The sequence below is a fragment of the Saccoglossus kowalevskii genome, chromosome 12, assembly GCF_978046115.1.
Source record: "Saccoglossus kowalevskii chromosome 12, keSacKowa6.1, whole genome shotgun sequence".
Lineage (NCBI taxonomy): Eukaryota > Metazoa > Hemichordata > Enteropneusta > Harrimaniidae > Saccoglossus > Saccoglossus kowalevskii.
In genome coordinates this window covers 30,922,042-31,043,937 of record NC_140652.1, presented here as the reverse complement: position 1 = coordinate 31,043,937, position 121,896 = coordinate 30,922,042, and the positions used below count along the sequence as shown (strand labels likewise).

Below are 121,896 nucleotides of genomic sequence, written 5' to 3'. Positions count from 1 at the left end.
TGAGTATTCAAGCTTGTGTTAAATGGTTCCAACAAGAGTCAGCAAAAGAAGAATTATTACTGGGGTGTGTATTGTGAGATAAAATATATATTATTGAAAAATAATACAATATAGATAACTGGATAAATGATGTATCTTTACTATAGCGCTGAATATATAACAAATTATAATTACATTTTTCAGGCCACAGCAGCACGTTTATTTATATCATGGTAAATAAATATAGAAAGAATTCTCATTATGGATTGTTATATTAAATAAGGATATAAATTTATCAAATGTTGGAAACTTGATGAATATGTTGCTTCTGACAAATTAGACAAATAATGAAATTCAGCTTCGTTGCAATAAATACATATTTTCTCGGATCTATTTTGTGGAGATGACTGTCCGCCTAAATACTTAATTTGTTGACTGAAATTCGACAAGAGGCATTGTCAATTATAGTTAGATACCTTTCTCGACCAAAGAATTTACATTGGGAGATTGTAATAGATTATTACATCACGACTCTATTTTGTCAACTAAATTAAGTACATGTTATTCATATGTTTTAGGTATTTTAGACGATTGTAAAACATGTATGTTATTAATAGTGGAATACCCCTTTCAAAAATTGCTTGTACTTCCACAAGTGTATCATATAATTTAACTGAATTATTCAAACATCTGATAAATAATAACATTTAATATATTCTTAATTATTAATAAACCCAAATGATTTTATATGTGTAAAGGTTCTAATCAATAAATACATTAATCAATAAATTGGTTTTCTATGCAAAAGCATTAAGTACATAACCAATGATAAGTTGAAAACCTTTCAGTTGCAACAGCCATCACAGTCGCTTTTTGTAGTCCTAACCTCCTTAAAAAAATCAATGAAGCCTTCATAGATGCACTGCTTGGTCTTCAAATTGTTTTGTTTATGACCTTACCCTCATACAGGCACAGCAATGAACTACTATACTTGTTTCTCTGGTAAAGACCCAATAGATTAAATTCTGTCTACAAGCACTGCGAATCGACTTAACCATCAGTTATTTGAAGGAATCTCTCCATGCGCACCCGGTGTCCCATTGTTGTGGACAGCGCCTCGTCGACCCGGAGGGTCTTGAATAATTTAGTTCGCAAATGCCTAATGACTTTATCTGTCATTTACCCATGTTCTTGGTATAAGATAATTTTTTCCAGGCCAAACAAAATTTGTTACGATTATTTTGGGCTGGGTCTGTGACATTTGCTAATGTTTTTAGTGCGTATTTCACTTCAGCTCTTAGGTTATCTTATCAGGGTTTATTCCCAACTGTTGTAATTATCATTTTATTCATTAATGTTCTTCGTCCGGCGCCACTTTTGCAAACAAAAACCCAAATGCACAGAACTTCATAGAATAGACTAGATCCACTGCTTTTTTAATAATTGTAATAAAATTACCTACAAGCTAGAAGTGCATCACAGATAAGTTTCTATATTTAATAATACAATCTAGACATACTTCTCACATCATCTTTCAAAACACATCCTGAACAATATACTATTTTATTAATTTCTAGTTCGAGGAGCCTTGGCTTTATGTATTTTGATTGGCAATGATACTTGAGAAGCCTCAGTCTCGTAGATTTTGACTGGCAATGCTAGTTCGAGAAGCCCTAACCTCATAAGTTGTGACTGACAATGTTAGCCAAGGAGCCTCAGTCTTATACGGTTAAACTGGCAATAGTAATCCGAGAAACCCTAGCCTCATGAATTTTGACTGCCAGTGGTTCACTTTGGACTACCCACATTCGATCAGATATAATTCTGGCAAATTATCCAATATTTTCGTTAATCCATATTCCCTACAAACCGTTATGCGTTATTTCCCCCGGATAAGTCTCAAAGATACTTTCCTCCACAATAGTGTATACCTTAAGCAGCTGTGTTAAATATACGTTTCCATCTCATAAATACATAGCTTTGATGTGTTAGTAGGCGACTCGAACCGACACAAAGCATAGGCAAACATTTTGGCAAAGATCCTCTGATCTGTCTGTACTAGGATGGTGAAAATTGAAAGTAATGGTGTAGCATTATAACAGTAAATACGCATTGGGAAATAACTGTAAACTCATAGTAGCTGCTGATATAGAAAGTTCAGAATCCGTGGTAGTCTAGCCAATATTTAATGATATTAGCGTCGACGGCAAACTCTCATGACAATTTAATAAAAATCAGCCTGTAATTTTGAGTTATAAATGAAAAATCACTTCCGAAATTGCCTTCTTCATAGTACCCGCATCTTAATCAAGGTGTAATGGGTTCGTCCTGGTGTCAAGAAAAAAACCTCTTTATACATTTACGAGGAACAATGATTAATTGCAACAAATAAATAAGCGAAAACTTGACCAATACTATCGAAAACATTAACTCCTTGACGAAAGGAATATTATCACCCCAATCACAAGCCCAGTTTTCGTGTTTGTATTTTTCCAAATACATTATCAATATTTCTTTTCCTATATTACATTATTTAGACTGTTTAGATGAATATTTGTGTGTGCAGTGTTTTTGTTTGACGATCGGCAATGAACTTGTGGAACTTGTGATCTTCGACTAAACCGTTGAAATAAATTACTGATAACAGAAATATATTACTCGTTAGTGTGAATTGCATATATTTTAATATTTGTTTGTATACCTTGACAGACTGGCAATAAGACAAACAATTTTATTTTCAAGAAAAATGACTACAAATTTCGAAGAACAAGTTCTGGCACTGCATTCACGCATTGCGTAATACAAGTCTCAGTACGTGTATAGCATATTCCTTTGTGCAATGTGAATCCATACATGCTTTATGAAACTCCCCAAAATGTATATCCATAAGTGTCAAAAACCCCACAACTTCGTAGAGTACCGTGTACAAAGAACAATTGTTTCTGTGCATTTGAATAAAATAAGTTGTTCAGACGATAATGTTATGGATTGTTGAAAAGAAAAATATTGTAATTTTCAATACATACCGTATTAATCTACCCGAGCGTTAAGATGGGAATGTAACTGTAACATATTAACTCCAACTAAAACCTACACTAATTTACATTATATAATTAATGTTATTCATATTAACCTTTAACATACGAAATTAAAACAGAAAGGAAACTGACAATGTGTTAAGGATAAGTTTCCTTGTAATTACAAACTGTAACTTCAGGCAGTGCAAGCCCCGTCAGTCAAACTGTGCATTACACGTTGAAGAATGTTATGCCGACGTCCCACTGCTGGAAATGCTTCAATGTAGCTTGTTTCATCAATCAGGTACTTGTAACTACAAGGTAGAAAAAAAAACAATTATTAAATCACGAATCTGTGGCCAAAATCTGTGTCACGCGTGAAAAAAAATGTAGTAAAGCCAGTTCAGTTAACACTCCCATTTAAGCTGAGGTCTCGAGAAGAAGTCGAAAACTTATGAATGGTGGTGTCAAATGCTTACTGTGGTAACGGTTAGGAACTTAGTAAGCAGCCTACACATCAAGTAGCACCAGAGATACTGTTGTAAATTATTAGAGCGTCGGTTTGAGTCGCCTACTATTATTGAATGTAGGGTTAGATGAGATGTATGTAGCTTATGAAGCAAGTGTTGTTGGTCATGTTCTTATGTGTCAAAAAATGTTTAACCAAATTTAACCAGAATTATTTGTATCTGGGTATTTTAAATGTCTAATTCGTTTTTGAAATATTTGGCGATCTCGACGAGGTCTACCTTTAACATTATTGAACACATATTGACCTGAGATATACCTTTGAATGCTTTTAAGACATTCACATGTTCCTCATTTGAGAAGATCACATTATAGTGGTTGTTTTTATGCAAAGCGATTACTTCTACTAAAGAAAACTGGTTTCCAAAAAAATGTCTCTATTTGACAGAGAAGTGTAAGGTTTCAGTTATAATTCCATTAATAATTAATTGCACATTTGTGGTGGAATACATATTTTTAAAACAATTGTAGCAGCTACAATTTCTCATTCACTTTTCGGGACCGTGTACAGGGATGGTTCCAGTAAATATGTAAATGAGACAATTCAAGAGGTGCTTTCAACCCAAGCCATGTATTCATTGGCCAATGCTGGTATGTCCGTTTACCCATTTGAGTGAAGGGACGAGACTCGCATGAAACATGGGCAATGCATGTGTGCATTGAAAGGTCAAGGCGTTATTATACTCAATGCATTACTTTTGATTACGATTTAATTATCCAGGTGGGAGGTAAATTCATTGAAATCCACAAAAAATATAAATGATACATTATACCTCGCTAAAGCCACGTGAAATAGAATATTGGTTGATAAGTCACACATCAACCATTGTGAATACATTTTATTATGCACACGTGTTGATGTTTCTATAATGACACACTTTTATCTATTTTTTGTGTAAAAGGTAATAATAATATGAGGTTATTACGAGGATACTGTCATGATTTATATTTCTGCTTGTTGGTAGTTGCCATGACAATCACTGATTACATCTGGCTGGCAGTACGGTAGTAGTTTTCCTAATATAGTAACGATTAATCAATTGTGTTATGACGTGTTAAGAACATTGTGTGATTGGCTGTATGATACTCCCTTGTAATTGGCTAAGAGTTGAGAAGTTAATAAAACCGGTTTGAAGCTGTCTTGGCGAACGAAGGTGACACAAATTCAGCTTCTGGTGTTTTGTTAGTCCACCGTGGAGAATATCCGAATCCCGGGTACCTAAGTGAAGGGTTTAAAGACATCAAATTTAACCCATCACAATACCTCGAAGTGAGGTATATTCGTAATAACCTTATTATTATACATCTTTTACTTCGAAGGATACATCAAGGGAATGCCGAAATGTTTAGAACAGAATCAGCAAACTTTTTTGTGTGGAGACCAGCCAAACCCCGGTGGCAGCCATGTTTTTTTTATTATTATTTGGAATTCGTATTTCCTTGTATAGTAGGATGAAAATACCCCGTAAAATACCGCAAAATTATAGGACGCTGTCACTTATGGCGTTACGGTGACATAGTAACACACTATTTAATATGAGCTGTATAATCAATAACGAGTTACCAACCTTTCAAAACCATTTTCATCTACAAATGATTCAGGATCTCTTCCCATAATGAAATATTTGACGTCTGGTTCGATTTTAGGACATTCACAGGTGGAACTCTTCCAGATATGTATTTGATCATTAATGGACACATCTTCGATGCCTATCAAGAATGAAATTGCATTCACTTTTATTTTTACAATTACAATATAAATTTATTATTATAAAGTTGATCATTTTCACTGATAACGCAGTCTAATACACAACAAGTTTCCGATATATGATGACAATCTAAACCGTTTAAGGATACGGTAATTTCCACTGTTTGAAATCAACAATCTGTAATGTTTTGTTTAAACCTACGAGCATACGAATTCGGTTACTTTTGACTTGGAAATATATGCAAGTTTGAAAACAATAGTTTCTATTTTGGGGGAAATAAATAGTTTTTGCTAATACACAAGTCCGGCTAACTTCGGACACAGATTCATTTATAGAAGGCGATCACGATTATTGAACAATATCCTGTGAATTGTGCAATAAACTTGAAAATTTCAAAACAAATTCGCAATCCAGATCACAAAATTCAATTGCTGATTGTAATAAGCGAATAAGTATTGTAACTCAATTTATTAACGCGTTTTTTATTTTATTATAATTAAAATTCAGAACATTAATTGAGAACAATTATTTGTACTGTCATAATCAACATAAACAATGTGCTTTATTGTGGGGGAAATGAATATCTAGAGTAGACGGCTCCAAAATTGAGGTTAAACAAATCCTTATAGAAATCAATTTCATGATTATATCATCAATCGCAGGCAGAGTTATACGTAAGCTTCATTTATGATACTGCTCTGAAATTGTTAAAAAAATGCCAGTTGTATGCATGGATTCAAAAACATTTCAATTTTGATAAACATTTGTCAAAAAAAGATACAAAGTATTATTCCTCACTTGCCACTACATTGTAAATATTCTCCATAAGTTGCAGCATTGGATGGTGTATATAATATTCATGGGATAGTACCTCATATATTAGATTAATGGGAATGCAACTTTAAAATTACATTCCATTGCAAGTAGTGGTTGTTGGTACTCAGCTTACTACAAACTATCTACAGCATAATTATATATGGCATGTGTAATATATTTAATAACTTTTTGTTTGGCTCAAGAATTATAAATCAAACAAATTGATAGTACCAGCGCTAGATTTCTTTAATATTAATATACACACAACATCTTTAGGCGTCATGCATATTTGTGAACTAATCTTTGTCCTCAAAATCTCCTCAGATCACACGTGACATACATGCAAGCACACGTAACGTTTGTACAACTTAAACTATTGTGCATAGGAGACAAACATACCGTGTTTAGCTATGACTTCAATAATGGCAGTGATATGTTCCCATCCTTTTTCAAACTTCACATTAAATACATGTATTTTAAATGCTGGAAAGTAAAGATTATTCTGTTATATTGTCATATGCATGAAACAATTACATAAACAATTTCCAGAACAAGAAGTAACTAATCACTAAATAACTTCATTTAGTCTACGAGGCCAGCATTTTAGATTCGATTTCCAAATCAACTTGTGCGTGCTCCATTGTAAGCTTTAATGTAAATATTTCAACCGAATTTAAATACTTGCATACTCATTAAAGTACAAATGGTTGGTTAGGTAATAACACAATATACTTGACTGGGTAAATCGAGGGTGAAATCAAAGTAAACATGTACTGCGTGCGTGACTCAAACTGGCGAACACGTACGGTACCGAATTGACCAGCTACCTGTCATAGCGCGTCTTTCAATCTGTTAATTAGTTGTTTGAGTGGATGGCAAAGTGGAAAAATATGTTTTGTCATTTAAAAAAATCATGTATGTTAATCAACTCACCATAGCCCATGTCGTGACATGCCTTTTCGACTAAATCGCCTTTATTCTCTAATGTTCTAATAGGTTGTTTATCTAAGCATTTACCACATTTCCCTGCCATATATACATATGAATATAATATATTAAGTGAGGTCACGTGGTTATACACAAATTCTTTTTGAACTATTATACGTTGAAAAGCAAGTACACAAAGCAGATTGACAATAAATAACCAAAGAAAATCTGAGATTCGACTTGTTCAAGGGATGTAGTATTGTAACTTGTGACATCAATTATTTCGTATGAGCTGGAAATGAATGCAATTATTTTACTAGAAATAAATTATTATGGTATCAAAAACATTGACAAAGTATTGAAATTAACCTGTCCTGTTCCTTCTATTTATGTTTGAGAGCATATACACTATGATGTATGGTACGTACCTTCAGCACAGACACATATATAACCTTCGCACAAAGTGTCAAGTAGTGCACTTCCTTCTTCAGCCTGATAAAACTTGGTGCATTGTACATCTGGAAATATAATAACAGATTGAAAATGAAATAGCCTTGATAATGCAAATTTCTAAAACATAAACATGACATTTTTACAAATCCCAAATTGTTTTTCACCGTAAATACTGCAACACAAATACACAATTCTGAATCAACATTTACTATACATAGCGCAACTTACCTGGTGAATAATAGTCTTTAACCGCAACTGGTTGAACTTTCCCTACATTAAATACTTGCTTGATGTCAAATTCAATTGTAACATCGGTCTGGTTTGTTATCTAAAAATAAAGTAACGGGAGAAAGATGTTAAACTAAACTATTACACACTCTGTCCCATATGTAGCATCCGCCATATATCCTTAGTCACAATCAAATGGTTTCAATTGACAATGATGTTGTATATTACCAGTGTTGCCAAATGTAACCATTGAATAAAACAAGGCACATTTAGTCGAGCGCATTTTTGAACATTGAACTTGCCCCGTGGCATGTGTAAATGGATGAAGAGGGGATCAGCCCATGTTCCAATTATACGTGCCTTTTTCCCAAACATATCCCCATAATTCGAAAAGAAAGACGGGGGTGGGGTGGCAAGTAATATCTAGGTTGTATTACCAAGTATAAAAACTCATATCAGAGTTCTATAAACTTAAGACATGTATATTTACAAACAAGACATATATAGTTTGAACACTGGACTGTGTCAGACTTTCATTCAGACGTAAACTCCTCTTTATTTACAGACTGGTGCCTTACAAATTGCTCTCATTATGATTTATGTTTACAAATAATCATGGTGCGTGTTTATTCAACCAATCATTACCGCTAAAAATTAATTCTCTCAGGCTCTAATTATGTGATTTATCTCCAAAATCTAATACACCCGAACCAAATATTAACGTGAGGGAAGTGGTTATATGTGTTTCAATTACTAGGTATAATGGTGAGAAAAAATCCTATCTGAACCAATCTTTCCCGCAACTTATTCGAGGGGAAGCAGGATGAAGAGCGTCAACATTGTGGGTGGGCCAAATCCGAGCGGTAAGAGCTAACAAAGTGAGTTGATGACAGTATTAACCTTGACTTGTCAAAAAATTGATATGAGATTAAAGTAGGTCAGGGGTGTTTAATCTAACATATAAAAACTCTTGAGAAAAAAGTCTACAACTATGAATGTAAGATTACACTTGCTTCCCCTTCATCAGCTGTAGGTGCAGTTGTCCCCCAATAAAACGAAAGAGAGAGGATTCAAAGCCTTACTCTATGTGTTATTAATGATGTTCAAAATGTAGAAATCTGACTTTTATGCAGGTTATTTAAACAGCGGATGTAGTTATTGGGATAGCGACCAGACATGGCTGGAACAAAAAATCTCTAGGAAAATACACCCGACAGCTTCTATTGGAAAAACACACCAAAAACGTAGTCTGAAAACCTAAACTGTTGACTTTAATGCACGGTCAATGTAGAAAATAGGGGAATTAGAGCTGACACAGTTGTGTATGACATAGAGTATTTCAGGCTTTGGTCTTTAGTGAAGGCCATAGAGATATTCAGTTGATGTATGAACGTATTCCGCATGGTCTGTAACTTACAGTTCAGATACCAAGCAAAAGCCATCGTTAGAACCCTTGGCCAACTTGGCCTGTAATCCCACACTAATGGTTTGCGCACTAATGCAAACTTTAAAAAGAAGCCATGTTGGACAAACGCCGACCCAGCCTGCAACACTATTTTACTAAGAAGCATCCAACAAACTAATTGTATCAACAAAGGAGATCACTAAAAAAAAAAATGGGGACCATCGGACACGTGCAATTGCAATATAGGCTGACCTTATTATATAATGTTCATTGTTATGAGTATTTTATGAATATCTATAATATATGTCTAGGTTATATGCCTTGGCAGCACTAAACAATAAAAGCCTATAATACCACAAAATATCTTAAATTTTCACTATACACCTAATAAATATCAAAATACAAACCGAATTCACACGCATGTTGGTTAAATATCTTAAATTATACATTTTACCATAACAACCACGAAGTCACATGAATCGCCTATTTTATACCATGATTCTTATATAAAACATTGGTTCGTATTATTATACGTCACACGGCAATTGAAATAAACTGACACACACCAGTACAGGTAGTATATTGTTTGTCCTGGGTACATTTTTATTTATTTAAATTAGCCGCCAGATTTTGATTTATGAAATATATACTATACATCCTTTCAAATAGTTGCCATTCATATTTGACAATGATTGTGAGTGGCTAAACAGACGAATCCCAATCTTCAGTTTACGTGTTTAAAAGTATACGACATGTACGGATAGAAGTGGATTACAAAACAAGGATGTATTACCTGATCAATGTAGAATATAACCGAACGTTTGTTGACGTCGTAACTTTGGAATTGCGCCTCATTATTTTTCATCTGTAAACAAACATGAAAGTGTTAATAAAACTTGTTATATTATTACAGAATCAGACTTGTAGAACTAAAAAAATGTTGTGTGAGTATTCTCCACGTCCACAGTCAAGCCATGTCAGAGATATGACTTTGGAATAACCATTTGGCTGTCTTTAATTGCACAATGAAACAATATGTACATATGTATATGTATAGATTGAATGTCCACCACTTTTAAGGTTGTTCACGATTACATATTATCAGACATTCAAAATTGATTCACCTTCTCCAAATACGTTTTGATTGGCTCAAATCCTGAAAACAGTCCAACATCAATAATTGCCATTCCTGTACTGCCAGGTTTGTTGTATCTGAAAAGTAATAAAATAAGAATCTGAAAAATAATAAAATAGCCTTTTTTGTTTTATATTTTAAATATTGATTTCTGTCAATTGTTTTATTTATTCACAATGTCAAATAACAAAATTTGTATCTATATATACATAGGAGTATAGAATACTGATTATACAAATCAATAATCATAATATATATCACATAGTTCACTTACCCCGTAAACCTATATTTCATAGTTCGTCCGTGATCCGATTGAACAATTTTACATTGATCGGGTGTATTTCCCACACATCATGGGATCAGCACATTCTCCACATTCCTCTAAGCTTTTAATAGTATCTTTTCAGGTGACTCAATGAACGAAATAATCTAACCATTTTAGAGTATTTTAAAACAGGTTAAATAAAACCAAATGATTTACTTTGGAGTAATAAACGAAAACTTCAGATTAGGGTCACTGAACCACGTTACTACTTTTCATGCCAAATGAATAAAAAAGAAGTTTGTGCATTATGCTTAGGCGACATAATAAAGTGTATTGAAATCCAATAAAGTCAATGTAAAATAGGATAACCGGTACATAAACAAATAGATTCATATTTGCATTATTTCGATATTACAAGGAGTAACTCTTACTTGTTTGATAGCCAAAACGACAAATACCGAATTTAGTATGATATACTTTGTAATTGATAATTAATTTGAGACCACGTGATTAACGTGGATTTTCATTGTATTATTGTTTCAGTGATAAAATAAAATGCAAATACCTTACAGTAACAGTCAAATGGATGACGGAATTACTGAGGGTGTTATCTCTTCTACGTAGGCGTGGTTCTACTACATTCACGGTGATGTTAAATGCACACGTTTCTGCATAAAGAGCCGGCGTGTTATACCTAACTTCTACTTGAAGATTTCCAATACCTGTTCCAGTAGTGTCAATATACAGCTTGCCACCAACAGGTACCTAAATAGATGAAATTGTGGAGTTGAAGTTTGCGGAAAGCTTATCAATTGTTTGTCCGTTTAGGCTGCCATTAATTTGGAAGATAATAATAATATGTACCTCTCTAATGTGCTGCACCATGGACCCTTCATTTAAAGGGATTACTTCGCTATAGGCATCATCAGCTTCTATTGTTATTGTGCAATTCATGTGTACCGGTGTCTCAATCACATTTCTAGCTGCTGCCGAATACTTAACCAGGGCATACAGAGCAATAATTGTGTCCTATAATAATTTAACATAATATTGGATGGAGTATGTTATGCATGACTTTGAAATAGTATGACATCAATGCCAATTTGAGATATTTCAGGAGAGCTTTAATATTAAAAACAAACGTTGTTAGGCGATTTTATTAAATTATCAAAGAAATGGCTTTTCATTGATTATTGAATACCAATTTATGGTTTTTAATCAAAGAAAGCTTAGAAAGAGCTCCCGTGTGCTGAGAGATTTGGAGGCATATTAAAACTCAATTTAAATATTTAAAATTAGCCTTTCAAACAAGAAGCTTGGCAACTAATATTTGTTTGCTATTTGAGATGTACTACGCAAAAAACTTGGAGTATATAATACATTTTACATGCCACAAGGTCAATTTAAATCTGTTTTTTGAGATATCAGAAATAATTAGATAAACAATATGCATTTTTGTATCATTAAATACATCAAGTCCGAGGATTTCCCCTCAAGAGCAACCGTGAACCAAAGAAATTTGATGATTTTGCAAATTAGGCAATTTCAATCCAGTATTGCTTTCAGGCACTTAGTCTTGTTGAAATGCAATAATTGGTTTATGCCCATCACCAATATCTTCCTTCATTGACTAAGAGGTGTGGGATGGTGTACATTGTCTCATCTCCTAAGCTATTCTTAAGGAAAAGTTGCATTCCATCAGCACTGCAATAACTCCTTTACGTATTAAACATTGTAAAATTCTTTCGTTTTAATTCAGATCAAGGAAAGCTTAGAAATAACTCCCGTGTGCTTAAAGTTAATAAATTCAAGATTTGCCTTTCAAACGAGAAGCTTGGCATATTTGTCTGCTATTTGAGATGCACAACATAAAAATAATGTGATTCACATTATCCAAATATATAATACATACAGCAAATAGATTTAGTTGTTCGTCAGTGGTTTTCCACTTCCGTGATGAATTCTATTTTTGTTATGTCAGAAATGGGCTAATAATAGATAATCAGTATGCATGTCTGTGGAATACCTCAAAGAACCAAATAAATGATTATACAAATTAAACAATCATCATGCATAGATTTAGGTCTGTATATTGTTTCAGGGCATACATGTTAAAAGTGTCATTGTAATGTGATGTATAATCCTAACTAAATTCATGGGAAGCTGAAAAGTAAATTATGCAAATTAGGTAATTATTATGGATGTGTATAAACCCAAAACTTATTAGAGTGTCATATATGCCTCACGATTTATTGAATTAAGATAAGTATTGTCAAACACCATCTATGTATGAAGTTTTATTGAAATTTGATTAGAACAAAACACTTATTATTATACAAATTAAGTAATTAATATGATCTAATATCAACCCAAAGCTAAGAAGATCTATGCATTGTTTCATAGCATCTATGTAATAAGTTTCAATGACATGAAATAATCAGTCATTGTGATATTAGTGTAAATGCCGAAAATTTTCTAATTATGCAAACTAGGTAAATCATATGCAAATATTTAATTTCAAAATATTCAGGTTTGTACATTGTCCTAAAACTGTACCTAATTTTATTGAAAAATAATGATTAGTAAAACCGGCAAATTTAATAATTATACAAACCAGGTAATTAATATGCACGGACATTACCAAACCAGGTCTGTGCCATATATGTACTAAGAGGAGATGTGATGATTAGTACTCGAGATATCAGTGGAAAAGCCGAAAATTGACTAATCATTATGCAAATTAGGAATTAATATGCAGGATTTTGACCCCAAACTAGTAAAATTGAACATTAGTTCAGAGCATCTACGTAGCAACTCTTCATGATAATCCAATGAGTGGCCCTTCAGATATCAGTAGAACATGGAACAGCTAAAAATTGGCGAATTATCATGCAAATTAGGTAATTAATATGCATGGATTTCAACCAAATCCAAATCACGGTAAAAGGTTCTTTTGATTTACCTGGACTTCGACTTCAACAAAGCTGCATTATTTTTTACTTGAACACCATAATTGCTCATTTCATGGACAGAAATATATAGCATCTTATTACTTTGGTTCGGGGTTTAGTTTTATAATATTTAGTCTTTTTTTTATCACCTGTAATATCACAAACCTACTCCTGTTCGTAGCTGACAGAGAGCAATTGAGAAGATATAAATTACCGGTTGAGCAACAACAATAATTAAGAACAGTGTTGTAGTGAAAAGGGTTTTGCCGGTCAGGATTCAGTGTTTAACCATAACTTTTAAAACTAATACTTACTTGTGTAGAAATGAATCCCCCCTGTGAATTTCTCTGCGATGTTAACCAAACGACTATTGCATTGCTATATGCAATATCATTAAGTTCCACTTGTGTTAATAAGGCATACGCAGTTGTTTCTACTTCAATTGCTGATGGATTGTGGGTGTACCAATATGGTTTATTTCCATCACCAAAGATTGCTGCGTCTGTTGTCCAGTGTCGGGAATTTGTTTCTGTGTTGAGAAAACATAGTTGTTCAGTTTGAACCATGCCTCAAGACAACTTCAATCTTCAAACATCTTGGAAATAATATATAATCATAGAAAAATAGTTTTGATGATAATGACATACTGCACTGTCTTGTTTTGCATATGTAAACACAATGTTGACTAAAAAATATAATTCAAGTTCATATTATTCATAGCAATATTTTGACTGCAATACACGTACGAAAAATATGAATAGATAAATGACTATAAATTTGAATGTGGAGCAGAATGCGCCAATTTTGTTCGAATCCTTTGACACTATTTCATGTACAAGACAAGGTTCATTTATTTTGTACTTAAATTTGTTTTTCAGTCGTAAATAATATTCATATGTTTGAGTGTGTTATTCCCACTTGGAATATACAATTTATAACATTTGAAAAATATGAACGACACTAAAGTCAGGTGCCAAACATAGATGAACATGTTTAGCTTTAGCTTTGGCATTTTGGCAAAGATCAAACAGAACCGAATGTCAACATCACCCCAACAAATATTAAAAACATAAGCTAAAATGTTGTTTTCTCCAGAACTTCGAAGGTGGTTGCAGAATATTTGTGAAAACCATTGAATTATAGTGACAAACACTGGTGACACTTGGTTTAATATTAACTTTTCATACAGTTTTACTTGTATGTTACGATAACATAACATTACCTTTATCATATGTAGCAAGCGCCCTCAATTGTTCATTTGCCTCATGTTTTTTTCCACTGTTAGCCAAGACCAATGCATACGTAATTATAGCCACAGCATATGGTCTATCAGTATCTTTAATTCTCCCCTCCAGATACGAAATTGACTTAGAAAGTGAGCCGCTTTTCTGTTGGTACAAAAAGAATTTACAAATACGATAAATTCTACACCACAAAATACACACATTATAGACACTGCAGATAGTTTTTAGTAAAACGAATGCAACAAGGGAATATTGGACTACATAATGATCCGAGTTGCTTGGGTTGTTATACTTCGTTAGACTTGAGACCTTGCACCTTTTCTAAATCTGTACATTCATAGCGACGGTGCAAAATGTAATTTGTAGTGCTGGTTTACAAGTTGTATATAATTATCTGAAGCATGTATACTGGATGTATACTGTCATAGCCTGTTATAATCTATATAATGACAGGGAAACAGTACTGAAGAGATTCACATTAAACTGTAAACATCAGTAAACTATGTTGTGCCGTGAATTTGATGAATTTGTGGGTGCTTCAAAAAGTCCATTCTGCCATTTTTATTTTTGTGTAACGATGGCAGAAAAACAAATATTTGTTTGAAACATTGCAATAAATGGAACCAGCACACAGCCATGTGGATATGCTTCATGCATTCTCAAAGCATTTTTGTTTTTCAAATTTCTTCTTGCACATTTTGCATATACAAATATTAGCTACCTGGTAATAAGGACGTGTACTATGTCATTAATTATATTCTCCAGACATTTAAAGCATTGTTAGAACATCTTTAAATTGCCCCTTGCCAAACACAAAACACAATTTTGAAAAACAAATACAGTAGAGTCCTTGGGAATTTTATTGGTCAAACCTTGCGTTCTCTTCAAAAATCTTTTTTCAGACAGAATAGTGACTACTCAAAGACTATGCGGATCTGATGATAGAAAGCAATACCTCTAGAAAATCTCTAGAAGTCGAAATGTTCATACACTCGCACGTTTTTCACATGTGATAAATCTCGTTTCGAATCCATTTAAATAATCAGTGAACTCTGATAATTTGCAATAAAGAAACTATATTATTCACCTGTGAACCTCGAAAATTGTCTACAATGAAAATGATTCTGGGAGCAATACAACAATAGAGAGGGGTAAAAGTGTTGTATAACACGATTTATACCACTCTGAGCTAATTGTATGGCCGTACGATTACTCTCTTTAATTCGCAAGTCTTGTTGTTGCTATAGCTTTGTATCAGCTCAACCCACCGTATACTGTCACAGATCAGAGGATTGGCTAAGCACGCGGGAGCACACAACGAATGGTGATGACAAAGTGCACACAGTTAACTAAGCTTTTTTATTCTCTAAACCTCATCAACAGATATTCATACTCAGAAATTAACATGAAACTTGTGCACAAGAATTTATCACTAATAAATCAACGACTTCAATCTATTATCCATTTATGCGAAATACAACAATATGCTTAATACATAGTTACGTAAAACTAAGATGGGCCATACAAGGGCTTCGGGTCAGGGAATTAAGGCAATACAAAACTGTGATAAAGTTTACAGTATCAGTGTACTATTGTAGTCCTGCAGTGTTCTGTTACGCTCCTCAAATCTTGGCATCGACGATACTTCAGCTGCCATCCACATCAAGTCCATAGAGCTTCTAACACTGCCTGTGCCACCAAGTAACCGATCCGGGTAGATATAATAGAAACCATTCACCACCACCAGTTGCCAATATTAACGTACGTCAACACGACCACAATACATCAGTTCCCAATCACCAAGCCAACTAAAAATAGCAATACCAATTACACGTGCTAATTAAATTCCCGTCACATGACGAGTATTCTAAAAAACTATTATGTATCGCTACATTACACTTAAGGTACCGAGACTATTATTTGTGTTGAAAATTACGATTCACATTTATTTATTAATTGATGAACTGCACTATAAACGTTCATCTGATAAAGTCAACGTAACCTAGAATGTCATGTAAGTTGGTTAAAATGTAGATTTTCTGAAGGGAAGCAATGCAGCTTCAGTAGTGTTTTCCAAAATCAACAACACAGGTTTAATTTGTGTGCCTATAAGTTTCAAAGATTAACTCAAAACAAAGCAATGTTAGGATGTGTTATCAGTAGCTATCTGACACACAATGAGTGTTTCCAAACATTCGAGTGGTTTGTCTCCGCCCCTGTTTATTTCACAGATTAGTCATTTGCATATGAATGTGTCAGACACAAGGTCACACAGCCACTGAAAAAAAAAATCATTGATTTTGGTGTTTTCATCTGCCGATTTTATCGAACTATAGCTATCCCATTCCTTTATTTTTTTTAGTTTCCAATAGCCTTACACATTTGGTGGATGGTCCTACACATGGTAAAACAGATCTTGATGGGAAAACAAATTGATTGTGCAGATAAACAAGCTTGAAAATCTTTACTGTGACTTTATGGACGTTTTCTAGGAGTTTATGTTTTTTCAAAATACAAGGTCTTTAACAAAAATAACGTATACTTATTGTCGTCGGATTAACACCAAATTTTCACAGCTTTAAGGTGACAATGAGAGGAATGTGAATGTGTCCAGACAAACTTTCATGGATTATTTACCAATGTGTTGTGGTTTGAGTTGGGGGCAATGCGACTAAAACAGAAATTAAAATTCAGGACACTACTTTTCAAAACGCGTTGCTTGAATAAAACTGACCAGACATTCAATTTACCAGACTATTAAACAACTAGGAAAAGTGAAAAAAAACTTATTATCACCAGCATAAATGCGTAATTATTTTTTTTACAAAAAAAGTAATTTTTCACTTTTGATTAAGTAACGCACCGTAGAATGCAGATACGGGTATGGCAAACACACCTTTGAAAAGCTTGAAGTCTGGCGATTCCAAAAATATATACTTTCCTGGGTCTATTTGTAGTCATTTGGTCACAATTAGAAGATGAAAACAAGTATGCAAATAATAGTCCCGCTACCTTAAAAATAGCTTAAATAATGCGACATATATAATTCACAATAAATTCCATACTTCTATTCATCGCTTTAGCCCCATATAAAAAAAATTGTCTACACGACACTCCAAAATTTGTAAAGTACAACTTACTGTTGATATGCCGTCACTCCTCCCTGTTCCACTCAGCAAAGGGCAGAACCACTGAAACCAACAACTCGCCCTGTCTGTACACAGGTATAAACGTAAGGCTGGTTGACTATTAGTCTGGTTCTGCAGCATGAGCAAAGTGACGAAGAGCCTGAAATGCCCTTACAAACTGCTGCTAGGCAGAGCTGAATAAGGTACTCACACTTCGACTGCTCGTGGTGTACTGACTTGCCACGTCCACCACACAACTCCCATGAATTTACATAACAAAGCCACCTGCAAGACGCATGCAAGCTTACATTCCCATTCATACGCAAATACCCACGTCATACGCTGTACAAAACAAATACAACACTTGGCTTGGTTAGGCTCGACCAAGGGTCGGGCCAATTTTATTTATAAATTTAGCTCTCATTTATATAGCGGAAAACTCGGCTGATTTTTCTACAACATATACAACCTAATGTATACTGTCATTGAACATATTATCTTGCACCCTGGTTAAGACAATGCAGCTTCAGTCAAGGTTCAACATGAGATCACGAGGTGCTACATTTCTTCCAATGAAAATCTTTTTTAAGATTTGGAAACTGTAAGTCTATGATAGACGACATCAACCATAGCATGAAACTCCCACCGACTGCTTAATTGAAGATTACGTTTGAGGTTCTCTGCAAATACACTGGCTGCGCAACTGATTGCTGATTGATTTTTTATGATTGTAAAAATTTCAGTTATAGTCATCATCTTATAAACCACTCGGCTTTCCATTTCCAAGATGCTGACCACAAATGTGTTGTTTACAGTCACATGTACAAGTTACAATTACCTATACTAACAGTATAACCATGACTATGGTTCACATTATCAGTAATATAAGTTTAAAAGTCATGGACAATAATAAAAAAAATGTGTTTTACTTACTTGGCAATTATATTGCGCGAGTACATCACATTCTAACAGAGAAATAATCACATATGCTGTAAAAGTGGCATCGCCATGTACGCCACCCTGAAAAGACAATACTACGTAAACAACGTGCATAGTACGTACACTTTCTTCAACCTCATTATTTAAATCACTGACAAATTATTGTTATATAAAAGTGAATTCTGAATGTTTGCAACTATTGAGTACCTAGTTAAGTCAATCTATAATTATTTCAATAGTCATTATAAACATATTTCCCTTCAGAGAAACAAAGTATTTGCTCGATATTCAGTCATGACTGAATCACTAGCACCTTGAGAATGTATTTCATTTTTTTTTCAGTACCCAAATCATATTAAAGTGCAAATAACAGATTCTAAAGAAGATAATGGAAAAAAAACTCACACTCATTTCCTTGTGATACACCCTATAGTTTTCTATGAAAGAACCATTGTCATTTTGCATTGTTAACAACCAGCTTGCAGTGTCACATAAGACAGTCGGCTCAATAAATATGAATTTAGTCGTTTGGCAGAAAACCTTCATTGCAAAAGCGGTCAACCTGGAATTGTACAACAAGCCAATGTTTAAGTAGCTTGTTAATTAATTACACATAGTATAGCCGCTGCTTTTCATATGCATTAAACTAAGACATCCATGCTCGTGTCGGGAGCACAAAGAAGTAGACTAACGTGCCAGTAATAAAATTATAAAATAATTATGTTTATTTTGAAACAAATCTAGAAATGAATGTGCATCTTGTCTTCATGTCATTGGGATTACAACTCTTAAGTCTTTGAACCTTTATTATTTTTACCGTTTTCTAACGACTTTTAACATCATTAGAATCTGATGCGATCACAAACTCAGTTGCTATGACGAAGAGATAAACATATTTTTATCTTGACATCACGACTTCAAAACTAATACATAATATTCTTTTTGAAACGAGAGAAACAGGGATTTTCGTCGAGTGTAGCGAAACAGGCGTTCTATCGGTATTATTATATTATATTATATTTCATTATATCGATAGCTACATCCTTTACACGTAATAAGATTATGCCACACATACCATGTACTGCATGGTGTATGAGTCCAGATAGAGAAACATCCCGACCCTTTCTTATAGTAACTTATTTCACCATAATATCCTGTAAAATAAACATCACATCTGCATCAATTATGGGGAAGATAAAACTCAATTATCATTCTGTTGTCATATGCATTACTTAAAGAATAATATTAACTATTTTCACAGAGAGTAATTAGACGTTGGATTAAATTTATTTATACATTAAAAAAATAGACAGAATAATACAGACGAATACCAGACCACTACAGTACATTAAGAACAAAACTATACCTGGAAATTTACAAATCCACCGAGCAAACTAAATAACACCTCATCTATGAATCACAGATGTTTATGCATATAAATAATACTCACCGTTTCTGATGTGCCTTTTTAACGTTTGCTCAATATCCGGGGTGAGTCTGTTTATTGCACTCAGATACATTAACGTATATAAGTTTGGTGCTGTGCGAATCAGTATTGTCTCTCCATGACCTCCTGGTCTTGTTATCAAATCTTGTATATTATCATTAATAACTGCACTTACTGTAAGACCCATTAAATTACCTTAAACGGAATAATACAAATTATGTGTTAAAAATTGTAGATAAGTTACATTTAATAATAGCGTTAATTTACTTTCCGTTCTTACCTACTAGAGTGCGTGTGTTTACATTCTAGGCATGCATATTAGAGAAGCAATGTAAATGTGAATGTCACATAATTGACGCCATATATGGGACATGTGTATTCAAATTTTATAACCTATGAGCATCGTAATTAATATGAGGTAATTATATCTTTCTGTTAATGATTTCACTCAATAGTACTTATTTCAATGTGTTCATTATCTGTAAATTGTGCATAATATCACAGGGAACTGAACTGATTTGAAATACTCACCACCTATGTTAACACGACATTCAGGTGAATCGGGAATCACATCAGCAGGCATCCTAATGTCTATTTCATTAAATTGACGATGTTTCTCAAAATGTTTATGCTCTGAAAACAAAGATAAAAAATGATATATGCGAGTTATTTACCTATTTACTGTTTTTTTGAATAGTGGATATTGTATAAAGAAATATAGGGCGTGATATCGCTTGGTAATCAACCTTCTATAAAAGATCAAAATACTCCTATGGCATATTTTTAAAAGCCACTTATTGTTTTGCTCACTCTTTGATATTTTCGGTGGCACAACCACTAAGTGGATTTGGGTACTGATCTGTGCCACTATGGACAAACAAGTGTGGCTTTATTGAATCTGGGTTTGAATATGCAAATTGATTTCTGGTCTCTGTGTCCTGTTGTATGGTCAAAATCGTATTTCAGTGATTTCGGTAAGAGCTGATATGTAACATTATTGTCAAACTGATTTATTAAATAATTGATTTTAGACATCTTGTCTGTTATGTATATAGTGTACCGACGAACCACTGTCACCGAATGCTAGTTAGAATGATCTGGATTTCAATCTCAATATGGTGTTTGAAATGTAATTTGCAATAGTGTTGACTGCATTGAAGGGCATTTTCCTATATCCTCACAAAGCTGGGATATCATCATTATGTACAATTTCTGCATTATGAGATGTATGTGTGTGCGTAGTGTGTGTTTTTAGAGATTTAATTATGTAATTTGTAATTATAGGATCTGTCAATGGAATTAAAACAAAATTAAAATGGGACAAACACCGTAAAAATAAAATTGTATCGTTTGAATTAAATAATCAACTTATAGTTTTAATAGTATGTACGGGCTATTGTATTTATATTAGCATTTGCTCATATCATATTTGGGGTATGTTCCTGATAATCTATAATTGCTGCATTATGGTTGGATTGGTGAGTATTGTGTGGGGATGTTTTTAGGGATTTAAATAAACTTTTTTATTTTGAAATTATAGGATCTGCATTCTCAAAATATTCCAATTATTAATGACTTTAATGTTTTGTAGAATTAAAATATTAAATCTTAGATTGAATTACTACCTTTTGAGATATCGTAATTTGATAATTTGATTTAATAGGAATGTTGCTATTCATTAATACATACCGCTTACATGCATTTCCCAAAAATTACGAAACGAAAAAAAAAATCTTACCAATGTTCTTAACCGGCCCTTGGTCAGTATTTTCTGTATTATCAACTCCTACTCTGTTACTCAGCAAACCGGTAGGGTCGAGCAACACTGAATGTTTGAAGGAATGTTGAATACCAGCAGGCTGTATTGAGATGAATGAAATGCTTAATGACAACTATGACAGTTCCCGTGGATGACATTTTTGCTGAAATGGGTATGTTGTGTTGCTATTTATTGATGTCCATGGCGCTTAACACATCCTATATACACCTTGTGTTGGCGCAATCCCAATATTTTCTCTTTTAATTTTCTTATATGCTGCATTATGTTTTGTGTCAACTTAAACTTACTTCATATGTGCTAGTATAACCAATTACAGTATAGTTTTGTCATATGATAATGATAGCAATAATATTACGTACTTCCACTTTCAATATCCTTTCCACAATATCATCACCAATTGGACTGAGTGCTTCGATTTTGATTGGAAAGTTACCAACTTTTAGTGGAATAACTGTAAATGTAAACAATGCTGCGTTTTTTGCCTTCACGATAAACCATTTACCATCACTTCTTTCCCCAGGTTTGGCATCAGAACAGATACCTTCCACACCGTACATGTAAGCACTTACCTAACAAGAAAGATACAATTTGTTAAAAATCACTACACTAAAAATGATGTAACATTAGGGGTTGCTTCTCACATTTGGATAGCGTTGCAGTCCTTATACACGGCCACCAATATAGCTTTTTCTTACACACTGCAAAATAGAAACTATCAAAGTGTACTATTAAGTGCTTTGTGGTAAAATAAATCCAGATTTACGTGTACGTGTTTTGCGAACTGTTAACAGAAATAATAATTCTCAAATGAAAGAAAGCATTAGTTATTTAAGGTATGTTCAAACCATAAATTGTGCATATCTTTTAGACTAGCATTATTATTATCCACGACGTCTACATGTGTGTGTGTGTCATCGGTTTGAGGATGGTTTGTATTGCATTATCATGCACATATAGCAATCAGTGTTAGTTGTTACTATTAAATCAACTGAGATAAAAGAAATTATTGTGCTTGATCATTTAATTAGTTATTACAACAGTATCAATATATTTTCCAGTAGTCATCGGAATAATGTTTTATACATATTCATCTATGAATGTGTTTTATTCTTCATTGATTTGTTATCAGTCATGTGCAGTAGCATTATAGAATTTTGCGTGGTAAACAATGTATGCATATGATATACAGTGACGTCCGTGTTTGTATAAATCATAAAGGATTACATATTTGGGTGATAATGTGTTATAAATACATGGTCCGTGGCAGTTGTGATACTTACAGCTAGATCACGTGCACCATAGTTGAATACAGTCGCTCTGATTTCAATCTGCTCTCTCATTATAACAGAATATGGTAGACTCAGCTGAATAAAAAAATGTTTAAATGCAAGTAACTCAAATGGCTGTGAAACACATATGCCTGTATCACGGTTTACTCCAACCGCCTGTACAATCCACTGAGTTAGGCTACTTGGTACAGTCACAGGCAATGTCATCTGACCATTTTCACTGAAAAAGAAATAAAGTAAGTATTCAATGCACCCATAGTAATTTCTACAATGAAAGAACTTTACCCTTCTATCGACAATAAATTTCAAATATTCAACTAAAACGTCTCAACGCATTGGTTAGATGTGAATCACATATGCAGCGATATATCTTACAACACTTGAACGACAAAGTGTTGATGATGCTTCGCATGATGATTGACCCTGTTGTTATCAGGAAGAAGCATACTGACTGAATACGACTTAAGATTGATATATGGCGGGTCCCTCATGTGGAACAGAATGTGTTCATTCTTTTCTAAACACTTGACATCACTTATGCCTTGGGGTCAATATGTCATTCTTTCAGTGACTTGTCTGTGATTGTTTTGTGTAGTTTGTGTCTCATGTTTTTGGTATCATTGTTATTTCTATTTCAAGACGTCACTGTATACAGCCACAGTTTGAATGATACTGGCCCTGAACATTATAGAACGGGACCTGACTAAAAATTATATATACAAGTACTTGCCTGCATGCATGCTAAGCATGGATTGGAATATTGTGTAAGTTAGCACTCTCCCAGTGAATTTTTTTTGTAAACAACAATACACCACTACATAAGATGCCGTCATGTTTCATACATAATTTATCTGCCAAAATGTGCTAATCCGTCAAAACAGAGAAAAGTGAAAAATAATAAAAAACAGCCAGATTTTGCTAGGTACTTATAGTCAACCAATGCAAAAAATGGTGATTTTACGCGCCTTTATATATCTTTATGTATTGGTCTCTAAATCATTATTATTAGGAGAGGGCTTGTAGTTTCGCCTTCGTCAGTCGGTCATGAGTTATTCCTCGGAGATGGCTAGACCAATTTTTTTGAAAATTTAGTGCACGTCAATTTATTTTGCAAGTCGATCAAATGTGGCCGACTGGCGGCCATTTTTAATGCCAAAATTCATTCAAATTCGGAATCTATAAGCGCGCGTACTAGATGGAACGCTTCGCCCGAACGCGCTTCGGCATACAGAGTAGACGACGATGTCCTCACGAAATTGTCTGATTTCGATATTGTACCGGTGTTATTGGCAAAGGGCCATTTTATTTGATGCCGATTTTAGTAATAAATGCTTGTTATCTAATAATTTTACTTCTTTTAACTGTTTCTCCTTTATTCGTTTTAAAAAACAACATTGTATTCATCCATGGGCAATTGATGCTCAATAACGGAATACATTATCGCGAATAATCTGCTGCAATGACGTCATAAAATCTGCTGGTATTGATAATGCTATACTATACAAATGATAGGAATGTTAACATAACATTACAATGTGCATGTGACTGTATTGTAAATAATGTATATGTAGATTATTTGCAGCTGTCTTATAATAGAATTAACTTATTTTATATCCTCTTTTTTAAATTAATGCATCAGTGTATTGGTAATATAAGCTGTACCTATAGCATAGTGTGTCATATACTTCTTCATTGATCATATTAATTTACATATCATATCACAATTTTATACCGTAAAACCTGGTCATTCGCATTAATACATCGTATATATATATATGGTTGCCGTGCATTATGTAATAATAAAATATATCGTCTTACTCTAGGAAATCATCTGAAAATATCCATGTCTCTGAAAAATCAGATCTGACTTGCAAAACTAATTCGACATCTTCGTCAATATTCTCGTCATCTGTAAATTCATCACTTTCAAATCTACCAATTCGACTACTAATTTCTCTGGTACTTTCCAGGGCACTTAAGCAGCAATCAGCAAATGCTTCAAAACGTTCATTATTTTGCTTTATTGTCCCTACACGCATATCTTCTAGTTGTGAAGCTTGTTCAGTACAATACTCTTCAAAGTTTTCAATATCTATTGGCGATTTTCTAGCGCTGTTCTGTCCATCTATGCAAAAGTCTCGTAACATACCATTATACTCATTAGCTGCAACACACAAAGTTATGTTCAATGATAATTTACTCACTTAAATCTAAATATAGCAGTAAGTGTTCTCGAGAGAACTCTTTAGCTAACCTGGTTGGTAAATCATTTCACTGGTTTACTGTTGCTTGGCAGAGTAAACTCGTTAAGTATGAAATGATCGACTAAATCGACAAAACTAAATCTGCCAGTCAGAAAGGTACTGGTGTTAATACTCAACAGTATAGACGTCATTTTACACATTGTGTTACCCTTGCTTAAACCGTCCAACATTTGGTTGCTACAGAAGGCAACAAAAACAACACAGCATCGATTTACCTCCACAAACAAAAACAAAAAAAACAATCGACGGTTATTCACTTGCACTAAATGCAGAATAAGTGTCGTAACATATCATTGAATATTAAAAGCATTTGTAGTATGTAGTATCAATTTCATCTAAGTAAGGTTTTATTTTTCAACGTTTGTAGATTTTTTGTTTGATATTATAGTATCGAACGATAAAATAAACATGTGTATTTTAATAACATACTATTAAAATGAAATGAAAAAACGATTGCAAAAAACAATGGTACAAACATCTCAGAAATAAGTATTGCCTGTCAATTATTACCGTAATAAAGGAATTTTAACTTGTGAAGCAAGGTTCAAAATCATAATGTTGTTGCATCGCCATAATGTCTATCGTATATGTTCTGCTCATCAATTTAGATAGTATTTGTAATTGTAATTAAGGAAATTCACATCACTCACAATACTTGTAATCTTTTTGTAGTATGGAGTAGGGGAAGATTAAATTATTTGTGGACGGGAAAGTTAAATAATGTTTGCCAAATGAGGGCGTAGAGACTTGTGTTAATTTGTGTGTTTTGTGAATTTAGAAGTAAAACACTTGAATTAAATATAGTATGACTTAATTTAATTTCGTTTAGTATATTTATTTCGCACATTATGAATTACTGCGATGGTATAATCTAGGTATGAACTATTGTAGACGTCTTTTAAATTATCTCAAAGCTGGGGAGGTGAGGCGTTAAGTGAGTGAGGTATTTATGATCGACCTGAGGGGTTTGATTTGTCTGCATGTCAGAGTTGTTACATAGAATGAAAGAGCTGTCATACACGTGGCCACATGTTTGGGAAAGGTATTTGAGTGATGATTTTGTGCTCGCCGCTGACGACGTAGCTATACTGTCCTTCCTTGTGAAGTACTGCAAGTAAACTGCGCCGACCATTGAAATGCGCGATTGAAGATGTGCCATGTTTATCGCTTCCCATTGGAGACGCATCTTCCTGAACAGTGAGAAAAACATATGCATATCTCGATAAGCTGCGGACCATCACCAAATAACTGACAGTGTGGAATGGTGCAAACCTAAACACTTAATTTCGTATTTTATTGCGACATTCGAGTAAAATAGTCTCCGAGTTGACTGTTTTCATGTTGATCTGGGGTGCATGCAGTATTTAAATTGATAATGATGAACCCTGCATTAAGTTGAATATATATGTACATGTCATTTTTGTCATTTAAATTTCCTTGGCAAATAATTGTTATAATTTGAATGTTGATGAAATTATGCGTGGCACAGCCGTATTTTTGAAGTTTTTGGGTGTATTTGATCAAATGATTTTGTTATGTATAATTAATATTTATTAATTCCCATCCATGCCTGTACTCGCTGTTATTACTGTATGTGCTGTTTATTGACTAGTGTTGTAATACTTATTGTGTATAATTCTTCTGTTATTGGAAGTGGGGGGTCGTACCATACGTTAGTTGCCGGGGTTTGGTCTATACTGTCACTTGAACCTTACCCCAGGGACGTAAATATACTGATGTAACATAATTTCATTTACGCAATTCTAAAATTAATCATGCCACCATGTTTAGTGATATTCATAAAAAAACAAACCTTTTGCGCTCAGGGATCTTCTTTTTCTAGCAACTACAACGGCACTACACCCATAACCTGTCAATGAAAAGGAATATCGTCCTATAAATTTGCTGAAGGTTGAATTAGTAATCATTATTTGATTAGAAGTCTAATGCATTAAGGAAAGAGATTAGAAATGTAGTCAATCGATGTTTTGATAATTTAAATTAATAAACAAGTTATAAAAACAATACCAAAGTTATACAAAGGCACTATCATCTAGCATATTGTATTGGAAATAGAAAACACTTTTTGTCGCAAACGGAACAAATCTAAACGGTGTGTATGTGCTCGTGGGTGCCTGTGTGTGTAAAGATGTATGATTGTGTACACGTGTTTTGGGTTAGTTGCCCCAATAATATTTTAACTTACTTTCCCTTTTTTCTGTTTCCAAACTAGCATCGGTCATAACCAACATGCCAGCATCCTGTAAGACACAAATTATATAGTAGCCATGTAACCAGATATAACCAGCTATTAACACAATCATGCCACAACTATCTGAATATTGGTCTGCAATATACACATCTATATTCAAACTAAACCACTCTTTTCATAAATTAAGTTTATGGTTTGAGATGCATCATTCCGAAAAAATATGATAAATAAGTAAAAAATATTGCCATTTAAAAGAAATCAAATATTACCACCGAAGAACTTAACCAACCCTAACAAATTCTCAAACTATTTTAAAATATATTGTACTGATGTGAAGAAAAATGTTTTAAAACATGTATCGCCCTTGAGGGATGGGGGGTGGGTGGGGGTGGGGGGTTTTGTGGAGTGAGATAAATGGATAGATTCCTACATCGATGTATGGTATCCCACATGGAATGTATTAGCTGTTGATTGTTATACCAGATAGTGAATGCTTCACCCAAGTTTCCATTACCCTTAATGTATTGGAACCATACTGTCATTCCCAACAGATTGACAATCACACCAGACGATGATTGTACCAGACATATAGTCAAACGGTACTGGAACAGACAAGTATATAGTCGTTATCAAACCCGCTGACAAGTTTGGTGAGTTCATCTGTCATTAAATTTAAAATGTCACCAACCAAGATGCCAACTTACTTCGCCTCAATGTTGTGGTGTTTGCCAATTTAGGAAATTGTGTTATAGTGAAGAATATAATCTGACTGACGGATAACATCCCACTATAAGGCCGAGCTCATCGACTTGCTCTAGCAAAGTATGCTGAACTGCATAGTATTATATGAGCCATAAAAAACGAGCACATTTGAGGATCCCTGTAGACTAGTAAAACAAGTATTGAAAACATTAAAACGACATAAATTTGAGGCTAAAGCTTCCAAATACGAAATTTCTTTCACACTACCTCGGTTACATTGTGCTGGAAATAGATGTTTTAACCAATCCAGACAAAACGAAAGTAATCAAGAACTGGCCTTTACTAAGTGGCATGGCCGGATATTACCAACTGATTGTCAAGAGGTTTTCAAAGATGGCTAAACTGCTGTATAAATTACAGTATCGGTAAACTCGAAAAATGAAAAATAACAGTTTTCAATTGTATACCAGAATGCCTTCAACACATTGTCTTCAACACATTAGTTGAGTGGTTCTCCCATTCATCTGTATTGGCGTATCCTGACTTTGCCTGATACCGAAAGCATAATGGAAAGAACAAAGTCATCGCTGAGGTTTATCTAAGAGCACCTGGATAAACACCTGTATCAAAAGACACAAGAGTGATAAGTAACCAGACCAACAACCATTTCAGCCCAATGGGTTCAGCAGCAGAACCCACTATTTTCGCATGGCTTGTGGCTGGTATAAATACGAAAAGGCACGTGACATTATACGACACGTTTGACACTGTGATATATATATACGATGCACATTTACCACGTCGGAACATGCAATTATATTCATATGCTGTCAACAATGCCATTAGGTATTGTGCATTGGTTTCTGATACTTGAAACATCCAAAAATGGCTGTAAAACATTTAGGTAATGACACAATTACCCGGTCGCTGTACCTACACACAACCAAACCATTATAATGATTGCGAAAATGTTAATGTACACATAAATGACTGTATACGAGTTCCTAAGAAGATACAATCTGACCGTTCTGACCGATACTGATCTGAAATCCAGGATCAGTGCATATTACACAAATACACAGGGCATTGCCGAAAAATTCAACCAGTTGTTGATAAACATGTTAGTCACCTTGATACTAAATAACAAGTCAAACTGGAGTTAAGTAGTTAAAACCATGGCACATGCATATATAACATAACGTGAACGGGTATGTACAGCAATAGCTTAATTGTATGCTACTTATAAAATCACCGGGAAAAGATGAGCTGATAGTGCGTAAAAACAAGATACATTATGACAAAAAAGCCAGTGAGTGATTTGAGACTGAATCTTGATCAGAAATGTGAACATCAAAGGTAAATATAAATTGGCCACAGAAGTGTATAGAAATGAAAACAATCCATACTGATACTCCCAGTTTGGAACTAAATGCACCATCCATATTAATCTGCCCACATCGATTGATGCTTTACTACCATATGAACGTTCATTCAGACCACCGATCGGAGATCCAACTCCAAGACAAAGAGATGCCAACCAGGGCTGCTCAATGCGTGACTTTTTCCTGCGCAGAATTTATGTCTGAATCTGACTCGAATATTTCAATTAAAGGAGTCCAAGTACAACACCACCGGTTATTCATATTATGAGACAAGTATTCAAGTATCAAGGAGTATGAATAATATGACACATGTCCCTTGATTTGACCGGTTTCCAACTGACACATGACACAAAAGTCATCAGTGGGTTAATCCAATAATGTGTCAACATCTTCAGCAACAGAAACTTTGGATGATGAAACTGATCATGAAATCGATGCAATTCATATTGACACTGTTGAACCTTATGTGTTGCATTTTACAGATTCATGTAGCCTCAACGAGAAACTGGGTTATAACTGATGGGCAATGTTTATTTCCAATAATGATGCTGAAAACCAGCAATGCAGAATGTTACAGAAAGTGACACACACACAGAATATGACATAACAGAGATCTCAACACCCACAGTATGGTGTTACCTGCTTTAAAATATAACAGATTATCATATGAGAGGACACTGTTAAATTCTGGATGTACGAGCTTAATCATTTGCTCCGAAGCATAAACAGCCGACAGGAATTGTACATACAACCACCAGTTAAACCTTGAGCTTCACCAACATAAGCGTTTCCTTTTTTTAGAGTAAATTGTTGGATTTGCCTGACAAATAATCTAGATGTATCTACATCATGTCTATTCTCTACCATGTGTGACACTATTCACTTGCGCATGTTCCAGACAATTGGAAAATCCCACTTCCACTGGAGCAATATTTCTTTCTACAGGGGATGATTGTTGTAGGACAAGACACGATTAGCAAAACGTCATTGAGGGTACTCTGGTGCTAGATGTTACCGTTATAAATTCAGAATGGTACCTTGGACTCCCTAATTTGTGGGATGGCTGGCCATCGATTATGCTAGTATATACGAAGCTTAACAAGTCACGATTTTCAAATACTCATCAGAAAATTGCATTGTGGAAGAGTTATACCATTTACCGTTATTTGTCTGTATTAATGTCACATGATTGCCACTAAGGTATTTTAAATCATAAGTACCACCAGGTCAAAATGGGTCTAGGAATTACCTAGTTTGTTGATCGAGATATAGTTTTCTAAATATATATTGAGCCATGTGTTTATGAATATTAATGAGGTTATATGAACGTATATATTGCTCATATACAAGTCTGTGACAGTGTTTCAGATATGACAGTTATGCATATTAATTAGTTCTCTTGTCAAATGCTTCCATAATTGCACATATTGCATCTCCCTAATGCTTGAGATATTACAGTTATACATATTGATGGTGTCAGGCGACCCCTTCTTCTTGAGTCACGTTGGACGCAATGAGCCAAAAGGTTGCATGTACATGTAGTATTGCGCAATTAGTGTTAGATTCTCTACTAGTTCAAACTAAAATTGACAGTGATCAATTTCTACATTCTGTGAATTATCACCAATGTAAACTTCCCTAGACAATCCACTATTTTAGTGAATTTATGTATTGTGTTATTCTGTGTTTTGGTTCTTGTAATTATGTTTAGAAGTATTAAAGCTAATAGATTTAACTTGATATTTTCGTGTATGTGTATTACATTGCATTAATGTCTTGTCTACCCCATTCCATAAGTGAACAAATCCCTGTCCAGTGTGAGTTATGTGTGACAATAACTCACTCATTCAGCGAGTATATGCAATCAATTGATGGCCTTTCGTTGGCTTAGTCCTAAATTACGAGCTGGTAATTGTAGCTTTTAGGATATTATCTCATTCATGATTATTTCTAAACCACAATATATATATACTTAAACATTCTACCTCAAACACCTCCTTTGCATTTTTTCCACCACCTGGTCCACAACCAAGATCAAATGTGTCCATTCTTTGAAACATCTAAAATAAAAGAAACAGTCTTTAAACAACATTTTTATGCAATACAATATCTTTTCCATTGAAATCTTTTTCTCAAAGTTATGGCAGCTGCTGCTAATAATAATAATAATAATAATAATTTGATAATAGATTTTGCTTCTATCTGGAAATGGTCAGAACACTGCCTGTTGAATTTAAATCAATACTGGACATTTGGATTTTAATACTGTGGTAAAAATTGTTGTATAAACTGGTATGTACAATGTAAGGTACAATTAAAAGACGTATAAGAGGTAAACCAATGATTTGCCGATTTAAGACGTGCTGAATAGTGACATATCCTAAAAATAAATAATGGCAGCAGTTTCCTAGAATGCTTGAGAAATACAAGAACAGAAATACGGCAGAAGATTAAAGAAAGACAAAATTTAAAATTAAGACATTGTGATGTCATTTATAGAACAGCTGCAAGACAATTTACTGCTACTTAAAATAGCTGAAAACAAGTCATTGTCAATGACACGTCCCCGTTCCGTTCATATTTGAGTGACATATACATTCAAAGCAGATCATGACCGAAATGCACCTGCATATGTACAACACATTGTACTAAATCTGAACAAAATCCATCCATGCATGACTGAGATCTGGTTCCGGAATTGTGAAAATACGTGATTTTAATGCATTTTCGGTCTTAAAATGGCCATCATTCAGCTATTGTTAAGCGGATCATGAAACAAATGCACATATCTATTTGTGACATGATGACCATATGTGTGTGAAGTTTGAACTTGATCAATCCAGACATGTCTTGGATACGGATCCAGAACAGAATTCTTTAAGAAAATGGCCGCCAATCGGCCATTTCGAACTTGATCCGAAAAAAAAATGACGTGCATCAAGGTCCTATTATGTTTAATGTAAGTACCAAATTTGAACGAAATCCGTCCATGCATAACTGAGATCCGGGTTCGGAATGGTGAAAATGTGCGATTTCAATGCATTTTCGGCATTAAAGCGGCCGCCATTTGGTTATCGTTAATGGGATTATGAAACAAATGCACATACATATTTGTGACATGATGTACCTTGTGTGTGTGAAGTTTGAACTTGATCAATCCAGACATGTCTCGGATACGGATCCAGAACTGAATTCTTTAAAACAAAATGGCCGCCAGTCGGCCATTTCGAACTTGATCTGAAAAAAAAATGACGTGCATCAATGTCCTATTATGTTTAATGTATGTACCAAATTTGAATGAAATCCGTCCATGCATAACTGAGATCTGGGTCCGGAATGGTGAAAATGTGCGATTTCAATGCATTTTCGGCCTTAAAGCGGCCGCCATTTGGCTATCGTTAATGGGATCATGAAACAAATGCACATACATATTTGTGACATGATGTACCTTGTGTGTGTGAAGTTTGAACTTGATCAATCCAGACATGTCTCGGATACGGATCCAGAACTGAATTCTTTAAAACAAAATGGCCGCCAGTCGGCCATTTCGAACTTGATCCGAAAACAAATGACGTGCATCAAGGTCCTATTATGTTTAATGTATGTACCAAATTTGAACGAAATCCGTCCATGCATAACTGAGATCCGGGTCCGGAATGGTGAAAATGTGCGATTTTGATGCATTTTCGGCCTTAAAATGGCCGCTATTCGGCTATCGTTAATCCGATCATGAAAAAAATGCATGTGCATATGTCCCATATAATGTGTGATGTATGAGTGAAGTTTGAACATAATCGGTCCATGCATGTTCGAGATACAGGTGATCACGGACGCACGGACGCACGGACGGACGGACGCACACAGGGCAAAACATAAGTCCCCGTTTTCGGACTCCGTCCGAACGGGGACTAAAAACATTCATGACAAAAGATCACCCCCGGGTTTAAGTTTCAAAAAACTATTGAACAACGAGAATAAGAAAATGAGAGACGGAACTCTGCGAAATTAATGAAGTTGCTATTTGTATAACGAAGAATGAGAACCAACTGTGCTATAGAGGCAACCAGCATGGTGACTACCAATAAAGCGAGGTTGAGCAAAGAAACGAGCGAAGGTGATGCTATGCACCAGTATGACACTTCAGTAGACTCCTTACACTTCCAATGACCTTGTGTTTGAGACAAATCGCTTCATTACATTTGACGACATTTTCAACTTTGATATGGTGGCAAGCGGTTAGTGGAAGCCAGTATTCATCAGCAGAAGTGGTCTGTATGAATCGATTGTGATGGTGTGTTGGATGCGTTGTGTCTACAAGCCCTCTCAGGCCTGAGCACATAATGAGAACAGTGATACGATGAAAATAATGAAATGGTCTAAGATATTTTACTCGAACAAACGATCTGAGCATCGTATTCATTTCGGTGCCAGAGGAAATGTTTTTAAAGTTGTATACTTGTAAGCCATTTGTTATATAAAGCAGTCACCACTGTTGTAAACAATAGCTATAAAAGACTTGTGTTTCAACATATGAATGTGATAACTACTACAACATACCTTTTGTGCTGTCAATTTATGCGCATCATTGAGTAAGTACACAGCCTTATCAACTGCTAATACACCTACACGAGTACCAGGATCTCCAGTTACGGTAATCACTGCTTCACTATCTGGCTCATATTCATCGCTGTCCGCCTCAACACTTAACTGGAAAATGAGAATGATATCGGGTGTCACGAATGTCAAACATTAAATCATGTTTATGTTGTATGTCGTGATTGTGGTGTTTTGTGTTTGTGTTACGGCGATAGATAGGCAATGTTGTTTTTGGCGATAGATAATTGTTAAAAATATATAGAGTGGCAAGATGTTTCTTTTAGTCAGTACTAGAGAAGCGGACTTTGATAGAACCCGATCTGAACGTTCATATGTGACCAAATATGGATGTCCGATCTTGTAGGTACCACAGTAAGCCATTAAATAATATTGCATCATGGGAGTTTGTGATCTATAATGGAGGACGTCGTTTCGCCGTTGCTGGCAGCCTGTCAAGTATACCAAGTTTTACGTGTCTACTAATCACGCGTTTGCAAGTAACGTTAGAACAATGCAGTGTGTATTGTCATACAAATTAATGTATTGTGATCTACGGAATGTGCATCATGAAGATAATTCTATTGGCCAATTCCGGCCTACTGCAGTTAACGAGTGGGGAAACTCGCCAGTGAATGACATTCCTGATTTTAGTTCTGAACTGGATGCGCCTTCTAATTTATGTTGCTGGCTACGGATGTGTACTGCGGTGCAAGGGAATCCACCCGGACCACTCTCCTTCTACAAGTTACGAATATTGGGAGATAAACTCTGTAATTGATTGGTATCGTGCTCGACTGAGAGTGCAGCGTGTATTCTACGACTACAGTGTTTCTGACTGTGTTCTATAATTACCGTCGTCGCTACCGTTAGCAGATACTCGCTGGAAAATACACCGTTATCACGCAAAGACCCGTTTTCATCTAGTTTGAAGAAACTGTATGTAGGTAGGGCCGTGTCCGATCGCCAGTATATTATTTGCGTCCGTTGTCTGTTATGCATGTTTGTCTCTTAGTTTTATGCATGCGTGCACGATTCTATGATAGACATTTTTTTATATTATCGATTTAGGAATTTCCTCGTAATAGTATAACGTAATCCAATACCCCTTTATAGAGGGTTTGGCATTTCTTGACCACTCTTTTCCTGTGTGGAAATATTACAATATTATTACTGAATTACTATTCTAGTGTTATATTTTTGTGTAATAATACAACGTGTATCCCACTACCCCTTGTAACGGGTCAGGTATTTCCTGTCCATCCTTTAGGCGTGTGGAATAAAGTACGTTGTTTAAAACTTACTCGTGTAGCGTGTACTTGTTGTTTTGTCGCATATAAATTATGCCTTAAGTTTCGAATCGAACCCAGTTCACAGAGGTGTTATTGGTATCATTTGTTTGGGACAATTTGAAATCATAGCTCAACCCAACTAGCACCCTGTGACATAGGGAATGTCGTATAAACGTGCAGATATGCGTCATCTACTTAAAATAATTTGAATATGGCTCCACGTTTCGTGTTTAATGCGATATGTTTACAGGCTATATCTAATTTTGTTCTATAATATAACATGATAACAAGGGAATTTTACATAAATCATCAAGTAAGTTCGATGAAATAGAATCATGGTTAACTTACATTTGTCTCACATTCATCTGTGATGTCCAACCAAATAGCATCAGACACAACATCACCTGCATTAGTTATATAATATACAATCAGACGAGATGATGGCGACATTTCGGGAATAACTTCAAAAGACAAAGTAGTGACAACACCTACTTCTCTTAAAACCGTAGCATGATGCAAAATTTGGCCTCGAGCAACAACCTGTTAAAACAGCATTTACAGAACGTTAATACAGATGATTGTGTTTTGTGGTGGTTTTATTTTGTGCATCAAGTTTGATTGTGATTGGTCCAGGTATTTCAAGATACAATTCCGAACGCACGCACGCACGGAAACTCTGACGCACGGATGTATAGAAGTCAAAACATAAATCTCCGTTTTCGGACTGCGTTCGAACGGGGACTAATTAAGCGACGATTTGGGTTGTTTGAGGGTTTCTACAAACGCAATGTTTAAATTAATCATGCCGCACGACACTCGACATTGATAATATGTATCTTTACTTTATTTTACCATTTCTTTGTCACATTCTCTAATATACTTACATAATAGGTTAGTTTACTAACTTCACTGTCTTGCGTTACTAATATTTCAGCAAAAATATTATGATGAACCTGCATTAACAAACAGAATCGCATATACTTTTCTATAATTATTGTGCAAAGTGAAAAAGTGAACTAGGGTAATGTGATATGTTGCTGCAAAGTCGTATAGTGTAGTGAGATTGGTAAAACGTTTTTGTTGTATATACATATACATATATTTTTTATAATAATCAACTCTCGTATCTACACTGTATATATATATATATACATACGTGGACAGAGAAATTAAGACACGACTACATGAGTAAAGTTCACTCTACAGTACTGTTTCGTAAGGTACATGGAGTACCTCACTCATCAGGAGTTAAGACTTTATTAAATAAACCACCGAAACAGACTACGTTATAAGCGCTACAGATTTGCATAACAATGGAGTGTGTTTACGATATTAAAACTAGTTGTTGCATAGCAACGATTTGGCTCTGTGTCTACAGGAAGAAAAAAGCTCATTTCTTTTATTTAAACTACAGTAATGTGGTTGGAAAATTATAATATATTTCTCTCTAATACATAAGTTGCAACGTTTGCTTGAAGTATTGTATGGTGCAGCACGCAATAACACTCTCCATTTGATGTCGTAATCGATGTTATTGTCTTTTAATGACCAAGCGTATTTACTGAGCTCTGTTGCGTTTCTCAATGATTGGTTGCGTAGCGATGCTGTGTGGTTTCTGTACCGGGTTTTAAATTCATTTCCTGTTAGTCCCACATATGTTTCACACTTGTTGTTGTCTTGCCGTCTGATATTAGCTTGGTAAACCAAGGCCGATTGTAAACAATTTCCGTCTAAGGGGCATTCAGATTTCTTACGGCAGTTACATAATCTGTTGATCTCGGTACTGGGTGTATTGGTGTTGGCCGCTGTAAGCTGTTGTTTGTTTTGATTGCAGATTATTTGCTTCACGTTATTCGTACAACTGTAGCTCAATTTGATGGTGTTACGGCTGAAAATTTTCCTGAGTTTGTTTCCCTGTTGGAAACACTTATCAACCAGGGTGAGGAATCTTCTCCCGACGCTGTTAGTGACATTTTTACTGAAGGGAGGGTTAAACCAGAGGATGTTGTTACGAGGTCTGTTTGTTCTTCTTCTTTCTGTGGGGGGTTCGAATTTGAGGTGATAATCATATCCACTTTGATTTAGAGCTGTCTGGTAAGGTGGCGCGGCTAGATCAAAGTGATTTTCGTCTGATGAAAGATATGACAATCGTTTGTTGATTCCTGCCGGTATATTCTTTGTGATGGAGGGTGGGTGGTTGCTCTCTCTATGTACGTATAGTGGGTGGCTGTTGGGTTTAATATATGGATTGTAAGAGCTGTCAGTGAGGTTGAATGTGACGTGACGTCCAGGAAGTTGACAATATTTTTATTAGCTTCGATTGTGACTTTCAGACCGTGTAGTTTGAAAATACGACAGATGGCTTTTTTTATTCTTTCAGTTTCTTTGGGTGTGTTGTCTACAGCGGCTAAGCCATCATCTCTGTACAGGCCGATCATTTTTCCGCAAATATCATGTAGCTGTGACAATAAAAAGCATCCAACTAATTCGCACGTCTCTGCGCCGTCGAAACTGCCCATAGTTACGTCGAATGAGCTGGTGCTCTTCTTCTGCCAGTAGTGGCCATTATGTGATAACAGACTTTTTTGAATGTAGAATAATATTTATTTCTTCTTCCGAAATATGGTCGTATGAAGAGGCGAAGTGTAACGCTTTGAGAAGAAGATCTTGGTTAATGGATGGGTAGAATTCTACTATATCAAAGCAAATAAAACTATGTTTTTCTTTGTGTTCGATTTTGTTGAACCATTCTATTACAGATGCGGTGTTTTTCCATTGGTTTGCTCTTGTTTCTGTAATAATTTTCTTATTAATCCTGTCTAAAATTTGTTTACTTACTTTGCCAATTTCTGGTTTGGTAGGGTTGATCAATCTGCACGCAGGATTATTTGCAAAGTTTGGTTTGTGGTCTTTCAGGGTGATGAAGGCCTCTCTATTTGCGGTGACGTCGACGCGGTCATCGATGTCTAATTTCACTGCAATATTCTTGTCTTCTTGTCTAATTTTTCTAGCCGTATCTTCTGTGGTTTTTTTGTAAGACTTAGTTATGTTTTTCTCCAGTAGTTTGCTGTACGTTGTTGGGTTCATCTTGTAGAAGTTTGTTTTGTCGGCCGGTACAGTCAATGTGCTGCTGTTTTTCATGCGTTTGACGTCGCTGTTGAGATCATTGAGAAAATTACTACTCACTGGTTTAAACTTGGTGGATCTGATAATGTTAATCATGCCATCCTCGAATTCTTTTAGTTCGTCTATGGGTGGAGGGTTTTTTGATGAATTGAAGCCGTAGTTCTGCTTGGTGGTTGAGGCCTTGTTCGGGTGTATGAAGAAGTAAGCTTTCCATCGCATTCTTCGTATGAAGTGTGCCGTTTTCTCTATAAGGCGGTGTAGATAATCTTTCTGGGTAGGTATTGGTATGTTCTTCGTGGAGTAGCCAAGATTTATTTCCTCCATGTCGGATAATCGTAGAGTGCTCGACGAGTATATACAAGGAGCGTACTTAGGAAGGTAGTCGATTATTCCAGGTGAGAGTGCTCGATACTAAACGATGAGTTTGTAGAGCAGATTTACATACGTGGACAGAGAAATTAAGACACGACTACATGAGTAAAGTTCACTCTACAGTACTGTTTCGTAAGGTAAATGGAGTACCTCACTCATCAGGAGTTAAGACTTTATTAAATAAACCACCGAAACAGACTACGTTATAAGCGCTACATATTTGCATAACAATGGAGTGTGTTTACGATATTAAAACTAGTTGTTGCATAGCAACGATTTGGCTCTGTGTCGACAGGAAGAAAAAAGCTCATTTCTTTTATTTAAACTACAGTAATGTGGTTGGAAAATTATAATATATTTCTCTCTAATACAATACTTCAAGCAAACGTTGCAACTTATGTATTAGAGAGAAATATATTATATCATTGGTTTACGCAGAGTATGATTTATATCGTGTTATGAACTTCCCAGTACCAACGCCAGAGAACATACGTACAAATAATTCTACTCTAGATAAATCATTTACCAAAGTTGTCAACCTTCCTGAGTATTTAGGAATTTCATCACACGACTATACATACATAGAAATTTCGGCTAATGATCTTATGCATTGTAGTGGAGATAAAGTTAAGTCATGTGATCACCCCTTTACCATATTTCAATCTGATTCTTCTTCATGCGCTCATGCAATTTATCTGGACAAACAAGACCGTATTTCGAAATTCTGTAGCGTACAAATCTTAGTAAATTATAACCCTAGACCATCGGCATTCTATTTACCAAACTCAAAAGCGCTAATCCAAGGTTTGACTGCTGATACATATGTGGTCTGCCCTGGGCGTGAGACTAGATCCCTGCCTCCATGTGAGTTGTCTTGTAGACATGGGATGCAATTGCAAACTTATTTCCAAAGAGATATCACTTCATACCAGTTTGTCGCAATGCACAGGCAATGATACATTTCTGGTACATTATGTGGCTAATCTCCATTTCACAAGAGCTATCTTTCAAAGCTATAGCTTAACAAACGTTACTGGGAGCCAGACGTTTGTATCGAAATGGAAGGCGGAACTTCCCGACCTATCCATACTTCAACACGCATTCAACCAGTCTCTGGCAACGGATGCAGCCCTTACCTTGGATTTAGCGAAAGTTGCCAATTCACATAATAAACGGTCGATTATGTACGCCTCTAATTTGAACCAATTAGCTTTCCAATGCCGACCCAATTTCGATTTGTTTTCTACGCCTTACTCATATTTGGCGCAATTATTCTCCCCTACAATGATATTAGCGATCATATCTCTAACACTGTATCTTCTGATGTTTATTAAGATTCGTCGCCAAGGTGGTTTAATACGACAACTTTTGATAGCCACTTCGACATCAAACATAATTCATACCACTAAGGGTGCACCTATTTTATATTTATATAGTAGCACCAGTAATCGTATTTCGGACCCAAATATATGCAACTACCCCAGCTCATTATCATTTTCTTTTATGCATGTGGCTATTTTATTAACTACCATGGTTGTGTTCTATTTAAGTAAAGCTATGGTGTTGAACCTCAAACGACTGTTTTCATCTCCTTCTATTACCCAGGGTTCCAAAGCAAAAATTATCCTTGAGCTATCTAACCCCCACGGAAGCCATTTCGTTTTTTGTAAGAGATGTGAGTTACCCTGTTTCGAGCATTACACGAACCGCCGGACAGCCCATTCGTTCGGCTTGGATAACTCAGGGCTTCCTCACATCCAAACTCAACCTCAAGTGGCGAAATTTACAATTTTTGCTAGAAGACTCTAGGGTAGAAGAAATTTCGTTACCTCCTCAAATTCCGATCCCATTCGGCAAATCCTCCAGCACTATTCCAATTCTCCAAACCCGCTACCACATTCGTATCTTGGTTGGCGATGCCCCAGTTTTCACCGAAATTCCCATCATTAATACTAAAAATCGTGAAATCGAAAACTCATACGAGCATTTGAAGGCCATTCCACCCATTCCAATATTGTGACGAATCCAGCTGATCAATGACATGTATAACTATGACGTGTTTACTTATGCCATGCAACTGTTATAGCCACACAGCGATTTTCTTATTTTTACGAAATTTATTTTAATTGATTTTCCAGGTTTTTTTCTCTACATTTTCAGCATGTTTAAAAAAAAATACTATTACTTAATGTGAATATAATGTTTTTCTAATCCATGTACAGTATGGTTCCTGCAATCTATTTTTAATTTCATATTTTATAATTTTATTTCATATTTTTTTTTTAATTACCACATTGATCATGCTAATTGAAATTTTCCTTGAGTGAAAGACTGGCGGTCCCGACTCATCTGAAAGACTGGCGGTCCCGACTCATCTGAAAGACTCGCGGTCCCGACTCATCTGAAAGACTCGCGGTCCCGACTCATCTGAAAGACTCGCGGTCCCGACTCATCTGAAAGACTCGCGGTCCCGACTCATCTGAAAGATTCCATTACCTCCACATTATAATCATCTTATTCATTTAATCATCAATTTTGTTTTTTATATTTTCTTCTATCTGTATTTAATTTTTTTATATATTTCTTGTTGTCTGTATCTGATTTTGCAAATGGGGTCATTTTCATCTTTTGTTGGACAGGACAGTGTCACCAAGTTGCATTGATGTTGTCATGACGATGCTATGGGGCGACGCCCTCACTGGCGGAGTCCACATGCCGTCATGACAACGCATGCAAAGTATTTAGACTATTGGTTGAACGATTAACACTGTCGTTTATAAAAATGGGGGTTCTAGCGTATTAAGTGAGAAGAGGACCGGGGCGTATGGTGACGATTGTAGTGGTAATATCCGGCTATACTATATTACTGGTGTCCTTATGACTGAATGGTGCGTATAAGTGTCGAGCGATCCTAGTGTACCACTCACTGCCTTGCGAGTTACCCATTCCCCGTTACAACCACTTCCCGTGTATTCAACCTGACGAACCATCCACCCATAACAACCCCTGATAGACGAAACCCGCATTGTTTACAATATACATATATACATAGAAGATGGGAAATAATACATTGAATATAAATGCAAGGAAATCTACTGAAAATGCATGTTTAATTACCCTAAACGGCAGAGACCCCCGTCTCCCCTCTCTCACAGCCAAGTAACCTCCGCTGAATGATTCATAAGGATGGGAAGTAAATGTTTCCTCCTTGTTCTCTTCGGGTAAAATATCTGGTTTATTTGTTCTAACCTGTGAAATAGAATCAATGCATGAATACCGTCATGGTGATCATACAATATAATGGTTGTTAATGTACCATATGTGTGTACTGTACATGTATATCACTGTGATATAAATAACACACAACAGTCATCTTAATTTTTAAAATGTTATTGACGACATAAAGGCACAATATAATAAAATCCGAAAAAACGAAATTGCAGCAGTAAGAAAGTTTTATATCCTCTCTAAAATCTTTACCATGTTGTATTAATACTGTCTTTATACGTCTTCGTGTAGCTTATGTCCTCATTAGTACTTTTATTTTGTTTTATAACGACTTTCAAAGCAACGATATAGATTATATCTGAGTAGCAACTCCTGCTGAACTATTTCATCGAACATTCGTTCTTAACGTTTTGAGTTACTCTTCTGATAAATAAACAAATTCAATTTTCCTTGACAACCTAATCCATAACAAATGATCATTCGTTCATTACTGTTTGAGTTTCCGTGTTGAAAGAAAAAAAACATCAAACCAATAACTCAATTCGAAACAATAACACAAATTCGTTTTTGTAATTGGAAAATTCTCTCAGAATGACACATCTTTTGTTGTATCTGATAAACCAAATATGATATTCCATTTATTTTCATACTTGCCTAAATTATAGATTTTTGCGCTGCAAACAAAAGTAAATTATTTTATGTATGGCATGAAACTTGTATCTCCCAACATACTTACATTAATTGTGACAGTCTTTGTATGTTGTGGTACATCAATAGTGAGATAGACATCGCCAAATGCATTGCTAATAGCATGCTTGGCAGCGCTTTTTTCATTATTCAGGTCAATCGTAACTCCTTTTTCATCGATGGCTTGCACTTTCATTATGACAGGAATGTCACCTGCTGGTCGATTATCGACATGTGTAACGGCTAACTATTAAAATATGAATAAAAAAGTAAAGGAAGTATACATGTATGTAGTTTAAAACAATTTTGTCATGGATAATAACGTTACGCATCTCAGAAGACGTTCTGATTTAAAATTTTACTTTATTTAAACATTGGTCATACAGTACTTACTAACAATAATCACATACCAATAATAAATTAGGAGCGTGACGTTGAATTTAAGACATACCAAGGCTGAGAATGTTGAAACCAGGTAGCTTTAAATCTTTGGCGGATTGCCGGTGAGTAATGTTAGTATTGACAAAAGTGTATAATTAGAGCAGTAATAATTCGTTAAGGTATGAACAGGATTTGCATATATATGATTATGCAAAAATGTCTTACCCGTTATTTAATGAGACAAAAAAAGTAATAATATTACGTATACAACGTACTTGTGTTACAAATAGAAATAATGAAATGTTATCTTATAAAAAAGCTAATTATATTGTAAATACAAGTAAGGTAATTATATTATATAGACAGTGTTTGACGGCCACTGACATGTGGTTGTGTGGATAGTAATGCATATTCTCGTGTTTCAATTTGCCATTGTAATGCTTTACCTTCAAGTCGTAAGGCAATCCAGGTTTAAAATATTTCACAGTTTGGTTAAATATAATTTTATATGGAGATCTTGCAAACACAGCCGTGTTGTCTGTCGTGTTCTCAATTGAACCAGTAGCTTCTTCAGTCACTGAAGCTTCGATGAGCAATCTTTTTTCTTCATTTTCTTCAAACCAGTCTACTCCAAGGGTTTTTTCAAATTTATCAATTGAAACAGTAAATCCAGCAACTCCATCACTTACCTGCAAATCAATAAGAAATGAGTCAATATCAAATCGCAAAGTACATTAAACATACTATTGTCAAAAGATTTGTAATTTCAATAAAACAGATTCACGTGAGTGATGTAGACTATAATTATCACCCTAAACAATCATTAATATTTCATAGCCTAACGTTTAATCATGAAGAAAGACCGACCGCGCGATGACTATGATCAATTAAAATTTTAAATCATTCAAACAGAAATGTATTTAACCAAATGCAGAAATTGATAACTTTATGTAATATGAAAACCTAATGTAAGAATAGATAGCTTGAATACTTTTTGTATAAGGAGCACTAATGCCATATAGCAACTTGTTGTATAGAGAGAGACAGTGATATTTATCAATTTCTGTATCACAATGGCACAGAAAGAAATTATATACCATAGAAAATAACAGTATTAGCGATAGTGTTAATAATACATCCATGAACGCACTTTACAACTACCGTACTAGTATGTAAATATAAAATAGCTTCATCAGTGAATTACGCTACAAAGACAAACATGTAAATATGAACAGAACAGAAAAACACAGGCCATTACAAAGTATATCTGAGTAGAAAAAGGTAATGAACATTTCCATATGGGAAATGCCTCCAAACTTATACTATGTTCAAGCATTTACACACTGTAACTAGAGACACCCACATCTCATTATACCAAAACCAAGATCAAATTTAAACGCATGTTAAAATCACGATTCTTAACATATCAAGGAGTGGGACAATATTACTTTTGTTGTCGTTTCACTTAGTATTCTGAAAATAAATGAAATGCATTACAGAACATTAAAATTATATCCTATTTCTTAACTATATTTACATCAATTTTAGTACAAAAGCTAATAGAGGATTATATACAAATATATAAAAAGTAGATCTCTGAAATTTAAAAGTGATCGAATGGAAATTGTTTCTTATTTCTACAATAACTCACAGAGTTAAGGTAGCGAGAAGGTTTTGTGGCGTTTTTAAATAAAACATTCTCTGTCTGTTGTCTCGTTCAGAACAGTAATTTAGCTTATATATTTCAAAAGACTAAGTATAGAGGTGCAAGTTCGCACAAACTGGACAGATATTGTTTACATAATTATCACGTGACATCAAAAATGGCGAACCTTGTAAAAATGACTAAGTACGCGATTGCGAGAGCACACTGCGGAATTTCCTGGTGAAATTTAAGTTATGCATTGTCCGTAATCAAGTCCATTGAAATGCGTCTCTGATAATCAAAAGACCTATTATTCCGATTTCTATGCAGGTTTGTTTTTTTGTCCCCAAATTATTTCATACTTGGCACCTTTAACAGACTATTATTCTGTGACAAAGCATTTTCTTTAAAAACCCAGACATATTTCGCACCATCATTATCTTTAGATCGATAACTGCGAGTTTGAATGTCCTAGTCCGAACGCACTTGATTTGGCGGCGGTCCCAATGAGTCGTTCTCGATCAAAACTTCAACTCGAGAAAAACGCGAAAAACAGTTTGGGTTAATAAAACACTGTAGATTTGCTGCATTATTATAATCATACACTAAAAATGGCCAAACATATTAACCACTGATATCATAGAACTCATAAAGAGTGTCAGATAATGAATAATTTCAAGCTCGAGCGCGAAAAATGAAGAAAACTGCTGGCATTTGAGTCCGTACTCCAGGAACGTTCGGGTTTTCCATTGTTATGCAAACGAACAACGAGGGATAATCCTCTGACAAACATTACTGTCCCACTGTACACGCTGACAGTTTACAAACAAGCTAATCCTTCAAGTGTCTCAGATAAGACATCTAATAAAACGGTTTTCATGGTGAAACAAAATGGCCGATGTTTGAAAAAAAATTGCTGTGTCAGAGTGCGACACTGAGTGGCAGATTTTTCTTTGCCTCGTCTGTCAACGCTTTCTTTCTTTTCTTCGCCATTGCGTTAGAAAAAAAATGTATTAGTAAAATAGAATATTGACTTGGAAAATAAAACGATTTAAAAGAAAGTTGTGCAAAGTTACAGTACTCCTTTCGCACAACCTCCCGCCCGCTTCCGCTTTCCAATCACCTTTTTCTCTCGCTTTTGCGACCGCTTGTTGAATTCGACCGGACAATTTCCGCTTTATTTTCGACCGCGCAAACCCCGAAATATATCACCGCCCACCTGCTCGCTCGCGCGCATTTAAAATTCGGACTAACAGAATAATTTCCGAGGTTCACATTGTCTTATAATTGTCTTTCTGGTTTTTATCGATGTTGAACAGCTGACAAAAGTTCAAATACTTTTTGTTTTAACTATATATAATTATATGCACGCAACTTGACCCTTTGACCTCGATTTGGCTTGGACTGAATATTGTATTTTAAACAATATTCTGACGTGAAATACAAAATGTATTTCAACACAAGTACGACAGGGTTGTCTGGGGTTTCTTTCCTGATTGTTGAGTCTTCGCAATGTGTTTTGTATAATTATTGTTGTTTTCCCCCGATGCTGAAGGACCGTAAAGCTAAATGGCAGTTACATGCATGGGCTGAGTGAAAGAAAATATTTCTAAGCCTAAAATAAAATCTAATATTACACCTCTTTGTGTATTTGTTAATTTTACATATGTTTGTCATGACAGTATGTTTGTAAATATCTAGAAATATCTCGTCTTTCGTTGATAATTTCGATTGTTTGTTTGGAATGTCGATTCCCGTTGGTTTCTCCATACTGAGTTTAGGAAGGGCGTCGATCAACACCGTGACAATCAGCCGAGAGAAGACAAACATTGACCGTAATTCATGGAGATCATGTCCGTAATTTGTGGGCTGAAACCCCAAATAATTAATCAAGTATTATTTTAATATATATTTTATTTTACATCGCAAAACTAAACCATGCCCAAAACAGAGCTAGAGTTGTTCGCGGTGAAACAACCGCATTGAAGACGATGCAACTTCAGCTAGCCATTTCTTACCTTGAAATAAAAAAAATAAAAATTCGAAGAGCATCGGGGAAAATATTAATAATCATCCTTATCAATCGCTTGCTTTATTTTATTCGAATCCATGAAATTCACGATTTTTTTTACATTTGTTTGTAACTTCCGCGCTAAAAATGATTGAAAATGTGGGTGTGGTTATTTTGCAAAGTCCTGTTGATAATACGAACAAATATGGTTCTGTGACCCAGTTCGTGCTCCGATCAGGTGACTCTCAGCCAATCAATGATGTTGTAACAAAGCATATTTGACGCTAATTGAAGGGTCGTCGTACAATCCAATCACCGGCGTCGATTCACATAGTTGTTTGTGCTGTGACAGGCTTCAAAATTATTCGCTGAAAAACATATATTTTGACAAACTGATGGAATTTGACCTTAGTTCAAAAAGAAAATACTAGGCTAAGATACATTAGAGCTCACGCGAATCAGTTTTCTCTGCAAGTTGTGAAATAAAGTAAACCAGAGTAGCGTCGATGATTTTCAGCACTGAAGGACTTTGAATTGTTCATCGACTGGCCACCAAATAGTTATGGCTATAACTAAATTTGACACGTTTTTCATTTAAGCCCAATAAATTAATCATACATGTCAAGCTCTGTTCGATTTTTTCAGGGCATGTGGCCGTTTTTAGTGGAAAATATTTTTTTGTGGGAGCACTTTTGCGGTACGTATACGGTATAGACCGAGCTCATTCAATGATCGTGACTTAATTTTAAAAATTGAATGTCAAATTTTACCAGACGTGGACCGATGTGGATTCGATATCGTTATTTGTGGAATTAATCACTAACATTTCCTCGTTTCTCTGCTCTGTCAAAAGGAGTTACCTAGGCTTTTTTTCACGTAACTGTCTCATTAAAATAAAAATAAAAATATTACATCTAGAACAAGCACCCAAAACACGTAACAAGAAGTCCCAGTTCAGTTGCTTTCACGATACAAGTGTAATACAGCTATTAGATTTGAAGTGTCGTTCAGAATGTAATAATAGTTAATATTAGTTGTATGTTCACACTTTACTATCAAAACCACCATTTCGACCACCCATGTGCCAGTTTTCAGTGTTTGGGCGAGCGGTCAATGTTTTCAATGAGCGAGCGAGCGAAAAAAAAAACGCGATTAAAATGCGGTCGGTTTCCGGTCGGACAAGACCGCGTGGTCGGAAATTAAGCGATAAGCGGTCGATGTAAAAGCGGAAGGTTGGGCGCCGCGAAATGAGTACTGTATCACCATGTTTCTCCGACGAAGTCTCGACTGACAATAATGCTGACAATGGACGTTAGATAAACACGCATTGTTTGCAACTGGAAGCTTATCACCCGTTATATCAGAATCGTCAACAACAGAGTATACAGATAAGATGTTATCATTTAATTCCTTCCAAAGATAAACACTATGCAAATATCCACGAAACGGCAGTTGTAGTCTTTTCTGCTAGTGTTTTAAAACACTAATTTGAGCAACGTTATTTCGCAATTTCGATCTTTTGTAAACCTGGGGTGATGTATCAAGGTCTAAAGTAACCGTTTTATCAATTTTTGAAAAATCAAGAAAAAAGTGAAAATTTCCCTTCTCGCTACCTTAATGACAGAAAACGAAAACGTTATAACGACGTGACAGACATTTTCCCCCTTATATGCCTTTCCCTTGATTAACAATACGGGCAAGTTAAATATGACCCTAAAACATTCATGTCCATAAAGAAAACAAACTAACATTTAAAAAAAAATTCGATAGAAGAACACAATCTGCATTTCCAAAACACGAAAATCTTAGTTGCATTATTTAAATTTTACTGTATAGAATGGTTTATATAATGCAATTTTTTTCAGCTTACAATTCCATGAAGCGTACTGACATCTACCAGGTTACCATGACCTTGATCAACGCTGAATTTCATGAAAAGATGTCCGGATACAGGTTTCCCATGCACATAACTACAAAAACAAGAAACCCGCATTCAGCATTGTAAAAATTACATTGTGTATTTGTAGTTTGATATCAAGAAAGTCACTCGACATGCAACGACTTTTGTTATGTATTCACGGGAGTAATTTTAGAGTGCATAGGTGTTTTCCAATTATACATACACGGGGTCAATTTTGTGAATAAAATCTGAACAACGCACAATGTCATTCAAAAATGTCTTAAGTTCATGAACATTTTATATTTCTTTACCTGAGCTTATTACTAAATAATGATCATTACATAAAAATAAACTAGTGCCACTACACGAGTAGCTCATTACGAGTGATGCATCTGTTCGTGATTTAAAAAAATATATCTTATTCGAAATTAGTTAGAATCTGACATTTTGAAGTTTAAATAAAAAAATGGATTTGTGTTAATAACAAGACCGTAAAATAAAATTCCATGTTTATTCAACGATGGCATCATTGCACATTATAGGCATTAAAGCATTATAACGTATAGTTGACTTGAATAAATATATCACATACACGTTTGTAAATAAAAAAAAACATGCTTTAAATTGGTGGTCGTTACGTGCAATGGTTTAACACAAAGTACCATGTCTAATAATTTGGTCTAAAGTGACTTAGATAAACGAAAGAAAAAATATTCAGTACTTCGTATTTAACAAATCTTATCAGGCCCCTCCCCTTCAGTACATACAATTAATGTGATCAGCAACATATTATCAGAATTGCAGAATTGTCACAACAAAAACAAGTCGGAATGAAATCAAGAAATAATACAATTTATGTATATTTATCGAAAATTTTAACTTCTAAATTAACAATTGTATTACAGGTTTGCCCAGTGCAGCTACATATAGAATATGTAAACAATCGGGTTACTTGATTTTAACAAAGATATCGAAATATTTAGGTAATTAATATGATTATAGTGCATTCCAATTGAAAAAAACGGGCTCGGAACGCATTTTTCAGATGCTCTATTCGGAAACTCAAGTTCCTATCAAAATTTATCTGAAAATGTTTGACACTATGATCAAACCAATACTCACATATTGTGCAGAAATTTGGACATCTACTATCTGATGAACTTATTGCTACCAATGGCAAAAATGCACTTAAAATTACATAAGGTAAACTACAGAACCACAAACCTTGCCTGCTTATTAAAATTTGGACGGTACCCCTTAATAACTACATGTATCAGACAGATGTTTAAATAATGGTTGAGATTGCGCAATATGCATGAAAACAGATTCATAAATGAAGCATACAGATTGGCAACCAAAATTGGGTCAATTGTATTAAAACAATTCTCAAAGACCTTAATATGGAACATGAGTGGGGAAATTGAAAGATTAATGAGAACAAGTACCTAATAAATAATATTACTACAGCACCTGAAAGAAACTTCAAAATAAACAGTAGGGATTCTCTAAACAATGGCAATAAAGGTATTAACCACACAAATAAACTACGTACTTATAGGAAATTAAAAACTTAATTTGGACTTGAAAATATACAAACGTGAAAGACAGATCCTTCTCAACACAATTATACAGTGTTCTGAGGGCAACACTGATGCAAGCTTTGCCAACATACCAGGCACAAAGAATACTGTCATGCTAAAATGTCTAGCAAAATACATATACGAATATTTCAACCTAAGAGAAAGCAAATAAAAAAAAAAACAGCTGCCTCACAGATATCTAAATAAGTAATCCTAATATATACTTTATTAATTTACATTTCTAACCCACTTTCGGGCAAGTTTGTTGTTTTAGTTTCGTTTAGTTTTTCATACTAGTGTTATACTAGTTGTTATTCTGAATGTTTCTAACATTTTCTTTATTGTACTTGGGTCTATGTCCATTTTAAGCATACGACTTCAATAAAGACTATTATTATTATGTTTTCTGGGGCAAATCAATGTTTCTGTCTTGGCAACCATGACAATACCGAAAAGAGCCAAGTCAACTCTACAGTAGTATATATATTATACATGCAATATGGTTTTGGAGCCATACAGTGCTACTCGATGTTGTGACGGTATATATATATATATCATAAAAATGTCTATTATACAACATTATGTTAATACATTGAATGGTATCCCACCTTATTTATTAACATAAAACATAGGCGAAAACACTTACGTGGCTTTAACTTTTCCTTCAATACTGGTAGTTTTTGGCAAAATGTGCTTCGGTGGTTCAATTTCCACCGAATAAGTTCGTAACACTACGGGCATAAACAAAATCAATTTAATATCCATGCAGTGAACACTGTTGTACCTGCTAACTATGTAATAACACGTTAATTAATGTAGCGATAAAATCAGTGTGTGTGTCATTGCTACTAAATACGAGCAATACTTTGCAATTTTAAATATTGTCTAAATGAGAAAAATAAGAGATATAAAAAACCGTATAGCTGTTCTGGTTTTAGTTCAAGCTTTTGTACAACAAGTCTGTGTCAAGTATATGTTTATGCGCCAGTTGCCGTTGTGTATTTTGTTTTGTTTCATCTTGAGGCTAGGTCACACATTCACTATTCGGTGTAGTAACTTTGATCGAGTACTGTTTGTTAGCTACTGACAGTAGTAAAGGTTTTGTAAGCTAGTTGCAAACACCATACTAATTATTTCCCTGAAACTTGTTTGGTAAATGCAATAAGTTATGCACTTCATACTGACCCTTTACAGACTGATTATCATATCCAACACAGATTGGTATCAAGCATCAGACACCCCTAGAAACCCATCTGTCATAACACAGTTACCGTCGCAAACAGTACATGTTGAGATTCTGCTTTCGTAACTATTTTTCCCAGCCCTCGCATGTATCGGTAGTACTATGTCTGATATACATAGTACTTTGTTACTGATACATTTGTAATATTCATGATTGATATAACTATAAAATAATCAAATTCCACTCCCATGACAACGAATTATGGTCAATTGTTCCAAAAATGCATGGGTATTATAAACGGAGATTGTGGTTCTTATAGTTGAGGGCGCACATGTCATTTACACAGTCTCCAATCCTATTTGTTATGCTTAGATATTTCTAATATGAAGAAATGCAATAGGCGAATTCAGGCTGGTGTTGATATTTACTTACGTGAATACAATATGTTTGGTTCAAGATGTCACATCAAATTTGATGTGATAGTGTCAAACTGGTCCTGACAAATGTTTATATAAATGTACCAAACACTTAGGTATAAAACTAGTGACTAATTCAACTAATTCAAGTTCCGTCCATCCAAGATGTTAGTTTGCAGGACACATGATCCTATGTTAAGCAGTGGCAGTCAATCTCCAAGTGAAAATGTGTGTATCATTTGGTTCAAACACCTGAATAATTCACTGGCATATCTACAGTCACTTGCGACGATGAGTGAACAATTCGCAGATAACCAGACGTCTGGTTCAGATGGACATGGAATTACACACACCCAATGCAGCTTCCTGTTTCCCGGAGTCATACATTGCTGCACAAACACAAATTGAAGTGTGTGTGAAGGGTATGGTGCCAAATGCAACAGTTGACTTCAGACATATTTAGCAATTCTAGTCGCAGATGGATTTTTTTCTGAAGGAACACATCATGATCTGTAGCGGTTAATCGTGGGTTAATCATACCAACACACTTCTTGCTTGATATGTGCTTAATCCTAATTCACCACCAAGTCCACCAACATCCACATAATGGAACTGTCCACACCTGGACTTTTGGCCAACACTAGTATATTAAACGGACTATTACTAGTATATTAGACTGTAGGCAAACCAGCTCAAACAAGTGACGTTTTGCCATCAATTCCTAGCAGAATACTCGAGATTACGACAATAATGTGATTGTCGCCTATTTAAAAAAGGATGGAATATTTCACTTCACAGCACCCTTTCAGCAAGAATGATCTCCTGAGTTACTCTGTATGAGATATTACATGGCGGCACATTACGGTACATTATGGAGATTCTTAACCCCATCGCCTACACAACGGTATACAGTGACAAAACTCAGCTGGGATTTATTTGCCATCCTACTGAGAACAAAGAACCAACGGGTATGTCTTGCAAACTTTGCCAGACAGTAATGGCTTAACAAATTATGTCTGCAGGTTTAAAAATCAAGACCAATTGAGCTAGCCTCTTCCATTTACAAATGTGCCAGTTTTAGGTTTATCAGAAGGGAGTGCAGCTTGTGGCTAGAGCACTACTGCTGGTAGGTTACAACAAAGACACTGTAAACTGCGTGATGTCAATTATCACTTTCACTGACATTGCAGACATTGCATTTGGAATGCACAGATATCCATAAATATACACAATTTAAAGCTGTATATCTAATGTGACTTACCATATTCTTTCACTGCAAATTGCACAGATGAGTTCAACATGAACTGAAACGATATAACACGTATATTATGACATTGATTCAATAAAGTATATCGTACAAAGCATTTTATTTAATTCATCATTCAATATACGATTTTCACTGTGTATGTCACTGTGTATTTAGTTACTTGAAGGTGTGTCCAGTGAATCCAAAATTGCCTTTTTAATTCCGTGTGTTTTTGAACGACTCCCTCTTCCCTTCCAACGACTACATTTCATGTAGCTTTAATATTCCTGGTAACATATATGTAACCTTAATTTGAACTATTTAAACGTACAATACCACATCTACAACCTAACTACAAACTTATGCTACACCACTACCAATCGCGGCTCAGCTTGACTACTTCATTTACAAGTACATTTCACAAGCAATTCTTGATTAGCTTTTAAATTTCTACTGAAACATTTGTGTCACTTTTTATCAATGCTATTTCATTTTTTTTATTGATGAATAAAATAGACACTTACCCTTGGCCCATATCTAACAACAATTGTCCATCGACCAAACATTGGTAATATAGGAAAATGAAAATGTTGGACTAAGATCCCAGTATTGTTGCCTAGATTATCACTGCGTTCCACAATAACTCCTTGTGGGTTCAATATCTCCATGCGAAGCTTCAAAGAATAATTTACATAAATATGTGACATATTGTTACATATACATTATATACATTAAACTATATACATTATGAACTGGTTAGTATATTCTGACAGCCATTTTCTGTTTTTTTTATACATAAGGCCACACTGATTTAATTTTATGGATGACATCCTCTGGAGACCCCAAATCTAATGCGAGAGGGCGAAAAAAAAAACCTGCCTAAAAACAAAACAAAATGCTGCTAAAACCACAGGACTACGGAGCTGGTATAAAAATTACGTAATTATAAAAACAACAAGAAATAAATAACTATTAAATGAAGAAAAACTAACAAATTATAAGAGGCTCGATATTGTAAAAAAAACACTAACACAAATTTGGATGCAGAAAATAATGTACATGTATCTTGATGAACATTTGTCATCTGATCAAAATATTACTGATTGTATGTGTGTGCAAGCAAATTATCCAAATCAGAAAATGAAAAAAAAAAAATAAGAAACTTTTCTTCATCTCAAAAGCGGACTTTGGCCGAGGAACTTCCTCTGCTTTCGTTGCAGTTTTGTCGCCTCCAATGCGGACACAGCAACCGAACTGTCTTGTCGCCTGACTGACTTTTAGGCCACCATAAACCTCCACTCCTCTCCCAGTTTTCTCATCATTGCAGAAGAAACGCAGGACAGCCACTCTGGACAATATGTCCTTAAAGTTGTCTGGACGAAACTCGCTTGCCGCTACCAATCTCTCGTATAGATTTGTAAACGTCACATCTCCCTGGCCGACGTCAATTGCGTACCAGTCTACAACAATCCCCTCCGTTTTTTCTTTTGAACTTTTATGCTCACGTATTTTGGTGGCGTGGTCGCCATGTTGGAATTACCGGCAACGCAATACGCATGTGCAGAAGATCATTTACGACAAAATTGGCACGTTTTGAGGTAGTCAAAAACGAGTTTTACGACAAGCCGCTTTGCGATAATATGAGTCTGCAAGTTCTGGACAGAAAACCAATCTATGGAGACTTGTCGTCGTTGATTTTTTTTTTAGACCAGACGAAAACTAATGCGCGCGCGGATGTCATCCATACAATTAAGTCGGTTTGGCCTTATAACAAATACAAATGAAAGCTGGCAATACAGTCTTCTAGGGTGGTTAGGTTGTCTCTAATAGCTTACACTATAAATCCACACCCTCGAACAGTAGACAATTTTCATTAAAATGATGACCATTATGATATCTGAACAACATAGTTCGACAGATTTTGGGCTACAATTTTATCACTGCCTTTACTGATCAGAATTCAGTTCTGTCGACAGTCTGTGGATTTTTGTTCAGAAATCTTTTGACTTCCAGTCGCTACACTGCCACCATGTTTTGATAGGTATTTGTGTATGAAAATAGTCACGAAGGGGCCTTGGTCTGGATGCGTTGCCGACGCAATATTTACTAAGTTGACATCTTGGAAAAGCAACAAGAAAAAAACATGCGCGTAAAGGTCATTTTCATTCAAATTTGTTATATACATAATACAAGTTAGTATACATGTTCATAAGAATTTTGTTTACCATATGATTGAAGAAGGCCCCACTGGCGATCGAATCAAAATGGCCGACATGCGGTGATCTTGTTTTTTTGAAAAATATACGTTTGTGACATACATAATAATACACGTCTATGTTTATGTGTAGGAATATATAATATAAACCAACACATATAAACAAAACGTACATGGGTCATATATGAGCACTCACTTCTATGGGCGTGATTTGAATATCCAATTTGATTGCATATATTATGCATGTATCAATACATAAAAACTCCATTTGTGAACAGATTTATAGACTTGATTTATGGCCATATTACTTTATAAGCATGAATAACATTTACTCTAATTGCAAAAGAGACTGTTTCGCTAACAATTACTTGTTTTCTACAAGTTGTACAACATACTTAACTTTGAAATGAAAACACGAGCACGATTTTTTTCATTAATAGTTTCATAGCAAATATATTGATATATATGAGGCTTCATTACCTTTATAGTAGAAGGCTTCATGCGACGATCAAGTGGAAGAATTCGTATTTTCACTTAAATGTAAATCAAAAAGTTACACCCATGTTATTATAATGAGCAGCAGGGAATATGTAAATTTTTCAATTCATTTTACTTAACTTATGCATATACAATTATGACATTATCAACTTTAATTTGAAAATCAAAATTTATTACAATATTAACAGCATATTGAGTAGAACATGACGTTTTTTAGAAATTTAATTTTCGACACAGACATATTTATTTGCAATGGTTTCATGATCGAATATTGCATATTTATTCCTACTTTGGATTTAATATTACCAAAATCTGAATTTCGTGCAGAGTAGAATGGTTATTGTGCCCTAACGTTTGTGGTATAGAAGTTATTTATCTTGCGTCCATAAATGCAGTAAACAACACAAAATTCGAGGATTTACCGTCTTGTCCTGGGGTATAAATTGGTTTATCTGTCTGAATGAAGACAAGTCCACTTCTATGACTGACCAATACCAGACTTTTATCTTCAAATTCAAGTGCTAGTGATTTTGCTACCAAGAACACATATTGCTTTAATTTTGTTGATTCAGGAAGGTTTTCTGGATCTATTCGCACTGTCAGGTTTCCGGGTTCATCTATAAATATGACACATATTATAACTATAGCATGATATGGCATCAGTGGAATTGTGTACTACAAGATTACACCGTAATCTGCCGTATTAGAGTTCATATGATATAAGCATATTGACCCTTTGGGTAGCAGGGCTTGATACTCGAATCCGCTCTTATCCAGCCATACTGTAGAAATGTGAACTACCAATTGAGCTAAGCATGTGATGGATGAAGGAATACAACAAATAGCTCATGATTACTCATACGTGGCTTTTTTGTTCATCTGTATAACGAAGTTACATTACATATTCAGAGCGCGCCTCAACCAAGATGGGATTTGTAAATGATTCACCAAAAGTGGTGATATCGACAATAGAAACTAAAGGAAGTCGCCAAATGTGTGGTATAACATTTTAAGCCAACAGATTATTTTGTCGTTTACCCATTGAATAGATTTGTTTTTTGGAGAACTCCTCCACTGAAAACAATACGGTTGTGTTTATGATGTATATAGATATATTATTAGTTAAACCCAATCCTTGTTGATACGAATTTCTTTACCTTTAGTGAAAATACCCTGTGTCTGTGAGAATTTCGTATTCTCACCAGGATTTTGCAAATACAACTCGACATCAATTTTATCAGCATTGAAGATGGTGACGGATACAGTTTCTTCTACGCCAACCCTAAAGACATTAGGTGCTGCAATAAAATAATTTGATCTGAAAACAAGAAATACATGGATTTGTCAATATTAGATCACCCAATCATCAGACTTCACTTTTATATAACATCTTTTAGAATGTTTATTCGTATTATCATGATGAACTGGATAACATCCGTCAATTCAACAATGACAACAGTCGTAGTGATAAAATAGTTTATTAACATTAACATATAAAAACTCTTTAATATATATAAGAACACGCTTTTTGGGGGACCATTGAAACAATTATATTTATTATATTTATTAATATCTATATCCATATTCACATATTATCTTGAGCACACCTGCTGCATTTTTTTTGCAACTTGTAAAAACTAAACGAGTTTTTTTTTTTTGTGTTTAATTGTTTTTGTTGTACCCATTACAAAGCACCGTAGTAATAAGCAGACGCGCATCTCACTACGACAGGAACAAAATGCAGCTTGCAGATTCAGGCTTCTCATGAATCAGTGACAGGAGGACTTAGTGGTTCGAACGATCCATGTTTATTTACCTTAACTACTCATTGCCATGCAAAATATGGCACCTTTATGAAAGTACGAGACTAAAATGATCTTGAAAAGACAAAACAATATGTACAATATTATAATGAATATTTATATTATGAATGTCTGGAGTCAACGGGAATATTTTATGTTATGTGTGTTTTCTAAGGGAAACAATGCCATGCTAGAATAATACACCTAAAATTAGCTCTACAATGCATAATCCTTGTGTGCAGAATCTTTGTTTGTTTTTATATTGACCAGGAAACTATGGATTAATACAATATACCATCATTAGTACACATGAAGTGTAGGCACAAAGAGTTGCGGGTTATATATCCAAACGTGTTGTTATGAGTTTTTTTATTATGAGTCACTGTCTAAAACATAGGGCAGTTGCAATCTTTGAACACAAAGTATATCTTATTGAATGTCACCAAATCAATAAACGACTTATCATTACTGCATTAAGGCACAATAACAGGTATATTTACTATAATTAGTGTGAGGCAATGTCAGGCAATGTCAGGAAATGGTCTGTTCTGAATACCTTGACGGGGATTTGAGATGGCCTGCCTTTGAATGTGCTGATGGGTCGGCCATTGACTCGGCGATTTCACAATAACAACAAGTAACCTGTAGAATGCTGTGTGGGTAAAATTTTCATATCGATTTTTGTTGCATTTGCAGCAAATAGTTACCAAACAATGAGAAATCTATAAGATTGAATATACCTCTCGGCTGGCTTCACATGCATAGTTCAAGCCTGTCTAACCGGCGCTTATACAAGGATTTAATTACAACACCTAGATGGTCTGTGGTTATAGCTTCATGTTCAGAGTAATTACCCTTCACTGTGAAGGACAATATGGGAGTTGACTTTAATGACTGGTGGAAGCAAGGCTGGTAAAATTTTGCGAAATAGTAGTTAGTTAGAATTACCAGACACGCAGTCGAGACATTGAGGGATATCAAAATATTGACGATAAACGTCAAGTGATATTTCCAGAGATATAGTTGGAATTGAAGCAAAGGAGTGGCCTATTAACCCATGAAACTAGCCATGAGTACAGTCCTGTCGGTTGGCCTCCTTCCGTTGATTATTCGGCCCCTACAGTCCTGAGAAGTCGCATAGACCGAGGATTCGACACCCGCCTACACATTTATGGCGGAGAACCGTTCTGCAGTTGTCATGATTGTAACCAGCTAAACCATCTATCGACCAATCTAGCAATCACAAATACCTCTTTTGTGACTGGAAAATGAACCTACAGTACTGGAACGTTGGCGAAAGCAAGTTTTACGCAACGAAAGAAGTATTGGAATAGCCTATTTGCAAACTCGCTAGCGAATTGGCTAACTGCTTGAGATGCTGAATTGTTCGAGTTACGGACATCGAGTTACAGAAATGACCACCCCCATATTGTTGAAACCACGCCCAAATTATAACATTTAACAAAAATATATGTTGCCTGTAACTCGAAGTTCTGTTAACTGTTGATTGAACATCGAGTTACAATTTGGGCGTGGTTTCACAAAAGTGAGCATGGTTTTAAAAATATAGGTGTGGTCATTTCTGTAACTCAATATTTTCGTAACTCGATGTCCGTAACTCGAACATTTCAGCATCTCTAACTGCTTGGGTTAACTGAGATTCGAAAGCCAACTGTTTCGACAAAACCCAAGCAGTTAGCTAATTCGCTAGCGAGTTTGCAAATTTGCTGCCCCAATATATCAGAGATTTGCTGCAACAGAACCATAACATTTATAAAAGGCACAGTGCTGAGATTCAATTCGAGTATACCTGAAATATACTCTTGCAATTGCACACGAGTCGTCAAAACGTAGTTTGGTGACAGTTGGGAATGATACCAAGATTTAACAATTCCATGAGAAAATCGCGATGTTCTTTTAACACATAAAACGGGTGTGCATAGAGCGAATTTTGTATAGTTTCATTACGCATACACGCACCCGTATATATTTTGACAATAAATCACTCTTTCACATTATGCGAATACAAACAAGACATTAAACCTTCCTGACAGTAACATGTGTTGTAATATAAACCCGAATAAAAATTACGGACTCACGGTGAATACTTCTAGCGAGTCACCCCTCTATAAACGTCTTCAACTAGCCTAGGCCAATCACCAATGTGCGGGGTTAATTAACTTTGCTCTTCCATAAAGCATCAGTTTCCCACTTCAAATAATCATAAATACCCTTGATACCCTGGAGAAGTAAGTCCATTGTTTCACAAGAACGACTGTCTTCTCAATTTTCTCAAGATAAACATCCCAGGGTTGTTTTGTTTACTAGAAGAAAATGTCTTTTGGCAGCATTTCGTGTATTAATTTTCATTGCACAAAAAAGCAGCGAATACTGTTACTGAAGCACTGAATTTGCATGATTTTTTCCCGGCCATTCACGCAAACTGCAAATCAAGTCTTTTACTGAATCCATAGTTGTTAACACTTTGCAGCCGCAATGATGGTTGCATCGTGACGTATTTTGACCCCCGGAATCTGACCTTGCATTCTGGGCAACATTTACCTCATTTTCATACCAGTTCAATTTCTTTTATTTCATCCAGATTCCATGAAATTTAATATTTTAAACCAAAATTATTTTATTGATCAAAAGACCTTTCACTCCCATCATGCAATCTCCCATAGTACTTCCGCAGACACAGCGGCGATCGCCAACATAACTACAAATAACCTCGCTCTCAGGAGCTGAGGAATAAAGATGAGGTAGTTTATTTAATCAGTGCTGAACTAGAGGCTGAAATTATAATTAGGTTCGTTGTCATATAATTTGTTTATTTCAATTTCTTCTGAAGTCAAATAGAATGCACTAGTGAAACATGGTAGTAAGCGTGAGTGAAAGGATGTTTTGGGGGTATAGTTTACATTGTGTATGGAGTGGTAGGGTCGGGTGTCATATAATTTATGAAGTCACAACGAATTTCACTTAATTTATTTTCGCTGAAACGTTTTCAAGCATAACATGTGAATCCGATTTTCCCTGTGTTGTGTCTCAATAGAGTATGAGGTAAATGGTATTTTCACTGGAATTTATTTCAGGGGAAAAATGTTTTCAGTAAAAATGAAGTATACCACATGATTACATATGTACTGCAGTTTATTTTGATTCGTCTATGAAATCGGTATTTCCACACCCCATATGCAAACAAAGTAGTCCTTTCAAGAGTAGCGTTTTCGAAACATAGCAGAAATAAACAATATTTAGAAGTGCGATATTTTACCCTTGGGGTACATGAATATACTTGCCGAGTGAAATGAAATTTGAACAACAGTAATGGTACTTCTAGGCAGTCACTTATTTTGACTAAAACTAATTGTCATATCACCCATGCAATAATGTTTTCGGTATTTTCACGGTCAATATGCTAATGAACATGGTATTGGCGATCCGCTCCTCTAAGATTGCCCCTCAAATCATTTGTGTGTGTGATTTCCAGTGTTTTCACGCATTAGCTCTGTGATTTTTTGGCTTGGCCAATTTCACTCAAACATGGCAGGTAGGTCACACCTTCACCCTAGTTATTAGGAAAAATCTGCAAAAAAATGTTGGTCCACCGTTGCCATAGCAACGGTAAAAATGATTTTTGGATAGCTTCGAGCTAAATGTATCTACTACAAATTTAGGATACAACACCTCAGACATAGCTCATTGTGATCGGTTTGAGTGTGGGCACAAAGTTACTATTTGAATTTTTGATATCTTTTTTCATCAATGAGAAAGTTGACCCCAAATTTAGAGTAACTTTTCACCAGGTATGGCTTTTAAACTAAATCTTTTGTGATTTTGTTTGGCTTGGCTGATTTTGTTCATACTTGACAGGTAGGTCGTACCATCACTAATTGGATAAACAATCCTGACCCACCACTACCATGACAACAGCCAAAATCTGTTTTTTGAATACTTTCGCCCCGAATTTATTACCTCCTACCAGTCTTGTAATAGCAGTGTTCAAATGATCATGCCTTTTATTTTGGCTACTAGTAAGATATCGTTCAGCAACATTTTTGGCATATTAGCTGTACACCACATGGAATACTACGATTGAGAGAACTTGATGTATGTTGACTGAGCTTTATCATAGACCATCAACATCAAAGTACCAGGAGGTTTCTGCTGGCGACGTTGCGGCGTTACCCAGTTCCAAATAAAGATTACCAACGCCAAATGAGCGACATTTTTACCGGAAATCAAGATTCATTTAATCCACAAGCAACATCACAAGCGAAGTTGTAGCGTGCAGCACAGTACCGCAGTTGTGACGGCATGTTTGCCAATGCACAATTCTGTGGAGGAAACTTTTAACTTAATTTAAACTACATATTACTGATAAGAAACATTCCATCGAGATCGGACGGTGCCCTATCGCGCCAACCCTTCACCATTGTATTCAAACAAACCATGTGGTGTGCTGTTACATTCACCTTCGAACCCGGGATTCAACCATTAGGGGCGTTTCAATAAAAAAAAACGCAAATCATGCAAATTTAGCATTTTTAAACCAGTATACTAAAAAAGAAATGCTCAGCGATGCAAAAGAAGGATAGATATTACTTTTCAGTATACACATCTCTGTTTATACAATCCCTCACATATTCTACTCCCAATTATTCCAGCGTAAAATGTAATAGCCTCTTTCCATGTTGACATTCTGAGTAAAATCACGTGATAGGCTGTTACAATAAGCCCCTTTCCAATTCCATCCTCCATTGTATTTCCCATGATGCTTAGAGAAAGGTCACGGGGTATAAACATTGAGTACAGGAAACAGCACTGATACAAGTACTATACACAACAAGCTCTATTTTTTCCAGAAACCAACCATTTAAGGTGAGTTTTCTCAATATTTTTCACTGTGATTAACTTAAACCTTTGACAGATTAGTTTATAGTGTGTTTTAATTGCAAAGGAAATCTTTATTTCATTAAATGACTCAGTTTGTTCATAATATTTGTAGTCATATAAAGCTTTGCATTATTGTCCATTTTTTATAGTTGAACAATTTAGTCTTAACATTTTTTTATATGTAATCTGCTAGCTTAGCCTTGTCTATTTTTTTATGTGCATTTCCTATTTTTTCCTATTATTTATTCTTAAACATTGCCAATCCCACCAGGGAATGTGTAAGTGTTAATAAATTTCAATTACTTGTTGGATACCTTGACATTTCAGCACAGAGGATGTTCATTGAATGTATAAAAAAGGCTTTGTGAAAATGTTTAAATAAGTTAACTTTTAACAGCAAAGCACGCTTTACTGGGTGTTGATTTTTTCTGTTCATCTGACATTTTCCAGTGTACAACAGTACAGGAAGTGATCCTAGTGTTAGCTTTTTCACAGTTCCATGGTTAACAAAGAGCCATTTAACAGTTTCATTCATAATAATTTAAACTGTTGACTTGGCTGTAACCAACATTTCACATTTATAAATTTGTTGTTTAGTTAAATTGTGTCCTCTCAGCCTATATCTACTTTAATGAGTGTATAGGGCCGTACTATGGATATATGCTGATGCTGTGTGGTAATTTGTTTTATTATAATTATAAAAAAAAAATGGGAATCACTGTTGTATCCAGTAATTTTGTTACTCATTCCAACTTACTTGTTTTGCTAATTTAGCCAATTTAATGCCAAACCGGTGTTGGACAGATTTGTGTATCAGTACAGTAATTGCCGAAATGTTTTGAAATGCCATATTTCAGGTCAATGGATAATCCAGATACCCATGAATTATATGACAACTTTCAAAGATATGGTGTGCCACAGCTCAGAGAATTCCTACGAAAAAGGGGTCTTCCTGTTTCAGGACGGAAGGATGAGCTCGTTGCTTGGCATATGCTGCATCTCTGATGAAATTATCATTAGTTGCAACAGCTGCAGAGAAGTCAGCAGACAGAGAACAACAATATGCAGCAACACTGATGGTGGATGGAGAGAGACTTCCAGATCCTTTTATTGATCTCAAGTCTTGTTGGGAGGATGAGAACACTTCCATTTCAAAGTGGCCTCCAACTATGATAACTGATGTTCAGTTGTATCTACAGCGCCATGAAACAGACGTAGAAAGTGCCAACCTGTCAAAGAGACTGTTAAAGGATTACAAAGAGGGGAAAGCATTCAGCTACTTTTCATCTCAATTTCTCTTTGAGATATTTTATCACCCAATATCTACTAATAGTCCCTACTGTTTCTTGAAAACAAAGTGTACGCCATCCCAAAGGATCAGTCATGAACCTCACAATGTGTGGGTTGCAATAAATAAAGAGAGTGGAGAAATTAAGAGTTCCTATTGCACATGTGTAGCTGGGTGAGCATAATTTTTTTTTTTAATTTAGATTTAAAGTAATATTTTGACTGTTAAGGCTGGTAAAGACGGTGACTGACATTTGTACAAATTTGGATCTCAATAATCAATACTTGAAATATGATACAGGTGGGGGCATTCTTTATTATAATGAATTTACCTCTAATTTACACCTGTCACAACTGAGGAAATTCTAAAACTAAGCAAAAAGCAATTTGAGTGGTCACTATTAATTATTAAATTTTGCTAAATTGTTAGTTCTGATAAACTGAATGAAAATAATTATGCAAGTCTTCTTTTTTAATGTACTTTATTTTACAGACTTGGCCGAATCTGTAATCATGTTGCAGCAGTTCTGCTTAAACTTGATTTTTGCTGGAAGTATGGGATAGTTGTGAAATCAAAGACCTCATTGCCTTGTACATGGAAAGTGGCTGGGAAATCAATGATTGTTGAACCATTGCAAATCAGAGACATGCAGTGAAAATCGCCCCATGCTGAGAGAAATGGTGAGTATATATCCCTCTCCCATGTTATAATTTCTGAACTGGTAGACACACTGCTACAACAGTAATTCAACTGTTGGTAGTCCAGCTGGGCAGTGGTTGGTAGTCATGTTGTGTAATTCTGCCAGGTTTTGAATGTTTCAATAAATATTTCACTTGTGCTTACCATATTATAAATATGATAGGCTGTCTATGAAAAATAAACAGTATAAAATAAATTTCTTGCAACCACTGTAATATTTGAAATATAGTAACACTATCACCAAAACTAGTAGTCTGTGATTTTTTAGCTTTTTATTTTGGCTGATCAGATTTTGTGAGCAGATTTAGATTTGATTTAATCAAATATCACCCAGTCTATAATATTTGTTTCTTTTTTTTGTTCACAGATCATACAAAAACCATCAACCCACCAGTGAAGGCCAAATTCATTCCGCATTCTACGAGTAGGAAGAATGGAATGACTTTTGATCAATTTCTTGAAAAAGCCCATAACTTATCCCCAAAGTCAGTAATATTTGCTGAGCGTTCCACCCAACGTGACACATCATTTGATGCTAGAAGTCCTTCTACAGCCAGTTCATGTATATTTCCAGCACCATTGCCTCCAACCATTCTAGAGACAATAATCTTGTCAAAGACTGTGGATATAGCCGATCTACCAAACTACTCCAAAAACACAGTAAATACTATAGAGAGAAGTACTGTGGGCCAAGGGGACAACAGCTTGTGGCTAGAACAAAGAAATGGTCGCATCGCAGCTTCCAATTTCTACTCTGTGTACACCAAAGTTAAAACAATTCAGGCGGTTGATAATGAACAAACTGTGAACACAAGTTCCTTGGTATGTAAATTAGTAGGCTGTGTTTCCCTAAACCCCCAACTTGCCGCTCTCAAGTATGGAAGAAGAATGGAGCCTATTGCTAAACAAGAATATGTAAAATTGATGAAGAAACAGGGGCATAGAAATGTTAGTCTAGTTGAGTGTGGCCTGTTTGTTGATAGAAATAGCATTTATTTGGGAGCAAGTCCAGATGCACTTGTTACCTGCGACTGCTGTGGTACAGGTTTACTTGAATGCAAATGTCCTTTGTCTGTTTCAGATTCGATATCAAATTCTGACAATTTAGTTTATCTAACAAAGTCTGAGGGTGTAACAAACACATATATTACACACAGATACAGGGCCAGATAGCAATAGCACGCAAACAATGGTGTGATTTTTTTGTTTACACCACACATGGCCATCATTTAGAAAGAATCACATTTGACAGTGGTCACTGGAAATGTGATAGTAGCAATCTGCGATATTTTTATAGCCATTATATGTTACCTGAGCTGAAGCAACATAAATGCAAATGGTCCAAGTAAAGCATATAGTGTCCAGGTTGTGTCATCTTGCCAGTCTTGTTGTCAGGGGGGGGGGGGGGGTTAGAAACACAAATTAAATATTTTTTGTTAAAATCAATATTTTTTATTCATCATAATAAATATTTTTTCATCATATGTAAATATTTTCCAGTTCACCTGTACTTATCAAAAAATAATTTACATGAAATGTGTTGTATACAGTATATCACAACATTTCACACTTAAAGATGAAATGAGGTGCAGTATTTTTACAATGAATACAACTAGTAATATTTAAGAATACACTTATTTGTTTTCAAAATCCTTTATCCTTTGCCTGAGTGTTTTTGAGCTTAATACATGTAATTTAAATTGCTTGGCTAAATTAGAACATTGTGCAATTTTTATTTACAATGAATAAAAATGTAAATATTTCTTAACTGCAATTAAATTTGTTGTGTTTATCATACAATCTTTTTAAAACATTTTGTAAATGTAATTCTTTGTATAAGGTTCCATGCAAGGAAATTGGTCAATTTCATGATTTTATTTAATATTGCAGAATGGTTGTGATTAATCTACAGCTTACAGTGAAAACTGAATGAAAAGACTGATTTTATTTTTCACCATGAGCTGAACACTATTGTTGCATGAGCACAAATATTTTAAGTACATCTAAATCTATTAGTTCCTTATTGATATTTAAGAACAGCATTTAAAAACAGTTATTAGGTTTATTTGACCAATGGTGGTAAAAAATTACATAGCCCAGCACACACAGTTGTTACATCATCAAGAACGGCTATCATAGAGATTGGGTATGTATGCTGAAGAATTCTAAAGTCCTTAAACCTGTTGATAGACCTTTCCACATGAATCCTCAGATTGGCTATCTTCTTCGTTAACTTTACATCAGTCTCTGTATGCTGTTCTTTTCCTCGTACACCAGGAGGGACAATTAACTCTGCACTTTTCATTATAAAATCTTGCCTCATTGAGAAACCCTTGTCTGCTAAATGCTGATCTCCAGGCTCTACAAAAGTCATAAAGCCAGAGTTCCTGACAATGTGATTGTCAGATGCTCTACCTCCCCATGCATTTGAAATGAAGCTTATTGAGCCCCTAGGTGTACATGCTATTAAAACCTTTGCTGTATTGTGCTTTTTGTAGTCTGACCAGGTTAGTGCTTGCAACTTCAGATCCCTAGGTCGCTCGATAAAGATTTCAGTGCAGTCTAAAATGCTCACTAGCCTGGGTAAATGTTGTTGAAAGCACTTCGGAAGGTTTGGTACTACATTCTCTTTAGGATGGTAGCGAATGAGTGGTTTTAGTTCAGTTGAGAGAACCTTGATCCATGTTGTAAATATTCTACTGACGTGACTTGTAGATATTTCAAATCTGTCTGCCAGATCCTCACTCAGAAGGCCTAGTCTCAATTTCATGAGTACCATTAGTAATTCATCCTTACAATCAAGTTTACGTTTAGGACCAAATTTCTTGGGTTCTTGGACAAATTTTCTCTGCACCTTTGTACTAATAACTTTTTTTGGTCCATACCAATATGTCATCTTTTCAGTCTTACATTCAACAAAGCTATACAATAAATTAAAAATAGAAAGACTTGGTAAACCGGTATAAAATTTAACTTTGCTGTCACTAGAAAGTATTTTCTCATATTTAGACATACTTTTTGCAGTAACATTATTTGCAACCTTCACAGTTGTTTTCAAATTTTTTTTTTTTCTAGTTCATCTATTCTTGAAAGTAAAAGTTTAATAGTCTCTGACTTTTCTTTGCAACCCTTGCATTCACAATTTAGATTACAATCACATTTGAAGAAATAGTTGTGTTCATCATTGATGGAATAGTTTGCAGTGTTACTGTGATTTTTCTGAGTGTTATCCTTGTCCTGTTCTGAAGTGATTTGTTCATCTGTCTCTGGTGGAATATTTTCAATGTTATTGTTTGTCTTTCTTTTTGACTCCCATGTGCGAAGCACAAAATGGGAGTCTTTGCAGTTAGTGTGTCTGTATGTGTGTGTGTATGTGTGTATGTGTGTGTGTGTGTGTGTGTGTGTGTGTGTGTGTGTGTATGTGTGTCCGACTGTTCCACTGCTATCTCAAGAACCATACATCGTTTTTTGATGAAACTTGGTGCATAGATGCTCTGGGCCAATGCGCAGATTTGATTAGGTTTTGGTAAAAATCCATGCTCGTTAATTACCTAATTTGCATGATAATTAGCTAATTTTTAGCTGTTCTATGACTGTTCCACTGATATCTAAAGAACCACTCATTGGATTTTGATGAAACTTGGTACATAGATGCTCTGAACATATGCGCAGATTTGATTAATTTTTGGTAAAAATCCGTGCATATTAATTACCTAATTTGCATGATAATTAGCTATTTTTAGTGGTTCCATGACTGTTCCACTGATATCTAAACAACCACTCATTGGATTTTGATGAAACTTGGTACATATGAACTAATGCTAGGTTTTGATTAGTTTTTGGTAATAATCCGTGGATACTAATTACCTAATTTGCATAATGATTAGTCAATTTTCGGTTTTTCCACTGATATCTCAAGTACTAATCATCACATTTCAAGGAAACTTGGTACATAGATGTCATACGACACTGCACAGACCTGATAGTTTTTATGGTAATATCAGTACATATTAATTACCTAATTTGCATAATTAATTAATTTTCAGCATTTGATATAAGTAGTTAGCATTACATTTCAATGAAACTTGGTACTTACATACTCAAGGACTATGCAGAGATTGATTGTTTTCGATAAATATTTGTGCATATTAATCACCTAATTTGCATAATTAGTTAATTTTCAGCTTTTCCACGGGTATCAAGTACTAATCATCGCATTTCAATGAAACTTGGTACATAGATCCTTTAGGACTATGCAGAGACCTGATTAGTTTTAGGGTAAATAATTGTGCATATTAATTACCTAATTTGCATAATTAATTTTCAGCTTTTCTACTGATATTTAAAGTACTAATCATCACATTTCAATGAATCTAGAATTATGCAGACCCAATTAGTTTCCGGTAAATATTTGTGCATATTAATCACCTAATTTGCATAATTAACCAACTTTCACACTGATATCTCAGGTACTATACATCACATATCAATGAATGTACATGGATGCTGTAGGACAATAGACAGACCTGAATAATTGTGGGTTAAAATCTGTACATATTAATTACCTAATTTGCATAATTAACCAATTTTAAGCTTTCACACTGATATCTAAAGTACCGTAAAAACTCCAAAATTTCGACCGGTTTTAAATGATTGGTGTTAGAAATGTGACGTGTTTTTAGAGTCAAAATTAAGGTGCATTTTCGGACGGTCGAATTTTTCAGAATAGAAATCAGCAAAACAAAATGGGGATGATAGACAGTGTGCTTCATTAGTTTTTAAAAAATGCAATGTCCGTCAATTGACGTAAACTTCCTCATGTTTCACGGTAAAAGCAAAGGTCGTGGCCGAGTTGTAACTCAAAATCTAAACAAAGTCATCAATCAGTGAGTATTATGACAAGCAAAACAAAACATCAAGACGCGGAGAAGAGGTCAGCACAAAACTAATAGGTCAAAAGACAAAGCTGTCTCGCACTACCTAGGAAAACTTGCGAATGTTCGAAGTACAGGTACCCATTGGACAAAAGATACATGAAAGTTTAGCAAACGATCTCCCCGACCCAGTGCAATGTATCCGGTTAGAATCAAAGCTCACGTGTCCCTTATTTGAGGGACCAAATTCTGTCGTAAATTCGCCCTTGGATTAAAAAATAAAATGGGATTTAAGAAAATAAAATGGGACTTTTAAGGTGTATTTTGGCGTCATTTTTCGGACATTTCAATCAATCCTGCCGGCTAAAATAGAGTCTAAGTTTTACCGTAGTCATTGACGTCTGTCTATTCAAGAGTACACGTGTATGATTTTTATCGTGACTAGCGTGAGCGGGTAAGCTTCCTTTCGAGAATGAGCTGTTATCACTGTGAACAATGTTAAATTATTCTTCAGATGACCAGTTTATTTTTTAAAAACAACTAATTTTTTTATTTAAAAAAAATCATGCCGTTTTCGCATCAAAATCCAAGCCAAAATATCGTACTACAACATCAATCTCTTCCACATTGCGTTCAATAACATTAACATATTTAAATACGCTATGGTAATTTGAACACGTTGGCATCATCCAGCTTTTTGATTGGTTAATTAGCGATTTGACCTATTTGACCTAAGAGAACATGGCGGATATCCTACAGCATCAAACTTTTATACGAGACCGGAATCATTCGCTTACGATGAAACTAAGTTGACTTTTATTTGTATTTCATAACCATTCAACAAATTTATTTTGTGTACATTATTATAATCACTACTGAGTACAGTAATAATCAACAATTCAGAAATGCAGCATGCCGAGGTTTTTGTGTTCGTTTTTATTTGAAACTTCGTTTATTTAGAATATATTTTCGTTACCAATAAAATAAAAATCTCTCAGTCAATCAGAAACCCGGATTCATGCCTTTGAGGAAGGTCCCGTTTGAACGCTCACATCGTTTTTTTTTCGTTTGGGGGAAAACTAAAACTGGTCGCAATTTTCGAATAAGAATGAGTCGGCAATTTTTAGTGGAGTCGAAAATTTGGAGGTAAATAAAACACCGAAACCCGGCAAATAAACAGGCGTTCGAATTTTTAGAGGGGTCGAAATTTTGGAGTTTTCACGGTACTAATTATTCCATTTCAATGAAACTTAGTACAAAGATGCTCTAGGACAATGTACAAACCTAATTAGTTTGGGGTGAAAATCTGTTCATATTAATTCCCTAATAAGCATAATAATTTCATAATTTTTTGGTTCTAATCACATTTCAATTAAACTTGGAGACATAGATTTTCTGTTACATTGCGCAGACCTCATTAGTTTTACACTCAAATCTGGTCATATTAATTTTCTGATTTGCATAATTACTTTTCAGCTAAGTAATTTCGAATTATATTTAATGTGTCTCCAATACTCTCAGCACATGGGAGTTCTTTCTAAGCTTTCTTTGATTTTTATTGGTACTACAGCAGGGCTCTTCTGTATTTTACGCCGCGAAGCTACCACCACCAGTTTTAAGGCAGGATATGGATTGGACTTGGTTGGCATACCATCAATAAAATGATCTGAGCATACTGTGCTGTATTTGTTGGGGATCCAGTTTTTGTTAGTTTTGGTGTCTTTGCGGTTGATGAGCTTGGTCCACATAGCTAGTCCATTTGGATCATTTTCTTTGTTTGGAAAGCTAAAGAGCTGGTATGGTGGTTCGCAAAAACAGTTTCCAACACCATGATGAAATCGATGAAACTGGCAAAACTTCTTCTTCCATGCTCTAAGTTTGTATGTATTATTGGCACATCCAGGCACAGCACAAGAACAAGTTGGCATTGTAAATATATAGAGAATACTGTAATACCTAGCAAAAGAAACGGAAACTGAGAATGTAAAGACTATCAGACTAACAAAATATTGTAATGAATTGAAATGAATTGTAAAAAAATTGTATATGAAATATAATAATTGTACATGAAACTACTTTTTTAAACAAAAAAACGTTTTAAACACTTAACCTTTAATTGTACTACAGAGCAAAACACATATGTACAAATATGTTCAGTAAAACAGTCAGTCCTAAATTCACAAATAATGAGTTCCTACGTATTTGTTTATTGATAAAAATGATGAATAAAGCAAAATAAAAATAGACAGCCAGAGTACATACAAACTTCAATTTAGAAAGTTGTATTTTAATGAATGGAAGTGTTAAATGGCTCTTTCCAGGTTAGGGAACTGTGAACATTTGATTCACTTCCTGTACTGCTGTACACTGTGAAAAATCAAGTTGAACAAGTTTTACAAAGCACACCATGTATTCTACTTCCAAATTACACAAATAATTAACTGATTGGAAAATTTTCATAAGTTTTTTTTTTCTATAACTTTCAAAATGAAGTGAACAGACAATTTAAGTCATTTAAAAAAAATTAAGATTTCCTATGCAATTACTAAAAACACACTATAAACTAATCTGTCAAAGGTTTAAGTTAATCACAGTGAAAAATATTGAGAAAACTCACCTTAAATGGTTGGTTTCTGGAAAAATAGAGCTTGTTGTGTATAGTACTTGTATCAGTGCTGCTTCCTGTACTCAATGTTTATACCCCGTGACCCCGTGACCTCTCTCTAAGCATCATGGGAAACACAATGGAGGATGGAATTGGAAAGGGGCTTATTGGCTGTTATATACACTGAATTTCAGAACAAATCTTGCATTAGTTACAGCAGCAGAATACCACAGAAATATCAGACAAAACATGAATACACTATATATTGTATTTTGGCATGAACCCTCTCTATTGCAATTCCAGGGATTATCCCCATATGTGCAACCATTTCCCACCTTCGTATCACCCAACCCTGAAAACAAATTCTTAATACCACGCTGAAGCGTTTGGTAATAACTAGTAAACTCTAATTTCTCAATTTCTAGCCACAGTTACACTGCCACCAATGTCCAATACAACAATAATGTTGTAAATAATACATTTCAGCGTAACATTAATTACAAACTAATGACATTACTCCTAAACACATTTAATCTCACGATATCATGCAGCAATGTACCGACACAATCTACCAAGAATTTTTTGAATTATAAAATCTGCACATTACATATTCGCCTTTAAGTTTGACATTTCAATATCTGACTCACAACACTCAAGTCGATATTAATATCACTACCTACAACGGTTCAAGATAAATTTTCAACACAAAATATTATGGACGAAAACACAGACAAAAAAGTATGATTACAACGGTTGTTTCAACAATGAAACAAATATACGTCAAACATTGTCAATGGGCACTGAAATATATGAAAGTAACTTTACTGTTGAGGCAGATATTTATCTAAAAGAATACACTTACCCGCTTTGAATACTTGGCAACGTTACAACAAACACTAACAGAGCTCCAGTTATCCGGAGAGTAGCCATTGTTGTTAGTTAACAAGAGAAAGTATTAAGAAAACCCAAATAACAGTGATCAGCCACATACCAAATGTACACAGCAAATGGCTAGATTTAGTACATACTAGTCATTTCATATCACTAAATAACATCACACTGTTGCATCACACTGGAAATGGGTACTAGCTTACAATACTGCTATTTCACAAGTATGCGCTGAAACACACGCTCTCATTATGAGGCCATTCTTGGAAAACAATGTGTGGTTAGAAGGCTTGTTTTTTCCACGTATGTACCACAAAACAAAATGAAAGTTTGACAAGTTGCTTCTTAGGTGAACTTGTAACGAGAAAACTGTAATTTCACCCCTGCATTAAAAATGGTATAGTCGGCAAAGATTTACAAGATGTGTTATCTGTAACACAGTTTCAGGGTCGACGTTCGTTTGACCTGACAGTTCCCTCTAATTGGGTTACGTGTTGTGTCGGAAATAACGGACGGAAATAACTCACCGCAAACACATGGTCATAGTATATTATTACATAAACACTCTATAATGTGTTTATATAATGACTGGTATATTTATTTTAAATTTAGCCTTTGTTTTTTCACCTTTAACTGCCGGCTCGAAAGAGACATTACCTACAACTCTACTCCACTACAAAACTCCTGACGACAGTCAAAAATCAGCGGTTTATACATATGACACATTAAAGACCGTCTATTGATGATTAATGAGCTAAGATTTACTTCATCGTGCGGTGCACTAACATGTGGGATATGGGCTTGTTGTGGTCTAAAATAATTGCTCTGAAAATGAAAATAATTGGAAAAAAATAACGGTTTAGTTGCAGCCATTGCATGTTGTTGAATCTAATTATTTAACTTTCAAGGAGACATATAGTACCAGTTACAAAACAATGTTATTTTGGCCCAATAGCTTATTTACTTTATTGTAATCAAAATATATATATAATCTCATTTACACTTAGGCATATTTTGGTTATTAAGATGACATTTGCATTGGCATGATTATAATAAAGTATGTAATGATGGATATTGATGCACATAAACATGTTCCTTAATTTAATATGATGACTGCCTTTTAAATGCATGCCAATTTTTTCCACTGACACAGTTCCAGAATAGACCTCCGTTATATCTGACCGTGTCTCTTAAAGTGGGTCAGGAATGATATGTGGGCGAACAACACACAATAGCTATAAAACACATGCTCTCATTATATTATTAGATAAACACTCTAACCATGTGTGTATTTGAGGTAAGTGTTATTAATTTACATATCGTTATGATATTGTCCCACTGAGAAAAATCTGTTGGTTGAGCCCGGTTTCCATTGCTCATACCACCCACCCTGTGGAATGACCTTCGTGCTCTCAATATATTATTAGATACACACTCTAACTATGTGTGTTAAATACACGTCATTTATATTAATTTATATATGTTGTGATGATGTTATTCCAATGAGTGATGTCTTGGAAGCACTGTCGGTTGAACCTGGGCTTCATTGCCCAAACCACCCGTAGAATTATCCTCAAACTTCTCAACCACAGAAAATTACATTGAAATGATAGACATTTATATATATATATATCCGCCGTACGACACATAGAACAGACAGGGAAGGTACCTTTTCAACTTCGCCGTGGAAGTCTACGCACTATTTTATTGACAGAATGCCATGTAATGCTCGGATGAAAACACAAACAATTACACAACGTGGACTCAATTTACAATAAACCACATTAGTTTATATACACTATTATATATACATGGCGGCCTTGATCCATGGGTTATAAAGTTAGATGGTAGCGGGGGGGACTTTCAAATACTTAACTGTCTGAGCTAATTTAATTAAACAATGAAGGGGTAAATTTCAAGGAATCTATTTCTTTATTACGCGAATAAAGTAATTGCGTACATAAAACAGAAATTTATGAAAAAGAAATACAGGAACAAAAGGTGATCTGGCGTACCAATAGAGTATTTAATTACCCAGCCAGTGTTTAGCTTGCTCCCATTTTTCAAAATGTAAGTTGACCTTATTTCTTTTTGCAATTTCATATACAACTTGTCTATTGGAAATCTTAAATGCATAATATGATAACATTTTGTTCTACATATATAAATAAACCATTTGAATAAAATTAGATTCCAAAAATAATACAGCTTAAATGTCTTATTACTTCAAATTGTTCTTGCACCAACTCCCACAATTCCTGCAGACAATGACAACGAGTAATATAAGGTTTCTTTATTAGCATGACAAAAAGAGCATGACGATGATGTAAGTAATTTCCATTTATACAATTTACTGTTTGTAACAATGTATTTGTGACGAATTTGGCACTGAAATGCTCTCAGAGCACTTGATATAGTAGTTATAAATGGCAATTTAAATATAACAGGAATATGTTTTGCTGAAATATCTAAGAGTTCCTAAATGTTTGCACTATCGAAGGTGGCTCAATTATCTGTTTACATATGTTTTGTAAATTATTTTAACTCTTAAGGATTTAATATTAAATTTACTCTCCTTCCTGATAACCATGGTAATATACTGCAGAAATACCATTCAATGCCCGAAGTATACGACCGTTATCACTGCGAATTCAGTGTCTTCACGATGAATAAGAACAATAATTTGCCTGTATCCCATATGTAGGTGAATTGACAACTGAAGCACGTCAACAACTAGTATTATATTGGTAATATGCAACACCTATCAGCTTAATTTTCAAAGCATTTTGGTAGAATTAACATGTCCCAACACAGACACAGTTTTGACATTGTTTGTTGTTGTTGGTTTAGTTTAATCTTAACGAAAGACTGCATTTAAGTCGGCAGAGGTGTGGGCCCGATAAAAGATATCAATGTCGCAACAAGAAACAGTCATGAAACGAAGCATGTGAGTTGTTCAGGACTAATTAATAACATTCTTTTTTTGCAATTGTCAAACCTTTGAAAGTTGCTGCTTCTTATTTTTAATTATTCAGTATAACCAGACGTTTCAGATAAAGTATCAGTGAATTTTGGAAATGATTTTTCAATCATATCTAAAAATGTCATGGATTCATACTCGTGTAATTAATACAGAGAGCAACATATTTTGTTAGTGATTTGTTACCATGGAAACAACTTTGAAAATTGTGTTTCAAAGGGTTATGAATTGATTTTATTTTAGAATTGATATTCGACTTATACCAATTTTGTTAGATTTTCAGAACATTTTCAGGAAGAACTGTACGTGAAACCAATCGGTTTGAGCTTGAGTGAGATATGGATGTTGTACCATGGATACACAATGATTTATGACCGTTTTGTTTTATTTTTTAGGCGGCGTTGCCTTCAAAATAAATGAAGCGATTACACTTAAAGATAAATCTTGATTCAGTTGCTAACGAGATATGTTTGTGAAATCACGTACAAACGTTTGGTTCACACAACTTTGCAAAGACATATTAATTAAACATGGTCTCGTGTATTGTTATCATGTGATGAATAGTTCTTAACAATCAATGGAAAGCCGAAAAGTAAATTATTATACAAATTAGGTATTTTTTATGGATGTATATAGACCCACAACTAATTAGTTACATTACTTGAGATATTGAAGGAAAGGTTGAAAACTAACTATTATGGAAATCAGAAAATTAAATTGCACAGATTTTAATGTAAAAATAATAAGGTCTGCGGAATGTCACATACCGTTAATGAATCAAATGTCATTGTAATGTGCTTAGAACTTGCGAGATCGATGGAAACGCCGAGCAATTATCAATTATTATGAAAATAAGGGGCGACGTCAAAAGATCGATGTCGGATAAAAAACTTATTTGCTTTAGTTCGGGTGTGGAGGGGGGTGACCTCAAAAGGCTTCCATCCTACAAAAACTATTTTATTTTTAATGAAGTCAAACAAATCTTGGAGTACAATGTATTTATAGTTCGTTTTTTTTTTCTATCCAATTTTTCACAAAAATAACAGAAAATGAAAAACAAAACAAAACATCCAAGACGAGAAAATGGTTTGGTCCGAATGTAATTATGTGCGTGAAATGAGGTCAATTTCAGGGCATGGACCTAGAGCATGTGCAGAACCCAGAAAAGTAGTTTGCGCATGCGTATATTCATTATTTACTCTTGAACGACGTTTTTTCAACAAAGTTATGCAGATGCATTTGGATTTGTATTAAAAAGGCAATGGTGACATTTACTACATGAGAACATGCATACAATGTGTCATGACAATTTCATTGTACTACCTACCAGTTTATGTACCTACCTTTGCAAATTAAATGTACTTCTTAAAGTCTTTTTACACCGACCCGACAACAACTTCCACGCTATACTACAGTCCGATTATCAATATGTATGAATGTAGTATGACGCCATGATCAATATTCATCAATTAAGTTTCAGTGGGGGTGGGTGGTTGTGAAAAACTAAAGGAATTAAGTTTTTTTCCTACATCGATCTTTTGACGTCGTCCCCAAGGTAATTAATACGCACAGATTTATACAAAAATCATTGTCTCAGACTATCCATGCTATTAGGTGATTAAGATGCGCAGTGTTTTATTCAAAACAAATTAGGTCTGTGCATAGTTCTAGAGCAACCATGTATAGTGAAACAGCCGGACACACACACGTGACCCCCTCATTCTCCGTATCCAGAATATTTTTGATGACTACGTTATTTCAAGCTAATCGGTTCAACAAAGTAGAAAAAAACTTGAAGAAAACACGAAGTAAAAACAAATAAACATGCCAAATACGTTTTCATACAGTGCTCAACACTGGATATTCAGCAAGTTATATAAAAACAAAAGAAATGTTGATACTAGTAATCAACCAAGAAATAGTAGAGACAGCTATTGCCTCTTCAAGGAAAAGAAGGCGTACTTTACCCACGTGTATCTTTGATCTATGATCTTTGGATGATGCATTGAGATTTGTACTCAGGTTGTCGCTAACATGAATGTGAACTGTAAACAATGACTACATCACACCATACATTATAAATGATATAATACTTACGTCGGTTGTACTTGTTCACTTCGACATCATCTCGCCGAACGGACAGAAGCAACTCCCCTTTAAGACCATGCACTTATTGGTAGCATTTTTCTGTAGTGTATATCTACTCTGTGCATGTCATGCAGGGACACCCGTTGAGTACAACTTTATTTTATTATTATATTAAACTGTTTTGTATTTTTTGACTATCATTAGTGAGACATCGCCAGAGTAACCAACGCATTTTGTATTTGAGTCAAATTAATCAACTCATGGTGAGTCCTGTCCTGGGTCTGAACAAGCATTGACGTTCCCTCAAATATATTCGATGAATCGATGTGCCAGTTATTAATTTTACCTCGATATGTATTCACCTCTCTGATCTGACATGCCTTTTCACGTCAAATGTCTGTATTACGTTTCTGTAAAAAAATCACGTTTTAGTGAAATCATTACTGCAATGATATGTGATCCCGGCTGTGATCACTGGGGAAATATTCACTGTGTGTTATACACACAAAAGTTAAACAATAAGTTTAATAATTTTCAACTAAATTATACTTGTTTTACTAATTGTTGGGCTTTTACGCTATATTAATGTGTAATTCAACTGAAGGCGATTACATCTGTGGTGTGTAGTCATCTCTACTTTATATTAGCCATGATCAATTAATTAAGTTAATTAATTGAGTATTAGATAATCAAAATGAATAATTTTAAACATTAAATTTATCACGCTTGTGGATTACATCGGAGCTTCTATGAATGAAATTACACTGAAATGTAATGATATGACAGCCATAATAAAGTCAGCTTAGACTTTCAGTTGTGAGACATGACAAAATAAACACAGCCAGTGATACATTTTGACAATAAAATTAGACACATTGCAATAAAGAGCCTCATCTGCTACGAGTACACGCGTGCTATTTCCGTATATTGAATACGTTGTCAAAGGAAAAACAAACACTGGGAGGGAAGTATAAATCATGTTTGTTTAACAAAACATGAAAACAACAGTCTCACAGTGAATATATGTTTATCAATAATCAAACTAAACATTCAATGTTATATACATGAAGCGGGCTGCGGTGGTTATATGTCTAAAACAAAAAAACACTATTATGTACTAATGTACTATTATGCTCGTCTACTACACGTTTAAGTATCCAACTATCCGATAAAAAAAAAACGTTATCAGTATCAACAATAATTTCTAGTACTGCCTGAATTGCGTATTATTTGTTGTCATCAGACATATCCCTGTACAGGAATTTTTTTAACAATGTCTCAAATTTCCGAAAGGATATTCGAATAAGTTGGGGTGAACATGAATTAAATATCCATTTGATCTTTTAAAAAAAGAACCCGTGTCGGGGGAGCCATTGACGATGTTTGCATGTAAATCTTTCTAACGCTGGTCTTGTTCACGAAGTCGACATTTCACAATGTTGAACACTACGATAAAGACATTGTGAAATTCTTTCGTTTTTTGGGAGAAAAAAACCCCTGAAAAACGGATTTTTACAAGATAATTCTGAAATTTATATTAAGAATAAATCATAACGAAATGTATTTCTTATGCACGGATAAATCATTTCCATAATTACTGCTTACACACGAATATTAGAGAAAAAAAGAAAATTTGCCATATTTGTGCCTTTAGTCTTCAGTCATGACTGAAAGAAGTCTGATGAAATCACAACTTATGTATTGTGTTCGACAACTCATGTGTGAACAATAACTTTATTAAATATGATTTTACTTGGTAATAAAATTATTTTTTTCTGCATAAAAGCAAAATAATTTTTTACAATGTCGAAAACGGAAAGACTATCCTAGTGTTATTGGTAATATTTGAATATGATACATCCACGTGAATCTGCTCATATACAATTGAATGAGTCTTTGTTTTCAACAGCTGTAAATATCTAACTTCGCCATCGCTAAGTTTCCTTGATAGAACAAAACTCTGTTCCTTGTTTGAACGTCATCATGTTCACAAAATTGCAAATCAATTGACAAAACCAGCCCACCAGAGGTCTACTTCGGCCACGTAAAAAGGAGCAGGCGCCTCCTTGCTGAATTTCTAGATCTGCCAGTGGCGTGTCAGAGGCGGCGGCACGAAATATCGCATTGGGGGGGGGGGGGTCTTCTTTTAAACCTCGCACCGAATGCGGGTTTCATCCTATGTGTCGCCGCCACTACGTTACTCATCGCTTTCCCACATGCACATTCTCGTCATTTGCTGCTAACCTTTTTTGTACTCTTGTTTGTAATATTTATATATTGTTGTTTTTTGGTCTTTAAAAACATAGAGTTGAGTTGCTGGTAATTACCACGGGCGCTTGCAACAGCATTTATGGTTAAAAGAGATAGGTTTGGGTTATATACTAGTATAGAAATAAAGACAGGGTATGACACATGGAATCGCTGTACACCAAACAAATACGGCTGGTTTGTGAATAAACTCCCACACTACAATCACCAAAAAAGCGATCCGATTGACTATAAGACTCTTATTTATCCAATTTTGTCATACGTTTGTAATAATTTGCCAGTAAATTCACAAAAAAATGATAATTTCTGGCGATATCAAGCGTCGCGGCGTGAAAAACACAACTACTCCCTGACAAGCTCCGCCCATCGAACGCTCATTGGTGGAAAGGTCTCGGGGTCAAAGGGTCACACTATCGCTCACCTCACCGGGGGATATCACCCTATACAATCAAAAGGTGACTCGTTTCGTTGACAGTGGTTGGTGCTCTATCCGCTTCGTTCGATGTTGTATATGGAGAGACCGTGATCGTATCGAAAATAGACAACCAATTTACACATTCAGTCATTTAGAAACACAGGAGAATAAATACACGTGCATGTTACCCATATTAACCCATATACAGAATTATAGATCATCACATCACATAACATAGACTCTACAATATTGTAGGGTTATGCGTAAATTAATATTAGTGACCAGAAAGTAAATGGTATACAAACGTAGACGAAGTGACGAATTAAGAAAAATACATACTACCCCCCGCCAATACACGCACAAACCATAGACGCAGATTGCGCATGTGCAATGTCCACCCTTCACGCCGCCCGGTAAGTGAAGGAAATCAGCTGATTGGTCACGCTGTCACCAAGCAGACGACATGGAGGAAGAGGAGGTTTTGAATCTGGCGTCTTCTGATCATAACATTTTGATGACAGGCCAGGCAGGGACGGGGAAGACGACCCTTATATCTAAAATATTCGGTATTTTCCGCACTCTTGGAAAGAAGGTTGCCGTAACAACTTCCACTGGCATTGCGTTACTACAATACCCGAAGGACATATATTGGTGCGTCCACAATACACAGTTGGGCGGGTTTGAAGGTACGATGAAACATATTAAGCAAACTATATGATATAACATAATAAAACTGCGCCAATGCTGTTTTTCCGGGGATGGTCAACTTTAAGTTCGTGAAATGGTGTGATTTGTCGACAATTAATAAAAACAAATAAAAAAACAAACAATGAAAACTCGTTTCTTACCTATTTTGATTTGTTGTATATACATAGAATGGACGTTACACTCTCACACAGCTATTGGGACTGTACAATGATCCGTCATACAAAGATATCAAAGATCGAGTGAAAGAAACAGACTTGCTTATTTTAGACGAAGTGTCAATGGTTAGTATATCCAGCGTACAATAAACAACACACATTTAATATATGAAATTACTAGTTTATTTTTTAGCTTAGGAATCATTTAAATGTAAACATGACGTCAACTATGTTTATTTCTGTTTTCCTTGACAGATCAGTAAAACAATGCTAGATTTATTGCAGAGTATCTGCAAGTCTGCAAGAGAAAAAGATTCTTTAGTTTTCGGTGGACTACAAGTAATACTGTCTGGCGATTTTTTCCAACTACCCCTGTCACAAATTCACAAATATTTGCCACCAATCTTGAAGTGGACATGTACAACAGTGATATGCTACACGAGATGGAAGGAGAATGGAAAGTGTACAAGTCCAAAGATAAAGGTAAATGTGACACGAGGCAAATGTGACAAATATAATATCGAATGAATTTCTTTTAGTTTGGGTAGCAATGTGGAATATGTAATTTAGGATGGGCTAAAGATCAGTCTTAAAACATAACTGGAGGAAGGCAAGAAACATTTGGCACGATTTTCCACAAAGTAGAAACATTAGTTGAAATAAAAGCTTAAACAAACGTGACTACCTGTGTGTAATGGTTTACCTGTGCGTACGGGAAATTCAGTTGCTCAAGCGTACTTTGTGCTGTTGTTCTGTTGCAAATCTGGCGTTTTTTTATTTCAAACAAATTAATTTAAAAATACTAATTAAATACTACAAACCGCTTTAATTTCGCGTGCTACAATTTTTCGCGAATTTCGCGAAATGTAATAGCATTGAAAATTACGTTAGGCAGCCATATTGGAAATCTGCAATGTGTGGGGTGAGGCGTTATAAAAAAGACAAATTATACAAATCAACAATTATCTTTGTAAATTAAATACCACTGTAGTATAATCCAATACAGCAATGATACATTTTAACTGTGAAATAAATAAAACGAGTTCCATTTTGAAAAAAAACAACTGCATAAGTACTAGTATATTTTGTACCCTGAGTTCTTGAAGCGTATTTAGCAATACAGATTTTTAGGTTGGTAAAAGATACTTGAAATACATTATGGCATCTGAAGTGCTGTATCTTAAACATAATTGTCCTGTAATGATATTGAGAAATTTAGACCGTGGCATTGTCAATGGTCATCAAGGACATGTTGTAGCACTTTAGGATGATTACGTCATGGTTAACTTACGAGATGGCAATATGGTAAAAGTGGAGAGAGTTGAGTTCACGCAATATTCTCCAAAACAAAAGTGCGTTATTGCATGCAGATATCAGTTTCCAATTAAACCGTCTTTTGCCATCACATTACATCTACAGGTACATCTAGTATATAGAATACAATTGAATTAATTAGTAAACCAGTTTTCTTCTTGTATTTGCAATATATAATACGTTAGGTAACTGATTCCGTGTTAATGTTGAACTTGCATATTGGGCTACGTTCGGATGTATGCGTGTGTGCCCGTAACAGTATTTATAACATAATAACAATAGAGCCATTTACAGTTTTCTTTATATCATTTATTTACAATTACAGTATACGATTCAAAAAATACATTACATATTACATAGTATGACACAACATGTCTTTGTATGCTGAAATTACCATACGAGTTTATTTTCCAGGACAAATGCTGAAAAGTGTGGAAGTAGATGCTAAACATGTATTTAAGCCTGGTCAGTTGGCTGTCGGAATTGGAAGGGTAAAAGCCGTAGAAAACCTTCAGCTGACAAATTATAGTATATCAAAGTGTCCTATGCCATCACGGACTGTATTTGAGTTATATGAAAATCTTAGTATCCACAGACCTAAAATGTTGTCGTGATATTTATGGTATGTGTATTTATAATTCTCCTATTTTTCATATATAATATGATATAACGTGTGGTATAGTATTGTGTATTTTGTGATCATGGTTTATTTACACAGTCAGTGTCATTTAAATCATGTAGATCAATCAAGTCAGCGTGAAAAGGATCATAAAACCGAATGTGTGTCTAATAATACGAGTGATGGTTATGATGAGGACGACGAGGAAAGCAATTGGGATGAAAATGAGCTACTCGCAATTGATGAACTCTGCTACCGGTAGGCTTCTTTCAAATAATTATTATAGTGTAAGTCCTCCAACAATCGTTCCAGCATTATTCAGCAATTTAGTTGATGCATTGGTGATTCAATATCGATCTCCATATTTCCTGGTTCGTTCGAATCAGGTCACAATTTTAAAGTTAATATTGTTTAGCTAATTATTTGCGCCACGTGAATGACAGTTTAACAATTTGTCTACTTTATGGGTGATTTTTCGAATTCTATTCGCCCATTGTGTATATCTGCCACATTTGCCACTAAATACAATGGATGTGAAGTTCATAGACTTCTGGTTAACCAATCAGTTCTGAGTAATGAATTATTTTTTTGTTTGTGGCTGAACAAATTTAACTTATCTCCATTACAGCTGGAGACTATACTAATACACCCAATGAAGATTAAGAGCATGGCATCACAGTAAATAGGACGCATAACATAGATACCGAAAAAGTATTGTCCAATATTGTGAACGAAATAATAGTAGATCAGTTGATGGAAACAAAAGAACAAATGACACGAAGTGTTGCAAAACATACAAGCTAGTGATAGATTGGTGCATTTTGTAGAGTTTACTGAAACGTATATACAACGTGTTTACGACGACTATATTCCTAAACGTGATAATATACAGATATTTGGGAGGCAGATCTGTTGTCAAAGCTAAATACTCCGCCATTAAAAAAAAATCAAGTACCACGTGTACAATGACCGTGAATTGTATAGCCAGTGTCGAATGGTCTTAGAACTACTCAGTCACTTAGAAATAAACGAGTCCGTTTTAATAGTCTCGTCAAACCAATTCTCGTCCTTAGAGGAAACTCTGAGGCGACAAAATACCCGTAGATCCCTTATTCATATCAGTGATGCAGCTTTCGACTTTTTCTGTGCCCTTGACCTTAAACGAAGAAAGCTGGAAACTGTGGAATCATTCCATGTATACGGTGGCGTTGTGATTGAGAATGTGCAGCAATTTGTTGCTGAAGAGCTTGATTTGCAACAACGTTGGCGTGGGTTGTTTGCCGACAGTGAACCAGTCGGTGAGTTGCTTGAATCTGTGTACAAGGATATAATCTGTAGGTTCTTCATGGTTGCCAATAACCAGTACCGCAAGACATTGCTAAACAAAATAGGTAAACAGAAGAAATTCTGTTTATTTCCAAGCACTACACTGTTAACTGCTTTCCCGTATTGCAAATATGTAGGGTTTGAATTGGCACCATGATATTTTGATCTTTGCTGGTAAAAGAAATTTTCCACAACATCGCTATTAATTCGAGATGGGAGAACTGAATTTCCCCTCTGGATACGCTTCTTACATATTTCTATAAATGCAACAATACAGAATCCGACATTTTCTCTCGTCTCATAAGAAATCAGTAATTTATTTTTCTAACCAATGGAGATGTCAGTACGGGATTGGACACTTTTCTCCCATACGCAAAACCAGGTATGCACATCTAGCAGTTGGTGTATTCTTATATCATCGACATCTGTAATTTCTCTATCATCATTGAATAAAGCCACCATTGTACTTGTATTCTGTAAAAATTCGATAGTTGCATCTAAATATCTTTCTTCTGGTAAACTTCTTTGGTAGCAAATCATTAGATGCAGCATGTCCTTATCGAGACATTGTTTTGCTAAATGATTTCGCATTTTCGCGGATTCACCTGGCTCAATAGTCTCCTTGTTAACCGATGGTTTATTCTCATCATTTTTGGATTGTGTTCTACATCCCACTCAAAAGCATTTACCCAGTACTCCCACACAATATGATTGCCTTGCCATTCTAGTTTTCTGGTGAAAGAATCACCTCCGCCACTTTTAGCCCATTATTTCTCAGCCTTTTAATAACGTGTTTGGAATCCATTCCAACTATAAGTGTTTCGGATGGATCATATATATTCTGAACCGCCATGTTATAATCTAAAGGATTTCCCTGAAACATTGACTTGAGAAACGATCTGTTGGCAACTGCTCCATCAGTAAGAGAAACTCCGTTTTGAACCCCCCACTGCATGAGATGATCAACACACTCCCAGAATACCACATACAATTGGTGTGCTTGTGCAGTGTTGATTGGAAAGTGTGCGATGGGGAAGGTAAATCCAGTATGGCCTAGAAACTCAAGCTGGAGTGCATGAGTCGCAAGTTGTCATTGTCATTGCATTCTTTGCCCAGGTCAATTTCACCGACATATTGATTTTCGGCGCCCTTATTGTCAAGCTGCAAATCTTCTTGTATGCTCATTTCATCCATTATTATGCCACCAGTTAATCCACATTCCGGTACACGTCGTTGTTTAGCTGTGTCGTACATCCACCTAAACACATCTGGGTTGAATCCAGGCCTTTGATTAATGACATTTTTATACATCATTAACAACCTCGTGGACGGCAGAACCAAGTACTTGTTGTCAATGATATCCTGGTAACCTTGTGGACTCCTGCACCAAAGTTGAATTGCAAACTGGATTACTGCCCTGTCCCATCTACGTTCTTTGCACTTTACTATTATTGATTATTGAAGTCAATAACGAAATCATGTTTGAATCACCGTTCGGTTTAACACATCCCTTACATTCACTTCTGAAACGACACATGTCTTCATATTAGGGCTAGGCTCATCTAAAGTTGTCTTTCGTTTTTGGCTGGTAGCTTTTCTGATAGCAGAACTTTGCTGACAACTTCGACAAATATCGGAAGCAGAAACCCATTATAATATGTGACAACACTTTATATCACGCACACTTTGAACCGTTTTACCATTTACTGAATTAGATTCAATTAATAGGTTTTGTGTGACAATAATATTACATGCTTTGGTTACACCAGTGCATAGTTTTATCCTGTCTAAGAAGAGTACTAGAATATTTAAGTTATATTCTGTAGAAAACATGGCTGTTGGAAACCCATACTGTTTCAAATCAACTGCCGTATCATTTATCTTATCACTAAAGGAGTCATCAATGGTAAACGTTACAGACACAATGTGGATACCAATCAGCTTCTCTCGGATAATGTGTTTGCACAAGGTTACAGTGTTACTGGTAATGTCAGACTGAAAGAACCCTTTAGTCAACATGAATGTTGCGATTTCACATATGTCAAGTGATTCTTTATATCCATCCTTATTGTGGCACCATGTTATACCTCTGTATTTTTCTGAAACGAAAATACACATCGTATCGTACTCAACTAGACTGACATACAGATTATTATCACAGGAATCACGAAGAAAATTTTTGAAAACCTCAAGCACTTTGAACAATATACTGCGAATAATAATTGCGTGTAATAATTAACTGTATAATAACTAGCGACTGCAATTATTGTTTAAATAACAAAATACCCGATTGTGATTTCGCATTGGAATGAATACATTGATTTCTAAATTAGCTACAAAGGCTTGCAAAAATGTCTTTCCGACGATACAAGTTTAAGATAAACTCATAATATTTCAATTTCACGAGGGACCGGACACATTACAATCAGATTATTTTGTGTATGGCTATGCAATGGCATTTTCTCTTTCCATATAAAAGTGCTGAATTTCGGACCACATCTGGTGGCACATATGTGTATATGCTTTCAACGGGAGTACCCCCTAGAGACTGAACAAATCCAGTGACTGTTAACGACTCAGTTACGTTGTGATTGGAGTTTGACTGGAAACAGAAGCTAAGGTAACGAGAGTGATTGTGACCAGTCGTAAGCGTGAATAGTGTAACCGGTTTTATCTACATTTTGTACAGACCTTCAACATGTCTTTTTTCACTTCTTGGAATATATTCTGTCTTATTATTTCCAATCACACCCAATGGTTGTCTATTGCGGTTAGACCTATATATTGTTGGTACAAGACATTTCAGAGCTCTAGAAAATATCTGCCATTAAAATGGAAAAATAATGATATAGTACATTACTAATAAAAGAAATCTTAGTCTATAACAACACACAACAAAAGACGATATTTAATAGGATCTTACAGAAACAGAGCATTGATTGAGTCCTAGTATATGTGCCTTTTTACTGACAATCTTGTTGCTCCTAGTGGTTGACGCGAATGACGTAGAATACGCTTTGTAAACTGACCCACACACAATACCATCACTCTCATTTGCACTTCTCAAGTTTGACAAAATGCTGTATATACATATACATGTAAAAACGGAATTTAAAAAGAAGACGAACTAACTTGCAGTGTACTGTATATATATACTGTGTAGATTGATGTATATTTATGGTGAAAAATAAATTATACTTTATTCACAGTCATATTCGATCATCTATTTATTATAAGATACCTGTAATAGCGTTTTAAACGTGTTTTACAAGTGTTGTTTCAACTTTAAAGCAATCGGCGCACACGCTAGACCGTGTTCGACGAAATGCTACTTTAAGAGTGGCACCCCCTGTAAAGTAGCGAATTTTTGAAAAAGCATTTACCAACGCGATGAGTTTGGTGTAAAATAGTTGATGTTATATGCGATAGTACCTACCAATAACTATAAAATGCCATCTTCCTGCTTTCACAAGAGATGAAACGCCCCTTTCTTCCGGATTTTGGCTAACCGTATTTGCGTTCGTAGGTGACCGCTATTGTATTTGAAATCAGTGTGACCCTTCGACCCGAGACCTTTCCACCAATGAGCGTTCGATGGGCGGAGCTTGTCAGGGAGTTGTGTTTTTCACGCCGCGACGCTCCATAGCGCCAGAAATTATCATTTTTTGTGAATTTACTGGCAAATTATTACAAATGTATGACAAAATTGGATAAATAAGAGTCTTATAGTCAAGTGGATCGTTTTTTTGGTGAGTGTAGTGTGCGAATTTATTCAACAAACTAGCCGTATTTGTTTGGTGTACAGCGATTCCAAGTGCGGACGTTTCATATCCTGTCTTTATTTCTATACTAGTATATAACCCAAACCTACCTCCCTTAACCACAAATGCTGTTGCAAGCGCCCGTGGTAATTTACAAGCTTGATTTACATTTTTTCCTTGTCAATGTATTAAATATGCGTGCGTATGGACATAGCATAATTATACTGTGTGAGTAAAAGAGGCGGGTGAAACTGTGTCACAACGTGTTCTATTTATTTCCAACGCGCGTAGTCGGCGCCTTTGATTGCGTTTATTTTGTATTTTTTATTTTCAAAATGCGTTTGTTTTGTTATGCCTCGCAACTGAAAGTCCAAGCTGACTTTGTTTTGGCTGTAGTGTGCTCGAATTTCAACCCAAACTTGTTCTTTAGCATTGTCTCTAGGCACTTAAGTTATTGAGCTTTAGGTGGAAAATTGGTAAATTATTATCCAAATTTATTAATTGATATCCACAGATTTCAACTCAACACTAACCAGTTATGTGCCTTGTTCCTGGTGCAAAGTTTCATTTAAATGAGATGTATAATTCTTAAAAAGGCTATGGAAAAGCCGCAATTTATTATGCAAATTAGGTAATTATTATATACCTATATATTTAAACCCAAAACTAATTAGGTCGTCAATTTGACTTAGAGCCTTCTTTTCAAGATTAATTCACCCGGTGATTATCGGTGGAAAAGTTACAATGAATGCAGCGTCTCGGACTGCAGTACTGTTGAAACTGTATTATTAGCATAAAATAGAACATGCACAATGTCTCCACAAGAAGCTGATACATGTAGTTCTGTAAAAAAACGATTGCCTGGTAAAATGGGATTTGTCTGTGGATAACCAATAAATTATTATTATTATTATTATGAGGTTATTACGAGGATACCGAATAGTATGCACGAATACAGTACAGCTGGAGTATCGACCGACGCGCAGCGTGCGTCTGAGTGCATACTTTGCGGTATTCTCGTAATAACTTTACATCTTTCCCAATCCAAATAGTTTAGAACAGATTTAACGAACTTCTTTGTGTGGGGTCTGGCCCGAAACCCTTGGGCCGCCCTGTTTGCTTTTATTATTAGAGGATGCTTACGCGCCTAATCGTTCCATATTTGAAACTCGCATTTCCTAATATGGTAGGATGAAAATACCGAGTGCAATACCGCAAAATTGCGGTACGCTGTAACTTACGGTGCTACGATGACAGATGTATAATACTATATATTATTTGAAATATTTCTTTTACTAAAATAGAATGTGGCCATGCGTATTAAATAATACAAAGAGTAAATTTGACGATTAACGTAAACTGTGTTTGTTATCGTTATTGAACTGTTGTTAAGCAGGGAGCGTATATAGTCGTGTGCTCGGTTTTGCTACGGTCTCCAAGCCTGTCGCCAAGTATAGTTACGTATAATCTCACAATAAATCAAAAACCAAAGTAGCGTAAATATAACGCTACAGAAAATACATGCCCTTGATGCAGCCATGTTTGGCGTTTTAACCGTGCGAATTTACGCGGAACCATAACGTCATTTACACCATATACGTCCGCCCTGGCGTAAATATGCGCTGTTAATCTCTATAATATAATGTATTTGTAAAACCCGGAAAATAGTCATGACAATCACACGTCACACATATGATGAAAAAACAACAAAAAACTATTGCAATGTCATTTGACGTCGCACATTTGTGTTACGCAAGTCTATGGGAGGAACCATAGCTCTTCTGTGCAGATAAAAATGTCCGAAAACAAAAAAATAATGACACCAAATGTATCAGAGTTGACTAAAATACCATCACAAAGAGTGAAGACCGACACAAGAAGAGCTATGGATCCCCAGCTAGTCTGAACAAACCCATGTCAAACTAAAGTGGCGTTGAACCAATACCAATCACAGCTGTCAATCACCCCACTTATACAGTGGGATAATAATCACGTATTTAATACTGTTGTATTCACCAAAATACATATTTAAAATTCGCACACATAACATACAATACAATCTAGCTGATAGATACACGATGATATATTAAATATATATTTTAATGAATTATCATTATGATCTTTCCATATCTAAAAAAAACAACATAAATCAATTAACGAATTTAAAAACTGAGAGTTCATCCATATATAATATTTGCATTAAGGTAGAATCCTACTCGTAAATGCATATACCCAGAATTAATCATTTTGAAATAAATTTTACTACTGGGCAATATGAGAATATTGACTTAAATAGTAGATCACCTCCTAATTTTCGAGAAAATGATGATCGTATTTTAGTGAATAATGGCTATTTTGTCAGTATTATAACGTTTTTACAACAACTTTCTTGTGGCATATTTCCAAATGTAGGCTGGTTAAAATATAAATATATATTGTTATTGATGGAATACGTTTTGTTTTTCTGAATTATTTCACAAATCTGCAATTTGGAAAGTATCAAAATATAAAATTTGCCTATAAATCACCTATAAATCTGTTCTTCACAAACGCACATTGGTCTGGGTGAATAATTGCTGAGAGCCCAGTTCTGATTCTATCAATTGATCTATCGCATACAAATTTGAATATAAATATTTAATATATGTCCATATATGTTCACGATTTGTGTCCTCAATATTGTTAATTTGTTACCGTTTTACAGTTGTTTTAGTTTTGTTTGATCCAAGTGCGGTAAAATTTATAATTGTCTTCTTCTCGTAATGATTACATTTGAATCGTATAATAGAACCCTGTACTTTATCATTGCAGATTGTTTCTATCTTCAATTGTTTCAATCACCTGAATAGATGTAAATGTGGAGTTGAAGTTTACGGAGAGCTTATCAATATTGATATTCATTTAGGTCACATATTCAATTGCCCATCGAATGAGCGGACGGTGAATCATGTCAAAGTTCATGTCATATCATTTAATATGAAGCCATTTCAAGCGTCATTTATGTTTCTATGCCATATATCCAACTACCAATCAAATGCATATTAAATGACATGACATTGAATACGGCGTGATTCAACGTCCTAATCGTTCGATGTGCAGTTGAATATATGCCATGGAAACATAAATGACATGTGGAATGGCTTCATATTAAATTACATGATATGAACTATAAGAGATGATTCGCCGTTCTAATCGTTGAATGGGCAGTTGAATATAAACCATATGCATGGAAACATAAATTACATGTGGAATGGCCTCACATTAAATGGCATAACATGAAATACGACATGATTCACCGTCCCACTCGTTTGATCGGCAGATGAATATGTGGGGGGAAATTGAAAATAGGGTTTTTCACTTATCCCAACCTTAACGAGCGTAAAGTTTAAGACGCGTAAAACAAAGGACTGTCGATCAAAGGAACAGGGAACAAATAAACGATATCAAGAAACAGGCTTTATTACTCTCACTGGAAAAGGTTACATGTACACGCGCGCTAAAACATGTATTCAGGCCTTTTATTGCCTTGGTTAGGATCAGCCATCGAAACAAATGTTAGCGGGCTTGGTTCTGATTGGTTCTTAGTGTTATGACCTACGATTGGCTAATATGAGAATAGCATTTGAAATGGCGTCTGCTATCGTTATTTTTGCTAGTTCTCTTCGAGTTAAACATGTAATAAAGACGATTGAAACACAATAACAATATGAGAAAGCACTGAAATACAATTGAATAATATTGAATCAATTATACAAATGAATATCACAGTAATAATTAGGGAAATAATAGTGGATTCTTCTCCCTGCCATCGACAGAATATATGGCACAGAAACATAAATGACGATTGAAATGGCTTCATATTAAAAGACATGAACTACAATATGATCCACCGTTTCTCTCGTTCGATGGGCAGTTGAATGTATACAATTCAAACATAAATGGCGCACGAAATGGCTTCATATTAAATGACATGACATGAACTACGACATTATTCACCGTCCCACTCATTCGATGGGCAGTTGAATATATGGCATAGAAACATAAATGACGCTTGAAATGGCTTCACATTAAATGATATGACATGAACTACGACATGATTCACCGTCCTACTCATTCTATATAAAGTTGAATATACGTCATAGAAACATAAATGATACGTGGAATGGCTTCATATTAAATGACATGACATGAACTATAAGAGATGATTCGCCGTCCCAATCGTTCGATTGGCAGTTGAATATTTGCCATGGAGACATAAATGACACGTGCAATGGCTTCATATTAAATAACATGATATGAAGAACGACATGATTCATCGTACAACTTGTTCGATGGGCAGTTTCATATATGGCATAGAAACATAAATGATGCATGGAATGGCTTCACATTAAATAACATGAAATAAACTACGACATGATTCACCGTCCAACTCGTTCAATAGGGAGTTGAATATACGGCATATAATCAAAAATGACGCATGGAATTGCTTCACATTAAATGATATGACATGACCTACGTCATGATTCACCGTCTCAGTCGTTTTATGAGCAGATGAATATATGCCATAGAAACATAAATGACGCATGGAATGGCTTCACATTAAATGACATGACATGATCTACGACGCGATACACCGTCCCAGTCGTTTCATGGGCAGTTCAATATATGCCAAAGAAACATAAATGGCATGTGGAATCATGGCTTCATATATTAAATAACATGACATAAACTATGACATGAGTCACCGTCCAACTCATTCTATGTACAGTTGAATATATGCCATAGAAACATAAATGATGCATGGAATTGCTTCACATTAAATGATATGACATGATCTACGATATTTGTCACCGTCTCAGTCGTTCCATGTGCAGTTGAATATATGCAACATAAATGACGCTTAAAGTGGCTTCATATAAATTAAATGACATAACACGAATTACTGCCTGATTCACTGTCGCACTCGTTTGATGGGCAGTTTAATATATGCCATAGAAACATAAATGATGGCTTCACATTAAATGACATGACATGAAATACGACATGATTCACCTTCCCACTCGCTCGATGGGCAGATGAATATATGCCATAGAAACTTAAATGACGCACGGAATGGCTTCCTATTAAATGACATGAATTACGACATGATCCACCGTTCCTCTCGTTCGATGGGCAGTTGAATGTATGGCATAGAAACATAAATGACGCACGAAATGGCTTGTTATTAAATGACATGGAATGAACTACGACATTATTCACCGTCCCACTCATTCGATGGGCAGTTGAATATATGGCATAGAAACATAAATGACGCTTGAAATAGCCTCACATTAAATGATATGACATGAACTACCACATGATTCACCGTCCCACTCATTCTATATAAAGTTGAATATACGTCATAGAAACATAAATGACATGTGGAATGGCTTGAATATTGATATTCATTTAGGTCACATAATAACCCTTTTAATATGCTGTTTGGCGTGGTTCCATCGTTTCCTTGCGGACCCGTAACAACTCAATTATGATTCGTATGGTGTTCACTTACCTTCGATAAATAAAGATTGTCGGCATTTAATGGGAAAGCACTCTTTCTTTGTGTCAAACAGTAACCTGGATTATTTGTTCTCGGCGATGCCCGTTTACTAGGCAAAGTGCCTTTCTTTTTCAAACTGTATATATTAACTGGTTCCTTTGTTCTCATCAATAATGTCAGAATAATCTTGTTCTCACATGAACCAAAAGTAGTGTACAACTCTCTTCTCACTATTTAACAATGAGCCACGTTTTTTCTGGAATTCTAAATCAACGAGTTGCATTATCTACCTAGCCAGTATTATTTATTGTAATCATATCATATATATATCATCTCTATATTTGTTTTCATCACTTTCTTATTTATAACTCTTGTGCTGTGAATAATAGATTGTCTAAAAACAATTGAAAAAAATCTGAGCGTCACAAAAAAAGACAGTAATCCTTAATTTCAAAGCAAAGTTACTTTTGGTGTGCGTCCTTTCAAATACAAAAACCGGATCACTGCCCGACACTCAACTGGCTCCATTTCACACCTGACATTACGTATTGAACGCCCTTCGTAAGACCAAACATGTTATGTTCACAGATAGCAAATACCGCTCCTTATACCGGGGTATAAACCACTATTATACTAAGATGATAATGTTTAAAAATTACAGAGGTATAAAGTGTAGTTTTAACAACAACAATAATACACAGTCAATTACACATCATCAGTAATTAAATGTCACCTTGTCACCTGAGTTAGCTAGTGAAAATTGTTTAATGTAGAAAGAATATTACCCAGTTATTTAATGCTGTGTTCCCAAATCTAAGAAAAAAAAAATTACCCCAAAACACCCGGTCTAGAACAAGTAATATCAGGATAACCTCACATTTATGAAACATGTCAAATTCCTGGAGCTTTAATGCCCCAGAAATCACTACCTCAAACAAGGATTAGCCGAATTAATAATTAATTTGTCAAATAAGCCCCCTTCTCTATACCCCATCTAGATTACTATAGGTGTCCTTTGGAGGAACATACAGTAATTACATTGGGTAATGCTAGATAATATGGGTACGGATAGGATTAGAGTTTGGGCTAGGAGTGGTATGGGGTGGTTATTTTGGTACAAGAGGACCCCTCTGTGTTGAAGGGTCACAAGTGTTCATAGAAAACATGTCTGGAGAGCATTTATAAAATAAAAACGATTAAATAATGTTGGGCTTAAATTTTACTCCTGAAGAGTATAGAAATCCTTTTGTTAGTCCCCCGTTCAACAAGCTGTTGAAGATTCAGGTCAACGAGTCCAATGCCAATAAATATTCCGATAAATGTCAATATATCCTATGTTCATAAGCATGAAACCAGTGATAAAATTATCAAACGGAGAAATACTCTCAGTGCAAACTGAATCGCTATCTCACAAGGCGATACTTGTTCACATACTGCGTCAGGAAAACGTACGATTACTGGTAAACGCAAAACATCGAGTTCTGCGAAAAAACCGAAAAACGAGCAAAAACTAACCTATCAGCCATTTTGTATAATGCAATATGGGTAATATGTAAAGTAAGTCGTATTCGTGAGTTCCTCTTTGAGAGCTCACAGATACGACCCAATGTGGCGTGCGAATAACCCGTCTCAACTCATGCTGAGAAACACAGTGAATTGAGGGAAAACCCTAAATTATTTTTTAGGAACGCGGCCACAGAGTGCTCTACAGTGGATATTAGGCAAGTTATATAAAGATAAAGGAAAACGAAAACACGAATAACGAATTGAAATTAGTAATTAACCAAAATTATTGCGTCTTTATCGACAGAGAGGCATACTATATCCAGTATTATATTATAGCATTATCAATACCAGTATATTTTATGACGTCATTGCAGCAGATTTTTCGCGATAATGTATCCCATTATTGAGCATTAAGGCCCTGTGCCATGAATATGAAAACAATGTTGTTTTCGAAAACGAATAAAGGAGAAACTATTGAAAAAGAAGTAAAATTGTTTGATAACAAGTATTTAATACTAAAATCGGCATCAAATAAAACGGTCCATTACCAATAACAGCGGATATCAATATCGATTTGTGAGGGCATCGTCGTCTGCTCTGTCCGCTAAACGCGTTCAATCGAAGCGTTCCATCTAGTACGCGCGCTTCTAGATTCCGCTGTACTGGTGGCCTCCTGACTATTTTACTCTATTGTGTAGATGATGTGAGGTTAACCGAGGGTCATTTATCCAAGCAAATGCGATAAAAAAATGGGGGTACAATACATGTCTACGAGTACAGAGAGACGAATTTGTTTTGTTTTTGTAGTGAGTAGTACCACACAATTCGCGATACAAATCGACGACGATTGACGTGACATGTATCTCTCGGCTTGGCTTATATATGTCGCACAAAGTGAGCTTTCGCCCATTATAGCTTGGCGGGTCCTTCATTATTGTTTAACTACGTATGACCTTCATGTCACGAACTCGGAGAATGTGTTATTGAGGTCGTCGCTCACATGTATGTCTACTGTAAACAATGATTACACCATATATAATGATATAACTCTAACGTCGGCTGTACTTGTTCACTTCGACATCCTCTCGCCGAACGTACATAAGCAACCTATATTTAAGACCATGCAATTCTTGGTTGCATATTTCTGTACTGTATATCTACTCTGTGTATGTCATGCAGGAACACCTGGTGAGTACAACAATGTTTTATTGACCTCGGCGTTGGGGTAACGGCATTTCTATGATTTTTTGGCTGTGCATATTTCGTTTAATGACAGGAAGGACATACCTTCACTCTAGTTAGGAGGTAATATCTGAAAAAAAACATTACCATCGGTACTGTGACAACAGCCTAAAAAACTGATTTTTGAATACCTTGGCGCCTAATGTATTATTTAGTATATTAAACCCCGTTGTATTTGTTGGCTATCACTGGTGAGACATATACAAGTGCTACGAACGCATTTTGTATTTCAGTCAAATCAAACAACTGATGGTGAGTCCTGTCCTGGGACTGAACTATGAATAAACATCCCCAATAATATTTGTCCTTCCTCGTGCCGCCACGCCATGTTTATCTGGATCGATGTGCCAGGTAGCAACTTTTCCTTGATCTGTATTCACTTGTACCACGGTTGCCTTGAATTAGTGCATGAGCGCTCGAGGATTGCAATGGTTATATGCTGCTAGGGCAAGATGCGTATTCATCACCATTGTATACGAGATCATACTAATACTTTTTGAGCACCTGTTCAAATAAACATAAACAAACAAACCTTACAAAATAATAAAATGGCATTACATAAGAAGTAAACATGATTCGAATAAATGCGTTTTTACAATAGCTCTCAAGTAAAAATAAAACATTAATGGCGTTCCGGCGTAAAAAGGTATGTAAAAGTCGTAAACACGTTCGTTTACACAAAAAGAAGAAGCAGGTTTCAGAGTTTAATACGAATAGAAAATGATTTTGCAGGAAATCTCTTCTTTGATACTATACACTGGAAGTGTAATGTATACGCGGAAAACATCTGTTGCTTGACTTTTAAACAACTATCACAAGTATATTACTGTTAGATTACATTTCATGTTTACCCCTTGTATACGTTTCGTGACTTTTAAATACAAACAACCCCAACAGTTGTATAAGTGAGTAATGAAAACACTGTAAATCATCCTGTCTTATTTAATTAAACATTGTAACAAAGTTAATCTCTCCAGACACTGTGGCGCCTAATATCCGCTAAAGTTTAAAAACAAACAGCAATGCAGTAATTACTATACTAAACATTCCTAATATGTCAACTGTGATAAATGTTCTAGTTGATAGATAATTTATTTAATAATGTTAATGCTTGGCAAATCATGAACACTTACACAGTAGAGATGCCAGGCATCCAACTACCCATCAAATGCATATTAAATGACATGACATTAAAAACGGCATGATCCACCGTCCCATTCGTTCGATGGGCAGTTGAATATATGCCATAGAAACATAACGGTGTGGGACGGTGAATCATGTCATAGTTCATGTCATGTCATTTAAAGTGAAGCAATTCCATGCGTCATTTTTGTTACTATGCCATATATTCAACTGCCTATTGAATGACTGGGACGGTGAAGCATGTCATAGTCCATGTCATGTTATTTCATAAGAAGCCATTCCGTGCGTCATTTATGTTTCTATGACGTATATTCAACTGCCCATCGAACGAATGGGACGGTGGATCTTGCCGTATTTAATGTCATGTCATAGTTCATGTCATGTCATTTCATAAGAAGCCATTCATCTTTATTTAGCAGGTGATACGCTAGTTTGTTAGCAATTATTTGTGACTGTGATCTTTTACAATTACGCAGTGCGAGTTTAAACTTCGCCCTCGATGACGTCATCATTTGAAAAATATAACCCTGCCTCGGTTTTCCTGCGGCACGCCACACTGAAAAACAGTCACGGGCCAAGGTGTGAGCATCCTTAACAATATCGTTCCATCCAGGTACTGGTTTAAAACACTTATAGGAGTTCGTATGTCTAAAAGTGATGTTCATAGCTTTTTAAATGAATTTACAATGTCATCATAATACGCATGTATCATAGTATGGTGATCTCGATTTTGGCAGTTAATATCAGTACATGCCAATGTATCCACGGGAATATTAAGCCTTCGCATACAAAGTTCGCTATTATGGGTATATTGCTGTATTTTATCAGTGGTTATTTTTGACTAGCTGACACGCGTATTTCTATTAATACCATAGTTATTATTAGTTGTGGTTGCAACCATGATCATAGCCCGACAGGTAATCGACATGGGCATATGATCGGACGCAACATAGTCGTAACATATATTAATGTCTGTAATTGACCGATGCACTCTTACAGTAGAAATACAATGATCTAACCAAGAGGTAGTCTTATGTGCTTCATTCAGGTACGTAAAATTATCATCAGAGTTGCCGAAAAATTCAAGATCAGAAATCAGTAACTCTTCCTCGTTACAAAGCTCGCGTAGCTCATTACAACCTCCTGGATAATGGCATTTATTTTACCGAGATAGTCAATGTAGACTATAAAAAGTAGTGTTATTTTTGTGTATTGTGTTCGATGCATTTGAATAGTTACAGAAGCGCTATGAAAACAAATGGCGCCCTATATCAGTCGTTAGTGGCGTACTTTTCATTAACTGCCATTTCCGGTGAAAGTGGATCACTGTTGTATGCATCCGCCAACAGATTTTGTATCATTCAACTATAAGTTAATTGGTGCATTGGTATTGTTTATTTGAAATTAAACCCTAATATCTGGTTTAGCTATAGAAAGACGTTTTAGTGCTTGCTTCGAATTAATATGTACGATTCATGGGTGGACTATTTGTGCCAACTTACTGTTGCGCCTTGATCAGTATACAAGTTTCTCGTGGAAAATTGAGATGCGTCCGAAGTGAAAAATCTGATGTCTACCTGTACTTTATTTGAAATGTCTATATAAAAAGTGCCTGTGGTGGTTCAAGACAACTGAATTGTATCAGATGAACACTTAGTGAAAGGTTTGGTTCCTGTCTGGGGAAAGCAACCCTCAGCAGAACGAACGTTCGCCGACTCTGAAGTTAGTGGGTTGCCGCGTCGGAAGATTCCAAGATGGCAACACACCAGTGATGTAATTAACCAAGGACTGACAACTCGGCGGCAAATAGGGAGCCAGCAGCAGCGGTGGTCAATTGTATGTATCAATAAAACTTCTGTTCTATGAAGTCACATTGAAGTGCATCGGACATTGCATCCATTGATAGCGGCAGTATGATAACGCCCATATCAATTTTATTCACATACTGATTTAACTTTGGGTGGTCGCTATTCGTTGATTCTGTGAAACCCACGTCATCTATTATGCTCATCGGCAGTGTTGTCGAACTATATATTACAACTTACAAGGAGAAGCTTGATATACATCTGTGACCTTATTATCACGCTGACTACCGTTAAAGAATATTACTGTTAGCAGTTACGGTGTATTGTCACACTATTGTTAAATATTACTGTTAGCAGTTACGGGGTATTGTCACACTACTGTTAAATATTACTGTTAGCAGTTACGGTGTATTGTCACACTACTGTTAAATATTACTGTTAGCAGTTACGGGGTATTGTCACACTACTGTTAAATATTACTGTTAGCAGTTACGGTGTATTGTCACACTACTGTTAAATATTACTGTTACCAGTTACGGTGTATTGTCACACTATTGTTAAATATTACTGTTACCAGTTACGGTGTATTGTCACACTATTGTTAAATATTATTGATAGCATTTATGATGTATTATCGTTACACTACTGTTGAACATTACTGTAAGTGATTACGGTGCATTGCTTGGCCTTACTTGTGGGGATTGCTGTGCATGATAATTATTGCATTACTGTTAGTACATTATTATTAGAACTTTGTTGGTCAGAGATTGTTACACATTGTAAGGAACTACATAATTGTTAACTTTTACTGTTGACTTACTGATTCACTTTCACTGTAATGATCAGTAATATAGTGTAGTTGTTAGGGATCATTAGTAGGTATCCAGGATTTATTTGTGCACGTGCATTAGTTAGGGAGTTTAATCTTTTGGATATATCAAGTTATGACACTTAATGAGAGGAGTGTAACTTCATTTATTGAGTATTGAATAGAAGTTCATGTTGTCTTTAAACAGATACCTGTGTTAGTGTGTTTGTTGTTCTCCCCTAAGACTCTTACTTGTACTGCGTAGGTATACCAACTACGAATTCCGCGAGCCCAGTGGAAATTGCGTGGTCAACTAGTTCGGACACTGTATTTATTTTGTGTATGGACTCGTGCCGGGTGAGTCCAGGCTACAAAAATTGGCGCCCAACGTGGGGCTTGGAATTCTGTTTCGCTCTCGTGTGTTGGTATTGTACAAGTGGAAATTAGGGAGAGGGCAACAAGTGTGTACACATTTTGCTCTGTTCCGGGGTTATAGGCATTTGCGATCTGGCGGTGGACGGTACTGGAGCTGCATGGTGCTTATGTTGGCAGACTTCCTGCAAACCAAGTGCTTCTTTATTTGAAGAAAGCGAATTTCAAGAGTAGCAGTGGTGATTGGTTCAGCATATTAATTAAGGTAGGAACAATTACAGAAATTTGTGTGTGTGAGAGTGAGATTGCTCCTTCACTGTGTGTATGTATAGTATTATGGCTGAGCACGTGGATGATAGCATGCCAGAGATTAGTGGGCCAATGGTCACTCCTACAAGTGGGGCAGTTCCAAAGCGTGCAGAAGGGGTCTGGTCAGAGCCTACTGGGGTTTGTCCCTCAAGAAAAGGTAGAGGGCGTGGTCAGTACTGGGCAACTTTAGATAGATGGGGAACTACTGAGCCCCTGGGGGTCTTGAGAGACGTTCAGCTCCCATCTATGCATCCGGAACATGCAACCCGTGCCACTGATGAAAGCCACAAAACCGGTTTTGATGTTCGTGTGACACCTAAGACGTATCGCGGTCGTTCTTTTTCTCCATCGAGCAGTTCTAGATCTCGTAGTCGGTCTCGGGAATTGGGCGATAGGCGAAATACTAGTGAGGATGGGTTGAAGGACACTCCTCATATTCCCCAGAACCCATCAGTCATAGGCAGAGAAGCTAAGGCGTCATCATACAGGGGAACGCAGAGACCATGCAGTGAGAATGGCAATGAATATTACACTGCCAGGGACAACTTGCATGGCCCAGCAAATTACGGCTATGATCAAAACGTTATGCAATTGCATCCAGGTTGGGCTGCAGGCATGTACCAGTCTCCAAGGTTGGATACATTTTCAGGAGACCCATCTAGAAAAGGGGATGCTGAATTTGAGATATGGAAAGACCATGTGGAGGTCTTGTTGGAATCGGGAACATACCCTCACAGCATACTTCTGCCAGCAGTAAGACGGTCATTGAAGGGGCGTGCAGCATGGAAACTTGAAACACTACCACGTGATGCATCCGTAAAAGAAATCATAAATAAACTTGAGAGCAGTTTTGGGGAGATGGAAAAAGGCCCTGTTTTATTAGAACGCTTTTATCGAGACAGTCGCCAGAAAGAGGGAGAGACTATAGCAGAATTTGCTGACAGACTTGAAAGGAGCATCCATATTGTTAAAAGGCGGGGAGGTATAAAAGAATCAGCAGTTGATGAAGCCCTGAGGACTGTATTCTGGCAAAATATTCGAGAGGACAGAGTTGTTGATATCGCTCGACCAATGAAAGCACTGTGTACTACATTTGAAGAAATGAAGAGGCATGTAATGAGTGCTGAACAGGAGGTGAAAGATAGAACAACAATGAGTAGTACGTATAAAAGGTCAGCCACTGGACGAGCACTAACAGTACTTCCTGATGAAGAGACCAATACTGGACCAGACACAGAGGTAATGAAAATGATGAAACTGTGTGTTGAGGGTATGGTAACAGTTACAGAAACCCTGAAGAAACTGGAACTGGAGAGTCGTCGACAAAACGAACAGATTCAGAAACTAGAACAGACTGGAGCAGGCGTGACCCCAAGTGAGATTGATCACTCACAATCACATGATGATCACAAGACTAGGTCATGGAGATGCTACAATTGTGGACTCGAAGGCCACATCGCACGCGAGTGTTCTGAGCCCAAGAAAGCCCCCATTCGCTGCTACAATTGCAAGGAAGAAGGCCATAAGTCAAATAAATGTCCAAAACCCAAACAAAACACAAAAGAAAGATCTCAGGACCAATCGAGGTCTGCCCAATCAAGAAAGCAAGTCAAGAATGAAAATCGATGTGTCATGGTACAAACGCGCAGAGGACATTTGGTTGGAGATCCAGAAGAAGAGGAAATGTTTGTAGAAGGTATAACTTGCTGTTGTCTGGTCGATACAGGTTCACAGGTTACAACCATTTGCAAGAACTTTTATGATCAGCACTTGTCAAAACTGCCAATCCGAGCCATAGAAGAGCAATTAACTGTGACAGGAGCCAATGGACAGCCAGTGCCTTTCCTTGGGTTTATTGAAGTGCGAATGTCATTCCCTAGACATGTCTTTGGAGATACACAAGAAAGTATCATTCCAGCGTTGGTGGTGGGAAATGATGACTATAACAGAGAGGTACCAGTGACGGTGGGAACCAATTTGTTGGGTCTATACAAAGCTAAGCCATATACTGGAGGAAAAGGGAAAGCACGTTATATGCGCATTTCAGCCGTGATGCAGAAAGCTTTTCAAAGACTGGATGATCGTGACAAGTTTGTTGGCGTTCGAGGTGACATTGGTAATGTGCATGCTATGACAAAACATCCTGTTCAAATGGAACCACAGCATGCTATGATTATGTGGGGTCGTACTAAAAAGGGTCCGCCTGGTGATCAATTTGTTGTGGCCGTAGAACCTCGTCCAATGAAGACTGGCGGTGTTGTGATTAAACCAACAACAGCAGTGTTGAAGTGTATGCAAGGCAAATCTCGAGTGCCAGTCTGTCTCCATAATACGTCCACGAGACGAATCACAATCAGACCCGGACAGTTGTTAGCAAGGGCATATGCAGTCACATGGATTGGAAAACCTGATGAACTGGATTCAGAATTGCAAAAACAACTACAGAACCAATCACCAGTGACGCTGCGAGCAACCAGAAGGATATCAATCCATCCCGGGGTTGAGTTTGATATGTCAGAATCACCCATAACAGAAACACAAATGCAGCAGGTTCATCAGCTACTGGAAAACAAATCATCTGTCTTTTCTAGACATGACAATGATTTGGGACATTGTACAGAAGAACAACATCACATTAGGTTGATGAGCAATGAACCGATCAGAGAGCGACACCGGAGGATTCCACCTGGAATGTATGAGGAAGCTCGACAGGTCTTGCGTGGTATGTTAGAGAGTAATGTGATCAGAGAATCACATAGCCCTTGGGCTGCACCAGTTGTTCTTGTCCGCAAACGTGACAATAAGCTGAGATTGTGCATCGATTATCGAAAGTTAAATGAGAGAACAATCAGAGATTCTTATCCGCTCCCTCGTATCGAAGAGAGTTTGGATGTGCTTCATGGTGCTCGATGGTTTTCATCCATTGACCTAAAGGCGGGGTACTGGCAATTGGATATGGCACCCGAAGATATTGAAAAGACGGCATTTGTAACCCCACTAGGACATTATGAGTGTCTGCGTATGAGTATGGGATTGACTGGTAGCCCTGCCACTTTCCAAAGGTGTATGGAGAAGTGTTTGGGGGACTTAAATTTCAACATTTGTTTGGTATATCTTGACAATATAATTGTGTTTAGCAAGACCTTTGATGAACATCTGACAAGATTGAAGATGGTACTTGACAGATTGGAAGAGAAGGGGCTTAAGATTAAAGCTAGTAAATGTCAGTTGTTGCAACAACAGGTTAAGTATTTGGGCCATATAGTTTCAGAAGATGGGGTTGGCACAGACCCAGAGAAGACAAGAGCGCTCAAGGAATGGCGAATACCTACAAATGTTAGGGAAGTCCGTAGGTTTCTTGGTTTTGCTGGGTATTTTCGACGTTTTGTGAAAGGGTATGCGGGAATTGTCAAACCGCTCACTGACTTAACTGCTGGGTTGCCGACAAGAAGACGAAGGAGTAGTAAGAAAGCCCAGAAGGTTAAGCTGCCGGAATTTGTGTGGACTGAAGCCTGTCAAACAGCTTTTGATACCATAATTGACAAGTTAACTAGTGCCCCAATCCTGGCCTATGCGGATTACACTCAGCCTTTCGAGTTGCATACAGATGCTAGCTTTATAGGGTTGGGGGCTGTATTGTACCAGGGACATGGTAAAGACAAGAAGGTGATCATGTATGCTAGTCGTGCACTATCGCGCAGTGAGCAAAATTATCCTGCTCATAAGCTTGAATTTTTGGCCTTAAAATGGGCAGTTACTCAAAAGATGCACGATTATTTGTATGGGAATGAGTTTGTTGTATTAACAGACAACAACCCCCTTACATATGTAAACACCACTGCCAAATTGGACGCCACTGGACATAGGTGGTTGGCTGCTTTGAGTGCATATAATTTCAAGTTGGTTTATAGATCTGGTAAAAAGAACGGAGATGCTGATGGCCTCTCAAGGATGCCTCACGCTGTTGACCAGGGTATTATTGAAGAGACTAGAGGGGAAGTACAGATGTCAGCTGGGGACATGCAGGCATTTTGCCAAGCTCACAAAGTTGCTGGTAATCCATGGGTTGAGGCTATGAGCCACGCCATAACTGCTGTGCCTGAATGTCTGGATGAACCTCCAATATGGCCTGAGAAGCATGCATTGCCTCCAGTGACTATGCAGGAATGGAAATTCTTGCAGGAACGCGATCCTGAGATAGAAAGATTAAGGTGGTATGCAAAACAAAATGAAGCACCGCGCCCGGAAACCACCAAACATGAGACACCGTCTGTCAGAAAAGGACTGCGGGAATGGAAACGTCTATGTTTTCGATGGAACGTATTGCATCGTACCAGACTAGATAAAGATGGTAACACTTATTACCAACTGGTTGTACCTTCGGAATACCGTGGTGTAGCATTAAAGGGAACACATGATGATGTTGGCCACCTAGGTAAAGACAGGGTGTTGGAATTATTGCAATCAAGGTTTTATTGGCCAGATATGTATCGTGATGTGCAACAAAAGATAGAAACCTGTCCAAGATGTAATGCACGAAAACTACACACTGAACAACAAGTCAAAGCCCCGTTAGTAAATATCAAAACCACACAACCACTGGAGTTGGTATGTATTGATTATCTTTCCATAGAAGACTATAAGAAAGGTGGTGCTAATAGTGTTCTTGTTATAACAGATCACTTTACCCGATATGCTGTTGCTATTGTGACTACTTCTCAGAAGGCCAAACAGACAGCTGATCATTTGTTAAATCACTTTCTAGTTCATTATGGCTTTCCGGAAAAGTTGCATTCAGATCAGGGCAGGGAGTTTGAATCTAAATTAATCAAGCGTCTATGTCAACATGTTGGTGTACAGAAAACGAGAAGCTCTCCCTACCACCCACAGGGCAACGGGAAATGTGAACGGTTTAATCGCACCTTGTTAGACATGTTGGGCACTCTTCCTCCAGAGAAGAAGGCTGATTGGAAGAAGTATGTCGCACCACTTGTACATGCGTACAATTGCACTGAGAATAGTAGCACTGGGTATACTCCTTATTTCCTTATGTATGGAAGGCAACCAAGGTTACCAATTGACATTTACTTAGGTTTACAACCAGAAAAAACAATTACAAGTAGCTACAGTGAATACGCTGACAAATTGAGGGAAAGATTAGCCACAGCATATGAGTTAGCTAGCGCTAAGTCCACACAAAAGGCTGCACAGAACAAGAAAAGATATGATCGCGGAGCTAAGGATGCTGTCCTTAGACCTGGTGACAGAGTGTTGGTTAAGAATGTTAGTGTGCGTGGAAAACATAAAATCGCGGATCGCTGGGATCCTCAACCTTACCGGGTAGAGAGGAGACTCAATCCCGATGTTCCTGTATATGTGGTTGTATCAGAATTGTCAAACCGCTCACTGACTTAACTGCTGGGTTGCCGACAAGAAGACGAAGGAGTAGTAAGAAAGCCCAGAAGGTTAAGCTGCCGGAATTTGTGTGGACTGAAGCCTGTCAAACAGCTTTTGATACCATAATTGACAAGTTAACTAGTGCCCCAATCCTGGCCTATGCGGATTACACTCAGCCTTTCGAGTTGCATACAGATGCTAGCTTTATAGGGTTGGGGGCTGTATTGTACCAGGGACATGGTAAAGACAAGAAGGTGATCATGTATGCTAGTCGTGCACTATCGCGCAGTGAGCAAAATTATCCTGCTCATAAGCTTGAATTTTTGGCCTTAAAATGGGCAGTTACTCAAAAGATGCACGATTATTTGTATGGGAATGAGTTTGTTGTATTAACAGACAACAACCCCCTTACATATGTAAACACCACTGCCAAATTGGACGCCACTGGACATAGGTGGTTGGCTGCTTTGAGTGCATATAATTTCAAGTTGGTTTATAGATCTGGTAAAAAGAACGGAGATGCTGATGGCCTCTCAAGGATGCCTCACGCTGTTGACCAGGGTATTATTGAAGAGACTAGAGGGGAAGTACAGATGTCAGCTGGGGACATGCAGGCATTTTGCCAAGCTCACAAAGTTGCTGGTAATCCATGGGTTGAGGCTATGAGCCACGCCATAACTGCTGTGCCTGAATGTCTGGATGAACCTCCAATATGGCCTGAGAAGCATGCATTGCCTCCAGTGACTATGCAGGAATGGAAATTCTTGCAGGAACGCGATCCTGAGATAGAAAGATTAAGGTGGTATGCAAAACAAAATGAAGCACCGCGCCCGGAAACCACCAAACATGAGACACCGTCTGTCAGAAAAGGACTGCGGGAATGGAAACGTCTATGTTTTCGATGGAACGTATTGCATCGTACCAGACTAGATAAAGATGGTAACACTTATTACCAACTGGTTGTACCTTCGGAATACCGTGGTGTAGCATTAAAGGGAACACATGATGATGTTGGCCACCTAGGTAAAGACAGGGTGTTGGAATTATTGCAATCAAGGTTTTATTGGCCAGATATGTATCGTGATGTGCAACAAAAGATAGAAACCTGTCCAAGATGTAATGCACGAAAACTACACACTGAACAACAAGTCAAAGCCCCGTTAGTAAATATCAAAACCACACAACCACTGGAGTTGGTATGTATTGATTATCTTTCCATAGAAGACTATAAGAAAGGTGGTGCTAATAGTGTTCTTGTTATAACAGATCACTTTACCCGATATGCTGTTGCTATTGTGACTACTTCTCAGAAGGCCAAACAGACAGCTGATCATTTGTTAAATCACTTTCTAGTTCATTATGGCTTTCCGGAAAAGTTGCATTCAGATCAGGGCAGGGAGTTTGAATCTAAATTAATCAAGCGTCTATGTCAACATGTTGGTGTACAGAAAACGAGAAGCTCTCCCTACCACCCACAGGGCAACGGGAAATGTGAACGGTTTAATCGCACCTTGTTAGACATGTTGGGCACTCTTCCTCCAGAGAAGAAGGCTGATTGGAAGAAGTATGTCGCACCACTTGTACATGCGTACAATTGCACTGAGAATAGTAGCACTGGGTATACTCCTTATTTCCTTATGTATGGAAGGCAACCAAGGTTACCAATTGACATTTACTTAGGTTTACAACCAGAAAAAACAATTACAAGTAGCTACAGTGAATACGCTGACAAATTGAGGGAAAGATTAGCCACAGCATATGAGTTAGCTAGCGCTAAGTCCACACAAAAGGCTGCACAGAACAAGAAAAGATATGATCGCGGAGCTAAGGATGCTGTCCTTAGACCTGGTGACAGAGTGTTGGTTAAGAATGTTAGTGTGCGTGGAAAACATAAAATCGCGGATCGCTGGGATCCTCAACCTTACCGGGTAGAGAGGAGACTCAATCCCGATGTTCCTGTATATGTGGTTGTATCAGAAGGACGTGGCGGGAGGAGGACACTTCACCGCAACTTATTGTTGCCATGTAGTACACTGCCAATTCCATATCTGGCCCATCAAAGAGAAATTCCTCGGGTACAACATCCACAAAGGGCAACAATGCCAGACACTGTTGATATGGTTGAGGATGACTCGCATTCAGTCTCTGACTCTGATGAAGAAGATGATGGGATATTTGTTGCAGAACCGGTCGTACATGGAACTCATCCTGTGACGGTAACCCATTCTGAATCTCTACAGGTGGAAGACGTATTGAGTATAGAATCTTCTGAAAAAGCCCACGGAAGCAAGAATTCATTATTGGAAATTCCTAGTCCTATTATAGATGACTCGTCTGACGTTCCTTCTAGGGGGGAAACCTTGAGTCTTGATTCCCCCTTGGCCATAGATGAGTCAGTGTCTCCAAATCAGCAGGAGGACACTGAAGCATCAGAAGGAGATGTATCTGCCAGTAATGTAGGTGACAAAGAAACAGTTGATGGAAGTGAACGGTCAGCTGACACACCAGAAAACTTCAGTAGAAATCCGGAAGTGAATGAGGATGAAATTACAGAAGAAAACCTGATAGAAAGTGATCAGAGTAGTAATGAAGCAATTTGCGAAGAAACTGATATGCCAAGAAGATCAACACGAACTCGGAGACCCCCACTCCGTTATGGGTATGATCAATACTGTTTTGCGAAGAAGGTTTCACTGAATAGAGACCAGGAGATATCAAGTGCGATCATAACCTTAATCAGGAATAAGAATGAAGAGAAAATGAACAAGATTAGCTGCAATGCATAACTCGTGCAGCTCACCAATTACCTTCTATACTGTATCCAGATGAAATTGGAAATGGTACCAGGGATTGCGCAACACTGATTAGAAGCACATTGCTTATCTTGTGGAAGTGAATATTTGTACCTTCTTTCCAGTGTTGAATTGGTTACAGATGACTAGAATATATGATCTTGTTTTTCAATAAACTATATATGACTAAGTATTTAGGGTACAAAACACCTGTCTCAACCTTGACAGACATATGTTATGAAATGGGATTTGAATGAATTTGTTGAAGGATTGTATGTTGGGTTGTATGAATATAATCAGTGGAGTGTATCAGTATACGATAGGTGTGTGAGAGTACTAACGGGGACAGTTGTCGTTCCCTTCTTTTCTTCTTATTGCTGCAGGAGATGCTACATGAGCTGCCTTGTTGTGAACTCATACTGGACAAGACCGTCTACTGTAACTTGGCATCTATGTGGCAACAGTCGCTGGCATCCCGCTTTGGTGCAAGTGGTGTGGCTGCTGGGTCAGAGCTTAATGTGACACAATATTTCATGTGAACTGGAACTGTGAGGTACTTGGTTTACCCCACAGCGAAGGTGACGCATGTAAGGATGGTACTGTTTTGATGAACTATTTGTATTGTTATCCAATTGTCACACATTTGTATGTGGTGTTACGGCTGAGGCAGCCTTCTCTGTGCCAGGGGAAAGATGTAGACTATAAAAAGTAGTGTTATTTTTGTGTATTGTGTTCGATGCATTTGAATAGTTACAGAAGCGCTATGAAAACAAATGGCGCCCTATATCAGTCGTTAGTGGCGTACTTTTCATTAACTGCCATTTCCGGTGAAAGTGGATCACTGTTGTATGCATCCGCCAACAGATTTTGTATCATTCAACTATAAGTTAATTGGTACATTGGTATTGTTTATTTGAAATTAAACCCTAATATCTGGTTTAGCTATAGAAAGACGTTTTAGTGCTTGCTTCGAATTAATATGTACGATTCATGGGTGGACTATTTGTGCCAACTTACTGTTGCGCCTTGATCAGTATACAAGTTTCTCGTGGAAAATTGAGATGCGTCCGAAGTGAAAAATCTGATGTCTACCTGTACTTTATTTGAAATGTCTATATAAAAAGTGCCTGTGGTGGTTCAAGACAACTGAATTGTATCAGATGAACACTTAGTGAAAGGTTTGGTTCCTGTCTGGGGAAAGCAACCCTCAGCAGAACGAACGTTCGCCGACTCTGAAGTTAGTGGGTTGCCGCGTCGGAAGATTCCAAGATGGCAACACACCAGTGATGTAATTAACCAAGGACTGACAACTCGGCGGCAAATAGGGAGCCAGCAGCAGCGGTGGTCAATTGTATGTATCAATAAAACTTCTGTTCTATGAAGTCACATTGAAGTGCATCGGACATTGCATCCATTGATAGCGGCAGTATGATAACGCCCATATCAATTTTATTCACATACTGATTTAACTTTGGGTGGTCGCTATTCGTTGATTCTGTGAAACCCACGTCATCTATTATGCTCATCGGCAGTGTTGTCGAACTATATATTACAACTTACAAGGAGAAGCTTGATATACATCTGTGACCTTATTATCACGCTGACTACCGTTAAAGAATATTACTGTTAGCAGTTACGGTGTATTGTCACACTATTGTTAAATATTACTGTTAGCAGTTACGGGGTATTGTCACACTACTGTTAAATATTACTGTTAGCAGTTACGGTGTATTGTCACACTACTGTTAAATATTACTGTTAGCAGTTACGGGGTATTGTCACACTACTGTTAAATATTACTGTTAGCAGTTACGGTGTATTGTCACACTACTGTTAAATATTACTGTTACCAGTTACGGTGTATTGTCACACTATTGTTAAATATTACTGTTACCAGTTACGGTGTATTGTCACACTATTGTTAAATATTATTGATAGCATTTACGATGTATTATCGTTACACTACTGTTGAACATTACTGTAAGTGATTACGGTGCATTGCTTGGCCTTACTTGTGGGGATTGCTGTGCATGATAATTATTGCATTACTGTTAGTACATTATTATTAGAACTTTGTTGGTCAGAGATTGTTACACATTGTAAGGAACTACATAATTGTTAACTTTTACTGTTGACTTACTGATTCACTTTCACTGTAATGATCAGTAATATAGTGTAGTTGTTAGGGATCATTAGTAGGTATCCAGGATTTATTTGTGCACGTGCATTAGTTAGGGAGTTTAATCTTTTGGATATATCAAGTTATGACACTTAATGAGAGGAGTGTAACTTCATTTATTGAGTATTGAATAGAAGTTCATGTTGTCTTTAAACAGATACCTGTGTTAGTGTGTTTGTTGTTCTCCCCTAAGACTCTTACTTGTACTGCGTAGGTATACCAACTACGAATTCCGCGAGCCCAGTGGAAATTGCGTGGTCAACTAGTTCGGACACTGTATTTATTTTGTGTATGGACTCGTGCCGGGTGAGTCCAGGCTACATCAACATACTCGTCTTGGTTTTCAACACTGTTGGTCGCGAGGTACACACACAAGATAAACAGTTTGCTATCCTCTCCAAAAGTAATTTCTGCGCCAAGAAGTCTGGGGTCGTTCAGTGGCTTAATTTTTAGCGAACTTCCTAATTGTTTTTCTCCAAAGAATAGCTGTTCCTCTGAAGGGACGTCCCAAGAGGATGTCAGTACTAGTGTCGACAGCAGAAACGCCATATGCATAGAAGTCATTATGAATAGTAGATACAAATTCAAGATCATCCTTGACGAGCCAGTGTTCTTGTAAAAGACAAATGTCGTGCTTATCGCAGAGTTCGGTGACAATCGGTCTACTATTTTTGACCGATCTACAGTTATAAGTTACAATTTTAAAATCTGACGTAAGAAAGTTATTCACGACGCGGATAATACTTGCGTACTAAAACTCCTTCGGGCCAAGCGCTTGCGTTCATGATTGGCTGAAAGTTGGATGCAGTTGTTGTTATGCAAAACGAGGCATAATTGTTAAACTTGGTGTCTAAACGTTGGCATTCAACATTTCTAATGTTCATATTATTGGCAATATAATTTACAATCAGGTCAGTGGTGGTTTCCGGACCCAGTCTGGAAATAAACACACTCATCCGTTTCTGCACTACAGTCATTTGACCACCTTTACGAGTTCCGATAACGACATTACGTGCGCTGGGATCTGGACGATTGCGAGTGCGAACCCAAGTGTCAGCACTGACATCCCGTGGTTTGCGTCTAATTTTATAAGTCGGATCGGGTTGTTTGGTATTAGTGGGTTTGTTTAGCCCGTTGGTGACAGCATCAGCATAACTGCGATGTCTCTGGCAGTGATGACGTCTGCCTTGCATTATAAAACCTAAGTCATCTGGTGGATTAGTGTTGTTCACAGTCTTTGTCACACATTCCTCCCCATTTACACTAACTTGGTCATTAGCATTACGTAACTCATTACTTCGAATACACGGCGTTAATGGCGGTTGAATGTCACTAAGGAGACTAGCTTGTTTATGTTCAAAGTGATCACTGACTTGCGAGTTGTTATCACCAGAGTTGGATAAACACAATTTATTCTTTATATCACGAATGTCCCTATGCAACTCTATATTCAAATTGGAGATCGCCATTACAGTGTTTTTTAGCACATCAATATTTTGTTTGGACTGATTATTATCTTTGAGCAATAAAGACAGGTCGACGTGATCAATATTTATAGGTGGTAGTTTGGAAAGATTTTTGGCAACAAAGCACGGAATGTGGATTGTGTCAATTTCTTGAAGCAAGTAAAGTATATCTTGTACATTGTTCACGGCTTTCTTATGCCCTTGTCTCTTTATAAAACGGCGGGAACTATATGCACCACACAATTCAAATAAACGAATCTTAGCATCGTCAACCTCAGAATCGTCAAAGCTTTCAACACACAGCTTCACAATTAGATCATTTGGTAGTATGTCCATCTTGTCGACAATAAAACAGAGCATTTCATTGATGATGGGAGTAGCATTACATAAAGTATCATTATGTTGAAGACACTCCAGCTCAGAAGGCTGGGTGTCACAAGGACATTACCGTCTTCACCACTCACCGATGCGTTAAATCTATTATCTTTGCAAGAACTACAAAGATCCAGATCTCCTTGAGCGAGAGAAACGCCATCACGGGTACTACAGTCGTGGCAACGAATACGATTCATGATGTAAACTTATTAAAAATTACATGTGGAATGGCTTCATATTAAATGACTATAAGAGATAACTCACCGTCCAAATCGTTCGATGGGCAGTTGAATATATGCTATTGTAACCCGGGCTTACTTTAGGCATTTTTGACCCTCTTGTGGTACACTTGTCCTACCTAGCCCGGTTTTCGGTAGTTAGTGTTTTGTGTGATTTATTATTCATTTGTATGCAATTCCACTTTGTAATTCAATAGTTTTGTATTTTTTGGCGTACTATGTATTATACGTGACAAGTTATGAAATTGTTATTCTGGAACATTCTGGAAGCGTTGCACTGAAAGAGAGAAACAACGAACGGATCTTTTCTCTCTCTCTCTCTGCTTGGGGTTCAAGCTGGCAACGTCGTACTGTGTTGTCGGGGAAGACTGTGTGGCAACTGAGTGAAGATCGGAAGCGGATTGGGTATTCCGGGACAGAAGAGGTGCCTTAGAAGAACACTGTTGTTGCGGTGCACCGGTGGACTTCTAGTTCAACCCGTCGTGACTGGAAGGTGAACTGTAACCGTAACTGTTTGGAAAGGGGACCGAAGCCGCATCTTTTGATTGCAATAAAACGTTGAACAATTATCACGTGAACCTTTTATTGCATCAGAACTTTGTGATTTACATCATTGTAGCTTTTTGTGGGTAGTGGGAGCACTTTTTCCCGTCCTGTGTAGTTTGTTGTGCGTGGCCGCCGAGATCCCCCGTCATTCCCCCGTTGCACGCCTTGTGAATTTTCCTAGTTTTTCCCGTGCATTGCCTGGGCCGTTTTGACCACCGCTTGTGGTTATTATCTTAGGGAATTTTCCACTGCATGCGTATTTCGTGTTAGGCCTTTGTACTGTGTTGTTTCGGCTGTTTTTTTGGCGAGATTCGATTTGGTCACTCTTTTGAGAAACCACGGCGAGTTTCCTCGTTTGGCGGCGTATTTGGGGGCAGCGACGCACTCTCTTGGTGGATTGTATAGACTGCTTAGTTAGTCATACTTTATGATTAGCACGGTGAGGCGATTTTGCCGACTTTATCGTGACACTGTGCATTTTGATCGTTGTATTTGCCTCGCCTTTTCCGTGTGCGTGTTCGGGTGTATGCATGTGCGTTTTTGATGAGTTGGCGAGTTAGTGTTTACTGTGCGTTTGTGCTGAGTTGGCGAGTTAGTGTTTACTGTGTGGACGTAGTTAACTTTTTTATCCACACGCCCTGCTTGCTGTATAGCGTGGGGCTGGTGAGGGGCGGCATTTACTGCTTTGTTCAGGCATTATATTGTACGGCAGTTAAGCATTTTATTGTATTTGGCTTTAGTGTTAGGCACTGCCAGATTAATTTAGTGTATCTATAGGCAAGGTCCTATCAGGTTAATTTTATGTAATTTTATTTTTCCAGTGACAAGGTACCACTGGGTTAATTTGGCCAGTTCCTGTCGGATTAATATTGTGTACCATTTAATAGTGAACTTTACTTTATTCTGTTATGTGGTGAGGTTAATATTGACGTTATAGTATTAAATCGACAGTATAAGCTGTCTCTGTTTATAACTGAAATATATGTGTTGGCTGGTTTTTTGGGTTGACTGACTCATTCCCTGACTGTGTCTACATGCTAACTCCTCTACCCCGGACCATCAAGTCTGTCTTTGGTATGTGAGGCAGCCCCTGTGATCATGTGGAGGAAGAAGACTATTGGTATCCTGCGGAGTTTATTTAGATTGGTAAAAAAAAGTTTCACCATCTGCCTCGCCCCGCCGGTGTCCCATGAACACCGGAGAGCGGGGTGGCAGATTGGCATCCAAACGTGTTGGCTCGGTTGGTAATTGGACAGCAAACTTGGTGTTTGCGTGTGTGGATCGCTGTTCGATTACGTTGGAGCAAGAGTAGAGCAGAAACCATCCGGTGTTGGTTCACAGTCAAGGGTGATCAGTTGTTATTCGGTTGTGACATTGGGTTTACTTTGTGCTTGTGGTGGAGTAGTTCATTAATTTGATAACTTCTGTGGTGGCTTTTATCCTTTTTTGGTTATTGGTATACACTGGTTGATATGGCAGAAGGCGGTTCCTTTTTGGATACACCTGCGCAGGGTGGAACAGTACCATCATCTGCGTCTGGTAGTGTGGAACGTACTGAGATGTACAGGCAATTGCTTGATGAGAGCGAAGCCGCTGAGCTGCGCAAGAGCCCGCAGATTGGTAGACGAAGAGCTTAAACAGAAACAAACTGATGAGTTTCTCGAGGAGGAAATGCGTAAGGAATGTGAACGACACTATCGTGAGATGGTTAGTTCACATGACACTGCAAGGGAAGACGTGGTTGGCTGCCCTGGTGTGGAAACACCGAAAGGTGCCACCACACCCAGGAACAGCATTGCAGGGGGAGAATGCATTCAGTATGTAGTTGGCCCTGGGGCATACACAAGACCCACATGCCTACGTTTTCCGGTTGTGATCAGCGCAAGGGAGATGCAAGCTTCTGACAATGGAAGTATGCTATTGGTTGTCTAAGAAGAGACGAGAGCCTCTTAGAGAGTACTCTGAACACTGCGGTAAAGGCGTCATTAAAGAGTGATGCAGCAGAGTTGGTCATGAATATGGGGGAGGATGCACATGTTGACGACATCATCGCAACAGTGGAGGTCCCCCTATGGTGAAGTAGAGAGTGGTGCGATGCTATTGGAGAGGTTTTACAAGGACAGTTGGCAAAGAGAAGGTGAGGGTATAAAGTACTATGGTATGCGATTGCAACTTGCACTCAATACAGTCAAAGAGCGGGGAGGCATTGCAGCCACTGAGGTAGATCGGACATTGAGGACTGTTTTCTGGTGTAATTTGCACAACAGAGACGTGCAGCATGCGGTGCAACACAAGTTTGAGAACATCTCAATGTTCCAACATTTGTGGTGTGATACTTGCAAGGCAGAACAGGATGAACTGGAATGGTCAGACAGGATGAGAAGTAATAGGGTCACCAACATTAAAGGTCACGTATCATTAGTTGGAGACAATCGAGAGAGTGATAGAGAGCGTGATGATGCAGAGAAAACTGCTATGATGACACTGCTAAAACAAGAAGCAGATGTCATAGAAATGATGAAGAGGAAGTTGATGATCAGGGATGTGACAACTCTGCCCTCTGTCAGATTGAAGTCAAATCGAAGAGAGTGGTTACGTGTTTTGCTTGTGGGAAGTCGGGACATATTTCATCTAGGTGTCCCATGCGTGCTGTCAGGAAGCCTGATAGTAGCGAGAGTTTGACCAGGTCTGGAAAACGCCACCACAAAGTTAATCGTCGCTCCTGGAAGCACAGGCGCAGTCAACATCCTGTTGCAAAGCATGTAAGAAAGGGTGTAGAACATTGTTATGATGATGGGTATCCATCTTCTAGAAAAGACGGAGAACCAAATTGTGTACATACCTCGCGTCAAGGCTAAAAACCACGCTTGATGGCGAACAGTGTATGGGATCGATTGGTTGGATCAAACCGCAAGGGTTCCATTTTTATCAGAGGAATCAAATGTGCTTGTTTGCTGGATACAGGTTCGCAGGTCACGTCTGTAGGGAATGCTTTCTACCGTAAACACCTTGCAGACATTAAGGTGAAGCCCCTTGACGATTCATTTGTTGTCACGGGAGCTGGTGGTGAGAGATTGCCGTATGTAGGGTATATTGAGGTTCCTCTGTCTTTTCCTCGCTTGATGTTTGCTGATGAGCGGGAATATCAGACATTGGTATTGCTGGCACTAACCTGCTTGACTTGTATTTAGGAAGAGATGGGTTGTCTGGTCAGTACAATAAAATAATGTCCATGCATATGTCACGACTAGGCAGAGAAACCTGTCGCGCTTTCAGAGCCAGAGACAAGTTTGTTGGTGTTGACGGTCATATTGGTGAGGTTAGGGCTATGTGCAGAACTCCGCTTACGGTGCGACCGGACACTGACCGCATTGTTTGGGGCAAAGTACATGGTGGGACAAGTACATGATCATGGTGGAGCCCAGCGATAAAACGGCATGTGATATTGCGACGAGTCCAATGGCGTGCATGTTGAGTTGCCACAAGAGGAATTCGTATGTGCCAGTGAGGATCAGTAACACCACCGACAGACCTGTGGTAGTTAAACCTGGTGCGATCATAGCCGAGGCGAGTGCATATAAAACAAAGGACATGTGCAATGGCTTCACATTAAATTACATGACATGAAATACGACATGATTGACCTTCCCACTCGTTTGATGGGCAGTTGAATATATGGCATAGAAACATAAATGACATGTGGAATGGCTTCACCTTAAATGACATGACATGAGGAACGACATGATTCACCGTCCCACTCATTCGATGGGGCGTTGAATATATGGCATAGAAACATAAATGACGCTTGAATTGGCTTCATATTAAATTAAATGACATGACACGATATACGACCTGATTCACTGTCGCACGCATTTGATGGGCAGTTTAATATATGCCATAGAAAAATAAATGACACGTAGAATGGCTTCACGTTAAATGACATGTCACAAACTACGGCATGATTCACCATCACACTCATGCGATGGGCAGTTGAATATATGGCATAGAAAAATAAATGACATTTGGAATGGCTTCATCTTAAATGACATGACATGAAGAACGACAAGATTCATCGTCCCACTCATTCGATGGGCAGTTGAATATATGACATAGAAACATAAATGACATGTGGAATGGCTTCATATTTAATTAAACGACATGACACAAACAACGACCTGATTCACTGTCGCACTCGTTTGATGGGCAGATTAATATATAGCATAGAAAAATTAATGACACGTGGAATAGCTACACGTTAAATGACATGTCATGAACTGCGATATGATTCATCGTCCCACTCATTTGATGGGCAGTTTAATATATGGCATAGACAAATAAATGACATGTGCAATGGCTTCACGTTAAATGACATAACATGAAATACGACATGATACACCTTCCCACTCGTTTGATGGGGCGTTGAATATATGGCATAGAAACATAAATGACGCTTGAATTGGCTTCATATTAAATTAAATGACATGACACGATTTACGACCTGATTCACTGTCGCACTCATTTGATGGGCAGTTTAATATATGCCATAGAAAAATAAATGACACGTAGAATGGCTTCACGTTAAATGACATGTCACAAGCTACGGCATGATTCACCATCACACTCATTCGATGGGCAGTTGAATATATGCCATAATAACATAAATGATGCACGGAATGACTTCATATGAAACAACATGACATAAACTACGACATGTTTCACCGTCCCACTCATTCGATGGGCAGTTGAATATATGGCATAGAAACATAAATGACATGTGGAATGGCTTCATAATAATTTAAACGACATGACACAAACTACGACCTGATTCACTGTCGCACTCGTTTGATGGGCAGTTTAATTTATAGCATAGAAAAATTAATGACACGTGGAATAGCTACACGTTAAATGACATGTCATGAACTGCGATATGATTCATCGTCCCACTCATTTGATGGGCAGTTTAATATATGGCATAGACAAATAAATGACATGTGCAATGGCTTCACGTTAAATGACATAACATGAAATACGACATGATACACCTTTCCACTCGTTTGATGGGCAGATGAATATATGGCATAGAAACTTAAAAGACGCACGGAATGGCTTCATATTAAATGACATGACATGAAGAACGACATGGTTCATCGTACAACTTGTTCGATGGGCAGTTTCATATATGGCATTGAAACATAAAAGATGCATGGAATGGCTTCACATTAACTGACATGATATTAAATACGGCATGATCCACCGTCCCACTCATTCTATGTAAAGTTGAATATATGGCATATAAACATAAATGACGCACGGAATGGTTTCATATTGAATGAAATGACATGATATACGACAAGATTCACAATCCCACTCGTTTGATGGGCAGATGAATATATGCCATAGAAACATAAATGACGCACGGAATGGCTTCATATTAAATGACATGACATGAACTACAACATTATTCGCCATTCCACTCATTCGATGGGCAGTTGAATATATGGCATAGAAGCATAAATGACACTTGAAATGGCTTCATATTAAATGAAATGACATGACACTAATTACGACCTGATTCACTATTGCACTTGTTTGATGGGTAGTTTTAAAATATGCCATGGAAAAATAAATGACACGTGGAATGGCTTCACGTTGAATGACATGTCATGAACTACGACATGATTCACCGTCCCACTAATTCGATGGGCAGTTTAATAAATGGCATAGAAACATAAATGACATGTGGATTGGCTTCTCCTTAAATGACATGACATGAGGAAGGACATGATTCACCATCCCACTCATTCGATGGGCCGTTGAATATATGGCATAGATACAGAAATGACACTTGAAATGGCTTCATATTAAATTAAATGACATGGCACGAATTACGACCTGATTCACTGTCGCACTCGTTTGATGGGCAGTTTAATATATGCCATACAAAAATAAATGACCCGTGGAATGGCTTCACGTTAAATGACATGTCATGAACTACGACATGATTCACCGTCCCACTCATTTGATGGGCAGTTTAATATAAGGCATAGAAAAATAAATGACATGTGCAATGGCTTCACATTAAATGACATGCTATAGCAACTTAAAAGACGCACGGAATAGCTTCACATTAACTGACATGACATTAAATACGGCATGATTCACAGTCCCACTCATCCTATATAAAGTTGAATATACGTCATAGAAACATAAACGACATATGGAATGGCTTCATATTAAATGACATGACATGAATTATAAGAGATGATTCGCCGTCGAAATCGTTAGATGGGCAGTTGAATATATGCCATAGAAACACAATTGACACGTGCAATGGCTTCATATTAAATAACATGACATGGAGAAAGACATGGTTCATCGTACAACTTGTTCGATGGGAAGTTGCATATATGGCATAGAAACATAAATTATGCATGGAATGGCTTCATATTAAATGATATGACATTAAATACGGCATGACCCACCGCCCATTCATTCTATGTACAGTTGAATATATGCAATGGAAACATAACTTATGCATGGAATGGCTTCATATTGTATGATATGACATGAACTATGACATGATTCCCCGTCCCACTCGTTCGATGGGCTGTTGAATATATGGCATAGAAACATAAATGATGCACGGAATGGTTTCATATGAAATAACATGACATGACACGACAAAAGTATGACCTGGTTCACTGTCGCACTCGTTTGATGGGCAGTTTAATATATGGCATAGACAAATAAATGATATGTGCGATGGCTTCACATTAATTGACATGACATGAACAATGACATGATCCACCGTTCCTCTCGCTCGATGGGCAGTTGAATATTTACAATTCAAACATAAATGACGCACGAAATGGCTTCATATTAAATGACATGACATGAACTACAACATTATTCACCTACCCACTCATTCGATGGGCAGTTCAATATATGGCATAAAAACATAAATGTCGCTTGAAATGGCTTCACAAAGAATGATATGACATGAACTACCACATGATTCACCGTCCCACTCATTCTATATAAAGTTTAATATACGTCATAGAAACATAAATGACATGTGGAATGGCTTCATATTAAATGACATGACATGAACTATAAGAGATGATTCGCCGTCCCAATCGTTCGATGGGCAGTTAAATATATGCCATAGAAACATAATTGACACGTGCAGTGGCTTCATATTAAATAACATGACATGAAATACGACATGATTCACCATCCCAGTTGTTCGACTATATGCTATAGAAACTTAAAAGACGCACGGAATGGCTTCATATTAAATGACATGAACAACGACA

The 121,896-nt window shown here is 36.4% G+C and overlaps 3 protein-coding genes and 1 long non-coding RNA gene across 4 annotated transcripts; all 4 read right to left on the bottom strand.

Annotated features, from left to right (window-relative positions):
- Positions 1-2,646: 2,646 nt before the first annotated feature.
- LOC102808586 (A.superbus venom factor 1-like) lies at positions 2,647-57,215 on the bottom strand. Its single transcript, XM_085506031.1, has 37 exons — positions 57,212-57,215; positions 56,596-56,790; positions 56,156-56,208; positions 53,985-54,134; positions 53,476-53,518; positions 51,262-51,346; positions 49,006-49,105; positions 43,926-44,168; positions 43,148-43,345; positions 42,301-42,432; positions 36,570-36,638; positions 36,034-36,225; positions 34,358-34,507; positions 31,786-31,860; positions 27,711-27,765; positions 27,318-27,374; positions 25,059-25,404; positions 23,232-23,460; positions 22,311-22,520; positions 21,910-22,030; positions 20,703-20,804; positions 20,175-20,366; positions 19,800-19,878; positions 19,130-19,286; positions 18,719-18,805; positions 14,636-14,801; positions 13,728-13,942; positions 11,327-11,491; positions 11,028-11,227; positions 10,187-10,274; positions 9,856-9,927; positions 7,658-7,757; positions 7,405-7,494; positions 6,983-7,075; positions 6,449-6,532; positions 5,093-5,234; positions 2,647-3,310 (listed from the first exon to the last, which is right to left on the bottom strand). The coding sequence occupies exons 1-37, from the start codon at positions 57,213-57,215 to the stop codon at positions 3,193-3,195; spliced, it is 4,857 nt and encodes a 1,618-aa protein (XP_085362157.1). The 3' UTR covers positions 2,647-3,192.
- On the bottom strand, positions 15,998-17,905 carry LOC146735729 (uncharacterized). The gene is made up of 2 exons (XR_014931258.1): positions 17,798-17,905; positions 15,998-16,465 (listed from the first exon to the last, which is right to left on the bottom strand). It is a non-coding gene; the product is annotated as an uncharacterized LOC146735729 (long non-coding RNA).
- An 80-nt stretch (positions 57,216-57,295) lies between the features above and the next one.
- On the bottom strand, positions 57,296-73,336 carry LOC146735728 (C3 and PZP-like alpha-2-macroglobulin domain-containing protein 8). The gene is made up of 2 exons (XM_085506030.1): positions 73,203-73,336; positions 57,296-57,491 (listed from the first exon to the last, which is right to left on the bottom strand). The coding sequence occupies exons 1-2, from the start codon at positions 73,268-73,270 to the stop codon at positions 57,296-57,298; spliced, it is 264 nt and encodes an 87-aa protein (XP_085362156.1). The 5' UTR covers positions 73,271-73,336.
- Positions 73,337-112,676: 39,340 nt separating this feature from the next.
- On the bottom strand, positions 112,677-113,756 carry LOC146735727 (uncharacterized). Its single transcript, XM_085506029.1, has one exon. It carries the CDS (start codon positions 113,754-113,756, stop codon positions 112,677-112,679), a length of 1,080 nt encoding a protein of 359 aa, XP_085362155.1.
- Between the last annotated feature and the right edge of the window lie 8,140 nt (positions 113,757-121,896).

Excerpts from the sequence above, each read along its gene's own strand:
- LOC146735727 (XM_085506029.1), bottom strand. The coding sequence starts at position 113,756 with ATGGACATACTACCAAATGATCTAATTGTGAAGCTGTGTGTTGAAAGC.
- LOC146735728 (XM_085506030.1), bottom strand. The coding sequence starts at position 73,270 with ATGGCTACTCTCCGGATAACTGGAGCTCTGTTAGTGTTTGTTGTAACG. Across the intron at positions 57,492-73,202 it reads TTGCCAAGTATTCAAAGCGG|ATCAAATTATTTTATTGCAG; the intron begins GTAAGTGTATTC and ends TCTTGTTTTCAG.
- LOC102808586 (XM_085506031.1), bottom strand. Across the intron at positions 51,347-53,475 it reads ATTTGCAGTGAAAGAATATG|TGTTACGAACTTATTCGGTG; the intron begins GTAAGTCACATT and ends TTATGCCCGTAG. Across the intron at positions 49,106-51,261 it reads GAAGGAAAAGTTAAAGCCAC|TTATGTGCATGGGAAACCTG; the intron begins GTAAGTGTTTTC and ends TTGTTTTTGTAG.